Consider the following 144,179-nt stretch of genomic DNA (forward strand, 5'->3'; position numbering starts at 1 on the left):
GTCACCTGCACACACAGATATCCCCCTAAAATAGCTATAACTAAAAACAAACTAAAAACTACTTCCAAAACTATTCAGCTTTGATATTAATGAGTTTTTTGGGTTCATTGAGAACATGGTTGTTGTTCAATAATAAAATTAATCCTTAATCAGAACACTGGAATGGGAAATATTTACAGTAAAAACACAGCATAACACTTTATTAAAAATGAATATTGCATAAATATTTTATTCATGTTTTTATCTACTTAAACTGTGAATGGCTCTAATGCACGTCCTTATATGTCTATATATGTATCCATGTGTATTTATGTGCTTATATATGTATATATCTCTGTTAATTCAAATATACACAAATAAATACATAAATACATGTACACGTATACATATATTTTGCACCCAGGGCTGTGCATGTTACAGGGTCATGGGATGTGTACCCAGTCCGGCCTGAGAGTGCTAACCCCACCTGTGTTTTGTATATGTTTGGGGAGATTACAAAAGCCTGTGCACCCTCCATTTTTTTCACAGTTGTTTGATTGTGAGCCTGCATTGTGTGGCTGTTTAGGGACCCAGGTTTTTGGAAGAGACCTTGACGAGGTACCTGGGCTCTTCCCATTTGTCCAGATGCGGTAACTAACTCTTCCATTGCTGCTTTTTATCTTAGTTGAGAGCTTGTGAGTGAGTGCTGGACCTTCTCTGTGTGGTATATTAATATATATATATATACATACATATACATTATTATTATGATTATCGGTTATTTGTAGAGTGCCAACAGATACCGCAGCACTATAAACAAATGCAGAGTACAACAAAACAATTATAGGGATCAAATGGGTAGAGGGCCCTGCCAAGAGTTACACTGTTGTAGGCAGCTCTTAAGAGGGTGATCAACAAACAGCTGGACTCTTTGGCTTACATGCAAAGGGGGTTCAGGGGATGGCAATGGTGGAGAGGAAAATGGTATAAAGAAAGGTTAGCGTAGGTTGTATGCATCCCTGGACAGTAGAGTATTTAGGGAGCGCTTGAAGCTTTTAAAACTAGGGGAGAGTCTTGTGGAGCAAGGCAGAGAGTTCCACAAGATGGGAGCCAGTCTGGAGAAGTCCTGTAAATGGGAGTGTGATGAGGTAACAAGAGAGGAAGATAGTAGGAGATCATGAGCAGAGCGAAGGGGACGGGAGGGAGAGTATCTGGAGACAAGGTCTGAGATATAGGGGGAGCAGTGCAGTTGAGAGCTTTGTATGTCAGAGTGAGAATTTTGTGTTTGATCCTAGAGGCAAGAGGAAGCCAGTGAAGGGATTGGCGGAGAGGTGCAGCATATGAAGAGCGACGTGTAAGGAAGATGAGCCTGGCAGAGTCATTCATTATGGATTGTAAAGGAGCTAGGTGGCAGGTGGGGAGACCAGAGAGGACAGAGTTGCAGTAATCGAGGTGGGAAAGGATGAGAGGGTGGATTAAAATCTTAGTTGTGTCTTGTGTAAGGAAGTGTCTAATTTTACAGATGTTTTTGAGGTGGAAGCAGCAGGCTTTAGCCAAGGACTGAATGTGAAAAGTGAAAGAAAGATCTGAGTTAAATGTGCCCCAGAGACATTGGGCATGCAGGGTAGGGGTAATGATGGAGTTGTCAACAGTTATAGAGAGATTGGGGGGTGGAGATTTCGGAAGAAGGGGGGAAAATAAGAAGCTCAGTTTTGGAGAGATTTAGCTTGAGGTAGTGAGAGGACATCCAGGAAGAGATGTGAGAAAGAAAGTTAGTGACACGGGTTAGCAAGGAAGGAAATAGGTCTGATGCAGAGAAGTAAATTTGGGTGTCGTCGGCATACAAATTATATTGGAACCTGTAGTACTTTATTATGGAACCTAGTGATGACGTGTAGATTGAGAAGAGAAGGGGACCGAGGACAGAGCCTTGCGGTACTCCGACAGAAAGTGGTGATGGGGCAGAGTAGGCCCCAGAGAAGGCTACACTAAAGGTATGGTTTGACAGGTAGTAAGAGAGCCACGAGAGGGCTGTGTCACAGATGCCGAAGGATTGGAGGGTTTGGAGCAAAAGAGGGTGGTCAACAGTGTCAAAGGCTGCGGACAGATCAAGGAGGATAAGCAGAGAGAAGTGGCCTTTTGATTTTGCTGTAAGTAGGTCGTTGGTAACCTTAACAATTGCTGTCTCTGTGGAGTGATGGGGAAGAAATCCAGATTGCAGTGGGTCAAGGAGGAAGTGGGATAGGCATGCATATACTAGTTTTTCGAGAAGCTTTGAGGCAAGAGGGAGGAGGGAAATAGGGCAGTAGTTGGATGGGGAGGTAGGATTAAGGGAAGGTTTTTTGAGGATAGGTGTGACCAGTGCATGTTTCAGAGATGAGGGAAATATACCGGTGCTGAGGGAGAGGTTGAAAATGTGTGTGAGTATAGGGGTAAGGGCAGCAAAGAGGGAGTGGAGTAGCTGTGCGGGGATAGAGTCAAGGGGACAGGTAATGAGTAGTGATGTCGCAAACTGAAAATTTTCCATTCGCGATCGGCGGACTCGAACTTCCGCAACTGTTCGCGAACGGGCGAACCGGGCGAACCGCCATTGACTTCAATAGGGAGGCAAATTTTAAAACCCACAAGGACTCTTTCTCGCCACAATAGTGATGGAAAAGTTGTTTCAAGGGGACTAACACCTGGACTGTGGCATGCCGGAGGGGGATCCATGGCAAAACTCCCACGGAAAATTACATAGTTGATGCAGAGTCTGGTTTTAATCCATAAAGGGCATAAATCACCTAACATTCCTAAATTGTTTGGAATAACATGCTTTAAAACATCAGGTATGATGTTGTATCGATCAGGTAGTGTAAGGGCACTACACTAAACTCCCCGTTTAACGCACCACAAACAACCGCAAACAGTCCAATTGCACAACCATGAGATAGATAGATTTGATAGATACATAGATACATAGATTAGATAGATAGATAGATAGATAGATAGATCAATAGATGCAATATACATTTGATAGATATGATAGATAGATAGATTTGATAGATAAATAGATAGATTTAATAGATATATAATTTCCCAGACAGAGAATTACAAGACGTGCGGTCTGTGACCCATGGTAAGGTTCCCAGAGGCAGTTGCGGTGCCAGGGGACGTGTAAATGGCATGGATTTTAGGAACCGGGAGATGGAGAAAGATGCTTGGTCGGTCCTCCTTCTTCAAATTTGGGGCACTGCGCGTGCAATCGTGGCCGTACTTTTAGCCGACGGACATTTGGCCGAAGGACATTTGGCCAAAACACAAGTGGCTGTCACAAAACAGTCCAGCCACAAGATAGATAGATTTGATAGATAGATACATAGATTACATAGATCAATAGATGCAATATACATTTGATAGATACGATAGATAGATAGTTAGATAGATAAATAGATAGATTTGATAGATATATAATTTCCCAGACAGAGAATTACAAGATGTGCAGTCTGGGACCCATGGTAAGGTTCCCAGAGGCAGTTGCGGCACCAGGGGATGTGTATATGGCATGGATTTTAGGAACCGGGAGATGGAAAAAGATGCTTGGTCGGTCCTCCTACTTCAAATTTGGGGAACTGCGCGTGCAATCTACTGTGGCACCAGATATGAGTGGTGTGTTAAGTAGTACTATTCTGATCAGTTTAATACCTGTTACTCCCCCTATCGGGGGAGGTGTATATGGCATGGATTTTAGGAACCGGGAGATGGAAAAAGATGCTTGGTCGGTCCCCCTACTTCAAATTTGGGGCACTGCGCGTGCAATCATGACTGGACTTTTAGCCGACGGACATTTGTCCGACGGACATTTGGCCGAAACACAAGTGGCTGTCACAAAACAGTCTGGCCACGAGATAGATAGATTTGATAGATAGATACATAGATTACATAGATCAATAGATGCAATATACATTTGATAGATATGATAGTTAGATAGAATTGATAATTAAATTGATAAATTAAAAATTTACACTACTGTTACAACAGATATGAGTGGTGGCACTAGTTGGCAAGTGAGCCTGGCACACACGCTGGCAGGCAGGCAACTGCAATTAGATTATACTAGCAGACTGATGTTTCACAGTCAAAAAAGTTTTTTTTAAAAAAATTTACATTACTGTTACAACAGATATGAGTGGTGGCACTAGTTGGCAAGTGGGCCTGGCACACACGCTGGCAGGCAGGCAACTGCAATTAGATTACACTAGCAGACTGATGTTTCACAGTCAAAAAAGTTTTTTTTTTTTAAATTTACACTACTGTTACAACAGGTATGAGTGGTGGCACTAGTTGGCAAGTGGGCCTGGCACACACGCTGGCAGGCAGGCAACTGCAATTAGATTACACTAGCAGACTGATGTTTCACAGTCAAAAAAGGTTTTTTTTTAAAAATTTACACTACTGTTACAACAGATATGAGTGGTGGCACTAGTTGGCAAGTGGGCATGGCACACATGCTGGCAGGCAGACAGGCAACTGCAATTAGATTACACTAGCAGACTGATGTTTCACAGTCAAAAAAGTTTTTTTTAAAAAGTTTACACTACTGTTACAATAGATATGAGTGGTGGCACTAGTTGGCAAGTGGGCCTGGCACACATGCTGGCAGGCAGGCAACTGCAATTAGATTACACTAGCAGACTGATGTTTCACAGTCAAATCAGTTTTTTTTTAAAATTTACACTACTGTTACAACAGATATGTGTGGTGGCACTAGTTGGCAAGTGGGCCTGGCACACATGCTGGCAGGCAGGCAACTGCAATTAGATTACACTAGCAGACTGATGTTTCACAGTCAAAAAAGTTTTTTTTTTAAAAATTTACACTACTGTTACAACAGATATTAGTGGTGGCACTTAGCAAGTGGGCCTGGCACACACGCTGGCAGGCAGGCAGGCAACTGCAATTAGATTACACTAGCAGACTGATGTTTCACAGTCAAATTTTTTTTTTTTTAATTTACACTACTGTTACAACAGATATGAGTGGTGGCACTGCAGGCAGGCAACTGCAATTAGATTACACTAGCAGACTGATGTTTCACAGTCAAAATTACACAGGCAAAAAAAAAAAAAAAGACTGGTGTTCTAGCCCTAAAAAGGGCTTTTTGGGGTGCAGTCCTTACAGCAGAGATAAGATGAGTCCTTCAGGACTGTAGTGGACGCTGAATACACTAGCCTAGCTATCAATTTCCCTATAAAATCAGCAGCAGCTACACTATCCCTCCTCTCACTAAGAATGCAGGATCAGAATGAATCTAAAATGGCTGCTGTCCAGGAGCTGGGAGAGTCTGAGAGGGAGTGTCTGCTGCTGATTGGCTGAAATGTGTCTGCAGACTGTGAGATACAGGGTAAAAGTTTACTCAATGATGACGAATAGGGGGCGGATCGAACATCACATATGTTCGCCCGCCGCGGCGAACACGAACAAGCTATGTTCGCTGGGAACTATTCGCCGGCGAACTATTCACGACATCACTAGTAATGAGGTGAGAGCGCAGTATAAGTGCCGAAACTTCTTCTTCAGTAACAGGGGAGAATGAGCTAAGTTTAAGGTTTTGTGGGTTGTGGTTGATTGAGAACATTTGAGGGGGTGAGAGAATGGAATTATGTTGAGAGCTGATTTTGTTTCTAATGGAGTCGATTTTGTTAATGAAGTGGCTGGTAAAGTCTTGAGCTGACATATAAGTTGTATTAGGAGGTGGGGGAGGGCAGAGAAGAGTATTGAAAGTAAAGAACAGATGTTTTGGATTTGAAGAAAGATTAGAGATAAGAGAGATAGAGAAGTAGTGTTGCTTATGGAGATTATGGACAGAATAGTAGCAGTTTAAGATTAATTTGTAATGAAGAAAATCAGCTGAACTCCGAGATTTTCTCCAGTGCCGCTCAGCAGTACATGAACATCTGCGTAGGTACCGTGTCAGAGGAGTATGCCAGGGCTGAGGATGAGTGTGTGATTTCCGAGCTATGGTAAGAGGAGCTAGATTATCAAGGATGGTGTCTGAGGAAAGGAAATAAGGTAGCCAGGCAGCCAAGTGATCTAGAAATTGAGTTGAGGAGCCAGGGGGTCCGTATATGACTGTAACACATATAGAGAGAGGAGAGAATAAGGGAATCATGTGGGTTTTGAATGAGGAAAATGTGAGGGGTTGTATTTGTTGAAACGTGCAACGAGAGGAAAGTAAAATACCTACACCACCTCCTTGTCTATTACCAGACCTAGGAGTGTGGCTGAAGTGGAGACCCCCATGTGACAGAGCAGCAGTGGATGCTGTGTCTAGGGGGAGAGAGCCAGGTTTCTGTTAGGGCCAGAAGGTTGAGATAAAGATGTCATGTATAGAAGTGAGTTTGTTGCAAACAGAGCGAGGGTTCCAGAGTGCACAAGTGAAAGGAGTAGTGGCTTTTGATGCAAGAGGAATGTGAGTAAGGTTGGCTGAGTTTTGTTTTCTGAATCTATGGGATGGTACACATGGATGTGCACGGCTAGGCAGTTGTTGGGGACCAGGATTAGGGGAGATGTAACTACAGGTTAGTAAAAGCAAGAGGGTGGTGACATGAGATGAGATACAGATTTGCCGTAATGAGATTGCTTTTGTGACGAGGTGCAGGCGGGAGAGAGAGTGTTTAGGAATAGGTAAAGTTCATGAGTACAAAAGGAAACAATGAGATACATAGAACATAATATTACAGAAGTACTTGCCTTGTGAACATGTGTTGTTGTAGCAATGCACAGCCCAGTGCAAGGCACATCCCAAGCTGATGTTAAAATATATAGGCAGGGAAGTCAGCTGTGTCCACTAAATTACTTGATTGATAAATCAGAGACAAATGAAGGGCCAATACATATCAATGTTAAAGCCTTTTGCCTGTCTTTTTATTTCTAACACCTGAGATCTTATATCTTTGAGCCCTTATACCTTTTTTTGTGCAATATGTTTTAAATAATTTTACTAGAAGGTGTTATTATGAGTATGTGTACTTTCTAGTGTAATTTTGATGTGTTTTGTCACACTATTTTGTTTCACGAAACAGTTAACCAAAACTCTGAGGACACGGTATCATTCTAGGGACGTTTTTTTTTGTGAGGATACTAACGTCACAAATGTTTAGCACTTTGATAGGGTAATTTATGTATGAGGAATTTTCAATGGTTCATATGGTTGTAAGTTATTATTTCTGAATAGGATGGTTATTTTTAATTGTATGGGGTCCAAGCGATGCAATATGCGATATGGTGGATGCAATCTTTGAGAGACATATATACATTTAAAATGTGGTTTTATTAATTAAATGATGCATCTTGCACATAGTTCTAGGGGGAAGTGATTGTAATGTTTAAATATGCTATGCTGAGATCGTTACAATGTCAAGCACTGATCATATACTATGTATATAGGCATAGTTTTTAAATGAATACAATGCTTACATACTAAGGCCTAGATTTGGAGTTCGGCGGTAGCCGTCAAAACCAGCGTTAGAGGCTCCTAACGCTGGTTTTGGCCGCCCGCTGGTATTTGGAGTCAGTGATTAAAGGGTCTAAAGCTCACTTTTCAGCCGCGACTTTTCCATACCGCAGATCCCCCTACGCCATTTGCGTAGCCTATCTTTTCAATGGGATCTTTCTAACGCTGGTATTTAGAGTCGTTTCTGAAGTGAGCGTTAGAGCTCTAACGACAAGATTCCAGCCGCCTGAAAATAGCAGGAGTTAAGAGCTTTCTGGCTAACGCCGGTTCATAAAGCTCTTAACTACTGTACCCTAAAGTACACTAACACCCATAAACTACCTATGTACCCCTAAACCGAGGTCCCCCCACACCGCCGCCACTCGATTAAAATTTTTAACCCCTAATCTGCCGACCGCCACCTACGTTATACTTATGTACCCCTAATCTGCTGCCCCTAACCCCGCCGACCCCTGTATTACATTTATTAACCCCTAACCTGCCCCCCACAACGTCGCCGCCAGCTACTTAAAATAATTAACCCCTAATCTTCCGACCGCAAAGCGCCGCCACCTACGTTATCCCTATGTACCCCTAATCTGCTACCCCTAACACCGCCGACCCCTATATTATATTTATTAACCCCTAATCTGCCCCCCTCAACGTCGCCGACACCTGCCTACACTTATTAACCCCTAATCTGCCGAGCGGACCTGAGCGCTACTATAATAAAGTTATTAACCCCTAACCCGCCTCACTAACCCTATCATAAATAGTATTAACCATTAATCTGCCCTCCCTAACATCGCCAACACCTAACTTCAATTATTAACCCCTAATCTGACGACCGGAGCTCACCGCTATTCTAATAAATTGATTAACCCCTAAAGCTAAGTCTAACCCTAACACCCCCCTAAGTTAAATATAATTTAAATCTAACGAAATAAATTAACTCTTATTAAATAAATGATTCCTATTTAAAGCTAAATACTTACCTGTAAAATAAATCCTAATATAGCTACAATATAAATAATAATTATATTATAGCTATTTTAGGATTAATATTTATTTTACAGGCAACTTTGTAATTATTTTAACCAGGTACAATAGCTATTAAATAGTTAAGAACTATTTAATAGTTACCTAGTTAAAATAATAACAAATTTACCTGTAAAATAAATCCTAACCTAAGATATAATTAAACCTAACACTACCCTATCAATAAAATAATTAAATAAACTACCTACAATTACCTACAATTAACCTAACACTACACTATCAATAAATTAATTAAACACAATTGCTACAAATAAATACAATTAAATAAACTAGCTAAAGTACAAAAAATAAAAAAGAACTAAGTTACAAAAAATAATAAAATATTTACAAACATAAGAAAAATCTTACAACAATTTTAAACTAATTACACCTACTCTAAGCCCCCTAATAAAATAACAAAGCCCCCCAAAATAAAAAATTCCCTACCCTATTCTAAATTAAAAAAGTTACAAGCTCTTTTACCTTACCAGCCCTGAACAGGGCCCTTTGCGGGGCATGCCCCAAGGATTTCAGCTCTTTTGCCTGTAAAAGAATAAATACAATACCCCCCCCCCAACATTACAACCCACCACCCACATACCCCTAATCTAACCCAAACCCCCCTTAAATAAACCTAACACTAAGCCCCTGAAGATCTTCCTACCTTGTCTTCACCATACCAGGTTCACCGATCCGTCCTGGCTCCAACATCTTCATCCAACCCAAGTGGGGGTTGGCGATCCATCATCCGGTGCTGAAGAGGTCCAGAAGAGGCTCCAAAGTCTTCCTCCTATCCGGCAAGAAGAGGACATCCGGACCGGCAAACATCTTCTCCAAGCGGCATCTTCAATCTTCTTCCATCCGGTGCGGAGCGGGTCCATCTTGAAGCAGGCGACGCGGATCCATCCTCTTCTTCCGTTGTCTCCCGACGAATGACGGTTCCTTTAAGGGACGTCATCCAAGATGGCGTCCCTCGAATTCCGATTGGCTGATAGGATTCTATCAGCCAATCGGAATTAAGGTAGGAATTTTCTGATTGGCTGATGGAATCAGCCAATCAGAATCAAGTTCAATCCGATTGGCTGATCCAATCAGCCAATCAGATTGAGCTCGCATTCTATTGGCTGTTCCGCCGAACTCCAAATCTATAATAAGCCGAGCAGCTCAGAAGTCTCCGGTCTGCCCCATTTGCACTACAGTGTGCTTTTCTAAATGTGAGCACATTTACATATATCTTTGTTGCTGATCGGATTTGTCTGGTGATACTGCACTTAGAGGCGCCTCTGTATATTTTCCTACCCCCAGGAATTTCCTATGATTTTCCTAAGACTACACTATTCCGGTACGCATATAGCCCATACTAGTCTTTTTCTCTCATTTCTCATATCATATCTCTTTCATTCTTTCCACATTTTCCATTGTAATTTGTTTAGCATTTAAAGGGACAATACACATCTTGAAATTCTAATAGAAAGGATTTGGTTATGCATAGTAAAAATAAATTCTCCAGTATGCTTTGTTAATTATTTTTGCCTGCTGTTCATGTAATTTATCTCTGATGATCGTGGCTTTTCTAACTCTCAAATTTAAAAATGCACAATGTAGACTTTTTAAGGCTAATCCTGCTACATAGCTTCCCCTAATTGGCTTTAACAGATAGGAACTCTAAAACAATATTCTTTATTCTAGCATAGTGGAGGAGCCATAGCAGCAAACAGGGTGTTACTTTGTTTTTAAAAATGTTTAGGCTTGGCTGATATGTTATTCCATAGCAGAAGTGTTTTGTCATTACAAGTTAGTTTTATGCTCACAGGCCCACCTCTCCTCTAGGGTCACCAACATAAAAATAGCCTAGATCAGGTATTGCCTAACTTGCATGACCCTAATCCCTTTATCATACATATAGTTGTCCTATAGTTATAATCATAAACCTAATATTATAGTACTGCAGAATCTGGTGGCATTCTATATAGAAATTATAATAAAAATAATGCTTAGCAGTATAGAACCTTTTATGTTCCTGTAACTATAATAAATATGTGGGTTGCATTTCTAATATAGACTTGATATTATTATTATTATTATTATTATTATTATTATTATATTATTATTTTAATTTTTTATAGAGCACTGGTATTTTCTATGTAACTAAAATAATAGGAAAACAGAGACCTGCCCTTGAACACACTCAGTAGCAGATGCCTTTATTCGAGGAGGACTACACATTGAATGGCTTCTCAAGCTAACAATCTAATAAACTGTTGTTATTTGCTTGTCCTTGTTTATTTGTTTTTAATTAGAAAAATAAATCAGTTTTTCCGTCCTTTGCTGAAATCACCACTTAATTTAAATGTTTGTCATGGAGACAGACATCTCTTAGGTTACAAGTTTCTGTTTTATTTTAATTATTGTAGAACTAATGTTGCAGCATTTTACTTTGGTCTTAAAAAGAAGCCTTCCATATACCAGGCAATAAATGACTGTGTGTAGAGAGGCAAATCTTCATTCTCCTTTATAAAGTATGTTTATATCTGAAAGAAACAGAGGAGAACTCATAAACTAGAAAGCAGCTCTAATATTTTAAAAGAAAAACAATCATTCAAATACCTAATCTAATTGCAAAGGTTTACATTTAATAAAGGACTATTAAATACAGTATGATAAAAGGGCGTATTATGGCCTAGACCAACAAGGACGGTGCCTAGGGCAACAGATTTTGGAGTGGCAGCACATCTGCCCTATCCTCTCTCTAAAAGCCAGCACACAGTACAGTGAGCAATAAAATGCAGGCTTTAACAGTGAAGACAAGACACATGCGTTGATTAAGGTCACTCTTTACAGGCAGTGCTCCTTTAAACCGTTGCTTTATTTAGAGCTGCCAGCATTTTTGTAGTGTAAGCGTTCTTGGTGAGAAACTTGCCCGGGGATATGCTTACAAGGTGAGGCTGGAGGAGAAGACCTTGTGCCGATATGCTGCCTCCCCTTGTCAGCTGTGGTGGGTCTGCGGGCGTAGTGCTTATTGCAGGTCTTAGTAACTAACAGACTGGATGTGTCTGTGCACTGCTTATATCAGCTTGTGATGTCTAATCATAAACTCTCAGCGCTAATGTATGTTAGCTACTAATATCTAGCTTTCTCTGCATTCATGAACCCACGGAGTAAATAGTAAACGGACACTTAAAAAGTTTCATTACTTGAATGATGGTAATTACTGTATGTTGTTGCATGTGAAGGGCAGTGTTTGTTTTAGAGTGTATTCTTCTTTGCCTCCCTTCCTCTCTCTCTTCTTTCCCTTCCTCCTTCAACTCACTCCCTCCCTTCTTTATTTCAACTTCCTCCCTTGCTCCTTTCTTTCCCTCCTCCCTTTTCTCTTCTCCCTCCCCACTTTTCTCTTCTCTCTTTCTCTCTCTCCCTTCTTTCCTTTCCCTCCCTTTTCTCCCCCTTCTCTAAGGGAGAAAATGGTATGAGATGCATGCAATTCAACCCACCTATATGCAAGTGTTTTGCTAGTCCATTTTCTTTTTAATTGTTATGAAAAAAAAAAACATTTTACACACTGACCCAAAAAAACATTAAGGAAAAAAAGCCTAAAACCTTGGGGGGGGGGGGGGGGGGCAGCAGCATTTTGAGTGCCTAGGGCAGCACAAAACCTAAATACGCCACTGGAATGATAGCAAAATCATCAAATACATAATAAAAAGACAATGCAAGAACAAGTACTCAGAATTTCAGATTAAAGTGATGGTACACTTTAGTTAATCAAATGTCACGTATGTAATCTTTGCCATTAAAAAAGTATATGTGTGCCTTTTTTTTTTTAATCTATACATGAAAAGGGTTAAATTCATGCCTATAGTAATGTTTCTAGTATAATATTATGGTGACCCCCTCGGATGAGCTCTTTTTTTATGACAATTCCAATGAACATCCAATCAGTGTGTGGTGTGTGTGTCATATGACACTCTTGAAGTCCAGCCCTTTGAAAGCCCATGTAAAGAGTAGGTGGGATTGCTCTCTATGTCATTATCCAGCCAAAAGAGGAAATGAAGGGGGGCGGAGGAACAAAAGATATCAAGTAGGATTATAAATCTTTTATTATAAAATGTATATACACTTTTTAAAAAAAATAATTATGCAGTTTTGCTTGTACACTTATGTATTTAACATTGCAACAAATCTGAATTTACCAACACTTTAACTGTAGATTTTTTTTTTCAACTTTCAAAATGCCCATCCATTTACCTGCCCCCTGTATCATGTGACAGCTATCAGTGAATCACAGACTCATATGTAAACATTGTGTACTTTTGCACATGTTCAATAGGAACTTATGCCTCAGAAAGTGTGCATATAAAAAGTAAATCATGAAAGTTTGACTTAAGCATAATTATAATACTGATATAGTATTTTAGCATAACTTTAAAACATACATGCGCACATACATATATAAATAAAACATTTTTTTTTATATATACAATGACACATTTTGTACATTTTATTTACCCCTTACTAATTTCCATAACCAAATGTTGAGGTTTATTTTTAATCTTTGCTAAATTGTTACTAATAAGTACAATAGACAGGGAGTCTATTTATTGTATTATAAGCTTGGTGGGCATATATTATACTCAGGGACATCTTATACTATCTTAGCTTGCTATAAAGAGAACTTCTCAATGCAACAAATGTCTTTTGTGATTCATCTTACCAAGGACAAACTGTACCTTAAGAAATATGAATTGTGCACACATTATACAGTGAAGGTAAGAATAACAAAGCAAATGGTATACTGAACATCAGCATAATTATACGAATGCCTAAAGAAACCAATTAAAACAGATCTATACTAACAGGTGAAACATATTTTAACAACAATATATGCAAATGTCCCTAATATGTATAAATCTGAGATCATTAGAGACATTTAATATGTAAATAAGGGCAAAATGTTTATACACAAATTTGCCAGAAGGTTAAGTTCATTTAGATGTATTATAAAAGCATTACCTCATTGCCCATTTTGCATTGCTGTGCACATTTAAATTGTTACTGTGATAAAAGGAAACCTCACTAACTTAAAGGGACACTGAACCCAACATTTTTCTTTCATGATTCAGATAGAGCATGCAATTTTAAGCAACTTTCTTATTTACTCCTATTATCAAATTTTCTTTGTTCTCCTGCTTTCTTTATTTGAAAAAGAAGGCATCTAAGCTATTTTTTTTGGTTCAGGACCATGGAAAGCACTTGTTTATTGGATGGAAGCATTTATCCACCAATCAGTAAGAACAACCCAGGTTGTTCACCAAAAATGGGCCGGCATCTAAACTTACATTCTTGTATTTCAAATAGAGATACCAAGAGAATGAAGAAAATTTGATAGTAGGAGTAAATTAGAAAGTTGCGTAAAATTGCATGCTCTATCTGAATCCCAAAAGAAAAAAATTGGGTTCAGTGTCCCTTTAAGTAGAAATAGTCAAATCTTACAGCCTAAAATGTTTTTCACAAGACAGCTGATAAAATGTTTTCTAAAAAGGGAAATTTATAGTTAAAATCATCATGTTAAAGTAGGAAACCTAGGCATAAAGACCAATCATTTGGGATCACTCTAAAATGTTGAGTAAATACTTGAACATTGTAATATAAAATGATTAATTATGCATAGTAAAATGACTGCAATATATTTGCATTATTTATTTATACCCCTTTTCATATATGACAATTGTGGGTTTTCCAGGCCTTAAAACTACAAAATAGCATATGGCAGGCATTACAAATATGTCACATAACTCTATCTAATTCACAGTTTGCTATCTTATTTATTCTGTCAAAGTTCAATAATGGAGATTTTGTTAACGCAATCTTAGCGGAAAGGTTCAAGCCCAGATTAGCTCCTCCAATGGAGTTTGACAAATGAAAAACAATTGCAGCAAACAATGTGTTAATCTGTCCTAATATAGTTCATTTTACGTAAATGTTAATCTATTGGAAGACTGCAAAAAAAAAAAATTGTAATTACAAACGGCTAGATTTAGAGTTCTGCGGCCAAAGGGGTGCATGAGCTACGCGTGCTTTTTTCCCCCCGCACCTTTTAAATACCGCTGGTATTTAGAGTTCACAGAAGGGCTGCGTTAGGCTCCAAAAAGGGAGCGTAGAGCATATTTACCGCCACTGCAACTCTAAATTCCAGCGGTGCTTACGGACGCGGCCAGCTTCAAAAACATGCTCGTGCACGATTCCCCCATAGAAAACAATGGGGCTGTTTGAGCTGAAAAAAAACCTAACACCTGCAAAAAAGCAGCGTTCAGCTCCTAACGCTGCCCAATTGTTTCCTATGGGGAAACACTTCCTAAGTCTGCACCTAACACCCTAACATGAACCCCGAGTCTAAACACCCCTAACCTTACACTTATTAACCCCTAATCTGCCGCTCCCGCTATCGCTGACACCTGCATTATATTATTAACCCCTAATCTGCCGCTCTGTACACCGCCGCAACCTACATTATACCTATGTACCCCTAAACTGCTGCCCCTAACACCGCCGACCCCTATATTATATTTATTAACCCCTAATATGCCACCCCTGCTATCGCTGACCCCTGCATATTATTATTAACCCCTAATCTGCCGCTCCGTACACCGCCGCAACCTACATTATACCTATGTACCCCTAATCTGCTGCCCCTAACACCGCCGACCCCTATATTATATTTATTAACCCCTAATCTGCCACCCCCAACGTCGCCTCCACCTACCTACAATTATTAACCCCTAATCTGCCGACCGGACCACACCGCTACTATAATAAATGGATTAACCCCTAAAGCTAAGTCTAACCCTAACACTAACACCCCCCTAAATTAAATATAATTTAAATCTAACGAAATAAATTAACTCTTACTAAATAAATTATTCCTATATAAAGCTAAATACTTACCTGTAAAATAAACCCTAATATAGCTACAATATAAATTATAATTATATTGTAGCTATTTTCGGATTAATATTTATTTTACAGGCAACTTTGTATTTATTTTAACCAGGTACAATAGCTATTAAATAGTTAATAACTATTTAATAGTTACCTAGTTAAAATAATTACAAAATTACCTGTAAAATAAATCCTAACCTAAGTTACAATTAAACCTAACACTACACTATCAATAAATTAATTAAATAAAATACCTACAATTATCTACAATTAAACCTAACACTACACTATCAATAAATAAATTAAATAAAATACCTACAATTACCTACAATTAAACCTAACACTACACTATCAATAAATTAATTAAATACAATACCTACAAATAAATACAATGAAATAAACTAACTAAAGTACAAAAAATAAAAAAGACCTAAGTTACAAAAAATAAAAAAATATTTACAAGCATTAGAAAAATATTACAACAATTTTAAACTAATTACACCTACTCTAAGCCCCCTAATAAAATAACAAAGACCCCCAAAATAAAAAAATCCCCTACCCTATTCTAAAATTAAAATAGAAAAGCTCTTTTACCTTACCAGCCCTGAAAAGGGCCATTTGCGGGGCATGCCCCAAAGAATTCAGCTCTTTTGCCTGTAAAAAAAAACATACAATACCCCCCCCCAACATTACAACCCACCACCCACATACCCATAATCTAACTCAAACCCCCCTTAAATAAACCTAACACTAAGCCCCTGAAGATCTCCCTACCTTGTCTTCACCACACCGGGTCCCGATCTGTCCAGAAGAGCCTCCGAAATCTTCATCCAAGCCCAAGCAGGGGCTGAACAGTGACGTCCATCCTCCGGCTGAAGTCTGGATCCAAGCGGCAAATGAAGAAGTCCATCTACGGGAAGAAATCTTCATCCTATCCGGGCAGAAGAGGACATCCGGACCGGCAAACACATCTTCATCCAAGCCGCATCTTCTATGTTGTTCCATCGGATGACGAGCGGCTGATCTTGAAGACCTCAGGCGCGGATCCATCCTCTTTGTTCGACGTCCAACTGAAGAATGAAGGTTCCTTTAAGGGACGTCATCCAAGATGGCGTCCCTCGAATTCCGATTGGCTGATAGGATTCTATCAGCCAATCGGAATTAAGGTAGGAAAATTCTGATTGGCTGAAGGGAATCAGATTTTTTTTTACAGATTCAAGTTCAATTGAACTTGAATCTGATTGGCTGATTCCATCAGCCAATCAGAATTTTCCTACCTTAATTCCGATTGGCTGATAGAATCCTATCAGCCAATCGGAATTCGAGGGACGCCATCTTGGATGACGTCATCATTGTATTTATTTGTAGGTATTGTATTTAATTAATTTATTGATAGTGTAGTGTTAGGTTTAATTGTAGGTAATTGTAGGTATTTTATTTAATTTATTTATTGATAGTGTAGTGTTAGATTTAATTGTAGATAATTGTAGGTATTTTATTTAATTAATTTATTGATAGTGTAGTGTTAGGTTTAATTGTAACTTAGGTTAGGATTTATTTTACAGGTAATTTAGTAATTATTTTAACTAGGTAACTATTAAATAGTTATTAACTATTTAATAGCTATTGTACCTGGTTAAAATAAATACAAAGTTGCCTGTAAAATAAATATTAATCCTAAAATAGCTACAATATAATTCTAATTTATATTGTAGCTATATTAGGGTTTATTTTACAGGTAAGTATTTAGCTTTAAATAGGAATAATTTATTTAATGAGAGTTAATTTATTTCGTTAGAATAAAATTATATTTAACTTAGGGGGGTGTTAGTGTTAGGGTTAGACTTAGCTTTAGGGGTTAATCAATTTATTATAGTAGCGGTGTGGTCCGGTCAGCAGATTAGGGGTTAATAATTGTAGGTAGGTGGAGGCGACATTGGGGGTGGCAGATTAGGGGTTAATAAATATAATATAGGGGTCGGCTGTGTTAGGGGCAGCAGATTAGGGGTACATAGGTATAATGTAGGTTGCGGCGGTGTACGGAGCGGCAGATTAGGGGTTAATAATAATATGCAGGGGTCAGCGATAGCGGGGGCGGCAGATTAGGGGTTAATAAATATAATATAGGGGTCGGCGGTATTAGGGGCAGCAGATTAGGGGTACATAGGGATAATGTAGGCGGCGGCGGTGTACGGAGCGGCAGATTAGGGGTTAAAAATTTTTAGTAGAGTGGCGGCGATGTGGGGGAGCCTCGGTTTAGGGGTACATAGGTAGTTTATGGGTGTTAGTGTACTTTAGAGCACAGTAGTTAAGAGCTATATAAACCGGCGTTAGCCCAGAAAGCTCTTAACTACTGACTTTTTTCTGCGGGTGGAGTTTTGTCGTTAGATTTCTAACGCTCACTTCAGCCACGACTCTAAATACAGGCGTTAGGAAGATCCCATTGAAAAGAAAGGATACGCAAATGGCGTAGGGGGATCTGCGGTATGGAAAAGTCGCGGCTGCAAAGTGAGCGTTAGACCCTTTCCTGACTGACTCCAAATACCAGCGGTAGCCCAAAACCAGCGTTAGGAGCCTCTAACGCTGGTTTTGACGGCTACCGCCAAACTCTAAATCTAGGCCAAAGTGTTTAATGTCTTATTTATAAGCTTCAAAGGAAAAAAACAGCAATAAACTGTGCCAGAGTATTCTATTATTGCATTATTCCTTGAACATAGCTGTGTGTTTATCCTCTGCAAACAGCTCCCGACCAGCAATGCACTACTGCTGCTGAGCTGAACATAAAGGTTTGTGCACTGGAAACTAGAGCTTATCATATAGTTCTGTCCAAGCAATTGTGCAATAATTAAATGCTCTGCATATTAGGACATTTTATTATTTTATAATTGCTCCTTTGTGTTCCCAGTATTGTGAAATTATCAGATTACATTGGAATAATCATTTAAATTACTTCCGGGTTCAATCCAGCCATTTAGCATGTTGTTGTAGTCATCCACCTAGATTCAATAAAACCTTATTTGAAACTAATAAGTTATAGAAAAAACGTCCCATGAATTTGTTGCATCAGATTAATGGAATTTATAAAGATGTTTACCCACCCCCTATCAGAGCAGTGACTTGTGAGTTAATCTCTGCTGGAATCAATAACCTCTCTCCATATACAACCAGCTTTACCCACATTACAAAAGGAATTCAAAACTTTACATGGCAGAAGAACAAAAACAAAACCAACAAAAAAATATAAAACTGTTCTAGCATCTGCCAAAAAGAAAAAAAGAAAATATAATGATACAACTTCGTCAGCTTTGAAATAGTGAGGTATAACTGTGAGAAAAGACACTTCAATATGGCAGGATCTTCTATTTAAATTTTGCATGCTGAGTGAAGGCTTAGGTGAAAATTCCAAATCAATTCTTAAGAACACCTTGTTTACATCAGAGAGATTACAGAGACAAAGTTCATTCTATCCAGCAAAACTACCAGCCTATAACAGATAAACTTATATTTAACAATTACATACATTTACAAAACCCAATGTTAAGGCAATGGAAACTTTTTATTATTGCATACATAAATAATCAAATAGTTAATGTATTAGCAATTTATATTACAACTTTGCTTTTTAGAGAATATATACAGTATACTTATATAGTACATATATACATATATAAAACATATATGCCTTTAAGAGTATTGTTTTTAAGAAATAAGTTACTCTGTTTTACTATGCCTGCCTGTTCCCATAGCAGTATTCTTATCTAGAGAAGAGGGGGCCAAATTCCAATGAGAGGCACTAATGTGTGAATATTCTTATTATAAGAAAAACTCTTATTGAAACTAACACAATTGCTATGAAATAATATGAATAACATAGCACGTGTATGCCTGCTACACTAACAGTTTTGATTTTTTTTTATTGCTGGGGGGGCGGATGAGACTGAAGGAGAACTTTTCTTGGTAACGTCTGCAAGAGAGCATCTCTGAAACGCTACTGTGGTTTTTGCAGTGATGATCTGTCATTCCACTCTTTTTTGCTGATATTAATACCTTATTCGAAATCCAAAGATAAGTAATGTGTTTATAGTTTAATAACAGTTGATTACTGATTTATGTTATTGCAATACGTTCATAATAAACACTGTTATTAATTTACTACATCAAATTCCCATTTATCAGTACTATTGTGAGCCTTCAGTTGTGCTGACAAGTGCCAGATCATAACACAGTGTGTTTCTGAAATGTTGCTCTTGTAAGTACTGTTTTCCTGGTTTGGTGTGCCAGACATCATGTTTTTGGCACTGCATACAATTATACATGTTAATAGCAGGAACGCCCACATGCAGTAGGCTGGAATAGATAGATGGAGAGAGGCTTAAAGGGACACTGAACCCAAATTTTTTCTTTCGTGGTTCAGATAGAGCATGAAATTTTAAGCAACTTTCTAATTTACTCCTATTATCAAATTTTCTTCATTCTCTTGGTATGTTTATTTGAAATGCAAGAATGTAAGTTTAGATGCTGGCCCATTTTTGGTGAACAACCTCGGTTGTTCTTGCTGATTGGTGGATAAATTCATCCACCAATAAAAAACTGCTGTCCAGAGTCCTGAATAAAAAAAAACCTTAGATGCCTTCTTTTTCAAATAAAGATAGCAAGAGAACGAAGAAAAATTGATAATAGGAGTAAATTAGAAATTTGCTTAAAATTGCATGTTCTATCTGAATCATGAAAGAAAAAAAATTAGGTTCAGTGTCCCTTTAATGAATTTCAAACATGATCTCATCGGAACAATCAGACTCTTCAGCATCATAATGAGAAACCATAAATCTATACAGGTTACCATAGTAATAGCTTCAGTTTATTAGACTTCATTTTAAACTTATATCTGATAAAACTGTTTTATATTTAAGAAAGAGCCAAGATAAAATCAAATCCACCAAAAAAGAAAGGGTTTTTAAGTTAAATTATCTTATTTTTTTTCTTCTTCTATCTTTCTGCTTTATTAAAGTTAAATCATTAGGGACAGGTTGGCTCTTTCTATACATTTGCCTATATATTTACAATATGTTTACTGACTTATTGTCATTTGATTTTGTTTTATATTACTGTTCTCAAATATAATATCTGCTAATTCTAATACATCCCCCATTATTCTCCCTTTTTCTATTTCCAAGTCTTCTTTAATGTTGCTCTATTTTTCTGAAGCTAGTGCTATTTCATCCCTTTTTGTTGCCTCACACTTTCATTGTGCCTCTTTATCCTCTGCACTGATATTATTGTTTCCTCCTGAACTTTCCCATCCTTTCACGCTGCATTTTACTCTATTGCTTTTGCCAGGCTTGTGATCTTATGCGTGCGTACCTATTACAAATTGCCAGCAGCTGTGTTAGTAAAGGGAATGACTAGTCAGACCTTTTTTTTTTTCACTCTACCACAGCGTTTATTTCAGTCACACAGTATTGGATCTTCTTTATCCTTTCAGTGGTAGTTCTCACAGAACAGCCAGTACCTCACCACTCAGGACTTCTGCTCTTTGCACTTTTGGAGTGTATATCTCCTTTTTTCCCTTTGTTATACCACATTTTGCTCACCTTGTTGTAATTTACAGAGTGTATTAATTACAAAAAATAACTATAGATAATATTACAATTTGTTAACTATACTATAGTTAGGCTCCTTTTACTCAGTGTCATGATTTAATGTCAGGTCTGTTAATTTGTTACCGTCAGTTCATTTTAATGAATAATTCTGTTTATATCACATACATTAAATCGACACTGAACCCAAATTTTCTAATTTACTCCTATTATCAATTTTTCTTCATTCTTTTGGTATCTTTATTTGAAATGCAAGAATGTAAGTTTAGATGACGGCCCATTTTGGTGAACAACCTGGGTTGTTCTTGCTGATTGGTGGATAAATTGATCCACCAATAAAAATCTGCTGTCCAGAGTTCTGAACAAAAAAAAAGCTTAGATGCCTTCTTTTTCAAATAAAGATAGCAAGAGAACAAAGAAAATTGATAATAGGAGTAAATTAGAAAGTTTCTTAAAATTGCATGCTCTATCTGAAACACAAAAGAAAAGCAATATACAGAGGTGCAAGATGGAAAAAACACACAATATTCTGTACAGATGAACTAAAAACTGATACTCTCCTTTAGATCAGACCGCAGCCTTCTTGCAGTCTCTCCCTTGTGACTGTGTATAGGTATATAGTAGTGGTAGATGGTGCTGGTCTATATTTGGTTTTACCTACCTGTTTTAGTTGTTTTAATGTATGCTCTTGATAAAGATGTGTAATACGTTGAAACGCGTTGAGCAAATAACATCTTTTTATCCTTTGTTGAAATATTTTCAAGATCTTGTTTTGCTGTGCCGAGCTGGAATCTCCTTATTCATAGAGTAAGTTACTACATTTTTTTCAATTTTATACTGGATACTTTTGTCATTTGGGTTTCTATTCATTTATAGTCCAATTTTGGATAAACCTGAAAATTCAGTATTTGACATCAGGAACCTGTGGACTCTTGCCATCTGATGTTATGTTTCCTTTCAGCTGTACAGATTCATCTTATGGAGTGAGTATACTGCACCCATATTAATTGACTTCCATATATGCTTCAAGCCTGTTTTCTCTTCACTTACTAGAGAAAATCATTCAATAGACCAGCGCCATCTACCACTACTATCTATCTATATGAAACACGAAGTAAAAAAATTTGGGTTCAGTGTCCCTTTAAGCCCATACATAAATTACAGTCTAGATCTACAGGTTTTATCACTGATACTACTACCTATTTTATAGCTACATCTATTTCATAAACAACTACTATATCAACAAACATACACCTAGATTACGAGTTTTGTGTTAGTCTTGAAAGCAGCGTTGGCCGGTCCCAACGCTGCTTTTTAATGCCCGCTGATATTACGAGTCTTGCAGGTACAAGTGTACCACTCACTTTTTTGGCCAGACTCGGAAATACAGCAAATCCACTTACGTCAATTGCGTATACTATATTTTTAATGGGACTTGCATAGCGCCGGTATTACGAGTCTGACCAAAAGTGAGTGGTAGACCCTCTCCTGTCAAGACTGGTAAGTCAGTAGTTAAGAGTCTTACATTACAATGCCGTAGCATAAAACTCTTAACTAAAGTGTTAAAAAGTACACTAACACCCATAAACTACCTATTAACCCCTAAACCGAGGCCCCCCCACATCGCAAACACTAAAATAAATATTTTAATCTGCCGAACCAGACATCGCTGCCACTATAATAAATATATTAACCCCTAAACCGCCGCACTCCCACATCACAAACACTAGTTAAATATTATTAACCCCTAATCTGCTGGCCCTAACATCGCTGACACAAACCTACATTTATTAACCCCTAATCTGCTGCCCCCAATGTTGCCACCACTATAATAAAGTTATTAACCCCTAAACCTAAGTCTAACCCTAACCCTAACACCCCCTAACTTAAATATAATTTAAATAAATCTAAATAAAATTACTACAATTCACTAAATTATGCCTATTTAAAACTAAATACCTATAAAATAAACACTAAGATAGCTACAATATAACTAATAGTTACATTTTGCTAGCATCAGCCAATTGGATTTTTCATGCCTTAATTCCGATTGGCTGATAGAATTCTATCAGCCAATCAGAATTGAAGGGACTAATAGTTACATTGTAGCTAGCTTAGGGTTTATTTTTATTTTACAGGCAACTTTGTATTTATTATAACTAGGTACAATAGTTATTAATAGTTATAAACTTTTTAATAACTACCTAGTTAAAATAAAGACTAATCCACCTGTAAAATAAAACCTAACCTAAGTTACAATTACACCTAACACTGCACTATAATTAAATTAATTAACTAAATTAAATACAATTAATTTTAAAAAATTATCTAAAGTGTGAAAACAAACAAACACTAAATTACAGAAAATAATAAACAAATTAAAATATTTTTAAACTAATTACACCTGCTCTAATCCCCATAACAAAATAAAAAAGCCCCCCAAAATAAAAAAAAGCCCTACTCTACACTAAATTACAAATAGCCCTTAAAAGGGCCTTTTGCGGGGCATTGCCCCAAAGTAATCAGCTCTTTTACCTGTAAAAAAATACACATACCCCCCAACATTAAAACCCACCACCCACACAACCAACCCTACTCTAAAACTCACCCAACAGGTAAAAGAGCTGAATACTTTGGGGCTATTTGTAATTTAGTGTAGGGTAGGGCTTTTTTATTTTGGGGGGCTTTTTATTTTGTTAGAGGGATTAGAGTAGGTGTAATTAGTTTAAAAATCTTGTAATTATTTTATTATTTTCTGTAATTTAGTGTATGTTTTTTTTCGTACTTTAGATAATTTTATTTAATTGTAATTAATTGTATTTAATTTAGTTAATTAATTTAATTATAGTGTAGTGTTAGGTGTAATTGTAACTTAGGTTTTATTTTACAGGTAAATTTGTATTTATTTTAACTAGGTAGAATAGTTATTAAATAGTTATTAACTATTTAATAACTACCTAGTTAAAATAAAGACAAATTTACCTGTAAAATAAAACCTAAGTTACAATTACACCTAACACTACACTATAATTAAATTAATTAAATAAATTAAATACAATTTAATAATTTTATAGGTAAGTATTTAGTTTTAAATAGGAATCATTTAGTGAATTGTAGAAATTTTATTTAGATTTTTTGTAATTATATTTAAGTTAGGGGGGTTAGGGTTAGACTTAGGTTTAGGGGTTAATAACTTTATTTTAGTGGTGGAGATGTTGTGGGCTGCAGATTAGGGGTTAATAAATGTAGTTACGTTGCGGCGAGATTGGGGCAGCAGATTAGGGGTTAATAAATATAATGTAGGGTTCGGCGATGTTGGGGGCAGCAGATTAGGGGTTTATAACTATAATGTAGGTGGCGGCAGTGTCCGGAGTGGCAGATTAGGGGTTAATAAATATAATGTAGGTGTCGGCGATGTCGGGGGCAGCAGATTAGGGGTTGATAAGTGTATGATTAGGGGTGTTTAGACTCGGGGTTCATGTTAGGGTGTTAGGTGTAGACATAAATGTATTTTCCCCATAGGAATCAATGGGGCTGCGTTACACTGCTTTTTTGCAGGTGTTATTTTTTTTTTTCAGCCGGCTCTCCCCCATTGATTCCTATGGGGAAATTTTGCACGAGCACGTTTTACCAACTCACTGCTATCGTAAGCAGCACTGGTATTGAGGTGAGATGTGGAGCTAAATCTTGCTCTTTGCTAACTTTTTGCGGTTAACACCAGGTTTGTAAAAACCTGTAATACCAGTGCTGTCTGTAGGTGAGCGGTGAGCATAAACTGCTCGTTAGCACCGCACAGCTTCTAATGCAAAACTTGTAATCTAGGTGACAGTTTCTAGACAGAAGGGTAAATGGGGATAGGCTGCCTTATATTAAAGGCAATGATTTTGAGACTGAGGCTATGGCCAGAAAAAGACATAGACTACTAACCTGATTATAATGATTTATATACATTTTGTCTGATAATGATCAGGAAAATAAAGATTATAGTTTTTTTTTTTTTCAAATACTTCAAAAGGGTCAAATATAATTATTTTGAACTTTTTCTGGAAATCTTTATTTGAACTTTAAAATAGAACTATTAAAAAAAACAAGCCCCATAAGGGGTTAATAACCATGTTAACTAATCAGATGACTATTTCACCTATTTCAGTTATCCTGAAAATCTTGCCTGTTAAGTAAGAAGATATTGCCATATGCGTTTGACCAAAGTTTTGCTGTTTTATTTAAAGGTTGCAAAGACAACAGCAAAGGTTTGGCTACATCTTGGATACATTACTACACATAGTTGGTCCTCTTATGAAAATTTTTCAGCAAGCCAAGAAGCCTAATGGTTTGGATTTTTAAACAACTTATTGTGCAATTATTATTCAAAGTAAAGTCTCTAGTTTTAGGACTTCTGTCACGATAAATTGGTTGAACAGATAGATCCTTACATAATACAGTGGGCAATATATAGTTAAAGGAACAGTCAACACCAGAATTTTTGTTGTTTTAAAGATAGATAATCCCTTAATTACCAATTCCCCAGTTTTGCATAACCAACACAGTTATAAATATACACGTTTTACCTCTGTAATCACCTTGTATCTAAGCCTCAGCAGACTGCCCCCTTATTTCAGTTCTTTTGACAGACTTGCATTTTAGCCAATCAGAGCTGTCTCCATGGTAAATTCACGTGCATGAGCTCAATGTTATCTATGTGAAACACATTAACTAATGCCCTCTAGTGGTGAAAAAGTAACAAAATATATTTAGATTAGAGGCGGCCTTCAAGGTCTAAGAAATTAGCATATGAACCTCCTAGGTTTAGCTTTCAACTAAGAATACCAAGAGAACAAAGCAAAATTGGTGATAAAAGTAAATTGGAAAGTTGTTTAAAATTACATGCCTTATTTGAATCCTGAAAGTTTTTTTTTGGACTTGACTGTCCCTTTAATGTAACTAGCTATGTGAATAGAGAATTATTTATTCTATTAGTATTTACAACTTTGTCAAGGAACAATTTAATTAGCTTTCTTTAGCATCATTACAATGCCTAATAGTGACAAGGAAAGAATTAATTATCTAGCGACTATGTATGAATGGATATATTAGACAATTAGCTTTAGGTACAGAGATTCATTAGTCAAATACTGTCTCTTGCAATAAAAGTAAGACTTGGTATCATAATGCTGATCACAGTGAAAGATTTGTGTGGTTTATTGCTTCCAGCTACAATAAAATAATCAAATAATATACTTAAAAGTCTATGAAGTTTAGTTTACCTTATGTTACTCTCTAACCTGCCATTTGTATGTGTTAATTAAAAGATACCTGTATTATTCATACCTTTTATATATATATATATATATATATATATATATATATATATGTCTAGCATATAATATAACAAACTATATATCAAAATGATTACATTAGCAGATTACCTGCCAACTGATCATTTACAGTTCAAGTTCTCTTGAACTTCTTTTAATTTACTATAAAGAGCTACAGGGAAGTTGAGTCATAATTAAAATTCACTTGAGAAAATAATGTTGAATGCAATTTTTCATATGTTTATAAATCTTGAACAAATAAATGAAATTGAATAAAATGGCAGCCATTAAAACTTTAAAATAAAGTAAATCCAATAAATAGTTTTTGAATGACTTCATTTAAAAAAATATGTTTTCCATTGTAAAGATGGGAAAATACTTGATACGGCCAAAGCTATTTGGCAAAATTTCCACTCAGTGGAACCAGATTATATATTGCCTAGATTCAAAAAAGCTTTTTTTGTAAAACTAATAACTTTCTGAAAAAACTCACTGTTACATCGCAACTCAAATATTGTTCAAATCATAAAGATTTGTAGTGGCCCCTCATCAAATCAGCAATTTGTGAGATCAATTCTGTTATAATTAACTCTTGAAGTGCGCATTATGTTGTGGAAATTCTGGGGCCTATCTATCAAGCTCCAAAAGGAGCTTGACGGCCCGTGTTTCTGGCGAGTCTTCAGACCCGCCAGAAACACCAGTTATGAAGCAGCGGTCTAAAGACCGCTGCTCCATAACCTGTTTGCCTGCTCTGAGCAGGCGGACTGACATTGCCGTAATTCAACCCAATCGAGTACGATCGGGTTGTTTGACACCCCCTCTGCTGGTGACCGATTGGCCGCGATTCTGCAGGGGGTGGCGTTGCACCAGCAGCTCTTGTGAGCTGCTGGTGCAATGCTGAATACGGAGAGCGTATTGCTCTCCGTATTCAGTGAGGTCTGGCAGACCTGATCCGCTCTGTCGGATCAGGCCCGCCAGACTTTGATAAATAGGGGCCTTAGTCTAAAATAGATTCTTACCAGGTGGAATAAATAATACAGACCAGATTACAGGCTGATATTTATTGTAATGCCAGCAGGACTTCTCATATAGACAGACAAAAGACAAGAGAAGAGAAGCAAGCACTTGCTACATGAGAAGACTTATAGACTAAGAAACATTTCTTGATAAGAGAAATATATGTGATTGGTCACTATTTCTCACACCATAATACATCACAAAGAGGCTGGGATAAGGAAGGAAAGAGATTATAAGAATTATGAGCTATGACCGGCTGGGCCATCAAGGTAGGGGATAGTCTGCGGCCTGTTCCCTATAAGACATCTCAAGACCATCCATAGGATGCAGCCAAAGGGCTAGGTACTATTATTTTATTATTATCAGGTATTTGTAGAGTGCCAACAGGTTCTGCAGCGCTATGAACATGGGTGGTATATAAAAAAAACAATTACAGGGTTCAAATGGGGAGAGAGGGTCCTGTTGAGAGTTGCACTGTTGTAGTCGGCTCTTATGAAGGTAAACTACAAACAGCTAGGCTCATAGGCGTACATGATATGGAGTTTTAGGGGATAGCAGTGGAGATAGGAAGGTTAGTGTAGGTTGTAAGCCTTTAGGGAGCACTTGAAGCTTTTATAACTATGGGAGATTCTTGTGGAGTGAGGCAGAGAGTTCCATAAGATGGGAGCCAGTCTTGAGAAATCTTGTAGATGGGAATGTGAGGAGGTAATAAGAGAGGAGGAGAGAAGGAGATTGTGAGTGGAGTGAAGGGGACGGGAGGGAGAGTATCTGGAGACAAGGTCTGAGATGTAGGGGGAAACAGTGCAATTGAGGGCTTTGTCTGTCAGAGTGAGAATTTTGTGTTTAATCCTGGAGGCAAGAGGAAACCAGTGAAGGGATTGGCAGAGAGGTGCGGCAGATGAAGAGCGACGTGCAAGGAAGATGAGCCTGACAGAGGCATTCATCATGGATTGTAAAGGAGCTAGGCGGCAGCTAGGTAGACCAGAGAGGATAGAGTTGCAATAGTCAAGGCGGGAAAGGATGACAGAGTGAATTAAAATCTTTGTTGTGTCTTGTGTGTTGTGTCTTACCAGGTGGAATAAATAATACAGACCAGATTACAGGCTGATATTTATTGTAATGCCAGCAGGACTTCTCATATAGACAGACAAAAGACAAGAGAAGAGAAGCAAGCACTTGCTACATGAGAAGACTTATATACTAAGAAACATTTCTTGATAAGAGAAATATATGTGATTGGTCACTATTTCTCACACCATAATACATCACAAAGAGGCTGGGATAAGGAAGGAAAGAGATTATAAGAATTATGAGCTATGACCGGCTGGGCCATCAAGGTAGGGGATAGTCTGCGGCCTGTTCCCTATAAGACATCTCAAGACCATCCATAGGATGCAGCCAAAGGGCTAGGTACTATTATTTTATTATTATCAGGTATTTGTAGAGTGCCAACAGGTTCTGCAGCGCTATGAACATGGGTGGTATATAAAAAAAACAATTACAGGGTTCAAATGGGGAGAGAGGGTCCTGTCGAGAGTTGCACTGTTGTAGTCGGCTCTTATGAAGGTAAACTACAAACAGCTAGGCTCATAGGCGTACATGATATGGAGTTTTAGGGGATAGCAGTGGAGATAGGAAGGTTAGTGTAGGTTGTAAGCCTTTAGGGAGCAATTGAAGCTTTTATAACTATGGGAGATTCTTGTGGAGTGAGGCAGAGAGTTCCATAAGATGGGAGCCAGTCTTGAGAAATCTTGTAGATGGGAATGTGAGGAGGTAATAAGAGAGGAGGAGAGAAGGAGATTGTGAGTGGAGCGAAGGGGACGGGAGGGAGAGTATCTGGAGACAAGGTCTGAGATGTAGGGGGAAACAGTGCAATTGAGGGCTTTGTCTGTCAGAGTGAGAATTTTGTGTTTAATCCTGGAGGCAAGAGGAAACCAGTGAAGGGATTGGCAGAGAGGTGCGGCAGATGAAGAGCGACGTGCAAGGAAGATGAGCCTGACAGAGGCATTCATCATGGATTGTAAAGGAGCTAGGCGGCAGCTAGGTAGACCAGAGAGGATAGAGTTGCAATAGTCAAGGCGGGAAAGGATGACAGAGTGAATTAAAATCTTTGTTGTGTCTTGTGTAAGGAAATGTCTAATTTTAGCTATGTTTTTAAGGTGGAAGCAGCAGGCTTTAGCCAAGGACTGAATGTGAGGAGTGAAAAAAAGATCTGAGTCAAGTGTTACCCCAAGACATCGGGCATGTGAGGTTGGGGTAATGATGGAGTTGTCAACAGTTATAGAGACATGGGGGGGGGGGTGGAGATTTTGGAAGAAGGGGGGAAAATAAGAAGCTCAGTTTTGGAGAGATTTAGCTTGAGGTAGTGAGAAGACATCCAAGATGAGATATGAGAGAGACAGTTACAGTAGTGACACGGGTTAGCAAGGAAGGAGATAGTTCTGGTGCAGAGAGGTAGATTTAGGTATTGTCAGCATACAAATGATAATGAAACCCATGGGACTTTATTATGGAACCTAGTGAGGACGTGTAGATTGAGAAGAGAAGGGGACCAAGGACAGAGCCTTGCGGTACCCCAACAGAAAGAGGTAATGGGGCAGAGGATACCCCAGAGAAGGCTACACTAAAGGTACGGTTAGACAGATATTAAGAAATCCAAGAGAGCTGTGTCACAGATGCCGAAGGATTGGAGGGTATGGAGCAAAAGAGGGTGGTCGACAGTATCAAAGGCTGCAGACAGATCAAGGAGGATAAGTAGAGAGAAGTGGCCTTTTGATTTTGCTGTAAGTAGGCCGTTGGTAACCTTAACAATTGCTGTCTCTGTTGAGTGAAGAGGGAGAAATCCAGATTGCAGTGGATCAAGGAGGGAGTTTAATGTAAGGAAATCGGATAGACATGTATATACTAGCTTTTCAAGAAGCTTTGAGGCAAGAGGTAGTAGGGAAATAGGGCGGTAGTTGGATGGGGAGGTTGGATCAAGAGAAGGTTTTTTGAGGATAGGTGTGACTAATGCATATTTAAGAGATGTGGGTACTATACCAGTGCTGAGGGAGAGGTTGAAGATGTGTGTAAGTATAGGGGAAAGGGTAGAAGAGAGGGAGGGGAGTAGTTGTGAGGGGATGGGGTCGAGGGGACAGGTAGTGAGGTGAGAGGATAGTATAAGGACAGAAACTTCATCCTCTGTAACAGGGGCAAAAGAGGTATATTTATGGCTATGTGGGTTTTGGATGATTGTGAGCTTTTGAGGGGGTGGGAGACCGGTAGTATGTTGAGAACTAATTACATTTCTGATGGAGTCAATTTTGTTGTTGAAGAAGCTGGCAAAATCTTGGGCTGAGAGGAAAGTTGTGGTGGGAGGTGGGAGTGGGCAGAGAAGAGTATTGAATGTGGAGAACAGACTTTTTTTGGTTTGAAGAAAGAGTAGAGATAAGAGTAGAGAAGTAATGTTGCTTATATAGATTAAGGGCAGTATAGTGAAGAACTTATAGTTCAAGATGAACTTATAGTGTCACTCAGCAGTACGGGAACATATTCGTAGGTACCGTGTCAGAGGAGTATGCCAGGGCTGAGGATGAGTGTTTGTTTTCCAAGTTATGGTAGGTGGGGCTAGGTTATCAAGGACCGATGTAAGGGTGAAGTTATAGTGGCAGATGGATTCATCAGGACAGGAAAAGGAGAAGATGGAAGAGAGAAGAGGTTCGAGAGAGCTAGCGAGCTGTTGCTGATCTAATGACTTGATTCTTCTGTGAATTTTAGTGTGAGGGGTAGAAGGAGGGAGCGTTGTAGGGATGGAGGTGATGGTACAAGTGAGGAGGTGGTGGTCAGAAGGAGCAAAAGGTGAATTTGTGAAGTTTGAGATAGTGCATCGATAACTGAAAATCAGATCAAGGGTGTGACCATCTTTGTGAGTGGGGGAGTCAGTCCATTGTGACAGGCCGAAAGAGGAAGTGAGTTGCAGAAGTTGTTTTGCAGAGAAGGTAGAGGGATTATCAACAGGGAGGTTTAAGTCACAGAGAATGAGGGCAGGGGTATCCGAGGAAAGGAAATAAGGTAGCCAGGTGGCAAAGTGATCTAGAAATAGAGTTGCGGAGCCAGGGGGCGGTATATGACTGCAATGCGTATAGAGAGGGGAGAGAATAAGCAAATCATGTGTGTTTCGAATGAAGAAAATGTGAGGGAAGAAAAGGGATGTATTTGTTTAAAGGTGCAACGAGAGGAAAGTAAAATACCAACACCACCCCCTTGTCTATTGTCAGACCAAGGAGTGTGGCTAAAGTGGAGACCCCCATGTGACAGTGCAGCAGAGGAAGTAGTGTCTTAAGGAGAGATGAGATGTGGATTTACAGTAGTGAGACTGTTTTTGTGATGAGTTGCAAGGGGGAGAGAGGGTCTTTAGGAATATGTGAAGTTCATGAATACAAAAGTAAGGTGAGGTAAAGAGAGATGGGCTCATGAGCAATGCAGGTGGTGAGGGGTAAGGAGTAATTGAGTAAAGTAGTTTGTTGAACAGACAAAAGGTGGCAAAAGGGATATTAAGATATTGTGCATTTTTTACAAAATAGACAGTGTATAAAACTCAGTATAAAAACAGAACTTGCCTTATCCCTTGTCCAATCCTTGCTCAATTCTTGTATAATTTGTTGTGCCTCACTTATAAATGGCTATCTAACCTACATTGCTAGCCCCTGCATTGCTTTCCCCGTAGAAGTGTTAAATTTATAGGCCAGAGCATTCAGCTGAATGCAATAAATTAGGTTATGACCTGATCAAAGACAGTCTAAAAGCCAATTGGGAAAATTTGATTCAGAGTGAGATAAGTTAAAAATAACAGACAATAGAATTTCAAGGAGGCTGTGGTTAAACCATTAGTGAAATTATAAATTTAGGAATTAAAACAAGTATTTGGAAGGTTTGAACATCACATAGATAAAGGCAAGATATCAGCAGGGTAAATACATAATTAATTATACAGACAAATGCAAAAAGAGTGACTTGCAATACAGATGACACAAAAACAGGGAAATTGGCAGGGTTTGAATGCAGGGATCAATTGACATACCAAAGAGAGACTTGTAGTACAAATGACACAAAAAACAGGGAAATTGGCAGGATTTGAATGCAGGGATCAATTCACATACCAAAGAGAGACTTGTAGTACAAATTTCACAAAAACAGGGAAATTGGCAGGATTTGAATGCATGGATCAATTCATATACCAAATAGAGACTTGTAGTACAAATGACACAAAAAAACAGCGAAATTGGCAGGATTTGAATGCAGGGGTCAATTCACATACCAAAGAGAGACTTGTAGTAAAAATGACACACACAAAAACAGTGAAATTGGCAGGATTTAAATTCAGGGATCAATTCACATACCAAAGAGAGACTTGTAGTACAAATGACACAAAAACAGGGAAATTAGCAGGATTTGAATGCAGGGATCAATTCACATATCTGTAAGCAGAAGAGAGAGTCGTTTAACTCAGCATTCCTTAGCAGATGTCAATAGTCAGTTTGTTAGTTAGTAAACAGCAGTGTGGTGAGTATTGAGTATAATTCTTGTATAATTTGTTGTGCCTCACTTATACATTTTCACTTAAGAGATGTGAACAGATGATCTTACACTATTGCTATCTAACCTACATAGGTAAGAGGTTAAAGGAAATAATAAAGAGATAGAAGGTGACCCACAGATGGTGGATCCAAGGCAGCCTCTAGCTCTCAGGCTGTCTCAGAAAAATACCTTCCATTATATAAAAAATTAGTGATTTTAGCATGTAACTTAAAAATGCCTGTAAACATGGACACTAAGCCAGGAATACATTATATGCAACAACAAAGAGAGATTAAGCACACTATATATAAGGATTATGTCTATAAGCATATTACATAACAGGGAGATTGCACCCCCTCCTTGGGCAGCCAGTAGGTAGTCCAAGGTCATACAATTCTGGAGTGCAAGCTGTCTGAGTTTTGTCAGTAGTATATCCATGTCCTGGTGCTTCATATACACTCCTGTAACTGGCATTATGGTCCTTCCAAAAGAATCCCCCATCATACTGTTACGCTATTTAAGGAATGTAGGGGTTATCTCCCACTTATTAAGGAAAGCATCTGGGGGTGGGTACTAATGATCTGACAGCCTGGCACTACATTACCCAACAAACAAATAACTGCAATATTAAAGGGTATAACAGAAAAGTTTATTGCCACATATTGAAAACAATCCAGAGGGAGGTTTAGTCTGTAGGGAGTTAACAGGAGAGACAAAACTGCAGTTGGGGCCTTATAGGAAACACAGTAAGGCAGTCAGATTAGTATCTGAACACACAGCAGTGCTGAACCAAAAATTGGCCGGCTCCTAAGCTTACATTCCTGCTTTTTAAAATAAAGATACCAAAAGAACAAAGTAAAATTGATAATAGGAGTAAATTAGAAAGTTGCTTAAAGGGAAATTAAACCCAAAAAATGTCTTTCATGATTCAGATAGAGAATACAATTTTAATCAACGTTCCAATTTACTTATATTATCTAATTTGCTTAATTCTTTAGATATTCTTTTTTGAAGAAATAGCAGTTCACATGGGTGAGCCAATCACATGAGGCATCTATGTGCAGCCACCAATCAGCAGCTACTGAGCCTATCTAGATATGCTTTTCAGAAAAGTATATCAAGAGAATGAAGCAAATTAGATAATAGAAGTCAATTTGAATGTTTAAAATTGTATTCTCTATTTGAATCATGAAAGAAAAATGTTGGGTTTAATGTCCCTTTAAAATTGCATGCTCTATCTGAAGCATGAAAGAAAAAATGTGGGTTTTATATCCATTTAAGTAGGATATGACACAGTCTGTTTTATTTTATGTTTACTTTGTTTTAACGTAAAGGGATACTAAACCCATATTTTTTATCTTTCATGATTCAAATAGAGCATGCAATTTTAAGCAACTTTCTAATTTACTCCTATTATATTTTTTTCTTTGTTCTTTTGGTATCTTTATTTGATAAAGCAGGAATGTAAGCTTACGAGTCAGTCCATCTTTGACTCGGCACCTGGATAGCGCTTGCTGATTGGTGGCTAAATGTAGCCACCAATCAGCAAGCGCTACCCAGGTGGTGAACCAAAATAGTGCCAGATCGTAAGCTTAAATTCCTGCTTTTTCAAATAAAGATACCAAGAGAATGAAAATGTGGGTTCCGTTTTCTTTTAAGGACCACTGTTTAATACCCATTTAAATAGGATTATCTATGTCAGAGACAACCTTCTGACCTCATCTGTGAATCTGCAATACTGAATAGTGTGCTAAAAAGTAATGACAAAGTAAAACATTGTGAGTGTTGTGTTTGGCATCAATCAGACACAGTATACTATTATGTGCAATAGCAAATTAAAGGAGCACCTTGCAATCCAGCAAGTATATCAGTAAAATAATAATGAACATAGCAGCATTCATGCTGAGTATAAAAGTATTCTTACTGACCCAAAATTATTTTGTAAAGTGGTCATATATTGTAAATCAAAGAAAAATACTTCCCAAATGCTAAATCTTTTGTGTACTCAGTACACCTTGAAGGTTCAGTCAGCGAGGTTGGTGGTGGCTTTGTTTCTGCAAAATTTAACAGTTTTTTTATTGTTATCTTTAATGTAAACAATTTTATTTAGATGCCGACATCATCCTATATGTTATTAATATATTATTTATAGTGTATACTTTGTTGCTATTAAATCCCCTATTCCATTATATTCCTGTATCTATCTTGGACTCATCTTTTTCTTTTTTTTATATATTATTTGGATATAGATCCCTCTAACAGCGTGTTTCATCTGCAGCTAGCTCCTTTTTAGGAGCGCTTTTTCCTCACCCTCCGTTTGTGAATTCTCTCTTGATCACACTTTTTATGGAGCTTTATTGTGATCCTATAGGGGAATCAGCCAAGACTGTTTTTAGGTAGCTCTCACACCACCACCTCTTTTATGACAAAGAGTGGACATTGTTTGCATGTGACAACAATATCACAAATTCTCCACAAATGTGGATTGTATGGGGGATTTGCAAGAAAAAAGCCAATCCTCAAGAAAGGCCACATGCAGTCACGACTACACTTTGCCATAACACACCTAGGAGATTCTGAGGCCACATGGAAAAAGGTGTGATGGTCAGATGAGACTAAAATTGAATTATTTGGCCTCAACACTAAACAATATGTCTGGAGGAAATCCAATACAGCTCACCATCCAAATGAGATCATACCTACAGTAAAGCATGGAGGTGGCAATATCCTGTTATGGGGGTGTATCTCTGCAGCAGGCACTGGAGCACTTGTCAAGATAGAAGGAATAATGGATGGGGCAAAATACCTTCAAATTCTTGTGGAAAATCTTCTGCCCTCTGCCAGGAAGTTGTCAATGGGAAGAAGGTTTACCTTCCAACGTGACAATGACCCAAAGCACACAGCAAAACTGACCAAACAGTGATTGAAGGAGAAAAAGGTGAATGTCCTTGCATGGCCTAGTCAGAGCCCAGACTTAAACCCCATTGAATATCTGTAGCATGACTTGAAGACTGCATTTCAAAAACAGTCACCATCAAATGTAACAGAGCTGGAGCAGTTATGCAAAGAGTGGGCAAATATTGCACAGTCTAGATGAGCAAAGTTAGTAGAGACATATCCCAACAGACTAAAGGCTTTAATTAAAGCAAAATGTGATTCAACAAAATACTGACACAAGAGGGTGATCCTTTCTGCAAATCAGTGATTCTGTTTTTGAATTGTCTTTATTTTTGCCTGACATGTTGGTGTTATATCTTTCACTTGGATGTTATAAGTTACACTGAGTAATTACAACTGGATAAACAAAAACTGTATCTGTCTTTATTTTAGGCTGCAAAGCAACAAAATGTGATTATTTTCAAGGGGGGTGATTCTTTTCACTACCCACCGAATACAGTTAATACATGTCCTTGTACACACTGTATTAAAAAAAACTCCTAATACTTACCCCCCTCTCTGCTAATGAACATAGAGGAAAAAAGCTTACGGTATTCTGGGAGGTTCAAAACTGGAGCTGTAGAGAAGCAGATAAAAATGTTTTAGTCTCAGTGTTTCATGGTAACAGTTCTGCTTTGTCTCAGAGGTTTAGACATTTATCCATAACCTTAAATCCTGATCTGCAAACTCCTATAATGCAAAAAATTCCCATGATTGGGGGGGCGTGTCCGGGCAGCTTCCATGTCTGGTCGCAAAAATAGAGGCTAATGATATCCTCTGGAAGATTCACTGATTATCTTTGTCATCGCTAAGAATACAGGCTCCTACAGTTTAGATTCCATATCTTGAAACATTTCTATACAGTTTGATGCTAAGCTCACATCTTTTTTATCTCTTTTTGAGCCCTATTCCAGACATATGGTCAGATGAAGTGCCGGCTTTACTACATCTATCCCAACACCCCCACCAGTTCGCTGGGTGAAACAGGCTCCTTTAATTGTTAACACTGACTAATATGATGGAGGAATTTCAAGCTACTCTATGTGCTCTATTAGCAGAAGTTGAGCGGAAGATGGATAGTAGGTTCCATGACCTCTTAAACACTCTCAAATCTGCCCACACTGAAGATGGAGGCGGACAGCCAATAAGTTCTGAGAAGGATCTCCCTAAACCAACTAAGGACTATTGTGCTATAGTTCAGACCCCAGTATCTCCTCCAAAGAGCTTAGAGGAACCTCAGACTACATTGTCCTAAAATGCCCAGATACCTGTGCAGAGAGATACTCTTCAGCAGGCCTGTCGACTCCCTCTATAGGAAGATGATTGCCATCTCGGTGATGAATGAAGGGCAGCTCTCAGACATAGGATATCCGCTACGCAGATAGATATCCACACTGACTCCATACTCGAAGGACTACATGAAAATCAGCTCCTCACTGCAGATACTTGGCTGGGGAGGTACGGCCGACTACCGTAGCCAAGACCCTGAACTACCCGTAATCACCCAATTCAGGAAGAGTCCTGGCTGCTGGGATCTCGCAAGTTATCCCCCCCCACTAAAGGTAACTCCATCAGCTGCGAGTGGAATCTCTCCTGCAGTACATAAATCTGGTTCCGTGCAGGTGTAGGCTAGGGCAAAAGCCCCTACCGCAGCAATCTCAGAGCCTGTTCATGCATCGGACAAATGTGGGCTTTTATACCGTCTCCACGTGGCAAGTACCAAGTCAGGTTCTTTTCTTGAGAGGACTGAACATTGATCCCGGGACATATGGCAGGTATTCTGCCTGATAATAGAACTTTGTACAGAGTCATGCTACTAGATTAACCGAGTCATGCCCCATCCCATACATATGACATTTAGTTGATCCATCTACAATATTACACCATTATTGTTCTATATCATATTGTGTTTCTGATATGTACACGTTTTTTTGTTTTTGTTTTTTGTTTCTCTTCCTTAAAATGACTAATCAATAGGGCCCTATGGAATTAGCCTAGTGAGTCGGCTGTAAGGTAACGCTTTTGTCTTGACCTAGAGAGCCATGTTATTACAGCTAATGGTGCATTTTACACTTTACTTACTGTTTTGCAGGATACTTGTACGTTTGGATTTCAATCCCTAGCCCCTGATAGAAGGCGTTTACAATGCTACTACACATTAAGATATGTAAAATTAGGTGTTGCTCCGCAGAATATAGGCTCAACACTTAGCACCTGTTCTGTAAATCCTATGACCTATGTTTCCTTGCACCTCAACTGGACCTCAAGTGAATCCTACCTTTACCAAGGTGATTCTACCTATTAGCTATATATGACCTCTCAGTAGTACTTTAGGCGCTATTACAGACCTTGAACAGAAATACTCCACACGAGTTACTACGACCTACTTACAAAACTTAAACTATCGTACCCTACACATTGGACTATATATAACAGGAGCCTAAATACATCTTGGACCTACTACTCAAAACACCACCTTAGCTACATTACCCTACAAATGGCTCTAGCAATGGCTCTAGCAAAAGAGAAACATTGGACTCTAGATTAAGATGGTGTATACTTTAGGTAGTTGAATCTCCAGGACACCCCTTAGTGAGACATACCCTTACACCCTTTATGGGATATCATGACTATTAAGCTCACAGCATAGATCTGAGTAATATCATTTCACCTATGGTCCAATACCCTTGCTTTACCATGTTAGCCTTAGATTAGTACACAAGGTGGCCCTTAAACAATATAGACACCTATCCCTCCCTAAGGTTAACAGAATTTTGGTTTTAGTTTAAGCGTTGTACTTTCACTCTTAAATCTATTGAAATACTGTTATACATCCTAGCTCCCTTTCCCACTACGCTACCTTATATGGCTTACTACCTGGCAAATATGGTCTCTTTTAAGCTCTATATATTGAACCACTACTGATACAACAACCCAGCAGAGGATTGACAGTACATTTAATAATAGTGCGGACCTGCTACCATTTCATACTTTTCTTAGGGGCTCTTAGTTAACCACCCTACTTATATATTGCAGTTGCCAGTTAGATAACTTATAACCCTAGTCCAACATTGGATAATAGCCCATAACAGCCACATTGCACACTTGGAAGCTACCTACTAATTCTTCAAACCAGAATCCAATCCATAGCCTATTGTTAATATTATATACTATACCCCCATGCATGCATTCTTTATAAGAATACAGATCACAGGGGCTATAATAGTATCCATTTGTGCTATACTTATCTACTGGATCATACTGGCTACCTTCTAGCTCCTCAACGTATCCTTGTTTTCTCTCTGGCCAGCTAAGGGAGAGTAGGAATCCTTCAATTTTAAATAGTGTGATTGAAATGACGTCTCAAATGCACTGAGTGTACAACTAGATAACAGGACATTTTGGACCTTGTGTATTAACAATATCTATATGGAACGTCCAACGGTCATGTCACACTTATCAGAAGTCGACTTTCATTGTGTCTGATAGGGGTTTCGGGTGGTTATAATGTAACTATATATACTACATCTGGCTCTATGAGCTGATATTTATATGCAATCCAACTGCGGCACATTGAAGAGGCTACAAGATTATCTTCCCCATATATTTAAATCTATATGTCCATATCTTTGCATATAATGCATCCATTATATCTGCACTTCTAAACTTTAAACTTCTGGTTCACGCTCACTTTTATCTTATGTACCCTATTAGATCCTAATACATCTATTTCATATTGAGCCATATAATTATATCATTTACATTGTTAAAATTTCCAGACATGCCCCCCCTCCCAATTTTAAAGCAGCTCTTGCCTGCTGATCTACCCTTACTCTTTTTCAAACGGTCCATGAGTGACCACCACATAGCTCACAACCACTGTACAATTTCCTATTTATCTAGCCCATGAAACACATGTTGTTGCTACATCAATCCTATACTTATTAAGAAAAATGAGGTTTCATATGTGTGTGTGTTAGTTTATTGTTAATCTTAGCTTGTTTGTTATCACTTAAGATGCTCCAAATTATGACTGTCACACAATTATCTTGGCAACAAGGCATTATTTTACGGGATACCCACTGCAATCCTTTGACTTGTCATTTCCTTGTATTCTCACTTTCTTTGTTAATGCATAAAAACCTCAATAAAAAATTTTGCTAAAAAAAAAAATTCCCATGATTGTCTTTTTACAGTTAGTTTTTGTTCAATCTATAATATCCTGAATACTGTTCTTTGACTGGCTGTGAAAGCAAAATGCTAGGATAGAACCTAGATATTGTACTGATATTGTAAAACATACTAAACCTTGGAAGGGGTAACATTGGGACATTTTTAGGCTAGAGACACATGGAGAGATTTTGTACCCAGCTTATAGCTGTCCATGGTGGGGAAGCATTTGAATAAGTCATCCACATACAATAGCAACTGTGACCTTACTTGCTAATATGAAAACCTGCAGGTCTTTGCATAAGCAAGATGAGAAATATCTGGGCTTTCAACATAGACTTAATAAAAAGCAGGTCCAAGTAATCTGGGAGGAGCTTATCGTCCGAGTGAAGACAAACAGATACTATCCTGGTAAATTGGGTTAGAAGAAAAAAAATGCTGAGCATCAGTCTACTACTGAATCGTAGCGAGTACATGTAAAAATGGCAGTTAAAATTATATTCAGGTTAGAAACAACAGGATGACAACATATAACATTCACCTAGATTACGAGTTTTGTGCTATACCGGGTGCATAAAGAACACAATAAAATGAGCGGTCCCACACTTTCCATAGCATTGCCATTATGAGTTACTAAAAAACCTCCATGTGCTGTGCGTTATGGTACGTTAAGCTCCATACCGCAAAAAAGCCAAGGACTGAGTTTATGTACTCATGCACGCTTTCCCCCATAGACATCAATGGGGAGAGATTGTTAGAAAAAACAAACACCTGGGATTGCGGAATGGCAGATTGCCGTAACCCAACCCCATAGATGTCTATGGGGAAAAAAATATTATGTTTAAACACTTTAACATAAACCTCTAAACATCCCTAATCCACCGCCCCGACATCGCCGACACTAATAAAAGTTATTAACCCCTAATCCGCTGCTCCCTAATATCGCCAACACTAATAAAAGTTATTAACCCTTAATCTACTGCTCCCCGACATCGCCAACACTAAATAAACCTATTAACCCCTCAACTGCTGACCCCCCACAACGCAAATAATAAACCTATTAACCCCTAAACCACCAGCCCCCCACATCTTAACTAATAAACTAAATATATTAACCCCTAAGCCGCCAGACAACCACAATGCAAAACATTAAATTAAACTATTAATCCCTAAACCTCATAGTCGGAAGGGGAGGAGCTAGCAGCAAGCAGCGTGCTAGCACAGTGCTCTGATGTGAAGGGCAACATTTGACCATACCCCACCTGCGTTTGTTCCTTGGCCAGCGAGACACACCTGGCCTTTAACCCACAAAGCAGAGGCCGACAAAGTACCTTGCAGATCGACTCTGGTGCAGAGTCACGACGCCTGGAAGGCGTTCTTGCAACCAGCACATCTATAGCACGCCCTAAAATCTGAAGACGCCAATTTGCAGCATACTTATCTGTGGGCCCAGGAGAGGAGTGGAGTCCAGTCTGCGGTGGCTGAGGCGGCGTTCACGGAGGTGTCCGGGAGCTGCGGCCCGTTTCATCCTACCACGTCTGGCAACTACCCTGTGGACCCTGTAGCTGAGTTTGCATCTGCATGCCGGAACCACCGCTGGAGTCAGTGTAACCCGCCGGCGAGCGGACATCGAGGACACCGGAGTGACCCTGGTTGCTGGGGCATGGTTTGTACTGCCCGGTCCGGTAAGATTACTGGTAGAAGCTTGAATCAGATTTTTGCAAGTTGCCTTTAAACACTTACAGTCAGGAGTCTTTTGGACTTAAGGGGCACAACTGCTTTCTAAACTGGAGTTAAAACAGGCCCGCTTTTTCTTCTAGTTGGGCCCTAACCGGAACTATTAAAACTAACTTCATTGGGGACTCTGAGAAATAAAGCGGAGATTTCCTGAAAATAAGAGTTTTTTTCCCCCTATCATAGAAAATTCGATGTTTGTGCCTATTTAAGGAATCTTGGGAACATATCTTCTGCATAAAAAAAAAAAAAAAAACATTAAGAAAAGCTATCTTAATCAGAATCTGGGCATAATACTCAAGCTGTTTACTTTATCGAAAATATATCTAAGACTCTAAAAGAAACAGAACTGTTAAAGGAATTCCCTGGTTTTGCTTGAACAATCTTTTATTATTTGTCTGCTATAGGAGTCGTGATATCTTGAATAGAACTTCTGTGTTGCATAAAATTTTGAAGCAGGATATATTGTATATGCTAGTATATGTCAACACTATTATTTAATCTATTTAAGGTTAATATATGTAACTGATAAAGCTAAGTGTGGCCAGTAACATTGGTCAAATCACAAGCAGGCTTAGCTGCTAATAAGAGGTTTCAATATAAGATTTTCCTCTCGTAAACTGTCAAGTTATGGGGTAACACAAATAGTAAATATATCTTCTGAGGTTCCTCCCTCCATAGTACAGTTTAAATTTTGTATCCCCCTTTAAAAAAAAAAAAGGGAAAGAGGATTGGAGAAGAAAAAGCAGTAAAAGGTTACCTCTCATAATATAAAAAGAGAAAGGAAAGTTGAGAATTAATCTGTTGCATTCATATAGACCTATTTTTCTTTTTTTTAACACATACATAAAGATTTTATGTATGTCATGACTATATTAGATCTTATTGGTAACTGATAAAAAGGAATTAAGAGAAAATTGGTAGTTAGTTAGCAAGCTTTTTGGATATCTTAATTCTACTATAATTGATACATAAAGCGGTTCAGATTTGAATTGTAAAGTGACTAAGCTGCACTGGAAACAAGTATTTTTGAGTTAACAATGAATGGTTCTTATGTGGTATGCTCACAATTTTTTTGCGTGTTTGCTCTTTTTTTATTTTTTTTGTAAAGTGATCACCTTTTTGTTTATGTTTTTTTTGGTTTTTTTTCCTTTTGTGTTTTTTTTTCCCCTTCTCTTGTGTTTCACTGCATTTTTTGAAATTTTCTTTTTCATGGATATGGTGTTTAACGTTTTACATGACGCTCTGATGATTCATGATGGCTCCATATTGAAATATGCACACCCTGATTTTTTGATTCACTGTTTATATATATGTAGACACATCACAACATAATTACTGTGTCTAATCTATTCCAGCAGGTTTGAAAGCTGGTCTGACATTGCTAAGCTTTCTTAGAGATCGTAGGTACCCACCTATAATTAAAGGTACCTTTGTACCCTTAGCACTAATATTTACGGTTAGGACTAAGTTCTCAGCCAGATTTTGTAGTAATCACAATTCACTTTTTCACTGTATATATGGAAAGATATATATCACACCCTAAACTTTCCTCACCCAGCATGCCACCTAAAACTAAAGATAAAAAAGTTAAGCCCAGTGAAAGCAGTTCAGACACGCAAAGTCCAAATGATATAGCTGTGAGCCCTTTAGAAAACACTTTGCTAATTCAACAGATATCTGAGCTAGTCATCCCTCAATTTGATGCTTTAAAACTAGAAATGGCAACAATTACTAACGAAATAAAGCAGTTTGCAACTCGTATGAATGAAATGGAATCGAGAATTTCAGATCTAAAAGATAGAGCAGTAACTCAGGATCAGACGACTAACTCCCATGAGCGTAGACTTCTTTCCTTACAAACTAAATTAGAAGAATTAGAGGATAGGGCACGGCGCAACAACCTGAGGGTTGTTGGGCTCCCGGAAACGGCAGAGTTTCATGATCTAATAAATTTTGCTGCTACACAACTCCCCAAATTACTTGGTAGTAATATTGAGAATATAAGAATCCCGATTGAGAGAGCACACAGATTAGGCCCTCTCAGAGGGAGTTTAGATGCGCAGGTAAGACCACGAGCAGTAATCATCAAATTTCTGAATTACCAAGACAAATTTCATATCCTTAGATTATATCGTAAAAATAACAATCTTATGATTGGCTCCCATAAAATCTTAATATTTCAGGACTTTTCAATAGAAACTCAAAATAGGCGCAGGGAAATGGCACCTTACTGCTCCAAAATGATAAAAGCTCATTTAAAGGCAAGATTAGTATATCCCGCTAAGGTGATTTTGGAAAAAGATGGCGAATCTCATACCTTTACGAAGTCAGAAGAGATTAAAAGATTTTGCCAGAGTATAGGCTTATAACAAAGTAATCTATCTAGGTGAAGGGGTCCACAAAGAAAGGGACGATAATGAGGAAGCAAGGAGAAACGAAAAGGCTTGTTGTGCTGGGGTATGATACAGGCATGAGAATGCTTAATCATAGAACGCAAATTTTAATAATGAATAATTGGGTGGGATGCAAAGTAGAAGAGTTTAGTAACACAGTAGATTTGAGGAGAGGGAACGGGGTGGAGGGTACTCCCCCCTTTTTTTTTTTTGTTAGATGGGTAAGTTGAAATTAGTATCCTGGAATGCTGGGGGGATTTCATGCCCCAGCAAAAGAAAACTGATCATTAAACAGCTTGGACTCCAAAAGCCAGATATAGCATTTATCCAGGAGACTCATCTCAGACCAAAAGAAGCGGTTAAACTTAGAGTTAAATGGGTGGGGGAGGTCTTATTCACCCCATATGATAAAGCAAAGAGAGGTCTTGCTATTTTAATTCGCAAACAATTGGACTGTAAAATTATTACAGTAGATAACGACTCTAATGGGAGATATCAGATCTTGGAGATTGAAGTTAATGGTTCTAACTTCGTTTTTTGTAATATATATGGTCCCAATTTGATTGATAAAGGATTTTGGGAAGACTTAAGTTTAAAACTATTTTTACACATTGGGAAAAATTTAGTGGTTGTAGGAGACTTCAATATGGCTTTCTCGCATATTCTAGACAGATCTAAGACCAGATTTTTCCCGAGAAAGGCCAGGGAAGCCAATATCTTACAAAAGTTTAGCAAGAAATTAGCTTTATATGATGTGTGGCGGGGACAAAACCCGGATCGTCGCGAATACACGTGTGCTTCATGTGCTCACTCCTCTTTTTCCAGAATAGATTATTTTTTAATTTCTAAGCATATGGCTAGAATGCAAATCCGGGCTGATATTGGTGAGATCGTGGTTTCTGACCATGCTATTATCACACTAGAGATCGGAATAAGTGTTAAGAGCCGGCTGAACAATACCAGGATGTACTTTCCCCAATACCTATATCATAATCTGCACTTTAAAAAATGGCTTAAGAACAGATGGTATCAATTTTGGGCCGAGAATAAAGATTACATAAATAGACCAGAAATCCTCTGGGAAACTGCGAAAGCGGTTTTCAGGGGAGGGATAAAGGCATATTTGGTTAGGATGCGAACAATTTGGGGGAAAAGGGAGGAGCAACTCGCGAACACCCTAAGTAATAACTATAGGAAATATTTAAGCAACCCTTTTCCAGAACAGTGGCTCAAATATAAAGAGAGCAAAGCACTATATGATCTCTTCTTGAAACAAAATCTGAAATCAGAAGAACTCAAACTAAAGGCCATATATTCAGGGGCTCAAGGCACGTCAGCTAAATATCTAGCTAGAATAGTTAAGATCAGACAACAGAAGAATCTTATCACGGCAATTAAATTTAGGGATACCAGGATTACTGACTCTGCAGGAATTAGGGAAGCTTTTTTCAGACCTTTCAAGAATTATATGCAGCTAAACAGATAGATATATCATCGAAACAACAATTCTGGCAAGGGTTAACTATACCTCAAATTACGAGAGAGGACCTGCAAAGACTGAATGACCCAATTTCGCTGGAAGAAGTCATTAACTCTATTAAAAAGTCAAAAATCGGGAAAGCTCCTGGGCCAGACTCCCTCCCAGCAGAATTCTACAAACTACTTCTGGATCAAGTTCCGAAGGTGCTGGTCCAACTCTATAATAATTATTATATCCAGAACAAGTCACAGTCGTGCTTGTTCGCGGCATCTAACATAGTTTTGATTCCAAAGAAAGATAAAGACCTTGAATTTCCTGCCTCCTATAGGCCTATCTCACTTCTGAATCAAGATTATAAAATTCTTACTTACATTCTTGCTAACAGATTAAAAGCCCCATTAGGTTATCTGGTGCATCAAGATCAGACCGGTTTTATGACAGGAAGGAATCCTGTCAAGAACCTGAGGAAAGTTCAACTGGTTTTGGATTTCTTTTGGAATAAAGTGGAAAGACAGAGTTCGCATCTTAAGCCAGACCTTGCTATTCTTACGATCGACGCTGAGAAAGTGTTCGATTCTATTATATGGGATCATTTAATAACGGCCCTGGGGAAATTCGGTATTGCTGGTCATTTCCAACAATTTATATCACAGCTTTATAAGGCACCAACTTCCACAATTATAGTAAACGGGGAAGCAACAGAAAAGGTTATTCTCGGACGAGGTACGCGGCAAGGATGCCCGCTTTCGCCGTTTTTATTTAACTTGTCCCTTGAACCATTGGCATTGTACCTAAGGGAGGAACTACATGGTATTCTGGTAGGGAAGCATAAGTTAGTTCTGTCGTTATACGCAGATGATCTTCTCCTTTTCCTTAGTAACACAAAGGACTCAATTCCCCGTCTGTTGGAAATATTTAATTTATTTAGTTCCTTTTCAGGATATAAAATAAACTATGGAAAATCAGAGATTATGTGGATCCGTAAACCTATAGGTCAGAGCCGGCACCCATTTAGAGAATCGATACAAATCACATATCTAGGAATCAGGTTAACTAGGGACCCTAATCATTGGTATGATCTCAATTTCAAACAATGTATCAAGGGATTATTACTTAAACTACGAAGTTGGAGCAATCTCCCCCTTTCGCTTACGGCCCGAATAATGCTAATCAAAGTAGTCTTACTCCCTAAAATTTTATATTTTTTACAGAATCTTCCCCTGTTGCTATATAAAAAAGATTGCGTTCTCCTTAACAGATCTTTTAGCCAATTTATCTGGCAAGGTAAAAAACCACGTATATCACTTCATAAGTTAACTTTGCCTAGAGCTTTTGGTGGAATGGCTTGTCCCAACTTAAAGTTTTATATCTACGCAGCTGTTGTGAAATTTGCTTTGGACTGGATTACCGAAAAAAATCTGGTTACACTTTACGACCTGGAGTCGATAATGATAAAACCGTTTAATCTTAAGGCGATTCTCCATCACCCAGCAGACAAGCTGCCAGACCCAGTTAACTATCTCTTTACCTTTAAGTATATTGTACAGGCTTGGCAGAAAGTATGCAAGGAATTGGGAACTGATTTTCGTAAATCAGAATTTTTACCTCTATGTGGTAATCCTAGCTTCCCAGCAGCTCATGACGCACCGATATTTAAGCTATGGGCCAATCAAGGAGTCAAATACGTGATTCAGTTATGTGAGGGGAGCAATCTGCGGCTCCACTCTTTTGAAACCATAACACAGCAGTTCGGTATTCCAAGGTCTAGCTTCTTTGCTTACCTACAAACTAGGCATTGGGTAGAAAATTTACGGCAAGAATCTGGGGCGGAGATCGATAGCAAAAAGTTACAGGACGTTATTACGCTATACAGTGAGGGGGTGAATTCTATTTCTATAACTTATGGTGTAATTATGAAATTTTTGGGTCAGAAAAATATTACTGAAATATCATTAAAATGGCGTAAAGGGAAAATGGAGGTTGAGAGTGAGACCCTCATACAGAGTATTACCCTCGTTGCTGGGGCGACTTGTATGCATTCTTGGAAGGAATCCCATATGAAACTTTTAAATAGGGCATATTTAACGCCCACTAGATTGGCAAAATGGAGTCCAGAGAATAAGAATTGCCCCAAATGCTCTAAAGAACAGGCAGACTTCTTGCACTGCTTCTGGGAGTGCCCCAAAATATTTCAATTTTGGCAAAAGATAAATTTCTGGATAGGTAAATTAATGGGGATAAAATTTAATGTTAGTCCACACCAAATAATGTTTCTATGTAAACTTTCGTCTGCTATATCCAACAATAGATTTTTAAATCTGTTAATTTTGACGGCCCGCAATATAATACTAAAAAGATGGAAAAACCGTATTGCACCTAAGTTTACAGACTTTTTAAAAGAAGTACAACATCAAATGGTGATGGAACAGTGTCAGGTAAAAGTTAATAACCCAAAAATGATCACCAGATTTTTCAGCAAATGGAAGAGATATATCTCTTCACTTCCGTTAGAGATGCAGAGACAAGCAGTGAATTAATTCAAGCCTTCAGTCTGGGTCCAGCGCCAAATAGAACTGGATCTTTTACCTAGAGTATGGTTCGATCATTAATTTTTGAAAGAGCTTGATATAAATTTTTCTCAGGTTCATAGTACCCATCTAATGCTCATATAGTTTATTACATTTTTTTTTTTTCTTCATCCTACCGCCCCTCCCTCTCTTCTCCTCCTCCTTAGATCAAGGTTAAATAGACCAAATCTTAGGAGTTTAGGCTATGGTAATAAGATTAGTATCCAATATATCTTTGGTAATATCTAACAGATCTTAGTTGTTGGAAATAGCAATCTATTGATATTTCCCATACTTACAGAAGCCACACGTGGAATAGATAAGAGGGTATAATTATGTTAATTATTGGAAAATTCCTTTATTTTGATTATGTGAATTACAGGAGCTGCGTCTCCTAAACAATTGTAACGTAATTTGTGTTCTCTTTGAAATAAAGATCTTTAAAAAAAAAAAAAAAATTAAACTATTAATCCCTAAACCTAACACCCCATAACTTTAAATTAAAAGTTACAATATAACTCTCTTAAATAAATAAAATCTTACCTGTGAAATAAAAAAAACTAAGATTAAACTATAAATTAACCTAACATAACTATTCTAATAAAATTTGAAAAAAACTACCAATTAAAATACCTTAATTACAATTTTAAAAAAACCTAACACTGCGAAAAAAATAAAAAAATCTTACATTACAAAAAATAGAAAAACACTAAAATTACGAAAAATAAAAAACTCTAAGCTTACAAAATATAATAAACGAAATCATCAAAAATAAAAACAATTACACCTAATCTAATAGCTCTATAACCCCCCCCCCCCCCACAATAAAAGCACTCCCTAACCTACAATAAACTACCAATAGCCCTTAAAAGGGCCTTTTATAGGGCATTGCCCTAAGTTAAACAGCTCTTTCACCTAGAAAAAATACAAAGTCCCCCCAACAGTAAAAGTTACCACCCAACCAACCCACGAAAATAAAAACCTAAGTATAAATAAAAACTAAGCTACTCATTGCCCCTAAAGGAGAATTTGTGGTCACTTGGCTTCAAATACATTCTGCACCTTTATTTTACACTCTGTCACCCTTTTAAAGGATACAATTCATTACAGGGCAATTGCATGAACAGTAAATGTATAATACAAAATACAATTCAAAAGCACTCAAATTTTAAATGAGCAATAGACTTCCCTCTCACAAATGCTAAAGTTAGTTTTATATTAGTTAGTTCTATATTACTTCTCACTGCAGTCATCAGTCAATCACAAAACGCATAAATGTATATTCTACGAACTCCTGCACACGCTCAGCAGGGTTTACTTGTAATATTGCAGTTGCACTGTACCAAATATTATAATGCAACACATTTGGAACAGTACAGCCTCTATTTTAGAAGTGAGTCTGCTTAAACATATAAGGGCCGATTTATCAATGTCTGTCCGACATGATACACTGTAGTGTAAAGTGTCCGACAGACATTGCTGAATGCTGACAGCATACTGTGTTGGTATTTAACATTGTACAAGCTTGTGCAATGCTGCCCCCTGCAGATTTGTGGACAATTAGCAGGGGGTGTCAATATAGAGCAGCGGTCTTCAGAACTGCTGTTTCTGGCGAGCCTGAAGGCTCACACAGAAACAGGGGCATCAGGGGCCATTCAGCCCTTGATAAATCATCCCCATAGAATGTTAAAAATAGCAACTTTATTATTATTATTTTTTTTTTAAGTTTTTTTATTGAGGAATAAAAATAACATAACATGCATCATGTGGATACAAATAAACAAAATGTAAGACATAAAAAAGGCACGTGACATAATGATTGTACAAAAACAACATTAGAATTTGATGTTATATAACAAAAGTTAGGTGTACAATGAAAGTCCTAATTTTTTGGTTTTATTACTTGGTGATAAACAATTTCCCCTTAATGAAAGAAAGCGACCATTTTAGGAACGCTGACAACCAGGTAAAATTAGGGCGGGGAAAGTAAGGGAAATGGCACTACAGGGCCACTTTTGGACCCAGGTTATGAAATTAACATTTAAAGTACAGACTAGTGACAAACTATACTTAACTTAAGATAACTGTATGGCTCTAAACTGTCAAGGAACATACAAACAGATAAACACTTGGCAGCTTTAGGATCTCTTAAATAGCCTTAATACATGTGGAAGTGAGCACACTATGACACACCTGTCAGTTGGTTAGGGCAAAGGAATCTTATATACAAAGACTTATCCACCCTGAGTCTGTGGACCTGTTAGGCTATATTATTAACTGTGTAAAGGAATCAGTGTAAATCATTACAAAAGCCTATTGTGGAAAGAGCTATAAAGGGGACATGCGGCATGGGAAATATGTAGTTGAAGTGGGGTGTTACGTAAGAGTTAGGTTTATATGGAAGACCGTTGCTAGAGTGCCCTTACTTATGATTGCTGCAAATAGTATGAGAAGTACCCCAGGGGAAAACATGGTGAATACAATACATCATAAAATATAAACATGAATATATAACTCATACCCAGTGTGCATTCAGATCTATGCGGCCAAAGAAAGAACAGTGCACTAGCCCCGCCACAACCAAGCAACAACCTGCAAAGTCCCCAGTGTTCGCACCATCTCGGTAGCCCCAGTTCACCACAAATCTAATGTCTGAATCCCTGCAGGAGCATAGCAATCAAGAAGCAGATAAGGAAAGTCTTATGTCTTGACTAGAGCCCTGCTGTGGAGTTCCATTTGATTCTAGGCCTCCAGGATCAACAAGCTGGCCCCATTTTCTCTTGAGTCTATCAAGCCCTGATGCTCTGCATTTCAATTCTGTGTCGGGCAGAGTGCGGCCATGACACGCAAAGAGGGGCTTCTCAATCATATCCAGAGTTTCTACAAATTCGGTGTCTGAACGGCAAGTAGATTCCCAGGTAAATTGCAGCAGATCCGTATAGCGGGGGACTTTAGGAAGCATCAGGATCGCTGTGATATGTTCTTTTTTGCGATCGTGTTGCTTCTTGTGTTCGGAGTGAAGTTTGAGCGAGAGATCCCTTCCAGGCATAGTCCTTTGACGAGACCTATGTTGTGTTACGGGTCGTAGTGAACTTCAGGATTTTTTCCGAAGCAGGTGAACGGTCAACCCCAGCCACAGGGTAAGGGATCTTGGTGAGCTGTTTTACGGCAATCCTAGGCTCACTTCTCTCACATTTATTAATCAGGTGGTTGGGGCTAAGTTTCTCAGGGGTGTCCATTGACTCCGTGTACTGTAGCTCCCCGCCACCAACCTCTGGAGAGGGAATTTCTTCACACCCAGTTGGGTAATTATCAGCTTCAGTCAACGGGCCTTTAGAGTCAGAGCCCAAGGTCTCACTCTCTTGAAGACCGGCTGGCGGAATCTCTTCCGGTTGTAGGGGAGAGAATCGCCACCATTTTCACCTCTAATTTCTGGGCATGCTCCTGTAGTATCGCCTTAAGTTGCATAATAAAAAAGGAATTCATTTTTTTAAGGTGCATGTTTTCACATGTAGGAAACATCGTTGGGACACTTTATGTTTATCCTCAAGTTACAGCAGATCTAGACCCCTTGGATAAGAAGCTGCGCACTCAGGCACAGTTAGTTTGGGTATAATGTTAAGGCTTCAGATATAGGAGAAGGCCTCAAGAGTAATGCTCCGGTACTGAGGGCTATTAAGCCACGTCGCAATCCAGAACCCTATATATCTAAGATCAGGACTCCAACAGCTAAGCTTCTTCACTATTTTGAGAGTGATATATTCACTTTTTGTTCCCAAAATTATTGGGTTTTGAAGAAAGCTGAGGGAGCTGAAGCTCAGTGCAACCACTAAGATGGCCGCCGCCCGGAAGTCCCCTATTTTTTTTTTTTTAAAACTTATTTTTATTAATGAGGTCACAATAGTACAGCACAAATACAACAGTTCCATAGAATGCATAAGAAATTTCAGTGTGTTTCATTTTACATCTAGGTCAGAAATTGACACAGTCATCAATATACATTCAGATGAGAATTAGTACAAGGTATTCATGGTTATACTATACACATAAGTTTGAATTGAGAATATAACAGTTTCTTGTTTTGAACCCTTAGAGTTTGCTGTTCTGCACTCCACTCTGCACCCCTCATAATTTTGTCTTTTATTTAGTTCAACAATAATAATTAACATAACAAAACTAGACCTTACTTATAAACATAAAGACCTAAAAAAAACTATATCCCTACCCCCTAGGAACCCGACCCAGCGTCCTCATATAGTGCAAGGGAGGAGAGGAGGAGAGAGAAAAAAAAAGTCCTTTCCTCAGGAAAGAAAAGTTTCAATCGGTATGCCATCTGTGTCATCTGTTGCCTCCCGAAGAGGGGAGGAGTCAGATAATAACGACCACTCTCCCCTTAATGTAGCCTCTATCATTATCTTGTGATGCATGAAAGGCTTAAGGATTTGTTTTTGTTTCCCAACAGTTAACTTTTCCAAGAGAGCTTTCCATTTCTTTAGAAAAGCTGGGAGTCTATGTTTGACATCCAAAATTGCATCCTGCTGCTCTATGAATAATTGTTTGTATAAGGCTTTTTTAAAGTGTGTCATGGTGGGGGGACTTCTAGAACACCAAAAAGTCAATATGCAGTTTCTAGCCACCAATGTACATAGGGTCAAGAGAGGGTGAAATTTATGGCCCACATTGTCCCAAAGGAACAAATAAATCCTAGCTATATCAAAGCTAACGTCTACAGCTAAGACTGTTTTAATCCAGTATTGAATGAGTCCCCAGAAGCGTTGAATCATTGGGCACTCCAGAAAGTAGTGAGATATGGATGGGTTAGGAAAATGGCATTTTATACAATGATTTGGAAGTTGAGGATTCCATTTTACCCGCCTACTAGGTGTGATGTAGTCCCTGTTAAGTAATCTTATCTGTGCTTCTCTCAGTGTCATGTTTAGTGTGGCAGATTTAGTTTTTAGAAGACTATTTTTCAAATCTTTAATAGTAAGTTCAGTAGTAATGCCCAGCTGTAATTTACTTGGAATGTCATTGTGAATCTCAGCTGTCTGCCTTCTCTGTAATTCTTGATAAAACTCTGAGATTGGGAATCTCCCCACAATGAACGCTGTTAGTGAAACTGCAAAAGGAGCCGGATTCCAAAATGTTGGGTTAGACTCTATCAAGGTCATTATATAGTGCCTGAGTTGTAGGTAGGCATAGAAATGTGTGTGGGGAATATCAAACTTTGTCCTTAGGTCCTGAATTTTTTTTACAGTGTGCGACAGTGGATCCAGAGCATCCCCCACCCTACTCAGTCCCTTTTCCTTCCATAAATTAAAAGGTGCGTGTTCATTCCCTGCTGGGAAATTTGCATTCCCTGAAATAGGGATGAATTTAGGGGAAGGTTGTGAGTGCCCCAATCGTTTATGTGCTTGTGACCAAGCCAGGAGGGGATCTCTATATAGAAAGTTGTTTTTAATATGTTGGTGGACGTCTTTCAAGGGACAAGCAACTTTATTTTTCATTTTTTTTAAACATGATTTAGATAGGACAGACTTTAAAAAGCCAGCTATTGTAAAGCAGAATGGTTGTACCCACTTTATTCTGCAGCATGTTAATGATTGTGGCAGTTTCTACTCAGGACCAGCAGTGCTTTACGGGTCCAAGCAGTAGTTTTACTAAAGGGTTTAACCTATTTGCAGGGCATTAAACAAAAAGAGGTGCAGGGTTGCTAGCATAAAAATGGTCTAATGTAATTTTTTACTATAATGGTCCTGTAACAGTTTGAGCCTAAACTTTACTAAAAGTACTCTTTTTGCTTGTGTCAGATTGCGCAAATTTTAACGTATACTCCCCTTAGACACCAATGGAGAGCGCTGAAGAAAAAAAACTAACATCCATAACACACCCTAACTTGACAGGAATGATAAATATTTCACATTCCAATATTCTTCACTTACAGAACAATGTTATTTTTAATGTAAATACATATATACTGTATATATATATATATATATATATATATATATATATATTTATATATTTATATATATACATAGACCTGTATATCTATTCCTATATATATATATATATATATATATATATATATATATATATATATATATATATATTACATTATCACATACATTTATAGTTAATAAATATTTAGTAATAAAAAATGAAAACAAATTCTATTTGAAGAACATAAGAATGTTTTCTATGTGAAGAACATAGAATGCAGATGAAGAATTACAAATCTCAATGCATGTTTTAAATTATTAAATACTAAATAATTAAAAAGATATAAAATTATACATACTGTGATATATATATATATATATATATATATATATATATATATATATATTCCATGTATTATTTAGAATTTTCTACAGTATGTATAATAATTTTTAAAATAATTACCCATATGCACTAACCCAACACCGCGTTAGATCTAAAGCGCAAAACACAAATCGCTTTATGCATATTCTACATTTCTATGTTCTTCACCTTGAAAACAATGTAATTTTATTATTAAATATATATATATATATATATATATATGGTAAAAAAAAACTTGCACTCGCTGGTTTTTCTTTAAAACACACTTTTTACTGTGAAAATATAGTGACGTTTCGGGGACAAAATATCCTCTTCCTCAGACACACTGTAATGACATCTCATCCAATATATAGCAAACAAACATAGTAAACCCCTCCCCCCCAATTAAGACCAAAAAAACGCCAAAGTGGAGTCATGATAACAACCTTGTGACAATAGTGACATTATAGTAACCAAACAGCATCATGGAACCGTCATTTCATATATATGGCAACCACAAACTGTTTAAGATTTGAATATTCAAAGGTTATGAGCAAAAATTGCAGTTACCTATGTTGTACCATAGTAATGGCCATACTCAAGCTGAAAAACACTTTCCCACTGACATGTCGTGCAAATTATCATATATAACTACCTGATAGTACAGGGAGTGCAGAATTATTAGGCAAGTTGTATTTTTGAGGATTAATTTTATTATTGAACAACAACCATGTTCTTAATGAACCCAAAAAACTCATTAATATCAAAGCTGAATAGTTTTGGAAGTAGGTTTTAGTTTGTTTTTAGTTATAGCTATTTTAGCGGGATATCTGTGTGTGAAGGTGACTATTACTGTGCATAATTATTAGGCAACTTAACAAAAAACAAATATATACCCATTTCAATTATTTATTTTTACCAGTGAAACCAATATAACATCTCAACATTCACAAATATACATTTCTGACATTCAAAAACAAAACAAAAACAAATCAGTGACTAATATAGCCACCTTTCTTTGCAAGGACACTCAAAAGCCTGCCATCCATGGATTCAGTGTTTTGATCTGTTCACCATCAACATTGCGTGCAGCAGCAACCACAGCCTCCCAGACACTGTTCAGAGAGGAGTACTGTTTTCCCTCCTTGTAAATCTCACATTTGATGATGGACCACAGGTTCTCAATGGGGTTCAGATCAGGTGAACAAGGAGGCCATGTCATTAGATTTTCTTCTTTTATACCCTTTCTTGCCAGCCACGCTGTGGAGTACTTGGACGCGTGTGATGGAGCATTGTCCTGCATGAAAATCATGTTTTTCTTGAAGGATGCAGACTTCTTCCTGTACCACTGCTTGAAGAAGGTGTCTTCCAGAAACTGGCAGTAGGACTGGGAGTTGAGCTTGACTCCATCCTCAACCCGAAAAGGCCCCACAAGCTCATCTTTGATGATACCAGCCCAAACCAGTACTCCACCTCCACCTTGCTGGCGTCTGAGTCGGACTGGAGCTCTCTGCCCTTTACCAATCCAGCCACGGGCCCATCCATCTGGCCCATCAAGACTCACTCTCATTTCATCAGTCCATAAAACCTTAGAAAAATCAGTCTTGAGATATTTCTTGGCCCAGTCTTGACGTTTCAGCTTGTGTGTCTTGTTCAGTGGTGGTTGTCTTTCAGCCTTTCTTACCTTGGCCATGTCTCTGAGTATTGCACACCTTGTGCTTTTGGGCACTCCAGTGATGTTGCAGCTTGGAAATATGGCCAAACTGGTGGCAAGTGGCATCTTGGCAGCTGCACGCTTGACTTTTCTCAGTTCATGGGCAGTTATTTTGCGCCTTGGTTTTTCCACACGCTTCTTGCGACCCTGTTGACTATTTTGAATGAAACGCTCATGAACATGAATAAGGGTTTGTAGCCCGAAACGTTGTTCTGCTTTCCTGGCTCCCAGTTTGTGACAATAAAGAGAACCTCTGCATAAGGACTTTGTGGTGCGTCTGCTACTTTTGTTTTACATTACTTTGAGGATTTTTGCAGTAATCCTACTGCAGTATGCACCCTATCAAGGATTGAAGTGCTGGATTTCTGAATTGCTTGAATGAAACGCTTGATTGTTCGATGATCACGCTTCAGAAGCTTTGCAATTTTAAGAGTGCTGCATCCCTCTGCAAGATATCTCACTATTTTTGACTTTTCTGAGCCTGTCAAGTCCTTCTTTTGACCCATTTTGCCAAAGGAAAGGAAGTTGCCTAATAATTATGCACACCTGATATAGGGTGTTGATGTCATTAGACCACACCCCTTCTCATTACAGAGATGCACATCACCTAATATGCTTAATTGGTAGTAGGCTTTCGAGCCTATACAGCTTGGAGTAAGACAACATGCATAAAGAGGATGATGTGGTCAAAATACTCATTTGCCTAATAATTCTGCACTCCCTGTATAGGTCAATCTGAATGCAGGTCCCTAGTTTTTACACACTGCAACCGCACACAACACTCTACCGGGTCCGAAAACCCGGAAGTACAGGGGAGGAGCTCAGAATGGGAAACACCAAGTCACTAACGTATACGTTACCATGGTGACACGAAATGTAAACACCAAACAAACCAGTGCTGGAACATTACACAATCGTGCTTACACAACACTACCAAAACAGAGTATTTCATATAAGTGCCCAGCCTGATGCATTAAACCTGAGTTGGAAAATAGTCTAATGTATTAAATCAACAAGAATGGGATGGCTATAAGTAGAAGGTGGCTAAGATTGTGTCTTTGGTATAATACCCTGATTAATGTGCCAAGCACACTATAGTTAGAAATGACTAGTCAGGGAAATTCTTAACTTCTATAACTCATAAGAAGGGTTATCAGCTCAGATCATAGGAATCCTATATAAACTTCAAAGGCACTAACAACCTCATAATCGTATTGAATTTAAAATTTAAGACACAAAAAACTGCAATGTAAACCTGTCAGTAGGGACAACTTGCTAGAGCCAGTTATCTAATGGTAGCCTATGGGGAAAATGTGCCAGGGATGTTAACAACTACTACACTGAGTTCAAAAATGCTAATCTCCTATCATAGAAACACAGTACAACAAGGAACCAATTGTTAGAACACCATAAAGGACACCTCCAGTAGATGTAATGCAGAGGCATAAATGTCAAATAATAGGGGTCACCCTAACGCAACAATACACCTTATCATTATAAAAAGGCACAATCAAGAGCACATTGCTGGATTACCAGTGATTAGCCAGTGTACATATCCAATTTGTGGGAATAGAAAGTGGCTCTCATATAGGTAGAAAAAAACAGAAAGTGGCTCCCCTTTTAGAAACATGGATCGAGAGCAACTCATTAAAGAAATCAATGCCAGTCAATGACTGTATTCAGTCTATTGGGTTGCACCGTATCTAAACGGTGTATCCATCTTGCTTCAGTTTGAAGAAGAATCTTATTGCGGTCACCTCCACGTCTCAACGGAGGGATGTGATCAATAAGAACAAATCTAAGGTCATTCACTGTATGGCCGGCCTCAAGGAAATGCTTTGCCACAGGCTGGTTGCTGGTCATTTTCTTTAGGGCTGTCCTGATGGCTGATTTGTGATTAGCGAACATTGTCCGTGCATCATCAGTGGTTTTCCCGACATAAAAATGCCCACAGCAACAATTGAGGAGATACACCAAGTGCATGTGATGAAGTGTCTGATTTGAAACTTCCTATTAGTGTGGGGATGGTCAAACGTCGGGCCTGGTATCATAGCGCTGCAGGTCGTACAACCAGTGCACCTATAGCAGCCATTTTTCTTGTTATGTTGTAACCAATTTGGTTGGATGTAACAATGAGAAGGGTCCGTATGTAATCATGAGGGCATCTTTGAGATTTTTATTTCTTTTATATCCCACTCTAGGGTTGTGCCACTTGTCAAATGGAAGGGAGGGGTCACTCTTTATAATGTGCCAGTGCTGGTTAAGGCTTGCACCTACCTTACTGATGGTCGGACTATAAACCATGGTGAAAGTCAATCTTTGCATATCCCCTCTGTTTGTCACACAAGCATCAGGTTCTGGATCAGTGACCCCTCGCACATTCTGGTCAATTAACCGTGAATTGTAGCCCCGCTGCTTAAATTTCTCCACCATTTCTGCTAATTGTGTCAGTCTCAACTCTGGTTCACTGTTGTTTCTTGCCACTCTCATTAGCTGTGCTTTCAGAATTGCTTTCAAAAGTGCAGTTGGATGACTGCTGCTTGCATGGAGTAATGAATTTCGGTCTGTCGGTTTAGAGAACAGGGATGTCCTCAGATGTTTCTGGCCTTTCTTGGAGATTCTCAAGTCAAGGAAATCAATCGATGTTTCTTGGATATTTAATTTGAATTTTACTGGATTGTCCAATTTATTGAGCTGATCAAACCAACTCTCAAGTGTCTCAGCAGTACCACTCCAAACGATAAAGAGGTCGTCGATGTATCGACAGTAGAACTTCACTTTAGGTTTCTCAAAGATCCCCATGACTGATGTTTCGTATTTATCCATGAACAGGTTGGCCAGGGATGGGGCCACATTCGAGCCCATGGCGGTCCCTGCTATTTGCTGATAAAATGAATTCTCAAAACAAAAATAGTTGAGATGTAGGCTTAAATCCAACAACTGTATGAGGAAGTCCCTAGAGGGACCAACATAGGGATAGAGGTCCAGTGCCTCCATAATACAAAGTTTGCCGCTCTTGTGAGGAATGATCGTGTATAGGCTATTTACATCAGCCATTGCGAGGATCCAAGAGTCTTCCACTTTTAACTCCATCAGTTCTAAGATGAGTTATGATGAATCATATAAATAGGATCGGATGTTTTTTACCACTGGCTGTAAAAAATGGTCCACAAAGACTGCAAATCTGAAGGTAAAAGAGTTTCTTGCTGAGACTATTGATCCTTGATTATTCCTATTATCAGGGTGAGATACTCCAACAACTGAGTGACTGGACCACCTACTCACCATTGAAACATGATCCAACGTATGAGTTTAAAGGGATCATTGAAGAGGTAGTGGTTCAAGGCTTTACAGCTGGTTGGATTGATGAGAACATCAGGAAGTATTTATTTTCCTTCATGCCCCATACTTTACACATTACCAAAAATCCACAAAAGTATGGTGACTCCGCCGGGGAGACCGATAGTCTCAGCAAGAAACTCTATTACCTCCAGACAGCAGATTAGGGGTTAATTATATTTAACAAGTGTTTGCGAGGTGGGGTAAGGTGGTTTAGGGGTTAATATGTTTATTATAGTTAATATGTTTATTATAGTGGTGGCGATGTCAGGAGCAGCAGATTAGGGGTTAATAATTGTATTTTAGTGTTTGCGATGCGGGATGGCCTCGGTTTAGGGGTTAATAGGTAGTTTATGGGTGCTAGTGTACTTTTTAGCACTTTAGTTATGAGTTTTATGCTACAGCTTTGTAACGTAAAACTCATAACTACTGACTTTAGAATGCTTTACGAATCTTGCGGGATAGGCTGTACCGCTCACTTTTTGGCCTAAAAAAAAGCTTGTAATACCGGCGCTATGGAAGTCCCTTTGAAAATAGATTATACGCAAATTGCGTAAGTTGATTTGTGGTAAGGCCAACAAAGTGTAGCTGTACCTACAAGACTCGTAATAGCAGCGGTAGTAAAAAAGCAAGACTCGTAATCTAGCCAAAAGATAGCAAGAGAACAAAGAAAAATTAATAATAAGAGTAAATTAGAAAGTTGCTTAAAATTGTATGCTCTATTTGAATCATTAAAAAAAAGTTTTTGGATTTAGTATCCCTTTAACCATAGCACTAACAACTCATGAAGAGAACAAACAGCACTGTCTTTCCTATTATAACTTTTCCCCAAGTATTCAGGGGCGATAAACTGGCACCTCAGCATCAGTCTGGGGGGGCATAGAGACTACGGAATCGGCAAACAATTTTACAACACACAGACAGGTTTCGGCCCTTCATTCCTTTTGTCATCTATTAGTACTCTATTTGGAAGATACCAGGTTAACAGTATGCTCCTTGTTTTTATATTACAAAAAGCCTACTAACAACCCATGATTCCTCCCCTCCAAACACAACTCTACCCACAAAATGGTGACGTGCTCCTATCAACCTCCTGTGTTCCTTGTTCTTAGCCAAAAATTTAGGGAGGTATGCATCATGCACTGTCGTACATGTGCAGGGATGCAGGGGAAATGATTGTTGGACCAGACTGCAACAAAAGCATTTTAGTCAGGCAACTGTATGGAGGGGGAATAGGCGTATGTATCTTAGACATGAATCACAGCTTAGATAGTTCAAGGGAAATAATTTCATATATATACAGGGAGTGCAGAATTATTAGGCAAGTTGTATTTTTGAGGATTAATTTTATTATTGAACAACAACCATGTTCTCAATGAACCCAAAAAACTCATTAATATCAAAGCTGAATAGTTTTGGAAGTAGTTTTAGTTTGTTTTTAGTTATAGCTATTTTAGGGGGATATCTGTGTGTGCAGGTGACTATTACTGTGCATAATTATTAGGCAACTTAACAAAAAACAAATATATACCCATTTCAATTATTTATTTTTACCAGTGAAACCAATATAACATCTCAACATTCACAAATATACATTTCTGACATTCAAAAACAAAACAAAAACAAATCAGTGACCAATATAGCCACCTTTCTTTGCAAGGACACTCAAAAGCCTGCCATCCATGGATTCTGTCAGTGTTTTGATCTGTTCACCATCAACATTGCGTGCAGCAGCAACCACAGCCTCCCAGACACTGTTCAGAGAGGTGTACTGTTTTCCCTCCTTGTAAATCTCACATTTGATGATGGACCACAGGTTCTCAATGGGGTTCAGATCAGGTGAACAAGGAGGCCATGTCATTAGATTTTCTTCTTTTATACCCTTTCTTGCCAGCCACGCTGTGGAGTACTTGGACGCGTATGATGGAGCATTTTCCTGCATGAAAATCATGTTTTTCTTGAAGTATGCAGACTTCTTCCTGTACCACTGCTTGAAGAAGGTGTCTTCCAGAAACTGGCAGTAGGACTGGGAGTTGAGCTTGACTCCATCCTCAACCCGAAAAGGCCCCACAAGCTCATCTTTGATGATACCAGCCCAAACCAGTACTCCACCTCCACCTTGCTGGCGTCTGAGTCGGACTGGAGCTCTCTGCCCTTTACCAATCCAGCCACGGGCCCATCCATCTGGCCCATCAAGACTCACTCTCATTTCATCAGTCCATAAAACCTTAGAAAAATCAGTCTTGAGATATTTCTTGGCCCAGTCTTGATGTTTCAGCTTGTGTGTCTTGTTCAGTGGTGGTCGTCTTTCAGCCTTTCTTACCTTGGCCATGTCTCTGAGTATTGCACACCTTGTGCTTTTGGGCACTCCAGTGATGTTGCAGCTCTGAAATATGGCCAAACTGGTGGCAAGTGGCATCTTGGCAGCTGCACACTTGACTTTTCTCAGTTCATGGGCAGTTATTTTGCACCTTGGTTTTTCCACACGCTTCTTGCGACCCTGTTGACTATTTTGAATGAAACGCTTGATTGTTCGATGATCACGCTTCAGAAGCTTTGCAATTTTAAGAGTGCTGCATCCCTCTGCAAGATATCTCACTATTTTTGACTTTTCTGAGCCTGTCAAGTTCTTCTTTTGACCCATTTTGCCAAAGGAAAGGAAGTTTGCAAGAAAAGGAAAGTGTGGAGTGATACGTAGATAGGACTCAACTAGCTTCCCCAAATCTGATATGCTCCCAATATCAGATGTATAGAAATGTGCAAGTAGTGATGGGTGTGGGGAGCGCTCTAAAAGAGCTGTGAGTATAAACTATGATTTGAAGTGTGTATACACTGTGATAGAATGTGTATGGATTTACCAAATATAATTTCTCTGAATAAATATAATTACTTTGAATCATAAATTTTGTGTGGTTCTGGTGTTATGTAGTGTCTCTCCAAAAAATGTGAACAAATAAACAAACAAAAACAAAACGTTGATTCTTAAAATTCTTCAAGGACAATTTTATAAAATCCTTCTATTTATTCAAAGACAATTTTATAAAATCCTTCTATTTATTCAAAATGTGTATGCTCGGTGTATTATCACTGTACCTTTAAATAAATTGATGTGCCTCTAAATAAAATTGATACACAAATTGTGCTTCAAAATGGATAGACAAACAAATCGTTATGAATTTGAAACGTGATGAATTTAAAACGTGATGAATTTAAATGAATAAACAAACAAATCGTGATGAAAAAAATGACTTAACTTCTAGATGAATAAACAAACAATTCGTGATAAATTTAAAAAACTTTACTAAGATAAAAAACAGTATAAGATCGTTTCAATCGTATTTTATGGTTATACCATACATTGAATCTGTTTAGAGCATGTGGGGGTACATCTTTATCGTAAAACAATGCTAAAAGTTCGGATTTTTAATCCTTATGGTGGAAGTTCGGATTTGTAATCCTTATGGTTTTCTTAAGTTGTGGCCACAACCAATTTTAAAACAGTTAAAATCCAAATGTAGTACTGTGCTGTTGTTAATTTTGCAGTTTATTCTCCCCCTAACCGGACCTCTGATATTCCTTACCTCCGTGTTTTCTTTGTATTACCTTGGGTTCTGGGAAGAGTGCTTTTTGTAAGTAGGTCGAGTTCTCCAAGCGGCTTTGCCGCTGTTTGAATTTCCTCCGCAACTACTTCCTACCCTGATGTGCGTGTGACGTTGACGTTGAACACGGAGGACCAATCAGGCAACCGGATCGTGGGGGGAGTGTTTCTTGTACTGGAGCCAATCTTTCCACACTCGATGTCAGGTTTTCTACGCGTTTTCAGCGCCGTAACTTGCGCCTTTATCAAGACTGTATACAGTCTTGATAAAGGCGCAAGTTACGGCGCTGAAACGCGTAGAAAACCTGACATCGAGTGTGGAAAGATTGGCTCCAGTACAAGAAACACTCCCCCCACGATCCGGTTGCCTGATTGGTCCTCCGTGTACAACGTCAACGTCACACGCACATCAGGGTAGGAAGTAGTTGCGGAGGAAATTCAAACAGCGGCAAAGCCGCTTGGAGAACTCGACCTACTTACAAAAAGCACTCTTCCCAGAACCCAAGGTAATACAAAGAAAACACGGAGGTAAGGAATATCAGAGGTCCGGTTAGGGGGAGAATAAACTGCAAAATTAACAACAGCACAGTACTACATTTGGATTTTAACTGTTTTAAAATTGGTTGTGGCCACAACTTAAGAAAACCATAAGGATTACAAATCCGAACTTCCACCATAAGGATTAAAAATCCGAACTTTTAGCATTGTTTTACGATAAAGATGTACCCCCACATGCTCTAAACAGATTCAATGTATGGTATAACCATAAAATACGATTGAAACGATCTTATACTGTTTTTTATCTTAGTAAAGTTTTTTAAATTTATCACGAATTGTTTGTTTATTCATCTAGAAGTTAAGTCATTTTTTTCATCACGATTTGTTTGTTTATTCATTTAAATTCATCACGTTTTAAATTCATCACGTTTCAAATTCATAACGATTTGTTTGTCTATCCATTTTGAAGCACAATTTGTGTATCAATTTTATTTAGAGGCACATCAATTTATTTAAAGGTACAGTGATAATACACCGAGCATACACATTTTGAATAAATAGAAGGATTTTATAAAATTGTCTTTGAATAAATAGAAGGATTTTATAAAATTGTCCTTGAAGAATTTTAAGAATCAACGTTTTGTTTTTGTTTGTTTATTTGTTCACATTTTTTGGAGAGACACTACATAACACCAGAACCACACAAAATTTATGATTCAAAGTAATTATATTTATTCAGAGAAATTATATTTGGTAAATCCATACACATTCTATCACAGTGTATACACACTTCAAATCATAGTTTATACTCACAGCTCTTTTAGAGCGCTCCCCACACCCATCACTACTTGCAAAGGAAAGGAAGTTGCCTAATAATTATGCACACCTGATATAGGGTGTTGATGTCATTAGACCACACCCCTTCTCATTACAGAGATGCACATCACCTAATATGCTTAATTGGTAGTAGGCTTTCGAGCCTATACAGATTCGAGTAAGACAACATGCATAAAGAGGATGATGTGGTCAAAATACTCATTTGCCTAATAATTCTGCACTCCCTGTATATATATATATATATATATATATATATATATATATATATATATATATATATATATATATATATATATATATATATATATATTTTATTACAGGTTGTACATCACTTATTATTTTAAATATTATTTCTATAATGAAGAAGTTGTGTTGCATTTAGTAGGGCTAAGTAATGAGAAGATGTTCAAACGTATTTGCTAGCTTTTTAATTGTAATCATCTCAATGTGGAAAGGCAGGTGTGCTTTATTTTTTTTACTTCATTTTGACTCTACTGGTGTAACGATTTGTACATTCCAACAAACTAGCCAGAGCATTAAACCGACATAAAAAACATAAATACATCCTTAATGCATTTAGAAATATAATATTTCTTGCTTGTAATGGAAATGGTGCATTGATTATGCAGTCCAATATATTGAGTAGCATCCATAATATTTGATGGTAATACACCGCTTCCATGCATTTTTATTCAATTTCTGACTTTGTTCATATACCTTTGCAGTGTGCTTATCACCACAGAGCAGAAGAACATGGACCAATTAACTACTTTCTCTTAATGTTCTGTTTCTAAATGTCTGTAAAAATATGCAATATTTCTTCCAAAGTATTGTATGATAGTGTCAAATGTTAATCACCTTAAAATACAATGAAATTATTCTGACTTATTAAGATCCCAATTTATTCTTTCAATCTTAGTATATAAAAAGCCATTTTTGATGGTGGTAAAAAATTTCATTATCAAGAGTACCATCTCTCCACAACATTATAAAGCTGTTAATTATTTTGCTAATTAGTATGCCCAGAACTACATTGATATTAACTAGTCATTTTGAAAAGAAGAATTTCCTGTCAATCTTCAGTATTGTGTTTGTTTTTCTGATGTGGCCTCATGATCACAATCTTGGCAACTCATGCACACAAATTTAGAAGCAAAATATAATCTTTGCACACAGTTTCTAAAGGCTCTATTTTGCTTTGTCTCTTCCTTTTACAATACAATCCCTAAAATATTTTATCTTTAAATTATTTATATGTAGATCATATTATTATTCTGGTAAGAAAGACAATACAGTTACAAATCCCCAAATCCGGAATTGCAAAATACAAACTTTTTCTGAAATCCAAACTATTTAGTTAATATTTTATTTAAATAAAATGATCAAACATGACTATTTTTCCCCACCCATAAGTCACAATCATCTCTGATTATGGGCGCGATCCGATATAGATCGCAGTTTGCGGTGCAAGCGAGGGAACCCACGTCGCTCGCAGTTTCAGCTCGCAACTCGAGCCATCCAATATGCGGCGCCATCACTTGCTAAAGTGGCGCAAGTCTCACAAACCAGCGATGTCCAGAAATCTGCGTAAGTACAGATTTTTGGAGTCGCCAGTGACTTGCGCCACGTTAGAAACTGCCGGCGCCTATAAAACCTGACTAAAGTCTAAATCACCCGCACTGTCTAACACGCCTCCTAAACATAGCCCCACACGTCTAACACGCCTCCCTAACATAGCCCGACACGTCTAACCCTCTATCCGCTATCCCCCCTCACTATCCTAACAATAAAAAAGCTATTAACCCCTAAACCGCCGCTCCCGTACCCCGCCGCAACCTAATAAAGTTATTAACCCCTAAACCGCCGCTCCCGTACCCCGCCGCAACCTAATAAAGTTATTAACCCCTAAACCGTCGCTCCCGTACCCCGCCGCCAGCTATATTATATCTATAACCCCCTAAAGTGAGCCCCTAACACCGCCGCCATCTATATTAAAATTATTAACCCCTAATGTAAGCCCCTAACACCGCCGCCATCTCTATTAAAATGATTAACCCCTAATTTAATCTACCTACCCCGCCGCCAGCTATATTATCTATATTAACCCTAAGTATATTATAGTTAATATAGGTATTACATTATATATATTAACTATATTAACCCTAATTATATTAGGGTTAATATAGTTAATATAGTTACTATAGTATTTATATTAACTATATTAACTCTATCTAACCCTAACACCCCTAACTAAATTTATATTAAATTAATCTAATTCATTTATAAACTAAAATATTCCTATTTAAATCTAAATACTTACCTATAAAATAAACCCTAAGGCCTAGATTTGGAGTTCGGCGGTAAAAGGGCTGTTAACGCTCCGCGGGCTTTTTTCTGGCCGCACCATAAAATTAACTCTGGTATCGAGAGTTCAAACAAATGCTGCGTTAGGCTCCAAAAAAGGAGCGTAGAGCATTTTTACCGCAAAAGCAACTCTCGATACCAGAGTTGCTTACGGACGCGGCCGGCCTCAAAAACGTGCTCGTGCATGATTCCCCCATAGGAAACAATGGGGCTGTTTGAGCTGAAAAAAAACCTAACACCTGCAAAAAAGCAGCGTTCAGCTCCTAACGCAGCCCCATTGTTTGCTATGGGGAAACACTTCCTACGTCTGCACCTAACACTCTAACATGTACCCCGAGTCTAAACACCCCTAGCCTTACACTTATTAACCCCTAATCTGCCGCCCCCGCTATCGCTGACCCCTGCATATTTTTTTAAACCCCTAATCTGCCGCTCCGTAAACCGCCGCCACCTACGTTATCCCTATGTACCCCTAATCTGCTACCCCTAACACCGCCGACCCCTATATTATATTTATTAACCCCTAACCTGCCCCCCACAACGTCGCCGACACCTGCCTACACTTATTAACCCCTAATCTGCCGAGCGGACCTGAGCGCTACTATAATAAAGTTATTAACGCCTAATCCGCCTCACTAACCCTATCATAAATAGTATTAACCCCTAATCTGCCCTCCCTAACATCGCCGACACCTAACTTGAATTATTAACCCCTAATCTTCCGATCGGAGCTCACCGCTATTCTAATAAATGGATTAACCCCTAAAGCTAAGTCTAACCCTAACACTAACACCCCCCTAAGTTAAATATAATATTTATCTAACGAAATAAATTAACTCTTATTAAATAACTTATTCCTATTTAAAGCTAAATACTTACCTGTAAAATAAATCCTAATATAGCTACAATATAAATTATAATTATATTATAGCTATTTTAGGATTAATATTTATTTTACAGGCAACTTTGTAATTATTTTAACCAGGTACAATAGCTATTAAATAGTTAAGAACTATTTAATAGTTACCTAGTTAAAATAATAACAAATTTACCTGTAAAATAAGTCCTAACCTAAGTTATAATTAAACCTAACACTACCCTATCAATAAAATAATTAAATAAACTACCTACAATTACCTACAATTAACCTAACACTACACTATCAATAAATTAATTAAACACAATTCCTACAAATAAATACAATTAAATAAACTAGCTAAAGTACAAAAAATAAAAAAGAACTAAGTTACAGAAAATAAAAAAATATTTACAAACATAAGAAAAATATTACAACAATTTTAAACTAATTACACCTACTCTAAGCCCCCTAATAAAATAACAAAGCCCCCCAAAATAAAAAATTCCCTACCCTATTCTAAATTAAAAAAGTTACAAGCTCTTTTACCTTACCAGCCCTGAACAGGGCCCTTTGCGGGGCATGCCCCAAGAATTTCAGCTCTTTTGCCTGTAAAAAAAAACATACAATACCCCCCCCCCCAACATTACAACCCACCACCCACATACCCCTAATCTAACCCAAACCCCCCTTAAATAAACCTAACACTAAGCCCCTGAAGATCTTCCTACCTTGTCTTCACCATCCAGGTATCACCGATCCGTCCTGGCTCCAAGATCTTCATCCAACCCAAGCGGGGGTTGGCGATCCATAATCCGGTCCAGAAGAGGCTCCAAAGTCTTCCTCCTATCCGGCAAGAAGAGGACATCCGGACCGGCAAACATCTTCTCCAAGCGGCATCTTCGATCTTCTTCCATCCGGAGCGAAGCGGCAGGATCCTGAAGACCTCCAGCGCGGAACATCCATCCGGACCGACGACTGAACGACGAATGACTGTTCCTTTAAGGGACATCATCCAAGATGGCGTCCCTCGAATTCCGATTGGCTGATAGGATTCTATCAGCCAATCGGAATTAAGGTAGGAATTTTCTGATTGGCTGATGGAATCAGCCAATCAGAATCAAGTTCAATCCGATTGGCTGATCCAATCAGCCAATCAGATTGAGCTCGCATTCTATTGGCTGTTCCGATCAGCCAATAGAATGCGAGCTCAATCTGATTGGCTGATTGGATCTGCCAATCGGATTGAACTAGATTCTGATTGGCTGATTCCATCAGCCAATCAGAAAATTCCTACCTTAATTCCGATTGGCTGATAGAATCCTATCAGCCAATCGGAATTCGAGGGACGCCATCTTGGATGACGTCCCTTAAAGGAACAGTCATTCGTCGTTCAGTCGTCGGTCCGGATGGATGTTCCGCGCTGGAGGTCTTCAGGATCCTGCCGCTTCGCTCCGGATGGAAGAAGATCGAAGATGCCGCTTGGAGAAGATGTTTGCCGGTCCGGATGTCCTCTTCTTGCCGGATAGGAGGAAGACTTTGGAGCCTCTTCTGGACCGGATTATGGATCGCCAACCCCCGCTTGGGTTGGATGAAGATCTTGGAGCCAGGACGGATCGGTGATACCTGGATGGTGAAGACAAGGTAGGAAGATCTTCAGGGGCTTAGTGTTAGGTTTATTTAAGGGGGGTTTGGGTTAGATTAGGGGTATGTGGGTGGTGGGTTGTAATGTTGGGGGGGGGGTATTGTATGTTTTTTTTTACAGGCAAAAGAGCTGAAATTCTTGGGGCATGCCCCGCAAAGGGCCCTGTTCAGGGCTGGTAAGGTAAAAGAGCTTGTAACTTTTTTAATTTAGAATAGGGTAGGGAATTTTTTATTTTGGGGGGCTTTGTTATTTTATTAGGGGGCTTAGAGTAGGTGTAATTAGTTTAAAATTGTTGTAATATTTTTCTTATGTTTGTAAATATTTTTTTATTTTCTGTAACTTAGTTCTTTTTTATTTTTTGTACTTTAGCTAGTTTATTTAATTGTATTTATTTGTAGGAATTGTGTTTAATTAATTTATTGATAGTGTAGTGTTAGGTTAATTGTAGGTAATTGTAGGTAGTTTATTTAATTATTTTATTGATAGGGTAGTGTTAGGTTTAATTATAACTTAGGTTAGGATTTATTTTACAGGTAAATTTGTTATTATTTTAACTAGGTAACTATTAAATAGTTCTTAACTATTTAATAGCTATTTTACCTGGTTAAAATAATAACAAAGTTGCCTGTAAAATAAATATTAATCCTAAAATAGCTATAATATAATTATAATTTATATTGTAGCTGATGATTTATTTTACAGGTAAGTATTTAGCTTTAAATAGGAATAATTTATTTAATAAGAGTTAATTTATTTCGTTAGATAAAAATTATATTTAACTTAGGGGGGTGTTAGTGTTAGGGTTAGACTTAGCTTTAGGGGTTAATACATTTATTAGAATAGCGGTGAGCTCCGGTCGGCAGATTAGGGGTTAATAATTGAAGTTAGGTGTCGGCGATGTTAGGGAGGGCAGATTAGGGGTTAATACTATTTATGATAGGGTTAGTGAGGCGGATTAGGGGTTAATACATTTATTATAGTAGCGCTCAGGTCCGCTCGGCAGATTAGGGGTTAATAAGTGTAGGCAGGTGTCGGCGACGTTGAGGGGGGCAGATTAGGGGTTAATAAATATAATATAGGGGTCGGCGATGTTAGGGCACAAGATTAGGGGTACATAGGGATAACGTAGGTGGCGGCGATTTGCGGTCGGAAGATTAGGGGTTAATTATTTTAAGTAGCTGGCGGCGATGTTGTGGGGGGCAAGTTAGGGGTTAATAAATGTAATACAGGGGTCGGCGGGGTTAGGGGCAGCAGATTAGGGGTACATAAGTATAACGTAGGTGGCGGTCGGCAGATTAGGGGTTAAAAATTTTAATCGAGTGGCGGCGGTGTGGGGGGACCTCGGTTTAGGGGTACATAGGTAGTTTATGGGTGTTAGTGTACTTTAGGGTACAGTAGTTAAGAGCTTTATAAACCGGCGTTAGCCAGAAAGCTCTTAACTCCTGCTATTTTCAGGCGGCTGGAATCTTGTCGTTAGAGCTCTAACGCTCACTTCAGAAACGACTCTAAATACCAGCGTTAGAAAGATCCCATTGAAAATATAGGCTACGCAAATGGCGTAGGGGGATCTGCGGTATGGAAAAGTCGCGGCTGAAAAGTGAGCGTTAGACCCTTTAATCACTGACTCCAAATACCAGCGGGTGGCCAAAACCAGCGTTAGGAGCCTCTAACGCTGGTTTTGACGGCTACCGCCGAACTCCAAATCTAGGCCTAAGATAGCTACAATATAATTAATAATTACATTGTAGCTATGTTAGGGTTAATATTTATTTTACAGGTAAATTGTTAATTATTTTAACTAGGTATAATAGCTATTAAATAGTTATTAACTATTTAATATCTACCTAGTTAAAATAATTACCCAATTACCTGTAAAATAAATCCTAACCTAAGTTACAAATACACTACACTATCAATAAATTAAATAAACTACAAACATCTATCTAAAAATACAATTAAATTAACTAAACTAAATTACAAAAACAAACAAACACTAAATTACAAAAATAATAAACCCCCAAAATAAAAAAAATTCCCTGCCCTATTCTAAAATAAAAAAAGTTCAAAGCTCTTTACCTTACCAGCCCTTAAAAGGGCCTTTTGTGGGGCATGCCCCAAAGAATTCAGCTCTTTTGCAGACAAATACAATACCCCCCCCATTACAACCCATCACCCACATACCCCTATTCTAAAACCACCCAAACCCCCCTTAAAAAAGCCTAACTCTACCCCCCTGAAGATCTCCCTACCTTGTCTTCACCACACTGGGCCGAACTCCTGATCCGATCCGGGCGATGTCTTGCTCCAAGCGGCAAAGAAGAATTCTTCCTCCGGCGATGTCTTCCTCCAAGCGGCAAAGAAGAATTCTTCCTCCGGCGACGTCTTCCTCCAAGCGGCAGCAAAGTCTTCATTCTTCCGGCGGCATCTTCAATCTTCTTTCTTCGCTCCGCCGCCACGGAGCATCCATCCCGGCCGACGACTGAACGACGAATGAGGTACCTTTAAATGACGTCATCCAAGATGGCGTCCGCCGAATTCCGATTGGCTGATAGGATTCTATCAGCCAATCGGAATTAAGTTAGAAAAATCTGATTGGCTGATTGAATCAGCCAATCAGATTCAAGTTCAATCCGATTGGCTGATCCAATCAGCCAATCAGATTGAGCTCGCATTCTATTGGCTGATCGGAACAACCAATAGAATGCGAGCTCAATCTGATTGGCTGATTGGATCAGCCAATCGGATTGAACTTGAATCTGATTGGCTGATTGGATCAGCCAATCGGATTGAACTTGAATCTGATTGGCTGATTCAATCAGCCAATCAGATTTTTCTAACTTAATTCCGATTGGCTGATAGAATCCTATCAGCCAATCGGAATTCGGCGGACGCCATCTTGGATGACGTCATTTAAAGGTACCTCATTCGTCGTTCAGTCGTCGGCCGGGATGGATGCTCCGAGGCGGCGGAGCGAAGAAATAAGATTGATGATGGCGCCGGAAGAATGAAGACTTTGCTGCCGCTTGGAGGAAGACGTCGCCGGAGGAAGAATTCTTCTTTGCCGCTTGGAGGAAGACATCGCCGGAGGAAGAATTCTTCTTTGCCGCTTGGAGGAAGACATCGCCGGAGGAAGAATTCTTCTTTGCCGCTTGGAGCAAGACATCGCCCGGATTGGATCAGGAGTTCAGCCCGGTGTGGTGAAGACAAGGTAGGGAGATCTTCAGGGGGGTAGTGTTAGGCTTTTTTAAGGGGGGTTTGGGTGGTTTTAGAATAGGGGTATGTGGGTGGTGGGTTGTAATGGGGGGGGTATTGTATTTGTATGCAAAAGAGCTGAATTCTTTGGGGCATGCCCCACAAAAGGCCCTTTTAAGGGCTGGTACGGTAAAGAGCTTTGAACTTTTTTTAATTTAGAATAGGGCAGGGAATTTTTTTTATTTTGGGGGTTTATTATTTTATTAGGGGGCTTAGAATAGGTGTAATTAGCTTAAAAATCTCGTAATCTTTTTTTTATTTTTTGCAATTTAGTGTTTTTTTTTTTTGTAATTTAGTTTAGTTAATTTAATTGTATTTTTAGATAGATGTTTGTAGTTTATTTAATTTATTGATAGTGTAGGTGTATTTGTAACTTAGGTTAGGATTTATTTTACAGGTAATTGGGTAATTATTTTAACTAGGTAGATATTAAATAGTTAATAACTATTTAATAGCTATTATACCTAGTTAAAATAATTAACAATTTACCTGTAAAATAAATATTAACCCTAACATAGCTACAATGTAATTATTAATTATATTGTAGCTATGTTAGGGTTTATTTTATAGGTAAGTATTTAGATTTAAATAGGAATATTTTAGTTTATAAATGAATTAGATTAATTTAATATAAATTTAGTTAGGGGTGTTAGGGTTAGATAGAGTTAATATAGTTAATATAAATACTATAGTAACTATATTAACTATATTAACCCTAATATAATTAGGGTTAATACAGTTAATATATATAATGTAATAACTATATTAACTATAATATACTTAGGGTTAATATATTTAATAAAGCTGGCGGCGGGGTAGGTAGATTAAATTAGGGGTTAATCATTTTAATAGAGATGGCGGTGGTGTAAGGGGCTTACATTAGGGGTTAATAATATTAATATAGCTGGCGGCGGTATAGGGGGATTAGAATAGGGGTTAATAATTTTTATATAGGTGGCGGCGGTGTAAGGGGTCAGATTAGGGGATAGATAAGGTAGATGACAGCGGTGTAAGGGGTTCTAATTAGGGGATAGATAAGGTAGATGGCGGCGGTTTTAGGGGCTCACTGTAGGGGGTTAGTTTATGTAGATGGCGGCGGGGTCCGGGAGCGGCGGTTTAGGGGTTAATAACTTTATTAGGGATTTCTGGGGGGGGATCGCGGTTGACAGGTAGATAGACATTGCGCATGCGTTAGGTGTTAGGTTTATTTTAGAAGATCGCGGTTGACAGGGAGATAGACATTGCGCATGCGTTAGGTGTTAGGTTTATTTTAGCAGCCAGTTTAGGGAGTTAAGGGGCTCCAATACTCAGCGTAAGGCTTCTTACGGCTGCTTTTTGTGGCAAGGTGAAAATGGAGTAAGTTTTCTCCATTTTCGCCACGTAAGTCCTTACGCTGCATATTGGATACCAAACTGCGCTGGTTTGGTATACCTGCCTATAGCCCAAAAAACTAAGGGCGACGGCAGAAATATACGCGCGTAACTTCTAGGTTATGCCGTATATGTGATACCAAACCAGCATAAATGTTGGCGTCGCCGGCTTTTGCGGGCGACGATTTTTATCGGATGGACCCCTATGTCTTTGGTTTGGTTTTTTGTGTTTCAAAAATGCAAATAATATGTATTTTAAACAACAACTGTTAGCTTTCTGATTACAATTCAAAAGTTTGAAAAAAGCACCTTTTTTATGCAATTTTTTATATAAACGTGAAAGTTCATTAGGCAGCTGCAATACCCTAAGTCAAGTTTAAAAAATCAATGATTTTACAGCACAATCTTCCTCTTAATTATTCATTAACATTTATTGACACAACTTGGTACATAATAAGTGATGTTTTGGGCTTACTTGCACTTAAAGGGACACTGTACCCAAATTTTTTCTTTCGTGATTCAGATTGAGCATGACATTTTAAGCAACTTTCTAATTTACTCCTATTATCAAATTTTCTTCATTCTCTTGGTATCCTTATTTGAAATGAACGAATGTTAGTTTAGATGCCGGCCCATTTTTGGTGAACAACCTGGGTTGTCCTTGCTGATTGGTGGATAAATTCATCCACCAATAAAAAAGTGCTGTCCAGAGTACTGAAACCAAAAAAAGCTTAGATGCCTTCTTTTTCAAATAAAGATAGAAAGAGAATGAAGAAAAATGGATAATAGGAGCAAATTAGAGCGTTGCTTAAAATTGCATGCTCTTTCTGAATTACAAAAGAAAAAATTTGAGTTCAGTGTCCCTTTAATCTTGCTCAAATGTTTACACTTATGTATCCCATTTATGCCCTCTTTAACCCATTGTGTACAAAGTCAAATTAAAAGAAGTTAATATGCCATCTAGTGGCTTACTAAAACATTGGATGACATTATACATTTATTGTTACTCTTTACACTGTTACAATTTTACAGTTTTACAGCTCTACTTATTTATTCATCTATTTGCATATCTCACTGGTTCAATCCCAAACTCTCATGATAGATACACAATAATATATTAACAAAGGGATTTTTATGGTTTAAAGTTATTTAAACAGATTTATAGAAATGTTTAAACTTTTTAGGTACCAATGTCTCTAGTTTATGTATCCAATAGGCCTCTTTTTGTTTAAGTAAGGTCTCTCTATCAACTCCTCTTTTTAGTGTATCCATGCTTTCTATCATCTGCCATCTTAATTGACTAAAGTTGTGGTCTACTTTTATAAAATATCCTAAATATGGTCCATTTATATGTCTACATCTAATATTAGATTTATGTTGGGTTAACTATCATTTTTCTTATAATTTCCCCTACATACAATATGAACCACAATAATTTTAACAAATAAACTACATAGCTAGATTTTAATGTATAATATTTCTTGATTTTAAATTTGTGTCCTGTTCTAGGGTTAACACACGCATTAACCTTAATAATGGCATTTCAGCTTAAAAACCCTAAACATGGGTAACCACCAATATTTTTCTAAGTAATATGACCACGTTCAATTTTTTCAAAGACCCTATATCTGTCTTCACTATCAAATCTTTTAAGCTAGCTACCCTTCTAAAGGCCATAACGGGGTTTTGTAATGATTTAATATTCATATTACACTTAATATATACCAATTCTTTTTTTTTTTTTTTTTTTTTTAATAACTTTTATTTTTATTGAGGTCCACAGGCATACAAAAACAATATCCAAGATACAGTGTCAAATTTCACAAATGGCTAATTGTCTTGCAAAAATAGATTTCACAAAAAGAAGAGACATTATTCATGAATACCCATTGAACCCTTTTACAATTTTTAAACATAACTTTTGGAAAATATGACACCCTAGGTTAAACATTAGTCCTAGGGTGGAATGCTCCTTAGTTTGAGAATAAAGAACAAATAAAAAATATAAACAAGAAAGTCAAAACAAACTTTGCTATGTGTCAAATAAGATTACATGTCCAGCATGAGATATACGAGGTACAACACAAATTGATATACATCAGTTTCGTCTGCCTTATGTGGCCCTTTTGCCAAATATTCCACTCTCCCCTCAAGGTCGCTTCTAACATGTATATTGTATTTTTAAAAGGGTAAAGCATTTGCCTCTGTGTGGGGAGATCCAGCGACTCCAGGAAAAGTTTCCATTTCAAAATGAAACAAGCTACTCTGGTGTCAACATCATACAAGGTATCACATTGTTCATACATCAAGAACTTCAATAACATTTGCTTTAAGAAGCCAATAAATAGAGGGAGACTCAGCATGTAGCCATTTACGAAAGATGCATTTTCTAGCAAGAAGTATGACATTAACTAAAAGTTTTTTATCCCGTCTCGGGACTACTAGCTGCTCTAGGAATATCACTTGTATAGGGGTAAGTGTGATAGGAGCGTGCATGATCTTGGAGAGCCAGAAGGAAACCTGGCTCCAATATCTACGAATTTTGGGGCAATACCACAGATAATGCAGAAAGTCCGGGTTTGGGTAAGAACTTTTCCCACATACATTCGAAAAGTCTGCCCTCCACTTGCTCAGTCTGCTAGGTGTGAGGTAGTCCTGGTAGATAACCCGTATTTGTGATTCCCTAAGGTCGGCAGCTAAAGTCGCTGACCAGGTTTGAGTGAGGCTGTCCAGTATAGTCTTTCCAGCGGAAATCGTCGGCAGTCTCCTACGCCAAGCGTCAAAAAGGTGTGATAGCATACTAGCAGCTTTGGTGCTTATTAGTTCTCTATATATTGAGGAGATAGTGTAATTATGAGCCTGAAACTGTGCAATGGTGCGCGCTAACGGTGAAGTGGACCAAAATGTCTTGCAGTATAGTAAGATGTGATTTATATAATGTCTAGCCTGGAAATAGGCAAATCTGTTAGTGTAATATATACCAATTCTTATTAATTATACCTTTTAATTTCCCTGGTATGTGTGCTTAATTGTGATACAAACACTAGACAATCTGAGTTTTTCTTTTTCTTCACCTCTTTTTCAATTTTCAATTTCTGTACATATTCTCTCTCTTTCTCTACAATGTCTTTTGGATACCCTTGCTCTAAAAATCACTAACCCATTTCTTTTAAATGTTTTGAATTAAGTTTTTCATTTGTTACTTTCCTTTTCACTCTAAGCAAATTACTTCTCAGTAAAGAATCTTTTAGTTTAGCTTTATGAAAGCTGTCATACTTTAAAAATACCAAAATATAGATAGAAATGCGCTGTGGAACCTGTTGGCACTCTACAAATAACAAATAATAATAGAAATAAAAATACACAGTTATATCACTGCTTTCAATTATATGAGGGTGCAAAACACCATACATCTTCAAATATACAAATAAATGTTACAATTAGACTGGGAATGTCTGTTTCTATCAGTCTCTTTTTTATATATGTCTAAAAACAAGGGTATAAATGGGATACACAAGTGTAAAGATTTGATCATGATTAAGGGCAAGTAAGCTCAAAACATCACTTATTATGTACCAAGCTGTGGTGTTTCAATACATGTTATTGCAGAATTAAGGTGAAGATGGTGCTGTGAAAATTGTTTATGGGAGGTTTGCAAGAAAAAAGTCACTACTCAAGAAATGCAGTCACATGCAGTCACAACTGAGCTTTGCCATAACACACCTAGGAGATTCTGAGGCCACATGGAAAAAGGTGTTATGTTCAGATGAGACTAAAATTGAATTATTTGGGGGCGGAGCTAGCAACCGAACATGATGGCCGCAACACACTAAGGCTCTCCCGACATTCCGGCTTGTTGTGCCTCTACCTAGTGCCTTAAAAACAGCTATACTGTCAACCATAGCCGTCATTATACAGCGCAAACCCAGAGACCACAAATATAGTGATACTTTGCTCTCTGATTAGCTACCAGAGATGGTCCGGATCTGGGGCCTGTTTGCAGTACAAAGGACATCTGGCTGCATCATCCAAAAGTAGCCGACTGCACCTAAGTGAAACACAGTCCCGGAGGAAGAGCGCACAGATAGTCACAAGCTATCTATCCCACAATGGGAATACAGCGACAAGACAAGACCTGTTGTACTCGTCGGAGGTGAGCTAAGCAACATCAGGAGTGAGACCGGAGGGAGTAAGACCGGACCGCTAAAGTTAACCACCTTATATCCCGCCGCAATTCTGTGAGTAAAACAGGTGGAATTACAACAAATTAGGCAGGGGAATTACAGTTTGCGGCATCAATAAAATAAAAAAATAAAACAGGGCTATATGCGGATCACTTCGGGCCACTGTGATACCGCTACTTAATATGCTCTAAACCAAAGCAGGACATATTCAATTAGGTCACAACACACGTGGAAGTTTGCTCTGTGCATTATCTATATCAACTACACTATTGAAGCCTAACTTATAATAGGATAGATTTTATATCCATAAAGGAATACCTAGACAATTCCACCAGACAGGAACCCCTATTTTAGATCTAGGGAAGCACCTATTTACATAGCTATAATAGGGGAACAATAATTATATCAAACCTTTACAATGTCGCAGAAAAAGTTGACAAAATCAGACAAAAACCTTAAGCCTAAACAAAATATGCAAAGTGCAGTCAGCACCTTTTTTTCAAATACAGATAAAGACACCTGTAAACCGTAGATAATACATCTAACCCTATGGAAGAAACTATATCAGAAGACCAAGAATCTCTCTCTCAAGGTCCCTCATCACCAGCTCCAACACAAGCTGATGAACAAACTATCACGTATAAAGTGATGGAGACTCAAAGAGCAATGTGCTGACCTAAAAAACGATATTAATGAGCTGGTACAGAGGGTTGATTCTCTAGAGGAAAATGAAGCAGTTATGTCACAAAACATTGCGGACCTATACACAAAATCCCGTAAAAAGCATCAAGATATGTCTGCCCTGGAAGACAAGCTAGATGACCTTGAGAACCGGTCGAGAAGGGCAATCTTAGATTTAGGGGCATCCGTGAATCTGTTCAGACCGCTGACATCCAAACCTTTTTGCTGGGAATGTTTGCTGAGCTAGCTAAACAAGAAGATGCCAACCTATCCGACATACTGCTTGACAGAGCACACAGTGCGTAGGCCTAAACCGGCTGAAAACCAGCCCCCTAGGGACATTATTGTAAAATTCCAACAATTTTAGCATAGAGAAAAGATTTATGCACTTGCTAGGAAGCACCAATCATTTATGTACAAAGACTCTCACATTCAGGTTTTTCAGGATTTATCATTAAGAAAACTTCAGCAGAGGAGAGATTTTTCACACCTGACCTCTCACCTCCGCTCTTTGAAGATTCCCTATCGTTGGGGATTTCCTACATCGATCATTGTGGTAAAAAATGGGAAGAAATATGAATGTGCCACAGTACAAGATGTCACTGGCTTCTGCAGAGCACTAAACATCCCGTCTCCTGAGACGGAACCATCCTCTTAAAACCTGCAGTCTAATACACCAAGACTATCTCCAAAACCACGACGTCTTAACACAGTGCCTTTGTATCAGCAGAATTAAAGGAGACAAGTTCAACAGACGGCCCAGGCCCGTGACCCTACTTGAACTTTACAAATTGTGTTAGAAGCCAGTTAAATCTTAAGATCAAGGTCTTTTTGTTCATCTGCATGATTTTAGTAATGATGGACACCAAGAGAGATCTACTACTGATAATATTGCCTACTGTTTAACATGTTTTGTGTGTTTATTTATTTTATATCCAAATCTAATGTAAAATCATATCCTGTTTAAACACATTAGATGTTATGATATACTATTTCATGATGCTCAATCTCACATGACTTGTTATTTTACAGTTCTGTACAATAGCTGTTAGCTTCTATATCGAGGCACGTAAGAGCCGGAATGTGTCCCAGTCCCTACATTTACTGTAATAACATATCCAAAAGAGTTTGTATTGCACAGGCTCTTGCATAATTTCTTGTTATCCACGTTTCCCTTACCCTTCCCCCTTAATTTTTTTCTAACAGATCACCACTTCTACCAACTCCTCATCTAGTACCAAATCTACCTGACTTCATAATCAGTGATCACATATTAACTCCCTACTTCATTTTTAGGAAAATGGCCAACCATACTTTCTTTTTAGTTTTTTTTTTTAAAGTATTTGGCAATACATAATGTAAAACATAACATTGTGTAAATCAACTCAGTAACATAACCTGCCTATGTAGTAGAAGAAAAAAGAAAAAGTACAATACAAGAACCCCCTTGTAGCTAATATGTCTAAATACATGTATAAAACTGCTGAGGGTTGTAACATGACATGTCCAAAATTCAATTATGTCATACATATTATCTATTCCAACTATTTTCATGATACCTTAGATTTTCTTTTATGTTTTGAGATAACCGTGGTACCTCTTTATTTAGTTAAGCTGTCCCCTAGAATGATATTTACAATTAAAATATTTAGCATAATACCATATAATTAGAGATGAGAGGTACATTTTTAACACAAAAAGAAGACTATAATGTAATGTAACACCAACCTAAACCGGGTCACTTTTGTACCCTGATAATAAAACCTTAAACTGGGGAGGGTCTCAACTAACATACATGGTCTCTCTTGGACCCAAACAATGTTTGTATAATTATTAAAATTAACTGATGATACTACATGTAAATAAAAAATACTCAGAATCATTTCTTTTCATAGATGTGAGGAGGAACTACCAAAATACACAGATGATGTTGGGGGTTTTACTCAGTATCGATATGCCTAGGTGGTAACCTAATATTTGGTAAATTTAAAATGAACATACAGGATACCTTGATTAGGAATAATTGGGAACAGGCAAGCTCCAACTAGGGTAAAATAAAAGTAAACAAGACTAGTATCCCCATGGCAAGATATCAAACAAAAAGGGGGTTACTCTATTATTTATCGCCAGGGACTAGTAACGGCAGTCTGTCTCCGTGATCCCAATGATGCATAAAAATACCCCTTCAGCATGCTAGGTAGTGTCTGCATGCCCACATTAATGCCAATCCTAGCCTCATATATAGTGTCACTCATTACTTGCGCCATGTTAACACTAACTATTTGTGGCACGTCACCATATGGGAGTTAATTAGGGAGCTGTCATATATACACAAAATTATTTTAGGATCCCTATATCAAATATGCGGTATGTATTAGGCAAGCCTGAAATATTATGATATAAAATGAAATAGCGTCCCTACATCTCTTTCTAATCAGACTGACACTTACTTTGTGACTGGCTAATTATACATCTTTAGCTATATATATTACAAAGAGAACGACTATAGAGGCTTAGTATACTTTAAATAGATGCTGTGTAGTTCTTAGAACTGAGAGGCAGACCACCTACTCCCAGAGGCCAAGAAATGCAGTCTGGCTCAGCGATTACACTTATACATAAAAGTACATGTTCTATAGCTAAGGAAAATCTGTATACATTATTAAAGGCAAACCCAGTCCCATACACGATGTTGCCCCTTGCTTGCAACCTGTAAACACTAAATATCAGGTTACGTATAGGATAACAAGTGACTTAGCTATTTGTATAGTTAAAGGGACCAATATTAAGAATTACCCAGTACTTGCAGAAAACAATCACCAAACATAGAGTTGTGTAAAGACAATAAAAAGTAATATGACTATGTGTGTAGCTAAAGGGATCTTTATATCTGAAAGCATAAGTCTCATTATAGTATCTACAAGTCCCAAATATCTAGAAGCCTGATGCGGGAAAGGGAGAGCATGGCCTCAGCTGCACAGCGTCCAGAGTTAACCCACTCCTACTTTTGTGTAGTGCTTGGGATATAAATTATAATCAATTTGTAATATAATCCAGCCTGATAGAAATTCCCCGGTAAGAGACATAGCGAGCCAAATCTGCAACCGCTCGTGTGACTGTAGTCTCATCTTGTATTTACTCCTCTGCATGCTGCGGGCCGAAATCTTCCACGTATCTAGGTGCCTGATAATAGCTGGAGGCCTCCTTTCCTGTATGTCTAAATTATCCTCGCCCCCCCCCCCCCGCGCGGGGACCAGCCGCATCCCCACCCTGGGAAGCCGAGGACAACGAAGCGCTGTCTGTGTCCTGTGCCACAGGAAGGATTTGTTTACTTGTTGTGGAGTGAAACGTTTGGCTAGAGCTGTGCAACATCGCATGTGAGGTCATCCTGGATCGTGGGTCTGTAAGTTTATTAGGCCATGTAGCGACTACCTGCTCCTGAGAGTCTCCTCATACTTCAAGCGGTGAGCCCATTAGACACGATGCCCTGCAAGTGTCTCTTAGATAAATAAACCTGCAATCTATTAATTGACCCAAAGCCTTAAGTTTAGCTTGCAGCATAGTGTGAAATTCCTCCATATTCTTAACTGTATGTGATGTCCTGAATTATGTTATATGTTATAGCAGATGAATACTGCTCTACTCGGGTAATATGGGTATCCGAGGGGGGGGTGATGCATGCGTATAATGGCAACGCAGCCTACTTTCCAAGTTCAATCTATTTGTACTCAGTAGGGTAAATCATGAAAATAGAGATGTCATTCAGCTCTGTATCTTCTCCTTTACGAGCTTAATAAGTTTCCATGCTGGATGTCAAGCTTGAGCGGAGATATTCAACATGTTGTTAAGTTAACTTGAGGAGCTTCGTGAAGTAGCTGCTGTTCATGGCTGCGGTGAAGACACGCCCCAATCATACTTTCAATGGCCCCATACAAATAGCAACCCAAAATGTTAAAGGATTTCTCTCTGCAGAAAAAAGATCTATTGCTTTCCATGATTTCCACCATAGGGATATTGACATTGTGCTTTTACAGGAGACCCATTTTAGAAAGTCCAATGCACCCAAACTAGCAACAAGATATTTTGATAGGCACTATCTCAGTTCAGGTCCATCTAAAAAGAATGGAGTGTGTATTTCATTTAGGAGTAATGCATCCTTCGAGTTACTCCATCAATGTGGTGATGCAGAAGGAAGGATTCTGATACTTGTCGGTCTCTATTATGGAAATCCCATAACTATAGCTAATGTATACGATCCAAATAAACCGACCCCAGCATTCTTTCATTTGGTCACTAACATATTGTTGGACATTACTAAAGGTCCTCTTATATTAGGAGGAGACTTTAATTTTCCCATGAACCCCACGTTAGATACATCATCAGGTAAATCATACATGCGCAATACACAACTTAAAAAGAATTGCTCTATACTACACTCCCTGGCACTGCATGACACATGGAGGACTGTACACACTACTAGGAAAGATTTCACCTTCTTTTCGCACCCACAAAAAACCTACTCTAGACTGTACTATATATTTTGTAACCAACCTTTCTTAACAAATATCACGCATTCCAAAATTTCACACACAGCATGGTCTGACCACAGTATGGTGATTACAACTTTCATTTGGTCAACTAAACCTCGGGCCAGAACAAACTGGAGACTCAATGAGACAATTTTCACAGATCAAAACACATTAGACAAGATAATACAAAGCACGGAAGAATTCTTCCAATTTAATAGTGTTGCAGAAACCTCCATTGTTAACGACTGGGAAGCATATAAATGCTTTATACGTGGGATACTGATACAGCAGACATCACTTATGCGTAAACAGCAAACTACTCATCTGACGGAACTAACTAACATAATCTCATAGAGAACAAGCCCATAAAACAGACCCAAGCTCCCCTCAGAAAATAGTAGACCTGACAGCTGCGAGAGACAATTTGAATAACTATCTGACTGAAAACGCACACATGAGGACTCTCACCACAAAATCTAAATTCTATGCAGAGAACAATAAAGCAGGTAAACTGCTCGCGAGAATGCTAAAAAAAAAAAGATATGCTTCATTCATTCGTGGCATTGCTAATAACGTTGGCGGTATATCTACAAAAAATGAGGACATTACGGATAGTTTTAAGTCCTATTATACAGAATTGTATAACATTAAACCCATAATTGGCATAGATAAGTCTGATATGATTGAGATTTATCTAAAAACACTAGACACACCAACACTACCAGTCGAGGACAGACAATCTTTAGAGGCACCATTAACACTCCAAGAAGTAGTTACTACTATCAAATCCTTACCAGCAGGCAAGGCTCCGGGTGCAGACGGATATACAGCAACATTTTACCAACTCTTGTCCGCACAACTAGGCCCCCAATTATTAATGTTATTTCAATCTATTGACCAAGGAGATGTATTTTCAGAACCTCTTCTTGAGGCCCTAATATCGGTTATTCCTAAACCGAACAAACCGCCCGACCAGGTTAGCAATTATCTTGAATAAAGTTATATATAAAAATGTACGCGATAATCTTAGCTTCTCGAATGAACAACATCCTTCCAAAGCTGATCCACCCTGACCAGGTGGGGTTTGTGCAGGGACGAGAAGCTAAGGATAACACGGTAAGGTTACTCAATATGATCCAATTTGCAAATGATAATAAACACAGATTGGCTGTCCTTTCCACTAATGTAGAAAAGGCTCTCGACAGGGTCGACTGGTCGACCCTGTCAAAATTTGGATTTCCCAATATTTTCATTAATAGAATTAGGGCACTTTATATCAACCCACGAGCAAGAATATTAATTACTAACACACTAACTCAACCCTTTCCTATATCAAATGGAACCAGACAAGGTGGCCCGCTTTCCCCTTTGCTTTTCGCCCTAACAGTAGAAATACTTTCTACACAATTTAGAAACCACCTCAAAATAACAGGTGTCACTTTTGGTAAGGTAGTTCAAAAATCTCTCCTTTTTGCGGATGATATTGTATTTACCCTAGAAGATCCCAGTATATCAATACCAGCGCTGATTGAGACTAGAGAAATATAAATAAGTCTCAAATTTTACAATTAACACAAGTAAATCTAGCCTTATGCCCTTAAACATGGAACAAAATGACCTATAATACATCTGTCAAAATACATTGTTTCCCTTGGTCGATAGCATTAAATATTTAGGATTATATATTTCAAATGACCCACAGGATTTATGTCAAACAAATTATATTAAACTTCAAACGACCATATTTGCCTTGTTAGAGACTTGGCACAAATATTGGATGATGATAGTCCCTGGGGGGGCGTGTCCAGGCAGCGCTGGGAGAGGACGCAAATTCAGTGATCCAGTTAGAGATCCCAAATACCTCAACTTTCTATGAAAATCGATCAGCATCTGTGATAGACTATTGCTCAGCTATCTACACGATAGATTGCTGTTCATGAAAATATCTAGCTCTATAAGTTTTACTGCGTTTATGAGGCTGGTAAGGCCTTAGTGCACAAGTTTCCTGATGCCCTCTCCCGGCTCGCCGAACATCACTACTAACTGGTGATAATCTACCAACCAGAGGAAAATAATGGCTTTTACCGAGGAAGCTCAGGGGATGCTGCAGGTCTTCCTACAAGATTTGAACCATCAGCTAGACTATTGCTTTTCAGACCTATCTAATACATTAAAAGCAGAAATGGCGGGAGCAGATAGCGATACCCCAGATCACATGGAGACAGAGGCTACATTGCAGGAGATATTACTAGACTGCCTTTCAGTTCCATATTACGAGAAACCACAGTCTGGCTGTTCCTATGCTAAACCTAAGGCTCGCCACTCTCTGTTCTCACAGCACTGATACCTAAGGGTAAGACAACAGCAAAGATCCCGCTGCAATGCTGGTATGGATTTTACAGACCCCGACGCCACAAGCCTTCACAGCTGACCCGGGTCATCCTAGAATGTCTTTTAGGAATGTCAGCAACTTAGAAGGCCTAGGCACTTGGATGGTCACGGAGGCGGGACTGCTACTGCAGAGAAACACAACTGAGGTAACATTCCCACGGTTGAGGGTTCACTTAGGTCTCACAGTGCTTCAATACCCTTCAGGGACCTCACCTGACACTCCTACTGAGACGCAGATAAAAAAAATCCCAGCTTACACCGGACAGTTGGTCTCACAGTCCTCAATCCAAAAATTACTGGCAGGGGCATTGTAAGTTGGCTCAGCAGAGACTTTCATATCTACGGGAGAACCCCAGGAGCTTTGGCTACACTTACTTCACTAACTCCCTTGTTTACCACTGAAACTGCACCCACACAGTTATTTGCGCCTGGGGATCAGAACCGCAGAGCTGACCTTAACTTTGTTGAATATCCTGCCCTATCACTGCTCACACCCGCTAAGAATCACCACCACAAGACTTTGCTATGCTCACGTAGAGATTTCATATTTGGGACATTTGACTTAATACCCCTGATGGAAGTAGGCTAGTGATGCGATATATTAGCCTCCTTGGGCTCCTTTTCCAACTCTCACTAGAGGCGACAACATGTATGTAAATACCCCTATGGAAACCACAATGCTTTATATATGTAACAGGGTATAAATCCACACTGTTAGGCTGATTTTTACTGTTATTCTCTTTGATTAATGTTTAGTTCCCCTAACAGGTCTCGCTTACTTTAACTGTGTTACATGAATCTGTGAGCTGATTATCTATTCTAGTGATATGTTACCGAAACTTCATGGAGAACTGGATTTGAATAAGTTGACTCTGAATATTATTATTTCATGCATATTGTTTCTCTATTGATTCTACCTTTTTAGATATCTACCTAAGGACTAATAGGCCTTAACTCACACTCATCACTGCGTTTAATTTTGAGCATAACCAATAATCTTAAATTTAGAGACCCCTACCCAGCTACCCCTATAACACAGCTCATTTTATTCCCAATAGCCCCCCAGAGAGCAGAGACCCAGACTTAGATTAATGAGAAATTTGAGTCACTTACCTTGATATAGTTTTAACAAGTGTTTCCCTTACATTTTATTTTAAGCAATAAGGGTGTGATTAATTCTACTTTTCCAAGGGACATAGGTTTTGAGTTATTTATTGTGTCAGCAAATATTAAACTCTCCATATGCCCTACTAGAGTACACTTTCTGATATATAGGGGTACTTCTATGCATTATTTTTCTGGCCGGCTGTAATGTACTAATAGTGATCCTCTAGGGTTTGGGGGACTGTATGGATATATGGTGAGGGGTGATAGATTCGACCCTATGTGACATCCAGAAAGCCTGTTACACCCTTGAATGGCACTTTATGCACTCACGTGTAATAAGCCTCTTCTGAAGGTCCTATATTCTATCTTATGGTTCCTACATACTAGGTAATACTTGCTCAGAGACATACCTATTTAATGGCATTTCATTACATTTGCCAGCACATGGTGTATCTTCCCAAAATGTTATGATATCCGCTGAAGCCCTCTAGGTTCATATACTGCATAGTTATTCATTGCTCACTATAAATTCCCTCAAGGTTACTGTTTAATCAGACAGTTTAAGATTGCCATTTTTTATCATTTGCCTCTGGTTTAATCCCGAATCCTCTATTATGGATTCCTATGAGTCCTCCCCTGATTATGGAGTATACACCCTTGTTCAAATTTTTATTCTATCCCGATTCATATAACATTATCACCATATCATTAAACCTCCCGGACACGTCCCCACTCCACTCCCCCCATATTGTTATGGCAGCTCTTGCCTGCTGACTACCCCCCAACATTTTTCATACTATTTTTTATTTATCCTTTACCCAATTAAAAAATGAGATTTAGTAAGACTAAGTTCATTTACATACTGCGGGAGTCCTGTGATGTCGAACAGATGGGTGTTTGGGAAAATTATAACTAAAAATCTCCTTTTATATCCTGTTTTCACACACAATCTCAGCCTGCCATATCATAGAACATGACCGTTGACTTTTTATGTAACGGCTAATTCTCTCTTTTGCCGTAGTTATAACAAGCCTATAGACACCTTGTATAATGCATATTTAGGTTTATACATTATCCGCCCTCATTTCTTATGTACTATCTATATTCTCTGATGATGTAAATGGACATATGTTATGTTATGTACTTCCTAGCAATCTCAATAAAAAACTTTGTAAAAAAAAAAAAATGATGATAGTCCCTAAATACTTATATGTGTTTCAAACACTACCCATCCAAGTACCTAGCCATTACCTGTCGTCTCTATCTGGTCCTACAAAAAACCTAGGGTGGCACGACAGACTTTATATCTCAGTAAGGAGGATGGAGGGCTAAATGTCCCAGATCTCAGAAAGTATTACAAGTCAACTCTGTTAACAAGAGTCATTGCTTGGAACCATAATAACCTTTCTAAGCTCTGGATTCAAACAGAGGCACACTTGTCCTCCCTAAGATGTATGAGAGATGTCTGTTGGATACCTGGACAATATAGGTCAGTTGGTATCCTCAATAACAAACTCATAAAAACTACCTTAGATGCATGGGATAGTGTAGTCAAACTGGTACCATCTCCGGTATCACCTCTAACCCCACTATTATATAATCAGCTATTCTTCAAAGATTGCACTTTTACGTATAATGCTGAAAAATCAGAACACCAAAACCTCCCTATATACTTATTAACAGACACACAACATATTAAAGACAGAGCAACACTCAGTGACTCTATAGGCCCACCATTCAATACTTGGTATGCATACTTGCAAATAAGACACACACTCTACACAAGCTTACATAGACATAATATCTTGCGACCTCTTACTGGGTTCGAGAATATATGTATTAACCCCAAAATATGTAAATTGCATCTAGCCATCACTTACAAACTATTAAAGGGAAGTTTCCCTGCAAAAAGACATGTCTACTTGTCAAAATGTGAGTCTGAATTACAAAGTCAATATGATGATATACTCTGGAAGTGAAGCTTTAAGTTGACGCATACGCATCTTTCCATAACCTTAAATGAACTGAATTACAAGATATATTCAAGATGATACCTCACTCCTCATAGAATTAGAGAGATATTCCCAAATGCCTCATCTAGCTGTTGGAGGAGGTGTGGGGAGTAGGTACTCACTCTCACATATGGTGTACTTGTCCTAACCTCAGGCTCTATTGGTCCCAAGTAGAGGCATATATTAGTAAAACACTAGGGACCCAAATTTCACTGAAAGTCAAAACTGTACTCCTTAATTACCCTGTTACTATCCCATGTATGTTCAGATAAAAACTTTTCTGGTTAATGATCTCCTGTGCCAAAAAACTGATTCCAAGGTTTTGGAAGCAGCAAATCACACCAACTGTGGAGCAATGGATCTCCGAAATGAACCATGTTCTATCTTTAGAAAAGATGCATTATTGTTTTATAGGGAGGCGTGATTACAATCTGGATGTCATATTTATTTGGGACCAAAGACCCTAACTTCTTCACTCTGTATTAATGGACGATACAGTAGTTATATCACATATCCCAAATATATCTATGTGTACTCTGGTACTTTCCCCCTTTCTTGTTCCCTTTCCCTCCCTCTACCTAATCTTTATGCAGAAGGTACAAAAAAAAAGAAAGATAAACCTCACTGGTTATATGTAGCCTTGCATAATTTTGTTCTGTTTATATATAAATAATATATCTGTATAATGCATTGGTTGAATACTTACTGTAAATTCTGACAATAACCTAATAAAATACTATAAGAAAAAGGAAAAACTAGTACAGGTGGCCCTCGGTTTACAACGGCTCAATTTACACCGTTTCAGAATAACAACCTTTTTTTCCAGTCATGTGACTGCTATTGAAAAGCATTGAGAAGCAGTGCATTTATTAAAATAGCCAGCTGTCCGCTTGTGTTGCAGCAAAGCCAAGCAAGCTGAAATTAATCAGTTTAACCAGACCTGAGCTATCGAGCAGATTTCAAAGGAACAAGATCTTCCTGTCTATAAATCAGTCCAGATTGGAATGCATAGAAATAACTGTTTGCAGAAAAATGCAAGTGAAGTCTGTGTTGCGTGATTATTTTATTAGGTTTATAATGCTGTTTAGCAAATGTTTTTGTTCATTTAACTTAGTTTAATTATATATTCTGTGTTGTGTGATTATTTTATTAGGTTTAATTATGCTGTTTAGCATTTAAGTCTTCATTTCAAAGCTTTAAAAATAATGTATTAGGTGTTACTTATGACAATTTTGAGAGGGGCCTGGAACCTAACTCCCTCACTTCCTATTGACTTTATAAATTGGGTTTCAATTTACAACGGTTTCGATTTACAACCATTCCTTCTGGAACCTAACCCCGACGTAAACTGAGGGCTACCTGTATATGAATATATGCTTCATATAAAATTTAAAACAAATAATAATAATAATGAAAAAATTGTGAAATGCGGTACGTCAGTGCTCAGGTTAACTGTTTGACAAAAAACAAGAAGTGTCACAACACACATTTACTGAACACTACAAGGTACAGTTACACTGATAATAACACAATTTAATCAAAATTATTTTAAAAAAATTGCACAAAAAAAGGTGTTAGAAAAAAAGTCAGCCATAGAGATACATTCATATACATGTCTAACTATCTATCTATCTATCTATCTATCTATCTATCTATCTATCTATCTATGTGTGTGTATATATATATATATATATATATATATATATATATATATATTTATACAGACGCGAGTGGAGGCATGGCGGTAATAGCTTGCTCACATCTTTAAAAGGGGTATGTTTTTAAATGTGTGTCATATTGATTTTAAGTGTGCTGCATATTCGTTTGGTTACATGCTGACATTTGACAAAGGCACATATTGGTGCCGAAACGTTATGTCTTTTTAATGATTTCTAAATAAATTGTTATATTTTACTAAGACCAGTGAGTGCCTGCATTCTGTGGACGTTATATATATATATATATATATATATATATATATATATATATTTGTGTGTGTGTACAGATAATTTAAATATTTATATGTGTATATATGTATTTATAAATACATATGTACACACATAAAAAAAGCATATTTATGCAATATGCATTGTTAACACTGCAATGTTCAGCACGTAGCAGAATATGTTCTATATATTACAAGTTGAAAGTAAACTGAAAGTAAGCTGAACTTAGAATATCAAGTGCACGATAACCTATTCCCCAATAGAAGACAATGGAGCAAAAAAGCGAGCAAACTCAATATGAAAATATAAATATTTCTAATTAAAATGTTCTACTGTTTATTCATAAATACGCATATATATATATATATATATATATATATATATTTATATATATATATACTAGGCGATAAGCTTGCCCAGAGGTCAGTCTATGTTTAAAACATTACAAACCCCAAAGGTGATATTACAAAAAAATAAAAAATGTAAATTACAGAAAAAAATAAACAAAGCTATCCAAAATAAAAAAAATAAACCTAAACTAATACTACTATAAAAATATTAAATCCCCCCAAAATAAAAAAAAACCCTAATCTATCAATAAACTACCAATAGCCCTTAAAAGGGACTTTTGTAGGGTATTGCCCTAAAGAAATCAGCTCTTTTACATGTAAAAAAAGTACCCCCTAACAGTAAAACCCTGCACCCAATCAACCCCCCCAAAATAAAAAAAAAACTAAAGCTAAAATAACCTAAGCTAACCATTGCCCCTAAAGGGAAATTTGTATGGGCACTGCCCTTAAAAGGGCATTCAGCTCTTTAAGGTGTGGAGCGGTCTTCCCCGATGCGTGGATCTGGAGCGGCAGTCCTCAGCAGTGAAGAGGAGCCTCCATTCCGCTTTTCACCACCACCGCTGAAGACCACTGCTGAGGACTGCCGCTAAGGATCCGTGCATCGGGGAAGCCAGCTCTGCACCTCCACTCCGTGCCGCCTTCGCTCCAGATAAAGATAGAAGATGATGGAGCCACCTGGAAGAAGACCTTCTCTGCTGGACTTCAGGAACGGTGAGTACCTATTTGGGGGTTGGATTTAGGAATTTTTTTTTATTTTTTTTATTTTTAAGATTAGGGACTTAATGGACTTGTAAAAGAGATGAATGCCCTTTTAAGGGCAATGCCAATACAAATGACCCTTTAGGGGCAATGGGTGGTTTAGGTGTTTTTAGTGTTAGTTTTTTTATTTTGGGGGTTTAGTTGGTGTGGGGGGGTTAATGTTAGGGGGGACTTAGTATTTTATAAAAGTAAAAGAGGGGGATTAGGTTTATTTTTTTATTTTTGATAATTTTATTTATTTTTTCTGTAATATTAGAGTTTTATTTTTTGTAATGTTAGATTATTTTTTTGTAATTTAATGTTAGGATTTTTTTTTTAATTGTAGTTTAGTAGTAATTGAGGTTAATTTAGAGGGTGTTAGGTTAGGGGGCTTAGTAATTAAATTAGTTATTTGCATTGGGGGGGTTGGCGGTTTAGGAGTTAATAGGTTAATTAGGTTAATTGTGATGTGGGGGTTTGGTGGGTTTAGGGGTTAAAAGGTTAATTAGGTTTATTGTGATGTGGGGATTTGGCAATTTAGGGGTTAATAGAATAATTAGTTAGTTGTAGGGATTGGCGGTTTAAGGGTTAATGTTGATATTTATTTATTTGGCGTTGTGTTGGGTTGGCGGTTTAAGGGTTAGGTAGTATGTGTTGTGGGGGTTTGACGGTTTAAGGGCTAGGTTTATTTTTTTCTTAATAATATGTGATGGCAGTTACTTTTTTTTTAATAATCTGTGCAGGCGGTTAGGTTTATTTTTTCTTAATACTTTATGCGGGCCGTAGTTTTTTTTTTCTTAATACTTTGTGCGGGCGGTTCTTTTTTTTTTATTTCTTGTGTTTCTTTCCGTTTTTTTTTTTCGTTATTTCATACGGGTGGGTGCATACTGTTTGTTTAAGGCTTTGTTTGCCTACGCTGGATTCCAAAAATGGCAGGGTGGTGAAAGAAAAATGGCAGGGTGGTGAAAGAAAAATGGCAGGGTGGTGAAAGAATTCTTTCATCACCCTGCCATTTTCGGAATCCACCTGGATGCAGCTTCGCTGTATACAGGTGGATTCTTTTGGCTGCACGCGGCCAACATTACTTTGAGGATGCGTGCGCAACTGGCGACAGACGCGTTACAAACGGGATTATAGTATAGATATGTATTTATGAATAAATAGATTTTAATGGGAAATATTCATATTTTCATATTTAGTTTGCGTGCTTTTTTGCTCCATTGTCTTCTATTGGGGAATAGGTTATCGTGCAATTGATATTCTAATTTCAGCTTTATACGCACTTCAGCTTAGTGCACAAGCGAAAACAGTTTACTTTCAATTTGTAATATGTGCACCACCCAACACACTCAATAAGCTTACTTCTAGCAGAGTTAATGCTATAGCAGGATGCTCCACTTGTAATCTAGCCCTTAATAAGTACATTAAAAGAACAGTAAACACCATCTCATAAAAAAACATTTCTGTTGACTTGCTATAGAATAACATATCAGCCAAGTCTAAACATTTTTAAAACAAAGTGACATCTGGTTTCCGGCAATTGTTTTTCAATAGTACCCACAACATGCCTAGTTTGGAGGAGCCAATCCAGGCTTAAATCTACAGACAACAAAGCTAGCCACTCACATTATATTATTATAAATAGCATGGTTAAAGAAGTTTAGGGAAATCTATGTAGCAGGGTTAGCCTTGATAATGCTGCATTGCTTTCCCTGATCAACTTTAAAAATGTTTTACTATGTATAATTATAAAAAAAAAAAATCCCAAGTTTTTTACTGTCCCTTTAAATTTCACGAAAAGATGGTAACTTAATAATGAAAGCATGTTACAAAGTTGACATACAATGCATAATTAAATATTTTATATGGAACTCAATTTTGAGTTTAATGTCTTTTTGACTTCAAAATCAGTTTAATCATCTCCAGAGCCAGTCTCCAAGAAACAAACTAATTGGTCTTTATGTGTGCACATAAATGGCAGTCGAGCATGTTCATTGAATGTATATGCCAATCAGCATTATTTTATCTTTCAAGATTTGCTCTTAGAATGTGGAAATAGAACTGATCTTTAAGTTAAATACATATTATAGAGACATATTTTAAATGAAGTTAACATATATATATATATATATATATAAAATATTTATATATACATCAATATATAGGTATATATGTATGTATATATATATATATATATATATATATATATATATATATATATATATATATATATATATATATATATATATATATATATATACTGTATATATATATATATATATATATATATATATATATATATATATATATATATATATATATATATATATGTGTATGTGTGTGTGTGTATGTTATTAAAAAATAACCCATTTTCCGTTAAGTAAATTATTTAGTGGTCTCTCAAGTCCCGACTCCCAATAACATATTTCTACCTAAAGTTGCAGACTACAAAAGAAGCACATACCATTACATGAATCTTGTTTGTCCAACCTTCAGTAAGGGACATACAGCAATCTTTTTTCAGAAGTCATATTTTTTTCAGAGTCTAATATTTCTGCATGTGGAAAGAGTATAAAAGAGTATATGCCTTGTCATCTTAGACATCCTTTTAAGATAAGTTGTTTCTCAAAGGAAAACTTTTAGTAGCTAAATGCAATATATCATTCACAAGAAAAATAAGAGATACTACTGATGAAGAATAGATTTACTGTTTCCAATAAGTCCTGAATGTTTCTCCAAGGATAGAAGATATTTGTATCATGGGTTTGAAATATTAGCACTCGTCTAGTCTAAGTAGTCTTATGGGGTTTTTCTAATATTCACTTTCATAGATGATGAGCTAGTTCTGTTAAGAATCTTGTAGCATAGAACGCACACACACACACACACATACACACACATATATATATATATATATATAAATATATGTATGTATATCTATATATATCTATATATCTATATATAGATAGATAGATAGATAGTATATATATTTTTGTATTATTTTTTTTCATGTCATCTATAAGCAATAAGGAAAAACATCATGAAAGCCCACAACTAAACCTAGGCAAAAGAAAAGTTTAAGATTTTGTATTATTTTGATATATTATTTAATTGGCAGTTGAACCATTAAAGCTCTTTTAAAAAATAAAAATATGCAGACTGTGAAGTGCCTGAGTGTTAACTTCAGAACTGCTGTCATTTATATCCAGCAGTGCTTTTCCGGAACCTTTTCAGATCCCTCGCATTTTGTAAAGAAAGCACAGGTCATTTATAATACATGCGTAATGAAATCAAAGCCTTTAAAGCTCAGTTGTTTAAAAGAAAGCTATTATGCCATAGAGAGAACTGATATATAAAGAAGCCAATCGCTAAGTACAGTTTGTGCTTGTTACTTGCTGTCATATGGTCCTTATACTCAGATTCTAACATCCTTATGTAAATCATTTCTTCAACATTATCCAATTTTAATTTTGATACAAACTGTTGGCACATGGGACAGCAACAGCACAAAGTTTGCTGAAATTGGCCAAGGTTAAAGTGGAGCACAACAAAAGTAAAAAGTTTGTGCTTGAATGAAAGACTCAGGCACACTAACATCTAGAGGTCAGATAGTGCAGCTGCCCCAACTCCCTTTCCCCATGAGTGCAATACAAAACCCTCTTCTGGCTTTTGCTTGCCCGCTAACCCAAAGGTGTGCTAGGCCAGCTGCACTAATGCTGAAGGTTTACTTTAAATGTATATTTTTAATTATATATATATATATATATATATATATATATATATATATATATATATATATATATATTCAAAAGAAAAAAAGTGAATGGCTCCATGCATGATTAAGGGTCTGCGTTACCCGAAACGTTGCTGTCTGTTCATTTTGTTACCTTAATAAAGGTTTTTTCACTTTTAAAGAAACAGTGCTGGAGCCATTCACTTTTTTTCCTTTTGAATTTACATATGAGAGGTGAGCAGGACCCTCTGGCTACCGTGCACTTTGCTAACTAACTCTGAACTGTTACTTGTGCTGGACCTATTGCACTCTTTATATATATATATATATATATATATATATATATATATATATATATATATATATTAAATATCTTTAAATATGTGTGTGTATATGTATATATATATATATATATATATATATATATATATATATATACATATCCTCCGTGTGTGTCTGCACTCCCAATGCAGTGTGGTCATCCACCAGGGTGCAAAGTCAATCAAGTACACAGTCTATATCTAATAAGGGACTGCACTCGCTGGATTTGGTTTAAAAAACCTTTATATCTTTACAGGGAGTGCAGAATTATTAGGCAAATTAGTATTTTGACCACATCATCCTCTTTATGCATGTTGTCTGACTCCAAGCTGTATAGGCTCAAAAGCCTACTACCAATTAAGCATATTAGGTGATGTGCATCTCTGTAATGAGAAGGGGTGTGGTCTAATGACATCAACACCCTATATCAGGTGTGCATAATTATTAGGCAACTTCCTTTCCTTTGGCAAAATGGGTCAAAAGAAGGACTTGACAGGCTCAGAAAAGTCAAAAATAGTGAGATATCTTGCAGAGGGATGCAGCACTCTTAAAATTGCAAAGCTTCTGAAGCGTGATCATCGAACAATCAAGCGTTTCATTCAAAATAGTCAACAGGGTCGCAAGAAGCGTGTGGAAAAACCAAGGGCGCAAAATAACTGCCCATGAACTGAGAAAAGTCAAGCGTGCAGCTGCCAAGATGCCACTTGCCACCAGTTTGGCCATATTTCAGAGCTGCAACATCACTGGAGTGCCCAAAAGCACAAGGTGTGCAATACTCAGAGACATGGCCAAGGTAAGAAAGGCTGAAAGACGACCAACACTGAACAAGACACACAAGCTGAAACGTCAAGACTGGGCCAAGAAATATCTCAAGACTGATTTTTCTAAGGTTTTATGGACTGATGAAATGAGAGTGAGTCTTGATGGGCCAGATGGATGGGCCCGTGGCTGGATTGGTAAAGGGCAGAGAGCTCCAGTCCGACTCAGACGCCAGCAAGGTGGAGGTGGAGTACTGGTTTGGGCTGGTATCAACAAAGATGAGCTTGTGGGGCCTTTTCGGGTTGAGGATGGAGTCAAGCTCAACTCCCAGTCCTACTGCCAGTTTCTGGAAGACACCTTCTTCAAGCAGTGGTACAGGAAGAAGTCTGCATCCTTCAAGAAAAACATGATTTTCATGCAGGACAATGCTCCATCACACACGTCCAAGTACTCCACAGCGTGGCTGGCAAGAAAGGGTATAAAAGAAGAAAATCTAATGACATGGCCTCCTTGTTCACCTGATCTGAACCCCATTGAGAACATGTAGTCTATCATCAAATGTGAGATTTACAAGGAGGGAAAACAGTACACCTCTCTGAACAGTGTCTGGGAGGCTGTGGTTGATGCTGCATGCAATGTTGATGGTGAACAGATCAAAACACTGACAGAATCCATGGATGGCAGGCTTTTGAGTGTCCTTGCAAAGAAAGGTGGATATATTGGTCACTGATTTGTTTTTGTTTTGTTTTTGAATGTCAGAAATGTATATTTGTGAATGTTGAGATGTTATATCGGTTTCACTGGTAAAAATAAATAATTGAAATGGGTATATATTTGTTTTTTGTTAAGTTGCCTAATAATTATGCACAGTAATAGTCACCTGCACACACAGATATCCCCCTAAAATAGCTAAAACTAAAAACAAACTAAAAACTACTTCCAAAAATATTCAGCTTTGATATCAATGAGTTTTTTGGGTTCATTGAGAACATGGTTGTTGTTCAATAATAAAATTAATCCTCAAAAATACAACTTGCCTAATAATTCTGCACTGAACGTTTTGGGGTTCACAGACCCCTTCCTCAGACCAGATAACAGTACAAGTGAACAAAATGTGCAATATATAGCACTAGCCCCACCCATCACAAACATCAAAATTGTGCCAAAAATCACAATCACCATGGTGACACATAAACAAGGCCTAATGACCATACCACCAAATACCAGAAAAACAAAACAATCAAAAAAATCAAAAAAACAAAAAACTGCATATGCAAACATCTTGCATTACCTCATAGCTAAATACTGATATATACATATATATGTGTATATATATATATATATATATATATATATATATACACACACACACACACACACACACACACACAAGGTTGTAGATATGAGAGATTATAGGAATATAACAGTAAGTAGGTAGTGGCATAGTCTCAGTAGATTAACTTGTATTGTAACAAGCACTGATTGATAATACACTGATACACAATACAATATATACACATAGGGAATCTCTCGTAGCAACTTCATTATATCAAACCTTATTTACAGTTCTAAATCATATTTGCAGAAAGAATATTCACATGACCCATAAAACTTGACAAGCAGCAAATGCGTTTAAACCTCTTAGGAGTAAGAAACTAAAGTGTTCATACCAGGTCTGCTACTAATGATATCAGTGTACCCCTACAGCTCGCTCAAATGTATCCTCTGGGGGTCATTATCAGTGTGCGATGTATCAGGATTTTTCCGTTATTGCCAATGTTCAATACTAAGAGAATATGTGTCAGGTCACCTGGGCACGCACAGAAGTGTATCATGTCCCATGTCGCCAGTGTTCTAGACGGCCCGTGGTTCATGTTATAGAGATTAAAAATATCGTATCTAGTCAGTGTGTCACAGTCTAATCAAATGGAACATGGATGTGGATATATCATAAAGTGTCTCTGTATTACCTGAGATTCATGCCCATTGTGTGTGATACAGATACCCAACGACCAGGCGTGGCTCAGCCCTGCAACGCACAAGTGAAAAATCATCCTAACCGCGTGGCTAATTAGCATAGCCTATACGTCATCAGATGGGCGTTACTGAGACCCGGAGTGATTGAGAAGTAAACAGATCGGGCAATGTAGCGCCGCTAGCATATGTGTCCCATCTGAGCCTCTACGTGTTCCCATATAGGACAGAATCTGTCCATGGTTAGGCTAAGAGTAATTTGTCATCCCAACTAAGTGCCATATGATCTAGTGTGATCTAACGTATATATTAAAATGTAAAAAAGGCCTAACATATGCAGTGAGTTAAATGGGGAATCACGTCTACCACTATGTGTTTAACTATCATTAGGCAAAGAGGGTTAAATAACTATGATAGAGCAGGAATGAAAACATAGATCAAACTCCAAATGTGTACAAGATAATAGAGGATAAAGTAGAGGCATTAAGCAATTATTGCTAACTAATTTCTACATGTAGATGGCCTGTTATACCTTAAATGGAGAAATTATTAGATCATCCACAGCAACAGTTTCAAAAAAGGGGGGGTAGTTAAGTGCAGCCCCAGTGTATCATATATGGACCCAGGTGTTCCTAGTGTACAGTGTTATACCATATTGTCTATTTGAAGGGATAACAATATATAGGATAAGCTACATTATATGTTTCAGGTGTCTGCTATGCAATATATGAGTGGTCTAGCTGCTCTATATAAACTAACATATAAAGCATATATAATATACTTTCTTGTGCCCGAGAAAGTGACTCGTACAGAGGGATCTCAATAGGGATATCATTGATCCACTGTATACAACTGGCAATCAAGGTACATAAGGTTTAGTTACAGAACCCCAGTCAGAGGGGTCAAATTACGGATGGATATGTCCAAAGAGTAGAGCAAAATCAGGAAGTTCAGGATATGGCCGCTGTGGTGCACTATATCACACAAATGGTAAAATTGCTCCTTAACATATACAGGCATATCTCATAATCTAAGAATTGTCAATATAAGTGTATTATTGTATTCCTGAACATATATCACTGTCATCAGTCAAGACTTCAGAGGAAACAGTGCCAATCATTTGACATGTTTAATCCTCTGGGGTAGATGGTATCCAGTCTATGAATCCATCTTGCCTCCATCTGCAAGAGGGTTCTGCCACGGTCACCCCCGCGCCTAAGGGGGGGGACGTGGTCAATTAAGATGAAGCGTAAATCAGTTACCTTATGCCCTGCTTGCACAAAATGTCTTGCCACTGGTTGGTCTTAGGTCCCTTTGTCAATGGCAGACCGTATAGCCGAGTGATGATTTGCCATTCTTAAGCGTGCGTTGTCTGTTGTTTTTCCAACATAAAAGCGTCCACAGCAACAGCTCAATAGGTATACAACATAGTTAGTAGTGCAGGTGATAAAGTGCTTAATCGTGAATTTCTGGTTAGTATGGGGATGTCTGAATATTTTGCATGGGATCATACCGCTGCAGGTTGTACAGCCCTTGCATCTGTATTTTGTTAGTTTTAAGCCATTTCTTGGTGTAACTATGTTGAGGGTCTGTTTGCATTAGTATGTCCCTCAGACTCCTGCCTCGCCTGTACCCCATGATTGGTGGACCCATATGTCCAAAGGGCAGTGTTTGGTCCGTGCCCAAGATTTCCCACCTGTTATGGATTGAGTCAGCCAGTGGTTTCTTTCCTCTTTCAAAAGTAGTTGTAAATACCATCCTTGGGGTCTCACTCTTGATGCTTGCTGGCTTGTCTTTTGTACTGTCTGATGCAATTTTATCCCTCACTTTCTTAATCAGGGTGTCTTCATATCCCCTTTGGCGGAATTTATCTGCCATCCGGTCTAGTTGAAGTTCTCTGTTTATAGTCTCCGTGTTGTTTCGTACCACCCGTATTAGTTGTGACTTGATTATTGCCTTCCGAGTATGTGGGGGATGATTGCTTGTGGCTTCCAGCAATGAGTTTCTGTCAGTGGGTTTAGAAAACAGGGTTGTGAATAATCTATCCTCTTTCTTGTAAATCCGTAAGTCAAGGAAATCGATCCTTTCCGGATCAAACTTTAGCTCGAACTTGATCGGGTTTGGTAGAGCATTGAGTTGTATAACCCATTCTGTCAGGAGTCCCACTGGTCCATGCCAAACAAAGAAGACGTCATCAATGTACCTTCGATAGTGTCTTATCATTCCATGATTGTAAACACCCATGATGTCTCTTTCAAATTGTTGCATATAAAGGTTAGCATAGGACGGTGCCATATTGGATACCATGGCCGTCCCTGTTAATTGCTGGTAGAACGTATTCTCAAAGCGAAAATAGTTCAATTTTAGACATTTTTCAAGGATGTTCAGGATGAAAATTGTAGGTGGTCCTATGTACGGATACTGGTCCAATGCCGCTGCAATTGCACTTATTCCCCCGTCATGAGGAATCACTGTGTATAGGCTCCTCACATCCATAGTTACAAGGATATCATCCTGGGTGATGCCCTCCACAGTGTTGAGTATCCTAATGAGCTCACCAGAGTCCTTGATGTAGGAGTCCATTGATCTAACAATAGGTTGCAGAAACACATCAACATATTGGGCCAATGGTTGTAGCAGGGAGCCCCTTGCGGAGACTATAGGTCTCCCAGGTGGGTTTAGTTGGTCCTTATGAATTTTTGGCAGGGTATAGAGTATTGGATGGATGGGGTGTATGGTACAGAGAAAGTCAAATTCATCCTGATCAATCCATTTAAGTTGTAACGGTTCCAGGTAAGTTTTTTGTATGTCAGTCCATCGTTCAGTTGTCTCAGTATTTATGTCCTATACTGTGTATAGTTCATAATTACAATGGCCCCACCCTTGTCAGCCGGGCGTATGACAATATCAGGATCAGAGGAAAGTGCTTTTATTGCCAATCTCTCTGTCTTATTTAGATTTGGACGATGATATTCAGTGTTACATTGTCCCGAATCATTGGCAATAAGCCTAGTAAAAGTTTTAATGCTGGTTCCACAAGTGTTAGGTTCAAACTTGCTTTTGGCTTTAAACCTCTTGCACTCTGTGTCTTTATTCAGATCCTTGAAATGTTCTTTTAATTTAAGGTTCCTCTGAAATTTTTGTATATCCAAGTATGTATCAAAGTCATTGTGTTTGAACGTAGGAATAAAAGTGATGCCTCCTTTGAAACCTTCCCAGTCAATCACCTTGTCATGTACCATGCACCATTAAAACACTTAAAATAGTTTTTTAAACATTAATTTCAATAATAAACGTATATATATATAAATATATATATATATATATATATATATATATAAAAAACACGGAAGGGTGCTACACTCTCCACACTCCAGACTGGACTGGGTACACATTTGTTTTTTTAATTTTCCCTATGGGCCTTGCACCCAGGCCTGTCTGGGGCAAACTGCCTATGGCTCTGGGGACAGCACAGCTTCCTGTGAGTGCCAGTGAGCACCCAGGGCTGAGCATGTTTCAGGGTCATGGGAGGTGTACCCAGTCCAGTCTGAGAGTGCAGTCCCCTTCCGTGATTTGTATATGTCTAGGGTGATTACATAAACCTGTGCACCCTTCACTTGTTCCCAGTTTGTTGGATTGAGAGCTTGCATTGTGTGGCTGTTTTAGGGACCCATGTTTTGGAAGGGACCTTGACGAGGTACCTGGGCATGTCCCATTTGGCCAAATGCGATAACTAAGCCTTCTAATTTTGCTTTTAATCTTAGCTGAGAGCTTGTAAGTGAGTGCTGGACCTTCTCTGTTTGTTGTATTAATTTGTTTTGTAATTTTCCCTATGGGCCTTGCACCCATGCCTGTCTGGGGCAAGCTGCCTATGGCTCTGGGGACAGCACAGCTTCATGTGAGTGCCAGTGAGCACCCAGGGCTGAGCATGTTGCAGGGCCATGGGATGTGTACCCAGTCCAGTCTGAGAGTTCAGTCTCCTTCCGTGATTTGTATACATCTAGGGTGATTACATAAGCCTGTGTACCCTTCACTTGTTCCCAGTTTGTTGGATTGAGAGCTTGCATTGTATGGTTGTTTTAGGGACCCAGGTTTTGGAAGGGACCTTGACGAGGTACCTGGGCTTGTCCCATTTGCCCAAATGTGGTAACTAACCCTTCCATGTTTGTTTTTAATCTTAGCTGAGAGCTTGTAAGTGAGTGCTGGACTTTCTATGTGTGTTATATTAATTTGTTTTATAATTTTCTGTATATGCCTTGCACCCAGGCCTGTCTGGGGCTAACTGCCTATGACTCTGGGGACAGCACAGCTTCCTTTGAGTGCCAGTGAGCACCAAGGGCTGAGCATGTTGCAGGTGCATGGGATGTGTACAAAATCCTGTCTGAGAGTGAAGCCCCCTTCCATTTTTGTAAATGTCTAGGGTGATTACATAAGCCTGTGCACCCTTCACTTGTTCCCAGTTTGTTGGATTGAGAGCATGCATTGTGTGGCTGTTTTAAGGACCCAGGTTTTGGAAGGGACCTTGACTCTGTACCTGGGCTTGTCCCATTTGCCCAAATGTGGTAACTAACCCTTCCATTTTTGCTTTTAATCTTAGCTGAGAGCTTGTTAGTGAGTACTGACTTTCTCTGTTTGTTATATTAATTTGTTTTGTAATTTTCCCTATGGGCCTTGCACCCAGGCCTGGGCTAACTGCCTATGACTCCGGGGACAGCACAGCTTCCTGTGAGTGCCAGTGAGCACCCAGGGCTGAGCATGTTTCAGGGTCATGGGATGTGTACCAAATCCAGTCTGAGAGTGAAGTCCCCTTCCATGTTTTGTATATGTCTAGGGTGATTACATAAGCCTGTGCATCCTTCACCTGTTCCCAGTTTGTTGGATTGAGAGCTTGCATTGTGTGGTTGTTTTAGTAACCCAGGTTTTGAAAAGGACCTTGACGAGGTACTTGGGCTTGTCCCATTTGGCCAAATGCGGTAACTAACCCTTCAATTTTTGCTTTTAATCTTAACTGAGAGCTTGTAAGTGAGTGCTGTACTTTATCTGTGTGTTTTATATATATACTATATATATATATATATATATATATATATATATATATATATATATATATATATATATATATATATATATATACACAGTGGGGCAAAAAAGTATTTAGTCAGCCACCAATTGTGCAAGTTCTCCCAGTAGATGAGAGAGGCCTGTAATTTTCATCATAGGTATACCTCAGCTATGAGAGACAAAATGTGGAAACAAATCCAGACAATCACATTGTCTGATTTGGAAAGAATTTATTTGCAAATTATGGTGAAAAATAAGTATTTGGTCAATATCAAAAGTTTATCTCAATACTTTGTTATATATCCTTTGTTGGCAATGACAGAGATCAAATATTTTCTGTAAGTCTTCACAAGGTTGTCACACACTGTTGCTGGTAGGTATGTTGGCCCATTCCTGCATGCAGATCTTCTTTAGAGCAGTGATGTTTTGGGGCTGTCGCTGGGCAACACAGACTTTTAACTCCCTCCAAAGGTTTTCTATGGGGTTGAGATCTGGAGACTGGCTAGGCCACTCCAGGACCTTGAAATGCTTCTTACGAAGCCACTCCTTCATTGCCCGGCGGTGTGTTTGGGATCATTGTCATGTTGAAAGACCCAGCCACGTTTCATCTTCAATGCCCTTGCTGATGGAAGGAGGTTTGCACTTAAAATCTCACGATACATGGCCCCATTCATTCTTTCATGTACACGGATCAGTTGTCCTGTTCCATTTGCAGAGAAACAGCCCCAAAGCATGATGTTGCCACCCCCATGCTTCACAGAAGGTATGGTGTTCTTTGGTTGCAACTCAGTATTCTCTCTCCTCCAAACACGACGAGTTGTGTTTGTACCAAACAGTTCTACTTTGGTTTTATATGACCATATGACATTCTCCCAATCCACTTTTGGATAATCCAAATGCTCTCTAGCATACTTCAGATGGGCCCGGACATGTACTGGCTTAAGCAGGGGGGCACATCTGGCACTGCAGGATCTGAGTCCCTGGCGGCGTAGTGTGTTACTGATGGTAGCCTTTGTTACGTTGGTGCCAGCTCTCTGCAGGTCATTCACTAGGTCCCCCTGTGTGGTTCTGGGATGTTTGCTCACCATTCTTGTGATCATTTTGACCCCACAGGGTGAGATCTTGCATGGAGCCCCAGATTGAGGGAGATTATCAGTGGTCTTGTATGTCTTCCATTTTCTAATTATTGCTCCCACAGTTGATTTATTCACACCAAACTGCTTGCTTATTGCAGATTCAGTCTTCCCAGCCTTGTGCAGGTCTACAATTTTGTTTCTGGTGTCCTTCGACAGCTCTTTGGTCTTCACCATAGTGGAGTTTGGAGTGTGACTGTTTGAGGTTGTGGACAGGTGTCTTTTATACTGATAACAAGTTCAAACAGGTGCCATAAATACAGGTAATGAGTGGAGGATAGAGGAGCCTCTTAAAGAAGAAGATACAGGTATGTGAGAGCCAGAAATCGTGTTTCATAGAGAAATAGTACAAATGTACCAGGTACTCCGGTATATAAAGTGACAGTGCCGGGTATAAACAAATAACGTTGTATCAATATAATTGAAGCAAACCTTGGGGAGTGAATAGTCTCTTAACTGTGGAGATTAAGTTAGTGGTAGCCAGAAAATTAAGCTGAAAAGGTAATGGATATAGATATGGAACTCACTACTTACTGGTCAGCAGACTCACCCGCTCGATGGGGAAAAAACATCAACCGTATTACAGCCGGTCTTGCTCCAAGTGTACACAGATGTGCAGTCCCAATATAACCGGTTAACCTCTTCAGCGTTCCGTGCCTTCACCTCCGCGAGGCTGCACTGCTATGTGCATGGGCACTTCCTGTCGGCGTGATTTGACGTCCGCTCAACACAGCAAACTCCACTAAACTACTTTTCTCCACAGTTGATTACCCAGGTAGAATACAACGACCCATAGCTGCAGGGCAAAATGAAGACAGGAGAGCTCCTTACTCTCCTATAGGCAATGAAAAAAATAAGTCCAAAAGTCGCCACTTGGAATAAATAAAATTCAAGCTTTATTCAGGAACCAGGTCCAGTATATTAAAAAGAGCATGGAGGTAACATCAAGGGATGATAGGAGAGACGAATAAGTCGTACATGTTTCGGCAAGGTATAGCCGTAATCATAGACATAAATTCATACAGGTGTCACCCTTATTTACACAGGTACAATGTTCCCCATTGGTTAAAACATAACACACCCTACCCCTCACCTCCCTTACTAGAGAACACAGAATATTAACCCTTTAATGCCGACAAAAATATGTGTATAGGACATAATACAGAGTAATAAATAATGCTGGCTCAAATACAATGGAAAAAGATATTTACATAAAATGGAATACATAAGAAAATGGACAGCAAATTTACATGATCAAGACAATTTATAAAATATACATAATTATAATAAAATTCATCAAAAGAGACAACCTTGTAATACATGGATTAGATTTAAAATGGTGTCATTAGAGCTACAATTGAGATTTCAAGAGAAATAGATATAATTACACTATACCATAGCAAATGCTAGTTAACTGAAAAATAAAGATACTAATGCTTAGTAGTGCCCTATTAATTAATGCTCAAGAAATGAGTAAATACCAGATATCATTTCTAAATACATATGTATAAATACATTGAATATCTATTCACTCTTCAATGAGCAAACAATATATGTACACACACTATTTAAGCTCAAGTTTATTACACCCTAGAAAAACTGGACCAAATAATGCAAATTGAGGATAAAATAGAAGATAAACCCTCTTACACTCACTCCAGAATTTTACCATAAGGTGTATACAAAAATGAGACAAGGAGTACATATATAAAGAGCACATGACAAGGCTGAACCAGGCTATAGGTGATGCTAGAAAACAAACTATTCCCAGAAATTAATGATGTCAGTTTCCGAATTAAAACCATAAGGAGTTAATGTGCGCCGCTTATTTATCCAATATACCTCTTGTCTTGCAAGAATGGACCATTTATCTCCTACCCTAGGGGGTCTGTGTATGGTATAATATGGGGAGGTATTTCTTAATGATGTTGCAGATTTGGTAATATTGCATTGAGTATTAAGTTATAAACAATGGTTTTTTTATCATTTTGCCTCTTAGAATGTCTGTTCTGACTATTATACTTTAAGAGGTTAGAGCGCTCCATCTCATGGGTCTCCTTCATAGCATCATCTATGACCTGAGCCGAATAACCTCTATTCTCAAGTCTCTTACGTAGAGACTGAGCTTCTGACTGAAAGGAAACATCACTTGAACTAATCCTCCTAGTTCTTAAGAACTGTCCCTTGGCAATCCCCCTAAACACATGTCTAGGATGAGAGCTCAGAGAGTGCAATATGGAATTTCCAGCAATAGGTTTTCAATAGATATTAGTATCTATCCTCTTTGTACACATATTGAAGCTCAGCTCAACATCCAAGAAATCTATTGTATGGGGCTGCCATTCATAGGTGAACTGAATATCTGGAATACAAGAGTTGAGGTACCCTACAAAAGATCTAGCTTCAGATTCAGAAAATGTACCTATGAAGATCAAGTCATCGATAAATCTCTTGTAGTACAATATCTGTGCTGAGAAGGGGTTCATATGTCCTAACAAATATTTATATTCTAGCCAACCCATAAATAGGTTCGCATATGAGGGGGCGAATTTCGCCCCCATAGCTGTACCTTTTAGTTGGACATAATGAACCCCCTCAAAGCGAAAATAATTATGCTCAAGCAGAAATCTTGTAGCCAAAAGAATAAATTCTTTAGTTTCATCAGAGTAATTTGTAAGTAAATCCAGAAAAAATCTCAAGGCCTCTAAGCCTAGAGAGTGTGGTATCGACGTGTACAAGGCTACGACGTCCACCGTTAACCACGTCATACCTTCCACAACCTGCACAAGATCCACAAGATTGAGTATGTGTGTAGTATCCCGTAAAAAACTGGGAAGAGACATGACCAATGGCTGTGGGATACTATCTATCCACTCTGATAGATGCTCAAATAGAGATCCAATCCCAGCAACAATTGGTCGTCCCTTAACAATCTCCAAACTCTTGTGGATCTTGGGCAAGTGGTGGAAGATAGGCACCACAGGGTCAGAGATGTACAAATAATCAAATGTGTCCTGATTAATTAAATCCAGATATAATGCATCATCAAGAATGGAACGCAATCTACCCTGATACAGTCTAGTGGGATTAAAGCTCAGGGCTTTGTAAGAAGAAACATCACTTAGTTGTCGTATAGCTTCATTCACATACATCTCCCTATCCATCACCACAATATTGCCGCCCTTGTCGGCCTGTTTGACCACTATTGACAGATTGTTTTGAAGAGATACAATAGCCTCTCTCTCAAGTCTGCTTAAATTTGAGTGGTCCACAGTTGTGGTTCTCTCTAGAGTATGTAAATCCTCTATAACCCTTTTATGAAAGCTCTACAATGCCTTACCCCTAGACTGCACAGGATAGAATTTAGACCTACTTTTGAACCTGGGAGTCTGTGTGTGTGCCACATCTAAATCTAGGCACTGTTCATTGTCCAAATATTGGAGTGTAGTTAGATCACACATATCTCTAAAGTTCAGAAGTGAGCCCTATTTATTAGCATCGTCAGTTTCAAAATTTAAGACATCCTCCCTAGGCAAACCCTCATTTCTGAAGTGCCTGCGCAAGGTTAAATTGCGCACAAATTTATTCAAGTCTAAAATGGTTTGAAAAATGTCAAATTTTCTTGTTGGACAGAAACCTAGACCTAGATTCAAAACTCTAGTTTCAGCCTCATTCAGATTATAGTGGGAGATGTTAATCACCAAATTTTCAGTTACTTCTTTGTGGTTCCTCTGAGGGAATATCTGTTTGCCCCTTTTATATTGGTGGCTACATCCTCCTTTTATCTTTAGTGCTGACTGAAAAACCTGATTAGAGTTAGATGCCATATTTGAGGTACTTTGTTCCTCTAAAGGTGGAATAACATTAGGTGTATTGCTCACTGATGTCATTTTCTTAGCAATTGCTCCTTGATTTATAACATGACCACTACCTGTAGCTAAACATTTATTGTGGTCATCAGAACATACTACTTTAATATTAGGCTGACTACGCACAGGTGCATGCTGGGGTGTGCCATTAGCAACCAAATTCACTCCTGTATTTGTTGAAGTATTATAACTACCCCTATCAATGTTTACAACTTCATTCTCTGTAATATACCTTTAAGGACTGATCCCTCCTACCAACAGCCAAACCCTATTTAAACCTCACATTGCCATATTCAAACTGCCTGTTAATTGATGTACTTTGTTTAAGCCTGCTCTGTTAAGAGTTTAGCTTTATATTCATAGTTCTTAAGACCAGGTCTCTGTTTATTTAACCTTTGAATTATTCAGCTTGTTATAACCTTTACTAGGTTTTACACCTTGAGGTTTATTCAAATCAAACCTTTATCACATTCAGCTATTCAGCCTTTTTTGCAGCCGCAATATTTAGCTCTGTGTGAGATTCCAGCATCAGCTGTGTATCGGATCATCCTAACCGCAACCGGAAGTAAGTCACACTCTCACCGGCTTCTCACTTCTCCACACGCTGTCGGACAAACAAACCTCCGGATCTTTTCTCACATCAGCTATATTCCTCCCAAGACAAAGGTACTGTGATCGCTTACTTAGAGACTGAAGTGGTAAGATTATATGCCGATAAATCCTCTAAGAACTCGTAAGCACTATTCGTACTAACCTGTGACTGAACAACCAGTTATATTCATATATGCTTCCAAAAGGATGTGAAAGAATGTGTGGGACTTGTAAATATTTTATTCCAGTGAGAGTGTGTGAAGTTTGTTTGCGATACTATTGAAACACCTGTTACAACTTGTTGAAGTGATTATTCCTGCTGAACATTATACCTCTAACCAAGTCATTAAGCAGAAACTTGAGACTGCTATTCTAACACTGCTCATAGGAAACCTGTGTTATAATAAACACACGTTGTTTCTTTTCCAGTGTCATTCATTACTGTATTTGTTACTAATTAGCTCACAGTTTATGATCTTAGTAAATATAACCATTTTGCTGAGACTTAAAACACAAGAGCAACAAAACCAATTTTATATTGGTCAGGAGTATTACAGTATTAACAGGCCAAAATATCTGTTTGTTTACTCTTTAAGCCATGGAACCACAAGAGATTCAGAATGAATTCTCTAACACACATCAAAAGTTGGATTACCTTGCACGTGGCTTAACAGAGGTGCAAGCAGAGAATACAGCTTTAAAAGCCTTACTAAAGGAATGTTTAACCCCTAAGGAGCAGGCTACTCCTGAACCTCAAATTCAGCCTCCTACTCCTTTTTTAGGTAAACGATCAGTTTTCAGAGATTTCAAAAATGCATGCAATTTGTTATTTACTTTGAGACCTAGGACTTACCATAGTGAGAGAATAAAAGTTTGCACTACTATATCTTACTTACTGGGGGAACCTAGAACATGGGCCAATAGGCTGTATGAAACAAACGATCCTGTAATGGATTCATTGCAGGATTTTTTCTCTGCTATGTCTATCTTATATGAGGACACTAACACACAGATTAACGCAGAGACCAAACTGCGAGCTCTTAAACAGGGCAAAAGAACCGTGGAAGAGTTCATCACTGACTTTCAGATGTGGGCTTCAGACTCCAAATGGAATGAGGTCAGCCTCAGAAATCAGTTCAGGCTGGGATTATCTGAGAGCTTAAAAGATGAGCTCTCACGAATAGAAATGCCTGAGACATTATCAGCTCTCATAAAAGTCTGCATTACTCTGGACAGACGTCTAAGAGAGCGCAAAGTAGAAAAATCAGTTTATGAGACACTCTCTAGACGCACTTATCCCTCACCTACATCACAAGAAAAGACTTTATCTAACCCTATACCTATGGAAATAGGAACTATAAGGGGTCCACTTACCTCAGAAGAAAAGATAAGACGAAGATTGTCAAATCTCTGTTTATATTGTGCACATAAGGAGCACTCTGTTAGTGAATGTCCATTACTATCAAAACAAAGAAAGGGTAAGACAGAATCTATCAAACAAATATATAACACCTCTAAGACACAACATCTAACTATTCCCCTTTCCTTACAGTGGGATCAAGACAACCTACAGACTGAAGGACTAATAGATTCTGGGGCGACTGGAAATTATATTGACACTGATTATGTAAAAAAGAATAAAATACCCACTGTGTGCAAAACAAACCCAGTTTTTGTGAAGTTAATTGATGGTACATTCATTCAGAAGGGACCAATCACTCATCACACCATACCACTTTTAATAACCACATCCAAGGCACACACTGAATATGTAACTTTTGATATTATACCTATAGCACAGCACTCAGTCATCTTAGGTTATACATGGTTAGTTATTCATAATCCTGAAATAGATTGGACACAAAACACAGTAAACCTAAACTCAACCTATTGTACTAAGACTTGTTATCCTCACTGTTCTATAGCTACTATGGAGCAGGGTATTCCATGTGTATATCAGGATCTGGCAGACGTATTCGATTTGAAAGAAGCTGAAAATTTGCCTCCACATAGAGCATTTGACTGCCCCATTGACATTATTCCAGGATCACAAATACCTCATGGCAAAATTTATCCAATGAACCAAAATGAGCTCCAAGATTTACGTACCTATTTGGATGATAATCTGAGAAAGGGTTTCATTACTCATTCAACCTCTCCAGCAGCGGCTGGGATATTCTTTGTAAAAAACAAAGATGGAACTTTACGTCCAATTATCGACTACAGAGCTCTAAATAAGATCACAGTAAAGAACCGATATCCACTCCCTTTAATCCCTGAGTTACTAGAAAGACTTACGGGGGCCACTGTATTTTCAAAACTGGATTTAAAAGGAGCTTATAATCTAATCCGTATCAAGAAGGGTGATGAGTGGAAGACTGCTTTCCGCACCAGATACGGATTGTTCCAATATAACGTTATGCCCTTCGGATTATGCAATGCTCCGGCAACCTTCCAGCATTTCATAAATGAGATATTCCACGATCTCACAGATGTTTGCGTCATAATCTATTTGGATGATATCTTAATATATTCAAAAAATATGGCTGAACATGAGAAACACGTTCGTTGGGTTTTAACTAGACTTAGACAAAATAAGTTATACGCTAAGTTAGAAAAATGTATCTTTCATACATCAGAAATAAAATTCCTGGGTTATATTCTAAAACCCAACAAGATTGAGATGGATCAACAAAAGATTCAGGCTATTATAGAATGGCCAAAACCCACTACCACACGCTCACTCCAGAGGTTTCTGGGGTTTGCAAATTTTTACAGGAAATTTATCAAAGGGTTTTCCTCAGTTGTAAAACCACTATCTCAACTAACTAGTAGCAATCATAAATTCTGTTGGACAAAAGAGTCCCAAGAAGCTTTTACTAAGCTAAAAGAGCTTTTCACCTCAGCACCAGTTTTAACTTTACCAGACTACAATCAAGCATTCATATTGGAAGTAGATGCTTCCAATTCTGGAATTGGAGCAGTATTATCACAACAGAACAGGGACACCAAACTGATTCATCCCATTGCTTTCTATTCAAAGACTTTCTTACCAGCAGAAAGTAATTATTCTATTGGTAACAAAGAGTTACTAGCTATAAAACGTTCACTAGAACATTGGCGACACCTCTTAGAAGGAACTAAAGAACCCTTTCTGATTTATACCGATCATAAGAACCTAGAATACTTAAGGACTAACAAGACACTTTCTTCCCGTCAAGTAAGATGGGCACTTTTTATGGATCGGTTCAATTTTTTAATAACATACCGACCAGGAAGTGCAAATGCGAAAGCTGACGCTTTATCAAGACAGTTTGATTCCAGTTTGCCACAACACATCTCAACACCAATTATACCAGAAGAAAAATTTTTGGGAGCACTCACTGGTTTAGAGACTGAAATATTATCAACTCTGAAAGATGAGACTTCAATACCACCAGAGTGCGTTAAGGATTCAACAACAGGATTATTTTACCATAATGGAAGATTATTCATTCCTGAGTCTCAACGACAACTCATATTGAACAATACCCATGACAATGTATTATCTGGACATACAGGAATCCAAAAGACCATTGAGTTAACTAAAAGGAACTTTTGGTGGCCTCATATGGAAAAGACTATTTCTGACTACGTCATAGGCTGTGATGTCTGTGCCAGAAACAAGGCTGAGCATAGGAAACCTATAGGTTACCTGACGTCACTGCCGATTCCTGATAGACCATGGAGTACCATATCCATGGACTTCATTGTTGATTTACCAGATTCACAACATTATAATACAATATTTGTTGTAGTGTATCAATTAACCAAATTAGCTCACTTCACACCTTTAAAGGCTCTTCCTAGTGCCTTTATAACAGCAAAAGCATTCATTAGAGCTATTGTTCACCTACATGGTTTACCATCCACCATTATAACTGACAGGGGTACTCAATTCACCTCCGCTTTCTGGAGATCACTCTGTAAGTCACTAAAGATTGACACACGATACTCCACAGCATTCCACCCACAAACCAATGGGTTAACCGAACGATTAAATCAAACATTAGAACAGTACCTCAGGTGTTATATTACACATTTACAAGATGATTGGGTAACATATCTCCCTTTGGCAGAATTTTCATACAATAACTCTCTATCCTCTTCAACAAAGATGTCCCCATTTTTTGCCACATATGGTTATCACCCCACATCAATCACTCTTTCAAATACTCCAGTCAATTCTCCAGGTGCTACAACTTATCTCAATACCTTACAAGATCGATTAGAACAAATAAAGGCACACCTCGTTCAAGCTAAAGACAGACAAAAACATTATTATGACCAAAGACACAGACCCTCACCAGACTATAAGTTAGGTGATCAGGTACTTCTTTCTACTAAATATCTAAGGTTACAGATACCAAGTAAAAAATTAGCTAATCAGTATATAGGACCTTTTTCAATTGACAAAATCATCAATCCTAATGCAGTGAGATTAAAGCTACCACAACATTACAAAATACATAATACATTTCATGTCTCATTATTAAAACCGTATACTTCAGACCGAAACAGATTAGATTTGACAGTTCCTCCTCCCATACTCCTAAACAATCAAGAAGAGTTTGAGGTAGAAAGAATCCTAGATTCTCGCATTAGGAGAAGGAGATTGGAATATCTGATTCAATGGAAGGGTTATGGACCAGAAGAGAATTCTTGGCAACATCACTCGGAGATTAACGCTCCAAGACTCCTTAGGCGTTTTCATCTCCGTTACCCATCTAAACCTCACCCTGAATCACCGGGGGTGATTCCTTAACGGGGGGGAGATGTAATATACCTTTAAGGACTGATCCCTCCTACCAACAGCCAAACCCTATTTAAACCTCACATTGCCATATTCAAACTGCCTGTTAATTGATGTACTTTGTTTAAGCCTGCTCTGTTAAGAGTTTAGCTTTATATTCATAGTTCTTAAGACCAGGTCTCTGTTTATTTAACCTTTGAATTATTCAGCTTGTTATAACCTTTACTAGGTTTTACACCTTGAGGTTTATTCAAATCAAACCTTTATCACATTCAGCTATTCAGCCTTTTTTGCAGCCGCAATATTTAGCTCTGTGTGAGATTCCAGCATCAGCTGTGTATCGGATCATCCTAACCGCAACCGGAAGTAAGTCACACTCTCACCGGCTTCTCACTTCTCCACACGCTGTCGGACAAACAAACCTCCGGATCTTTTCTCACATCAGCTATATTCCTCCCAAGACAAAGGTACTGTGATCGCTTACTTAGAGACTGAAGTGGTAAGATTATATGCCGATAAATCCTCTAAGAACTCGTAAGCACTATTCGTACTAACCTGTGACTGAACAACCAGTTATATTCATATATGCTTCCAAAAGGATGTGAAAGAATGTGTGGGACTTGTAAATATTTTATTCCAGTGAGAGTGTGTGAAGTTTGTTTGCGATACTATTGAAACACCTGTTACAACTTGTTGAAGTGATTATTCCTGCTGAACATTATACCTCTAACCAAGTCATTAAGCAGAAACTTGAGACTGCTATTCTAACACTGCTCATAGGAAACCTGTGTTATAATAAACACACGTTGTTTCTTTTCCAGTGTCATTCATTACTGTATTTGTTACTAATTAGCTCACAGTTTATGATCTTAGTAAATATAACCATTTTGCTGAGACTTAAAACACAAGAGCAACAAAACCAATTTTATATTGGTCAGGAGTATTACATTCTCAGAATTTGAACCCTCATTGTAGGAGGTGGAGAAGTTGGAAAGGGAATCATCATCAGTACTTTCATTACCATTCTTAAAGGTTACCCTTTTTCCTCTATTCCTCCTTCTCCTTCTCCTACGATTGCCCCCAGTTATAGCTAGCACATTTTGATTATTATCATCACCATTTTCATTATCACGGTTATACCAAGAGGATCTACGTCTGTGTATTTTATGCCAAATAAAAATCTGACCAGTAGAATAGTCTTTCTGGTCTCTAAGAAATTTAACATGTTTGACCTGGATAATATCCCTCTTGAGATTTTCAATAACATCCTGTAGCATTTTTTCAAACTCACCATAGCCCTCACTCAGCTGGTGCTTGTTCAATTCTGCCTGTAAGGAAACAATTTCATTCCTAATAATACACAGTTGTTCACTTTTATACTTGATCAGCATAAGCATGAGGCGTATGGAGCATTCTGAAAGTATACCATTCCATTCCTTAATAAAATCAGGGTCTGATACATCAAATGTTGGAAATTTCTTAACCCTTAAACCACGTGGGATCATATTTTGAGATACATATTTGTTCATTATCCAGGTGTCTAACTTAAGTCTCAATTCTTTAGTCCGCAATAACTCCATATTATAAAATAAATCACTCAATTTAGTATTTGCAGTGTCCATTGTAAAAAACTCTTCCAATTCGAGACCAGCCAAGTCCAAATCATTAACCTCAGCAAGGGAAAAATAATTACATTGTTCTCTAGGTACCTCCATGTCTGACATAGATAGATAAGACTAGTAAAATTTGAAAGTCCAGCCTTTACACGATATCACAATTAAAACCGGAGAAAGGAGAAAAGTTCCATAGAGAAATATTACAAACGTACCAGGTACTCCGGTATATAAAGTGACAGTCCCGGGTATAAACAAATAACGTTGTATCAATATAATTGAAGCAAACCTTGGGGAGTGAATAGTCTCTTAACTGTGGAGATTAAGTTAGTGGTAGCCAGAAAATTAAGCTGAAAAGGTAATGGATGTAGATATGGAACTCACTACTCACTGGTCAGCAGACTCACCCGCTCGACGGGGAAAAACCATCAACCGTATTACAGCCGGTCTTGCTCCAAGTGTACACAGATGTGCAGTCCCAATATAACCGGTTAACCTATTCAGCGTTCCGTGCCTTCACCTCCGCGAGGCTGCACTGCTATGCGCATGGGCACTTCCCGACGGCGTGATCTGACGTCCGCTCAACACAGCAAACTCCACTAAACTACCTTTCTCCACAGTTGATTACCCAGGTAGAATACAAGGACCCGTAGCTGCAGGGCAAAATGAAGACAGGAGAGCTCCTTACTCACTTATAGGCAATGAAAAAAATAAGTCCAAAAGTCGCCACTTGGAATAAATAAAATTCAAGCTTTATTCAGGAACCAGGTCCAGTATATTAAAAAGAGCATGGAGGTAACATCAAGGGATGATAGGAGAGACGAGTAAGTCTTACATGTTTCGGCAAGGTATAGCCGTAATCATAGACATAAATTCATACAGGTGTCACCCTTATTTACACAGGTACAATGTTGCTCATTGAAGAGTGAATAGATATTCAATGTATTTATACATATGTATTTAGAAATGATATCTGGTTTTTACTCATTTCTTGAGCATTAATTAATAGGGCACTACTAAGCATTTGTATCTTTATTTTTCAGTTAACTAGCATTTGCTATGGTATAGTTTAATTATATCTATTTCTCTTGAAATCTCAATTGTAGCTCTAATGACACCATTTTAAATCTAATCCATGTATTACAAGGTTGTCTCTTTTGATGAATTTTATTATAATTATGTATATTTTATAAATTGTCTTGATCATGTAAATTTGCTGTCCATTTTATATTCCATTTTATGTAAATATCTTTTTCCATTGTATTTGAGCCAGCATTATTTATTACTCTGTATTATGTCCTATACACATATTTTTGTCGGCATTAAAGGGTTAATATTCTGTGTTCTCTAGTAAGGGAGGTGAGGGGTAGGGTGTGTTATGTTTTAACCAATGGGGAACATTGTACCTGTGTAAATAAGGGTGACACCTGTATGAATTTATGTCAATGATTACGGCTATACCTTGCCGAAACATGTAAGACTTATTCATCTCTCCTATCATCCCTTGATGTTACCTCCATGCTCTTTTTAATATACTGGACCTGGTTCCTGAATAAAGCTTGAATTTTATTTATTCCAAGTGGCGACTTTTGGACTTATTTTTTTCATTGCCTATAGGAGAGTAAGGAGTTCTCCTGTCTTCATTTTGCCCTGCAGCTACGGGTCGTTGTAGTCTACCTGGGTAATCAACTGTGGAGAAAGGTAGTTTAGTGGAGTTTGCTGTGTTGAGCGGACGTCAGATCATGCCGACAGGAAGTGCCCATGCGCATAGCAGTGCAGCCTCGCGGAGGTGAAGGCACGGAACGCTGAAGAGGTTAACCGGTTATATTGGGACTGCACATCTGTGTACACTTGGAGCAAGACTGGCTGTAATACAGTTGATGGTTTTTCCCCGTCGAGCGGGTGAGTCTGCTGACCAGTGAGTAATGAGTTCCATATCTACATCCATTACCTTTTCAGCTAAATTTTCTGGCTACCACTAACTTAATCTCCAAAGTTAAGAGACTATTCACTCCCCAAGGTTTGCTTCAATTATATTGATACAACGTTATTTGTTTATACCCGGCACTGTCACTTTATATACCGGAGTACCTGGTACGTTTGTACTATTTCTCTATGGAACTTTTCTCCTTTCTCCGGTTTTAATTGTGATATCGTGTAAAGGCTGGACTTTCAAATTTTACTAGTCTTATCTATCTATGTCAGACATGGAGGTACCTAGAGAACAATATAATTATTTTTCCCTTGCTAAGGTTAATGATTTGGACTTTGCTGGTCTCGAATTGGAAGAGTTTTTTACAATGGACACTGTAAATACTAAATTGAGTGATTTATTTTATAATATGGAGTTATTGCGGACTAAAGAATTGAGACTTAAGTTAGACACCTGGATAATGAACAAATATGTATCTCAAAATATGATCCCACGTGGTTTAAGGGTTAAGAAATTTCCAACATTTGATGTATCAGACCCTGATTTTATTAAGGAATGGAATGGTATACTTTCAGAATGCTCCATATGCCTCATGCTTATGCTGATCAAGTATAAAAGTGAACAACTGTGTATTATTAGGAATGAAATTGTTTCCTTACAGGCAGAATTGAACAAGCACCAGCTGAGTGAGGGCTATGGCGAGTTTGATAAAATGCTACAGGATGTTATTGAAAATCTCAAGAGGGATATTATCCAGGTCAAACATGTTAAATTTCTTAGACACCAGAAAGACTATTCTACTGGTCAGATTTTTATTTGGCACAAAATACACAGACGTAGATCCTCTTGGTATAACCGTGATAATGAAAATGGTGATGACAATAATCAAAATGTGCTAGCTATAACTGGGGGCAATTGTAGGAGAAGGAGAAGGAGGAATAGAGGAAAAAGGCTAACCTTTAAGAATGGTAATGAAAGTACTGATGATGATTCCCTTTCCAACTTCTCCACCTCCTACGATGAGGGTTCAAATTCGGAGAATGAAGTTGTAAACATTGATAGGGGTAGTGATAATACTTCAACAAATACAGGAGTGAATTTGGTTGCTAATGGCACACCCCAGCATGCACCTGTGCGTAGTCAGCCTAATATTAAAGTAGTATGTTCTGATGACCACAATAAATGTTTAGCTACAGGTAGTGGTCATGTTATAAATCAAGGAGCAATTGCTAAGAAAATGACATCAGTGAGCAATACACCTAATGTTATTCCACCTTTAGAGGAACAAAGTACCTCAAATATGACATCTAACTCTAATCAGGTTTTTCGGTCAGCACTAAAGATAAAATGAGGAGGGGGGACAGATGTAGCCACCAATATAAAAGGGGCAAACGGATATTCCCTCAGAGGAAGTAACTGAAAATTTGGTGATTAACATCTCCCACTATAATCTGAATGAGGCTGAAACTAGAGTTTTGAATCTAGGTCTAGGTTTCTGTCCAACAAGAAAATTTGACATTTTTCAAACCATTTTAGACTTGAATAAATTTGTGCGCAATTTAACCTTGCACAGGCACTTCAGAAATGAGGGTTTGCCTAGGGAGGATGTCTTAAATTTTGAAACTGACGATGTTGATAAACAGGGCTCACTTCTGAACTTTAGAGAGATGTGTGATCTAACTACACTCCAATCTTTGGACAATGAACAGTGCCTAGATTTAGATTTGGCACACACACAGACTTCCAGGTTCAAAAGTTGGTCTAAATTCTATCCTGTGCAGTCTAGCGGTAAGGCTTTGTAGAGCTTTCATAAAAGGGTTATAGAGGATTTACATACTCTAGAGAGAACCACAACTGTGGACCACTCAAATTTAAGCAGACTTGAGAGAGAGGCTATTGTATCTCTTCAAAACAATCTGTCAATAGTGGTCAAACAGGCCGACAAGGGCGGCAATATTGTGGTGAATGATAGGGAGATGTATGTGAATGAAGCTATACGACAACTAAGTGATGTTTTTTCTAACATAGCCCTGAGCTTTAATCCCACTAGACTGTATCAGGGTAGATTGCGTTCCATTCTTGATGATGCATTATATCTGGATTTAATTAATCAGGACACCTTTGATTATTTGTACATCTCTGACCCTGTGGTGCCTATCTTCCACCACTTGCCCAAGATCCACAAGAGTTTGGAGGTTGTTAAGGGACGACCAATTGTTGCTGGGATTGGATCTCTATTTGAGCATCTATCAGAGTGGATAGATAGTATCCTACAGCCATTGGTCATGTCTCTTCCCAGTTTTTTACGGGATACTACACACATACTCAATCTTGTGGATCTTGTGCAGGTTGTGGAAGGTATGACGTGGTTAACGGTGGACGTCGTAGCCTTGTACACGTCAATACCACACTCTCTAGGCTTAGAGGCCTTGAGATTTTTTCTGGATTTACTTACAAATTACTCTGATGAAACTAAAGAATTTATTCTTTTGGCTACAAGATTTCTGCTTGAGCACAATTATTTTCGCTTTGAGGGGGTTCATTATGTCCAACTAAAAGGTACAGCTATGGGGGCGAATTTCGCCCCCTCATATGCAAACCAATTTATGGGCTGGCTAGAATATAAATATTTGTTAGGACATATGAACCCCTTCTCAGCACAGATATTGTACTACAAGAGATTTATCGATGACTTGATCTTCATAGGTACATTTTCTGAATCTGAAGCTAGATCTTTTGTAGGGTACCTCAACTCTTGTATTCCAGATATTCAGTTCACCTATGAATGGCAGCCCCATACAATACATTTCTTGGATGTTGAGCTGAGCTTCAATATGTGTACAAAGAGGATAGATACTAATATCTATCGAAAACCTATTGCTGGAAATTCCATATTGCACTCTCTGAGCTCTCATCCTAGACATGTGTTTAGGGGGATTGCCAAGTGACAGTTCTTAAGAACTAGGAGGATTAGTTCAAGTGATGTTTCCTTTCAGTCAGAAGCTCAGTCTCTACGTAAGAGACTTGAGAATAGAGGTTATTCGGCTCAGGTCATAGATGATGCTATGAAGGAGACCCATGAGATGGAGCGCTCTAACCTCTTAAAGTATAATAGTCATAATAGACATTCTAAGAGGCAAAATGATAAAAAACCATTGTTTATAACTAAATACTCAATGCAATATTACCAAATCTGCAACATCATTAAGAAATACCTCCCCATATTATATGGTGCTGACTCTTTGAAAGATATTGTTAGTGATGGTTGCAGATTTGTGTACAAAAGGAATCTCAGAATAGGCAATATGGTGTCCCCTAGCCAACTTCGTACCCCTCAAAATCAGAGCTCGTGGCTTAGACATAATGGCACCTACAGGTGTGGAAAAAACTGTAAGGCTTATGATGTTATTAAAGTAGGACCCAGTTTTTCATCTTATACTACTGGAGAAGAATTTAACACTAAAGGATGTGTGAATTGTTCGACCACTTATGTGGTCTATCTGAATGGATGCAATAGCCACAAATTACAGTATACAGGTATGACTAGCCGTGATGTTCGTACCAGAATTCGTGAGCATCTGGGCTACATTAAGAATAAAATTGATTGCTCAGAACTAGCTAGACATTTTATTGCTGTACATGATTGTGATGTGCGCAGTTTTGAATGGAATGCAATAGAGACCATACACAGACCCCCTAGGGTAGGAGATAAATGGTCCATTCTTGCAAGACAAGAGGTATATTGGATAAATAAGCTGCGCACATTAACTCCTTATGGTTTTAATTCGGAAAATGACATCATTAATTTCTGGGAATAGTTTGTTTTCTAGCATCACCTATAGCCTGGTTCAGCCTTGTCATGTGCTCTTTATATATGTACTCCTTGTCTCATTTTTGTATACATCTTATGGTAAAATTCTGGAGTGAGTGTAAGAGGGTTTATCTTCTATTTTATCCTCACTTTGCATTATTTGGTCCAGTTTTTCTAGGGTGTAATAAACTTGAGCTTAAATAGTGTGTGTACATATATTGTTTGCTCATTGAAGAGTGAATAGATATTCAATGTATTTATACATATGTATTTAGAAATGATATCTGGTATTTACTCATTTCTTGAGCATTAATTAATAGGGCACTACTAAGCATTTGTATCTTTATTTTTCAGTTAACTAGCATTTGCTATGGTATAGTGTAATTATATCTATTTCTCTTGAAATCTCAATTGTAGCTCTAATGACACCATTTTAAATCTAATCCATGTATTACAAGGTTGTCTCTTTTGATGAATTTTATTATAATTATGTATATTTTATAAATTGTCTTGATCATGTAAATTTGCTGTCCATTTTCTTATGTATTCCATTTTATGTAAATATCTTTTTCCATTGTATTTGAGCCAGCATTATTTATTACTCTGTATTATGTCCTATACACATATTTTTGTCGGCATTAAAGGGTTAATATTCTTTGTTCTCTAGTAAGGGAGGTGAGGGGTAGGGTGTGTTATGTTTTAGCCAATGGGGAACATTGTACCTGTGTAAATAAGGGTGACACCTGTATGAATTTATGTCTATGATTACGGCTATACCTTGCCGAAACATGTAAGACTTATTCGTCTCTCCTATCATCCCTTGAAGTTACCTCCATGCTCTTTTTAATATACTGGACCTGGTTCCTGAATAAAGCTTGAATTTTATTTATTCCAAATGGCGACTTTTGGACTTATTTTTTTCAGAAATCTTGTTTGTTTGTAGGTGACCAAATACTTATTTTACACCATAATATGCAAATAAATTATTTCCAAATCAGACATTGTGATTGTCTGGATTTGTTTCCACATTTTGTCTCTTATAGTTGAGGTATACCTATGATGAAAATTACAGGCCTCTCTCATCTTCTTAAGTGGGACAACTTGCACAATTAGTGGCTGACTAAATACTTTTTTGCCCCACTGTATATGTGTTTGTGTATTAGGGATGAGCATTCAGATCTTTCATATGGATCCAAATGCGGAAGTAATCAGCAGCTAATGCTCTTTGAATATTTTCACAACTTGATTGATTCTTGTAAAAGATCTATACTCTAAGAATTTGCAGAGATATTAGTGAAGGGATCAATCCTGCTATGATAATATCCAAACAGCACAAGCCGCTGCTTACTTCCACTTTGGATCCTCATGAAAGATACAAATATGTATTCCAAGTGCTTAATACTTTATTTTAATATGTTAACATGTATTGTATAGTCTTATTTTAACCCTAACACTTTACTTCAGGTATCAAGTCTCTCTAACATTTTTAGCGCTGCTTTATGTAATGCTTGAGTGCAACACAGACCTTGTAATATGAACAGTTTTTTAATGTGGCCATTGGAAGCATAGGGCTTGCTAAAAGGACTAAAATGTATCTGGTATTAATAATTCTGTTTTACCATGTACTTGTAATACCAGATTTAGTGCTTATCTTAACCCTGCACTATTAATAGTGCTCCACTTGTAATCTAGGCCATTATGAGCCTTTACAGTTAAGGTTATGATTATTATCACATTCCCTGCATTTAATAGCAGTTTAAAGGGACAGAGAAGTCAAAATTTAAATTTAATGGCTTAGAACAAGCTATTTATAGTTTACTTCTATTTTCAGATTTGCCTCTTTATTGCCATTTGTTTAAATCTAGCTCCTTTCACTGAGAACATACTAATGCAGAATCAGGAGCATACATGTGTCATAACTATGGCCTAGATTACGAGTGAAGCAGAAAAATGGTAGCATTATGGGGCGCTAACTTTGCTACAGCAAAATTCATAGTGCTTACATTTTTAGTCTCATATTACATGTTGAGAGTAATTTGGTGGTGTAATGTACAAAGCGCCTAAATGAAAGGCCGAGGTGATAATGAATGAGAACGTACCTAATGAGATGTGTGTAAGAAGTTTAATCCTAACAAAGCCACATAAAAGCATAAAAACAGTAATAATAAAACCATACAGAAAAATTATACAATAAAAATTAGCATGGATCTATGTAAACTGTACACTGATTACAAATGACAGGTAAATTACAGTAATTGCATATAAGAGGTAAGATTGATGACCTGTGCAATAATTACAAGTGACAGGTGGAGTACATACAGTACCAAATATGGAGCTAGTGAGCAACAGTAGGTGGTAAAAGCAAAAATAAAAGTTCAGCAACAAATGAAATGCGAATGTCCAAAAGTCAATCATGTCAATTGGTCCTATGTGAAGAAAAATATCAAATTGATTCCTTAGTGATGTGAAGCAAGTGGAAAAATCCAAAAAGTGAAAAAAAAATGAAAAAAATGTCTACAATCAAAAAATGATGAAAAAATGTGAAATGTGGGGATAAAAATAAAACCAAATGCAATGAGTAAATGTGATGCAGTAATCCTCAATGAGAAAACCAAAGGTGGGATGGTATATACTTCTTGTATTTCATATATAGTTCTGCAAGTCCCTGTAAAAAAATAAAAATAATAGTGTAGATGGTACAGGTCTATTAAATAATATTGAAATAGTTCTTACCAGTTGTCGATGCGTTTCGGCATATATATGGGTGAGTGAACTGGCATGTCATTTCTATGGATCCAGCGTTACCCTTCAAACAGATGGTCCTTCCAAGAATTGGGTTCAGAAGGTCAAGATCTCTAAAGGACATTCTGGTTAAGACTGACCCAACTAGGAGCTATAACAAGGGGACTTGACTTAATCTGGAAAATAATGGGGTTTTCCGCTGTATAGGCTGCACGACTTGTAGTGGCCTCATCCCAGGCCAATACTTCACTCACCCATATAAACGCCAGAGATTTTTCCACAAATACAGACTGACATGCACTAGCACCTATATTATCTATCTACTACACTGTATTTGTGGGCTCTTTTATGTGGATAAAACTTCAGACAACTTACGCACAAGGATGGCGAACCATCGGTCTGCCATCAGAACAGCCCTTAAAAAAGGAATGTCTGACCAACCGGTGGCAGATCACTTTTTGGATAACAACCACACGGTTAAAGACTTACAGTACACAATTATTGACCATGTACCTCCACTGTCAAGGGGCGGTGACAGAAATCTCCAACTACTGAAGAGAGAGGCACGTTAGACCTTTCTCCTGGACACTCTTATCCCCAAGGGACTTAACACCCACCTAGATTGGCAGGTGTGTTTATAAGTTAGCATTCCCTGCCTTACATGGTTCTGAACTGACCTACCTCATCTTATTTTTTTTTTATTTTTTTTTGTGTGTTTATTATCTTTTATATTAAATCATGTATTCTGGTCTATGCAGCTCTACTACATTAGATATATCTGTTTGGTTAAATGCCCCTCTGTTTTGCCACTTCCACATATTGGACATATTGTATCCCAATTTAAAAGTCTACATTGAATCTTACAACAAATACACTGTCTTTATTAGGCTTCGTGCTATACATGGTCTGGCCCTCCTTCCTATTGTGACCCAAATTGCGGTCCCCCTGTATTTCTGTAAACTGACATTCTTGGTTATGTGTTGTACTTAGTGTGATGCTTAAATTCATGGTTTTGCTCCCTAACCTATGGTTTGAAAAAGCTTTTCCTGTCCACTCAGTATTCCCCTGCATGTTTATATGCTTGCACTGCACACTTCTTCATTACTTTTTTTTCTAGACATTTGGCATATGGGTAATAGTACTTGACCATTGCCATGGTGACATTCCCTTGCTGATTTGCTTCTTAGCTCACTCTGGCTCCCGATATTATATGTTGGTGGACTTCAGACCACTCACCTTGCTGGACCTGGCTTTACAACTTTGGTAAACTAGTTATTTACCGAAGGCACATTGGGTACATTTTACCAGATACATTTGTAACACTACAGCTTCCCCCTTGTATATAGATATATTTTTTATATGGACATATTCTTTTGCTCTCTGCATTAGTAGATCATAACACTCTGCTCGGTCCCCTATTTTGACCTCGTTGTGCTGGTAGAATTATGCAGGTACACTAAGCCGAATCTAGATTATGCTTTTTATTTGGCTTTAGGCGCGAACGCTTTGAAGAGTTTGAATCTGTCCTGTTCTGTGCGGTGTTTGTTTTTCAGCGGTTGTTATGGTAACGGGCCCTTTCAAGTGGCTCCACACATCTTGCTACAATATTTCCCAGTTTTTATAACGGCTATATTTATATTGACACAATCCTTACTAAATGTTTAAGGGTCTGGTTCACAGTTTAGACCACTTGAGTCACACATTGCATACATACTCACTGCATGTTATCTACCCAACTTTATATGAACAGTTGTGACTTGCTATGCCTGTCCTATTTTTAGTTTGTCTTAACTTATGATATATACTGTATGACTGACCTTGGCTGATATTTACTGTTTGGATTCAGATTAATTACTATGCTGGCTCTTTGGTTTAGGAAGATCCTATTTGCATATAGGACATGCCATAACATACTGGTGTTTTACCTATGTACTTAACCTTGTATACTTTACTCCTGCTGTAACATGTTTTACATAATTGGTGATACATTGTTACATGTTTGTCTTGACCATTCATACTTGTTGCTAGGGATGATGATGTCACCTCTTACTGCCTGGGTCCCTAACCTGCAGCCAATAATTTTACCTATGGGCTTTGCACCCATGCCTCTCCGGGTTTAACTGCCTTAGCCACTGAAAGCTGTGAAGCTATCTGTGCCTGCTGGTGAGCACCCAGGGCTGTGAGTTTTGCAGGCTCATGATATGTATACCCATTCTGGCTTGAAAGTGCAGTCCATTTCCCTGTTTTGTATGTTTCTAGGGAAAATAAAATGGGCCTGTTTTACCATTGTCTGTATCTCAGTGTTGGTTGAAAGCATGCATTGTGTGGCTGTAGGTTAGGGATCTAGGAAGGAAGAGACCTTTACATGGTCCTGGGCCTATCCCCATTTGGCCAAATGCTATAAATAACTCTTTCATTTTGCTTTTAATCTAGCTGTGTGCCTGCTAGGGAGTGCCAGACTTACTATGTGTTGTGTATATATCCTCTAAGCGTTTTGTTTCAAGGCTGATACTGACCGGTGGAGAGTTGCAAGCATCTTAGAAACAACTGAAACTCCTCCTCTCCATTGTCCTCTGATAGAAGCTGAAAAGCTGTCTGTCAAATCTTGTACACCTCCTGTCTTGAACAAAGTTTAATTTAGCAAGTTTTATTATTGTACTGAAACTTATATACAGCTTCATAAATATATATATATATATATATATATATATATATATAATTATATATATATATATATATATATATATATATATATTTATACACAGTATATATATGTGTATTTATAAATATATGTGTGTTTGCGTGTGTTTTAGACTTATAGGTTCAGTAAAGCAAAATTAAACTTTCATGATTCAGATTTAAAACAAAATTCCAATTTACTTGCATTATCAAATTTGTTGCTAGATAGAATAATAGAAGTTCAGGAGCGTGCACGTGTCTTTATCACTCTATGAAAGCAGCATTTGCAACTATGTGAAACATTGCTATAAACAATGTTGCAAACCCTGCTGCTAGGTAGATATACATGCATGTACTCTTCTGGGCGTACCTACTTTTACTCTTACTAAGCAAAACTGATAATAGAAGTTAATTGGAAAGTTGTTTGAAATGCTATGCTCTTTCGAATCCACTAACGTTTAATTTTGACTTTGCTGTCCCTTTAAAGCTAAGGTTGAGGTTTTGAGCCTATTTCTGAGAATTGTTCTCCTCCATTCTTAACAAGATGAATACAATGATACATCAAAGATAATAAATGAATACTGCATATAAAAACAATGAAAAACAAATTAATTCAACTACACCTGCTGATCAACTGATCTACCCTTATAAATGATTCATTCAAGCTTTGATCATCCAATGTAACCTTACACTTCTAAAACACATATTTTGTTTTGTGAACATATTTTGAGACAGTAGAATTTAGCTATATATTAAGCAACACAAGATACAACTTCTCAAGCATGTTGTCTTAGTTACTCTGCATGAATTTTATTTATTACAAGACATTTATCTTCGCTAATCAAATTGCCTTCAGGGCGTCTTGCTAGACATCTTATTATGCGTCATTGTCTATAGTGGCTAAATCATTCATTTTGCACTGGAATTAGTTTGAGAATGTGTTTGATTATAAAAGCTTTCAAGATATCCCCATGACAAAATGCCAGCTGCCTTAGACAAAAAAAAATGTCTAATTGTATTTATTTTGTAGTTCAAAGATTTTACCAGCAGGTATGCTATTTGCAATTATCAATTATCCGTGGCTGCAATAACTGTAACAGTATGCTGTGAAATGGTCATTAATCATGATAATCAATGAATGTAATAAAACTGTGTATTCATTTACTAAACACTCTAATTACACAGATTAATAGTATATTTATTCCATTTGAATGTCTCTGTATATTAATATTCTAAGGTACATTCAAAATATGAGCTACATAAATAATATCAATATGCACAAGACTATACCGTATGTGTACACCCACCAATCTAATAATCCACTCATGGTTTATGAGAGAGAGAAAGTAAAATAGTAGAAGAGAGAATAAACACTTAAATTAAGGTCCAAGCAACAAAAATGACTACATTCTTCTTAATAATTAGAATTTTAATTTTTTTTTTACAAAATGTATCAGTCATATCATTCATAACATTATTGTGAAGGACATAATCACTCTGTCAGTAAACTGCTCACTTGTAACCCCCCTACTAAAATGTAACCCTCAGTATTATGCCCTCCTGTTCTAAAATTTCCTCTAACACCTAAACTTCTATATTTAACACCCCCAAATTACCAAACAATTGAATAAATGAAATGTCCTTATATGAAGTCTGGCTGGAGAATCATCTTTCTGCACCCTCTTTATGGCCATTGGCCAAATGTTCCTCTTCATCTGTTTCTCAAACCTGCCTGAGTCTCCTCTAGTGATCCCTCTTATACACAGTATTTAAAAATGTAGGTAATTCTGATTGGTTGATCTGATTATTGAAATGTATAAAAGTGTTTTAGAGGGATACGGTTCATATGTACATATACATACACACATGTACATACACTCATACAAATATATTCACGCATATGCAGTATTTATACACCTTTGAGCCTTTCCCAGTCCAACACATTGTCATATAGTTATACAATTATACCATATCCCTTTAAAGCTATTTTTATACATTTATTTAAATATTAAACAACTATTTTACGATTATATATACAGTGTATATATATATATATATATATATATATATATATATATATATATATATATATATATAGTATATATTACAAAAATGAAAACATCACATAAATAAAATAAAAATAGTACTAATAAATAATCTTTTTTTTACATTTCCTTCATGATTAAGCCATCTGCATTCTTAAATTATTGTCTGCCATGAAAGTGTCCTATATCTATTTTTAGCAATACTCTCCAAAAACAATTCTGCACCAATTCACATTATTCTCATACAGCTTTAAAATATATAGTTTTTCTTTTTAGTCAGTTAGGAAATTCTAAAACTAATAATACCTTTAGACCCATCACAGTAGCTTTTTAACAAAAAGTATTTCACAGAATGCAGTAAGATAGTAATATATTTTAGGTGAGGCGTCGTTTATGAGGTGAGGTCAAAGCCTAGTTTTATTGAAGTCTGATATTAAAGTTGACCTGAGAAGTAAAATAAGTTTGCTGTTTGCCATTGGATATATGTTGGAAAACACAATTTATTACACATACATTTTCCCTTAGGTCATATGTAATATGCTGTTGCTGTTATATGATTCATTTCTGACACATCTGTCCCTGCACTCAACAATCTGGTGGAATTAGAAATGGTAATAATGAATGTAACATACTGTTATTTAATATGATTTACATTATTTGAAGAAACATTGAGATATTTTCTATGAATACACCTTCATTCTGACTATTTACCTTATACATAGCTACAGCCATAGTGAGGCATATAGATTGACAGATAGTTGGATAGACAAACAGACAGATAGAACAAGCGGAGGCACAATGCATATCACAAACAAAACACTGATTTTGTGAATATATATTTTATTGTTAACTTCAACATAACAATTCAAAAGAATTGTGAGCCATCAAATGGTAATGTAAGAAAATATAATAAAAGTGTGATATAGTCCTCTTCATTTGAAAAAGTAGGAAGAGTAAAAGGAAAGAATTTACCTTGAGCTAATGGACACCAATCCTGTCTATTATATTTTTCTATGTGAAAGCTTTATACTAACCTTCTTGACTTCTTTTACTATGGCATTTCAATAGATTACATTCATGGCTATTTAAGGACCAGATTACAAGTGACGTGCTAACTGTGGCATGCGATTGATATCGGGTTTACCCTGGCTGTTTGTGTGTTTTGGAAGTAGTGAGCATATTACAAGTTGAAATTAACATGCTCGCTCGAGAGCGCAGCTGAATTTAACAAGCGTCTGGATAGCACATCCTCATAGCTCTGGTTAACTGTCATGCTTGAATAAAAAGTGCCACAAAATACATAAAAAATACATTAAAAGTACAGCTACATTCATTATAACAGCATCAAATATAAATGATTGAAAAATATTGCATAAAATTGTATAATACTCTCTCTCTATCTATCTATCTATCTATATATATATGTATAGGTATATATTTTACTGAAATACCATCAAATATATATTTAAATGTACAGTGAAGTCCAAAATAAACTTTAATTATTCAGATAGGGCATCTAATTTTAAACAACTTTCCTTTTAACTTGTAGAATACACAGTACTTTTATTATATTATGTTTCATATACCTTTTGTTCCCTTATGCAATTGTTACAGTAATTCTGTGTCTTATGTTTTTAACTGGTTCCCAATTCTGTAAAAATTCTCAATATATTCATATTCCTTTTTGCTACCCTTTGTCTCTATAACAAACTGCACTATTCAATTACTCCTTCTCCCTCTCCACCTGCACTGTTCATTAGCCCATCTCTCCTAAACTCGCCTTACTTTTCTACTCATGAACTCTACCTATTCCTAAATACTCTCTCTACCCCCTCCAGCCCATCTCAAAAGCAGTCTCACTACTGCAAATCTGTATCTCATCTCATGTCACTCTCCCTCTTGCTTTTACTTACTGCTGGTGACATCTCCCCTAATCCCGGTCCCCAACCACTGACAAGCCATGCACATCCATGTGTACCATCCCATAGACTCAGAAAACAAAACTCTGCACACCTTTCTCATATTCCTCTTGCATCTAAAGCCACTACCCCTTTCACCTGTGCACTCTGGAACTCTCGCTCTGTTTGCAACAAACTCACTTCTATACATGACCTCTTCATCTCCCGCTCCCTCAACCTTCTGGCCCTAACAGAAACATGGCTCTCTCCCCTAGACACTGCATCCACTGCTGCTCTGTCACATGGGGGTCTCCACTTCAGCCACACTCCTAGGTCTGGTAATAGACAAGGAGGTGGTGTAGGTATTTTACTTTCCTCTTGTTGCACCTTTCAACAAATACACCCTATCTCTTCCCTCACTTTTCCCTCATTCGAAACCCACATGATTTGCTTATTCTCCCCTCTCTCTGTACATGTTGCAGTCATATACCGACCCCCTGGCTCCGCAACTCAATTTCTAGATCACTTGGCTGCCTGGCTACCCTACTTCCTTTCCTCTGACACCCCTGCCCTCATTCTTGGCGACTTCAACATCCCCCTTAACAATCCCACTGCCTCATCTGCTAAACAACTTCTGCAACTCACTTCCTCCTTCGGTCTGTCACAATGGACTGATTCTCCCACTCACAAATACGGTCACTCCCTTGACTTGATCTTTAGCTATTGATGCACTCTCTCAAACTTCTCAAACTCCCCTTTTCCTCTGTCTGACCACCATCTCCTTACCTGCAACATTTCATCCCTTCCTACAACTCTCCCACCTTCTACTCCTCACACCAAACTTCACAGAAGCATTAGGTCTTTAGATCAGCAACAACTTGCTAATTCCCTTCAACCACTCCTCTCATCCTTCTCCACCTTTTCCTGCCCTGAACAATCTATCTGCCACTATAATTCCACCCTTAATCACACACTCATCCCCAGCCCTGGCATACTCCTCTGACACGGTACCTTCGCAGATGTTCCCGTACTGCTGAACGGCACTGGAGAAAATCACGGAGTTCTGCTGATTTTCTTCATTACAAATTCATCTTGAACTCCTACTACTCTGCCCTTAATCTCCACAAGCAACACTACTTCTCTACCCTTATCTCTAATCTTTCTTCAAACCCAAAACATCTGTTCTCCACTTTCAATACTCTCCTCCACCCTCCCCCACTTCCTAATACAACTTCTCTGTCAGCCCAAGACTTTGCCAGTCACTTCATTTACAAAATCGACTCCATCAGACATGAAATCAGCTCTCAACACAATTCCATTCTCTCCCCCCCTCAAATACTCTCACCCAACCACATCCCTCATAACCTGAAACTTAGTTCATTCTCCCCTGTTACTGAGGATGAAGTTTCAGCACTTATACTGCGCTCTCACCTCACTACCTGTCCCCTTGACCCTATCCCCTCACAGCTACTCCCCTCTCTCTCTGCTACCCTTACCCCTATACTAACACACATTTTCAACCTCTCCCTCAGCACTGGTACATTTCCCTCATCAATGAAACATGCGCTGGTCACACCTATCCTCAAAAAACCTTCCCTTGATCCTACCTCCCCATCCAACTACCGCCCAATTTCTCTCCTCCCTCTTGCTTCAAAGCTTCTCGAAAAACTAGTATATGCACGCCTATCCCATTTCCTTACGTAAAACTCCCTTCTTGACCCGCTGCAATCTGGATTTCGTCCCTATCACTCCACAGAGACAGCTATTGTTAAGGTCACCAACGACCTACTTACAGCTAAATCAAAAGGCCACTTCTCTCTGCTTATCCTCCTTGATCTATCCGCAGCCTTTGACACTGTCGACCACCCTCTTCTGCTTCAAACCCTCCAATCCTTCGGCATCTGTGACACAGCCCTTCGTGGCTCTCTTCCTATCTGTCAAACCGAACCTTCAGTGTAGCCTTCTCTGTAGCCTCCTCTGCCCCGTCACCACTTTCTGTCGGAGTACCGCAAGGCTCTGTCCTCGGTCCCCTTCTCTTCTCAATCTGTACGTCATCACTAGGTTCCCTAATTAAGTCCCACGGTTTCCAATATCATTTGTATGCCGATGACACCCAAATCTACTTCTCTGCACCAGAACTATCTCCTTCCGTGTCACTAACTGTCTTTCTCACATCTCTTCCTGGATGTCCTCTCACTACCTCAAGCTAAATCTCTCCAAAACTGAGCTCCTCATTTTCCCCCCTTCTTCCAAAATCTCCACCCCCAATATCTCTATAACTGTCGACAACTCCATCATTACCCCTACCCCACACGCCCGATGTCTCGGGGTCACATTCGACTCAGATCTTTCCTTCACTCCTCACATTCAGTCATTGGCTAAAGCCTGCCGCTTTCACCTTAAAAACATCTCTAAAATTAGACACTTCCTTACACAAGACACAACTAAGATTTTAATCCACTCTCTCATTCTTTCCCGCCTTGATTACTGCAACTCTGTCCTCTCTGGTCTCCCCACCTGCTGCCTAGCTCCTTTACAATCCATAATGAATGCCTCTGCCAGACTCATCTTCCTTACACGTCGCTCTTCATCTGCTGCGCCTCTCTGCCAATCCCTTCACTGGCTTCCTCTTGCCTCTAGGATCAAACACAAAACCCTCACTCTGACATACAAAGCCCTCAACTGCACTGCTCCCCCCTACATCTCAGACCTTGTCTCCAGATACTCTCCCTCCCGTCCCCTTCGCTCTGCTCATGACCTCCTACTCTCCTCCTCTCTTGTCACCTCATCACGCTCCCGTTTACAGGACTTCTCCAGACTAGCTCCCTTCTTGTGGAACTCTCTGCCTCGCTCCATAAGACCCTCTTCTAGTTTTTAAAGCTTCAAGTGCTCCCTAAAGACTCTACTGTTCAGGGACGCATACAACCTTTCCTAATACCAGTTCCTCTCCTCCACTGCAATCCCCTGAACCCTCTTAGCATGTAAGCCTAATAGTTCAGCTGTTTGTGGATCACCTTCTTAAGAGCTGACTACAACAGTGCAACTCTTGGCAGGGCCCTCTACCCTATAATTGTTTTATTGTACTCCCCCTTTGTTTATAGTGCTGCGGAATCTGTTGGCGCTCTACAAATAACCGATAATAATAATAATAATATCACCAATTTTGCTTTGTTCTCTTGGTATTCTTAGTTGAAAGCTAAACCTAGGATGTTCATATGCTAATTTCTTAGACCTTGAAGGCTGCCTCTAAGCTAAATGCATTTTGACAGTTTTTCACCACTAGAGGGTGTTAGTTCATGTGAGTCATATAGATAACACTGTGCTCATGCACGTTGAGTTCCTAAGAGCCCGCACTGGCTAAAATGCAAGTCTGTCAAAAGAACTGAAATAAGGGGGCAGTTTGCAGAGGCTTAGATACAAGATAATCACCAAGGTAAAAAGTGCATTAAAATAACTGTGTTGGTTATGCAAAACTAGGAAATGGGTAATAAAGGGATTATCAATCTTTTTTAACAATAAAAATACTGGTGTAGACTGTCCCTTTAATAATAAAAATAAAATATTCTTCTATGTAAAGAACATTGGAATGTGAAATATTAAAGGTTTCATGTTGGGTTAGCGTGCTTAAGAAACCAGTATCACATGACCTATACATTGCTAACATCAATTTGTTTTATAATCTACAATATATTTTAAAATCTACAGCAGTGATGCTATCAGACCACAGTGCATGTGCACAGCCCACACACATCCAGAGAGAGAGAGAGAGAGGAGTCAATATATGGCTTTATAGCCAATTTTTGGATTTGATATAAAAATAAAATGAGTGCTACATTACAATGTCCCTTTAAATTCAATAGCATACTTATTACTATTGCAAGACACTTTTCAATGCAAACTTTGTTAAAAAGGATTCTTGTTATATTAATTCGAAAATGGCATGGATTAATATGTATACTAAATATGTATACTTCATGCATAGTCCAGGGAGCATACTTACCAATTAGTGGTGGTGTAAGCCATAAAAAAAAAATCTGTATTAATCTATTTTAATCATGACACAAGCATTATGTGCTGATCTTGAAGTTAGTACTAAAACAGCTTTTTTAAATGTTAATTTGTGATATTTAAAATATAAATAAAGAATGAATAGTGTTGTTGAATTACATAAATCCAAAAATCATTTGATAACTAAAGAAAAAAAAATTCTGATGGATTGGAATACTGTTGGCAACGGATTGGAATACTGTTGTCAAATCAATAGTGAAAGATAAGCTTTCTGGTGGGTCTGAATGAATTTGAAAACTTCTAAGTATTATTTTGTACAACTAATGGATTGTAGCGAATCATGTCCGCCGGCATTGCCGCTAAATGCTGTGCAATGCCGCCCCCTGCACATTCGCGGCCAATCGGCTGCTAGCAGGGGGATGTCAAACAACCCGATCGTACTTGATCGGGCGGATTGATGTCCGCTGCTTCTTAACTCCTGTTTCCAGCAAGCCTTCAAACAGCTGTATTCAGGGCCATTTGCCCCCAAAGAATGTGTTTCAAAGAAAGGTTTGATACCAATCTGGATATTTTTGTACCATTAAAACTAGATTCCAATCACAGCAAAAATGAATGTAATTTGTTTATCTGTCCAGCATACATCAGTGGTGTTGCAGAACACTCTATTTGTTTATTGTATGAACATGGGATATTTTTTTTCCTTTCATGGACTATCAAAAAGTGTAGGCTGAAGCAAAAATAAATGGCTAGATTACGAGTTTTGCGTTAGGCTTAAAAAGCAGCGTTGGCCAGTCCTAACACTGTTTTTTAATGCCCGCTGGTATTACAAGCCTTGCAGGTACAGATGTATGGCTCACTTTTTTGGCCAGACTCGGAAATACCGCAAATTCACTTACGTCAATTGCGTATCCTATATTTTCAATGGGACTTGCATAGCGCCGGTATTACGAGTCTGACAAAAAGTGAGCGGTAGACCCTCTCCTGTCAAGACTGGTACAGCATTTAAAAGTCAGTAGTTAAGAGTTTTAAACTATAACGCCGTAGCATAAAACTCTTAACTAAAGTGCTAAAAATACACTAACACCCATAAAGTACCTATTAACCCCTAAACTGAGGCCCTCCCACATCGCAAAAACTAAAATAAATATTTTAACCCCTAATCAGCCGAACCGGACATCGCCGCCACTATAATAAATATATTAACCCCTAAACTGCCGCATTCCCGCATTTAAAACACTATTTAAATATTATTAACCCCTAATCTGCCGGCCCTAACATCGCCGCCACCTGCCTACATTTATTAACCCCTAATCTGCCGTCCCCAACGTCGCCGCCAATTTAATAAAGTTATTAACCCCTAAACTTAAGTCTAACCCTAACCCCACCTAACTTAAATATAATTTAAATAAATCTAAATAAACTTACTACAATTAACTAAATAATTCCTATTTAAAACTAAATACTTACCTATAAAATAAACCCTAAGCTAGCTACAATATAACTAATAGTTACATTGTAGCTAGCTTAGGGTTTATTTTTATTTTACAGGCAACTTTGTATTTATTTTATCTAGGTAGAATAGTTATTAAATAGTTATTAACTATTTAATAACTACCTAGTTAAAATAAAGACAAATTTACCTGTAAAATAAAACCTAACCTAAGTTACAATTACACCAAACACTACACTACAATTACATTAATTACCTAAATTAAATACAATTAATTACAATTAAATAAAATTATCTAAAGTACAAAAAAACAAACACTTAATTACAGAAAATATTAAAGAAATTACAAGATTTTTAAACTAATTACACCTAATCTAATCCCGCTAACAAAATAAAAAAGCCCCCCCAAAATAAAAAAGCCCTAACCTACACTAAATTACAAATTGCCCATAAAAGGACCTTTTGTGGGGCATTGCCCCAAAGTAATCAGCTCTTTTACCTGAAAATTACAATCCCCCCCCCAACATTAAAACCCACCACCCACACAACCAACCCTACTCTAAAACCCAATCATCCAATAGGATTGAGCTGGCATTCTATTGGCTGTTCCAATCAGCCAATAGAATGCCAGGCCAATCCTATTGGCTGATTGCATCAGCCAATAGGATTTTTTCTACCTTAATTCTGATTGGCTGATAGAATTCTATCAGCCAATTGGAATTGAAGGGACGCCATCTTGGATGATGTCATTTAAAGGAAGCTTCATTCTGTGTTTAGCCGTCGGAAGAAGTGGATGCTCCGCGTCGGATGTCTTGAAGATGGACCCGCTCCGCGCCGGATGGATGAAAATAGAAGATGCCGTCTGGATGAAGACTTCTGCCCGTCTGGAGGACCACTTCGCCCGGCTTGGATGAAGACATCTCCTGGCTTTGTTGAGGACTTCAGCCCTGTTGGGTGAAGACGTCTCTCGGTAAGGTGATCTTCAGGGGTTTAGTGTTATTTTTTTTTAAGGGGGGATTGGGTGGGTTTTAGAGTAGGGTTGGTTGTGTGGTTGGTGGGTTTTAATGTTGGTGGGGGAATTGTAATTTTTTTTCAGGTAAAAGAGCTGATTACTTTGGGGCAATGCCCCACAAAAGGTCCTTTTAAGGGCTATTTGTAATTTAGTGTAGGGTAAAGCTTTTTTTATTTTGTTAGGGGGATTAGATTAGGTGTAATTAGTTTACAAATCTTGTAATTTGTTTATTATTTTCTGTAATTTAGTGTTTGTTTGTTTTTTGTACTTAAGATAATTTTATTTAATTGTAATTAATTGTATTTAATTTAGGTAATTAATTTAATTGTAGTGTAGTGTTAGGTGTAATTGTAACTTAGGTTAGGTTTTATGTTAAAGGTAAATTTGTCTTTATTTTAACTAGGTAGTTATTAAATAGTTAATAACTATTTAATAACTATTGTACCTAGTTAAAATAAATACAAAGTTGGCTGTAAAATATAAATAAACCCTAAGCTAGCTACAATTGGTTATATTATAGCTAGCTTAGGGTTTATTTTATAGGTAAGTATTTAGTTTTAAATAGGAATAATTTAGTTAGTTATAGTAATTTTATTTAGATTTCTTTTAATTATATTTAAATTAGGGGGGTTAGGGTTAGACTTAGGTTTAGGGGTTAATATGTTTATTATAGTGGTGGCGGCAGATTAGGGGTTAATAAATGTAGGTAGGTTGTGGCGACATTGAGGGGGCAGATTAGGGGTTAATAAATATAATGTAGGTGTCGGCGATGTTGGGGGCAGCAGATTAGGGGTTCATAAGTATAATGTAGGTGGCAGCTGTGTCTGGAGCGGCAGATTAGGAATTAATAATATAATGTAGGTGTCAGCGACGTCAGGGGCGGCAGATTAGGGATTAATAAGTGTAAGATTTGGGGTGTTTAGACTCGGGTTCATGTTAGGGTGTTAGGTGTAGACATAAATGTATTTTCCCCATAGGAAACAATGGGGCTGCGTTAAGAGCTTTACGCTGCTTTTTTGCAGGTGTTGGTTTTTATTTCAGCCGACTCCATAGATTCCTATGGGGAAATTGTGCACGAGCACGTTTTACCATCTCACCGCTAACGTAAGCAGTGCTGGTATTCAGGTGAGATGTGGAGCAAAATTTTGCTCTACGCTCACTTTTTTGCGGTTAACGCCGGGTTTGTAAAAACCCGTAATACCAGCGTTGTCTGTAAGTGAGCAGTGAGCATAAACTGCTCGTTAGCACCGCACCCCTGTTAACCCAAAATCGTAATCTAGGCCAGTGTAAGCCGGTCCCAACACTGCTTTTTAATGCCCGCTGGTACTACGAGTCTTGCAGGTACAGGTGTACCGCTCACTTTTTTGGCCAGACTCGGAAATACTTCAAATCCACTTACGTCAATTGCGTATCCTATTTTTTCAATGGGACTTGCATAGCGCCGGTATTGCGAGTCTTCCAAAAAGTGAGCGGTACACCCTCTCCTGTCAAGACTGATACCGCATTTTAAAGTCAGTAGTTAAGAGTTTTACACAACAATGTCGTAGCATAAAACTCTTAACTAAAGTGCTAAAAAGTACACTAACACCCATAAACTACCTATTAACCCCTAAACCGAGGCCCTCCCGCATCGCAAACACAACAATAATTTTTTTAACCCCTAATCTGTAGAAACGGACATCGCCGCCACTATAATAAATATATTAAGCCCTAAACCGCTGCACTCCTGCCTCGCAAAAGCTAGTTACATTTTATTAACCTCTAATCTGCCGTTCCTAACATCGCCACAACCTACCTACATTTATTAACCCCTAATCTGCCACCCCTAACGTCTCTGCCACTATATTAAATTTATTAACCCCTAAATTTAAGTCTAACCCTAACCCTAAAACCCCCTAACTTAAATATAATTTAAATAAACCGAAATAAAATTACTATTATTACCTAAATAATTCCTATTTAAAATAAATACTTACCTATAAAATAAACCCTAAGCTAGCTACAATATAACTAATAGTCTATTCTAATCTATTTTAGGGTTTATTTTTATTTTACAGGCAAGTTTGTATTTATTTTAACTAGGTAGAATAGTTACTAAATAGTTATTAACTATTTAATAACTACCTAGTTAAAATAAATAAAAGTGCCTGTAAAATAAAACCTAACCTAAGTTACAATTACACCAAACACTACACTATAATTAAATAAATAAAATAAATACAATTAAATACAATTAAATAAAATTATCTAAAGTACAAAAACAAACAAACAAACAAACACTAAATTACAGAAAATAATAAACAAATTACAAGAATTTTAAACTAATTACACCTAATCTAATCCCCCTAACAAAATAAAAAAGCCCCCCCAAAATAAAAAAGCCCTACCCTACACTAAATTACAAATAGCCTTTAAAAGGGCCTTTTGCGGGGCATTGCCCCAAAGTAATCAGCTCTTTTACCTGTAAAAGAAATTACAAATCCCCCCAACATTTAAATCCACCACCCACACAACCAAGCCTACTCTAAAACCCACCCAATACCCCCTTAAAAAAACCTAACAATAACCCCTTGAAGATCACCTTACCGGGAGACATCTTCACCTAACTGGGCTGAAGTCCTCAACGAAGTCAGGAGAAGTCTTCATCCAACCCGGGCGAAGTGGTCCTCCAGATGGGCAGAAATCTTCATCCAGACGGCATCTTCTTTCTTCGTCCATCCGGCGCGGAGCGGGTCCATCTTCAAGACATCCGACGCGGAGCATCCTCTTCCTTCCGACGGCTAACACTGAATGAAGGTTCCTTTAAATTACGTCATCCAAGATGGCGTTCCTTCAATTCCCATTGACTGATAGAATTATATCAGCCAATCGGAATTAAGGTAGAAAAAATCCTATTGGCTGATGCAGTCAGCCAATAGGATTGAAGTTCAATCCTATTGACTGATCCAATCAGCCAATAGGATTGAGCTGGAATTCTATTGGCTGTTACAATCAGCCAATAGAATACCAGCTCAATCCTATTGGCTGATTGGATCAGACAATAGCATTTTTTCTGCCTTAATTCAGATTGGCTGATAGAATTCTATTAGCCAATCAGAATTGAAGGGATGCCATCTTGGATGACGTCATTTAAAGGAACCTTCATTCAGTGTTAGTCGTCGGAAGAAGAGGATGCTCCACGTCGGATGTCTTGAAGATTGACCCGCTCCGCGCCGGATGGATGAAGATAGAAGATGCCGTCTGGATGAAGACTTCTGTCCGTCTGGAGGACCACTTCACCCGGCTTGGATGAAGACTTCTCCCGGCTTCGTTGAGGACTTCGACCCGGTTGGGTGAAGACGTCTCCCGGTAAGGCAATCTTCAGGGGGTTAGTGTTAGGTTTTTTTAAGAGGGTATTGGGTGGGTTTTAGAGTAGGGTTGGTTCTGTGGGTGGTGAGTTTTAATGTTGGGGGGATTTTTTATTTTTTTTACAGGTAAAATAGCTGATTACTTTGGGCAATGCTTTTAAGGGCTATTTGTAATTTAGTGTAGGGTAGGGCTTTTTTATTTTGGGGGGGTCTTTTTTATTTTGTTAGGGGGATTAGATTAGGTGTAATTAGTTTATTATTTTCTGTAATTTAGTGGGGGTTTTTGTACTTTAGATAATTTTATTTAATTGTATTTAATTGTATTTAATTTATTTAATTATAGTGTAGTGTTAGGTGTAATTGTAACTTAGGTTAGGTTTTATTTTACAGGTACTTTTGTATTTTTTTTAACTAGCTAGTTATTAAATAGTTACAAACACAAAAAAACAGGCGAGTCTCCAGGCACAGTTCCGTAAAATTTCTTTAAGTAGCTTTATTGGAAACCAAAAAGTTGGTGAGGTTAAAACAAAATAGTGAACATAAGAGCATTAGCTAGGCTGTCATACGCGTTTCAGCTACATATGAGCCTTACTCATAGACACATTTTGTGAGGATAGACACAAGGCTTAAATAGCCCTATGACTAATACAAACACAAAGCCCCAGCTGAACTTAAGGTGAATAAAGAACAATGCCTTATACACTGTTGGAACACTAACAGACATGAAATTGAAGTAATTCAATACATTAATCGTTGTTAAAAACAATTTAACTCTTATCGCATATGAAGCAGGGATAATCATTGGGGGTATTTGATAGAACTCTGTTAATATATAACTCAATCATTTCTATGCATGTAAATAATGAGTATATTAATATATTAATACCAATATTTGACTTTGAAGTACTATATCCTAGGTTACAAATTTAAAGGGCTATACCTTAGATTACATATATTCATAAAAGTGCAAATTAATTGTAGATACATTTCAAAGTATATAATAGAAATGCCAAATTTGGTTCATCACATGTTGGATTTGTTTTTGTCACTTAATTAATTGTTATAAGGTATTGAAGCCCTTATAGTAAAACACTAAATTAATATTATAATGGAAAGAACTTCAAGGTATCCATTATTTGCAAATTACATTTAATATTTCAATTAAATATACTGTGATGGAACTAGGGTAAAAAAAGGTTATGTATTAATGTTAATATTTAAACTACATATAAACTTTATTCTACTACCAAAGCTCATCATTAATTGAATTTAATTTCATTTAAATTCATCACTGTTATTGAGGTGGATCATATGTCCTATATTAATTTTACTTAGAGCTCCAACATATTAATTTCAAAGAACGTGACAGAGTAATGTTGTATGGGCTTGTATATGTATTTTAACTTCTAATTAAAAATAGTCTCAGATATAGATATTCATACATAGAAAGCCCAAAATAGTGGTGTGTAGACTATAATGATGTGCTTTAGTGAAATACACTCACATAATATATCTAGGCTATATCATTGATGGCAATAATGTTTTTATTCATTCATTTGTGTTGCCAAAAATTGATAATATCTCCTTCGATATTAAATCCTTCTGGTCTTCTAGTTCTAAGTTGAAATATCCAGTAAGCCTCTTGATAAAGAATCTTACTAGTAATATTTCCTCCTCTGTCTGGAACTTTGACCTGTTCATTGACCTGCCAGGGAAAACTGTTTACATTTTTACCATGCTTATGGATAAAGTGTCTTGCTAAATCCGAACATTCAACCCCATTCTCAATGTTGTTCAAATGTTCCCCGATTCTTGTACGTCCCTCCCTAGAGGAACAACCTACATACTGTTTATTGCAGAGTATACAGTCTACCATATAAATAACATTGTGTGTACGGCAATTTGTGCAACTCTTAAGAAGGTACACTTTTTGTGTAACCATAGACTGAAAGTTTCTGGTTACATTAGTACATCCGCAAGCAATGCATTTATTAAAGTGGCATTTATAATGCCCTCTCACATGTAACCAACTACTTGCGCCAGGTTTTTTTCTGAGCATACTAGGTGACAATATGTTACCTAAAGTGCATCCTCTTTTCGCCACAAAGTTGCACCCGAATTGCACAAAGTCCTTTAGACTGTCCTCGGCCGTTAATATTGGGAGGTGTTTATCTATTATGTCACATATTTCCTTATATTGTGAACTATACGTGGTTATAAAGTGGGGTTTAGACTTGTCAAAAGTATTACCTCTTGATTGTTGGTTGTTAGTGAATAACATTTAGGATCTGTCTGTAATAACGATTTAGTAACTATTCTACCTAGTTAAAATAAATACAAACTTGACTGTAAAATAAAAATAAACACTAAGATAGATACAACGTAACTATTAGTTATATTGTAGCTAGCTTAGGGTTTATTTTATAGGTAAGTATTTAGTTTTAAATAGGAATTATTTAGTTAATGATAGTTATATTTATTTAGATTTATTTTAATTATCTTTAAGTTAGGGGGTGTTAGGGTTAGGGTTAGACTTAGATTTAGGGGTTAATATGTTTATTATAGTTATGGCAACGTTGGTGCGGCAGATTAAGGGTTAATAAATGTAGGTAGGTGTCTGTGATGTTAGGGACGGAAGATTAGGGGTTAATAAGTGTAAGATTAGGGGTGTTTAGACTCGGGGTTCATGTTAGGGTGTTAGGTGTAGATATAAATGTATTTTCTCCATAGGAATCAATGGGGCTGCGTTAGGAGCTTTATGCTGCTTTTTTGCAGGTTTTTTTCAGCTGGTTCTCCCCTATTGATCCCTATGGGGAAATCGTGCACGAGCACTTTAGCCAGCTCACCGCTAACGTAAGCAGCGCTGGTATTGAGGTGAGAAGTGAAGCTAAATTTTGCTCTACGCTCACTTTTTTTGCGGTTAACGCCGGGTTTGTAAAAACCCGTAATACCAGTGCTGTCTGTAAGTGAGCGGTGAGCATAAACTGCTCGTTAGCACCGCACCCCTGTTAGCGCAAAACTCGTATTCTACCCGAAAGCTAGCAATGGAAAATGTAAAACATTTTTGAAAAAAATGATAGTTGTACTTGTAAACATGGCTAGGATTTTTTCCAATTTTCGATAAGAATGAACTAGAATTATATAAATCTATTTTAAAAGATTATCACAATTGTGAAAAGCTTATTTAAATGTAATATTATGACATTACTGACAGTATTTTTAAAGGCTGTTTAGTAGAAGTTATGTTTATTAATATTGTGTTTACATCAGCTTTTATTTATAAGAATTCTAGAACACAAATATAGTTGTCTTTGAGAAATACATTTGTTTAAAACATTGTCATGTTTTTCAAGTTAATTTGCTTGTAAAAAAAACTTACAACAGATATTAAGCAATGTTATCCAGAGTAATGTTGTTTTGCTAACAAATGCAGCTGTTTTAACCAAAGGTAGCTGATATTATTAAAGAGACATTAAACACTTTGAGATGGTAATATAAAAT

This window comes from Bombina bombina, chromosome 2, assembly GCF_027579735.1.
Source record: "Bombina bombina isolate aBomBom1 chromosome 2, aBomBom1.pri, whole genome shotgun sequence".
Classification (NCBI taxonomy): domain Eukaryota; kingdom Metazoa; phylum Chordata; class Amphibia; order Anura; family Bombinatoridae; genus Bombina; species Bombina bombina.